At 38.2% G+C, this 144,179-nt stretch overlaps 2 protein-coding genes and 1 pseudogene across 3 annotated transcripts; 1 reads left to right on the top strand and 2 right to left on the bottom strand.

Annotated features, from left to right (window-relative positions):
- Positions 1-5,408: 5,408 nt before the first annotated feature.
- On the bottom strand, positions 5,409-5,617 carry LOC138094074 (large ribosomal subunit protein eL38 pseudogene; annotated as a pseudogene).
- Positions 5,618-28,071: 22,454 nt separating this feature from the next.
- On the top strand, positions 28,072-32,536 carry PEBP1 (phosphatidylethanolamine binding protein 1). Its single transcript, XM_068989834.1, has 4 exons — positions 28,072-28,287; positions 29,423-29,532; positions 29,925-30,025; positions 31,644-32,536. Exons 1-4 carry the CDS (start codon positions 28,153-28,155, stop codon positions 31,859-31,861), a joined length of 564 nt encoding a protein of 187 aa, XP_068845935.1. The 5' UTR covers positions 28,072-28,152; the 3' UTR covers positions 31,862-32,536.
- Positions 32,537-42,371: 9,835 nt separating this feature from the next.
- On the bottom strand, positions 42,372-125,895 carry TAOK3 (TAO kinase 3). 2 transcript variants are annotated; one of them, XM_068990272.1, is made up of 20 exons: positions 125,776-125,895; positions 116,963-117,034; positions 116,247-116,348; positions 113,075-113,120; positions 111,193-111,289; positions 108,538-108,651; positions 107,265-107,356; positions 98,933-99,026; positions 97,942-98,023; positions 89,612-89,779; positions 86,925-87,155; positions 84,458-84,460; positions 76,535-76,669; positions 68,358-68,594; positions 66,242-66,370; positions 62,222-62,425; positions 54,037-54,276; positions 52,454-52,666; positions 44,149-44,331; positions 42,372-43,132 (listed from the first exon to the last, which is right to left on the bottom strand). In XM_068990272.1, exons 1-20 carry the CDS (start codon positions 125,893-125,895, stop codon positions 42,971-42,973), a joined length of 2,724 nt encoding a protein of 907 aa, XP_068846373.1. In that variant the 3' UTR covers positions 42,372-42,970. The 2 variants fall into 2 exon arrangements, with proteins under 2 accessions (XP_068846373.1, XP_068846372.1); XM_068990271.1 differs by lacking the exon at positions 84,458-84,460 and having other exon boundaries at positions 86,949-87,155.
- Positions 125,896-144,179: the final 18,284 nt, after the last annotated feature.

Here is a 144,179-nt window from a genome sequence, read left to right as displayed (position 1 = left end):
GTGTATGGAGAGAACCACATAGTGTTAACCCATTCATCACCTGATGGCCATTCAACAGACATTGAAGCTACTAAGGGACTCAAAGAACTTGGGGCACCTCTTTTCTAATTTCCTCTCTGCCTCAACCGTAATTCCACTCACATCTTCTGGAAAGAGATTGTTGTCACTTTCTTTGAGGCTGAGGAGATGCTGGCATTTTACAAAAGCCTGCCTCTCTTTACTTAGACTGGGCTCTCTGTGTGTCAAGGCACCTGCCTGGAATGTGGTCAAGTAGCATTTTATGCCATTATTTTTTCTTTTTCCAAAGTCAAACTCCTTTGGCTGTGTAGCCAGAAATTCCCAACCTCTTAGGGTCCCAGCATCTGATCTTTGTTTGATTTGGTTCTTTCTCCTGCGTGCTGTGTAAGTTCTATCACGTTTCTCAAATACAAGTGTATTACGACTGATTCCACTGTAAGATTTTTGCATTCTCTCTCTGGGAGAATTCCCTGTCTCTGCTCAACATGGCATGTGGGATCTTAATTCCCCCAACAGGCACAGAACCCATGCCCCCTGCACTGGAAGGCAAAATTTAACCACTAGACCACTGGGGAAGTCCCTCTTGTAAGAGTTTCGAGAAAATTTTCTCATAATATATACTAATTGCTCTTGCCAGGCACACGTTCCATGGATTTTCTCCTATCTTCTGAGCAAACTTCAGAAGGAGGCACTAATCTTATCTACATATTATAAATGAGGAAGCTGAAGCTCAGAGAAATAAAATAACTTTCCAAACAAAGTCATAGCCTCGAGCCCATGCTTATCGAATGAATCACTTCTGCTCTGGGCCTCACCTTCAATGACAGTAGTAAAAACTTGGATTGAAGAAAGGGAGGACTAAGAAATGTTGGATGAAAACTATAAACCCTCTTCCCAGGAAAATGGACATATTCACAACATTTTAAAAAGCAATTTCAAGAAGTTAGGGGAAAAAACCATCCTGCAGGTCTAAACTGGAACTGACAACTGGGTTAGCTGGGCACAGGAAGTGAAAAATCTCACTTACAAGTTTGAATCACCAGGTGGCGCTCTCAGCCCTGAATGGACTTCGGGTTCAACAGCCAAGGTCTTCCAAGAGATAGGTGTTGGCCCAAGTTGCCTGGAACTCAAAGAATTTCAGAGATTGTTGATTCAAACAATAACCTTCACCATCCAGGGGAGGAAACGAGGCCCAGAGTTGTTAGGCAGCTTGCTCAAGGTCAAAGCTCATAGACAAAGCCAAAACTCACCCACTTATCCAAATTCTGTTATTTCTGAAATGTAACACATAGTTCCCTTACTCTGAACAGAGCACAGTGGACACAATGCAATCTTTTCTCATAACGATTCCAGGAATGAGCTTTTTCGCGTGTGAACATTGGCTACCATGCTAACTGTGGGAACTAGAAGAGCTTATCCCACACACAGAATGGCCCCAGACTGCTGTTTCATTGTTAATTCCTCCTGCAGATTAGGCACTGGGTTTGGGTCTTCCTATCTGTCAGATTTGCTTACATTTCATTGTGTCTTTAGGAAAGTTATTTCCCCCTCTTAGAGCCTCTGTTTCCGGGGGTTATTGAGTGGATTTGATGAGGCATGTGCCAGTAAAGTACCCTGTAGACAATAGATGTTCAGTAATTGATAACTACTGATATAATTGTTCTTGCTCCAGTCAGTTTACTGCTTTATATATTCTCTACCTTAGAACCCAGACAACTAAACTTACTAGACCTGGGTAAAATATCTGGGACTTGCCAAGTAGTCCAGGGCTAAGGAATCTGCCTGCTAATGCAGGAGACACAATCCCTGGGTTGAGAATATCCCCTGGAGTGGGAAATGGCAACCCATTCCAGTATTCTTGTCCGGAAAATTCCATGGACAGAGGAACCTGGCGGGCTACAATCCATAGGGTCAGAAAGAGTGGGACACGACTAAGCATATACAAACACACACACAAAACATTAGTAAGAATACAGAGACACTAAATGAGAAAATTACCTGCTCCATTATGGACTCTATGATCTTTGTTTTGTAACTTGGCAGTTCAGATTCTTGGCTGGGTTCTGGAGAGGCAGGGTTTCCAGGTGGAACCTTCTTCAAAGGATATAGAGCATTTGTGGACATAGAAGGGAGATGGAAGATTAAACTTCTTGACAAACAAGTTACTTTTAAGTTTAACTTCCCTAGACCTCTTCTTTCTTTTCAATATGTATTTCCAACCATTCTGTGGACAGAAAGAAGAAAATGTAAAGACTTGTGAGTTTCAGTTTTATTCAGGGATCTTACTGAAGAATACAGTCTGAGAAAGTATCTCTCTGTAACTCTGAGAAACTGCTCCAAAGATGTAGGAGAGGCCAGTATATGTATGATTTTGGAGAGGGACTACGTGCAGTCAAGCATATATCTCAGTAAAAGGATGATTGCTAGTCATAAGGAATAGGTATCTTAGTTCATGATTTTAGTGCTTTACTACATATGCGAAGATCTAAGAATCTGGGTTCATTAAAATTAATCCTGAAAAATACACCCTAACTAGGGGGCCTGTTTTCCAAAGCATAGAGAGCCCCATCCTGTTTTTCATCCTGAATTCCTATCAGGATGCACTGTTGGTCAATCACTGGAGTGGCTAATGACTTAATCCTTGTAGAAACAGATGGTGAGCAACATTCTTTGTTGTACAATTCCAATGTCAAACAGGAATGAAATTGTATTTTTACAAATAGGAGATCTCCAAAAGGCAAAGCTCTAAGAAATGTGAAATTTCACTTTTCAGTAGATATGTTCATTGCCAAAGTTCTTTTAGAGATGTACACCCTTCAGTTATTCACACAGAATAACTCTCTTCCCTCTGTTCCCACACTCCTCGCTGGAGTTCTGACCTTTTATATATATATACATGACCAAGTATACACACACACACACACACACACACAAAATATCAGTAAGAATACAGGGACACCAAATAAGAAAAATACTTGTTCCATTATGGACTCTATGCCCTTGTATGGTAACTTAGCAGTTCTATTCTTGACTGGGTTCTGGAGAGTCAGGGGTTCCAGGTGGGTACCTTCACAGAATATAGAGCACTTGTGGAAATAGAAGGCAGCGTGTGCCAGCCACTGTGCTGGATACTACAGTAACAAAGCAGAACAAAACACAGAGTGGCCTTTCCCCTTGTGGAGCCCACAGTCATTCCCACAGCTCCAGCCATGTCTGACAATGAATGTTGTATACTCTTTACACCTCCTTATCTCTCACCCATGTTCTTGCTCTTTACTACTTGTTACTTGTTCTTCACCTAGCTAATTTCCAGCAATTCTTTGGGCTCAAGTGGTCACCTCTTCCAGAAAGTCTTCCTTGATGTACACAACAGAGACAAATATACTTCTTCTGCCTTCACGTAGCACTCTGTGGAAATTCATATCAGAATCCTTGCCACTCTGAATTGTGAGAATCACTTTCCATGTCTGTCTTCCTGCTCCAGTCTGGAATCTCCTTAAAGGCATGGACAATGTTTCATTCATGTCTCTGTCTTCAGAGTCTAGCACAGGGCTTGGTAGATGTTCAGTAAATGGTTTGCCAAATTGCTTCAGTCATGTCTGACTCTTCGCGACTCCATGGACTATAGCCCACCAGGCTCTTCTGTGCATGGGATTCTACAGGCAAGAATACTGGAGTGGGTTGCCATTTCCTTCAGTGGATCTTCCGCACACAGGGATTGAACCCACATCTCTTAAGTCTCCTGCATTGGCAGGTGGGTTCTTTACCACTAGTGCCACCTGGGAAGCCCTCAGTAAATCGTACGTGAACAAATACAGTGTTGGTCCCAACGGAAGCAAATGGCAAAACTAAATATAGCACTCAGGAGAGGATTTATTTTGGCAACTCATGCTCACAAAGATCTGGAATCTTGATGATGTTTCTTGTTTGCCCAAAACTATCTTCTTGATGATCAGTTCAGTTTGTCCCTTTCCAGGGGACATCTGGCCTCCCCAGGAGTTGCTTATCTTCCCTGCTTCAGGCTCAGCTTGTCTTTTGATCATCTTTAATGGGGCATTTTCATTTCAGTTTATATAAAGTCACAGGTAAGTTTCACTGCTCTTGTCCTCAACATTTACCTCCTTCAGTTCAGTTCAGTTCATTCGCTCAGTTGTGTCCAACTCTTTGCGACTCTATGAATCATAGCACGCCAGGCCTCCCTGTCCATCACCAACTCCCGGAGTTCACTCAGACTCACATCCATTGAGTCAGTGATGCCATCCAGCCATCTCATCCTCCGTCGCCCCCTTCTCCTCCTGCCCCCAATCCCTCCCAGCATCAGAGTCTTTTCCAATGAGTCAATTCTTCGCATGAGGTGGCCATACTGGAGTTTCAGCTTTAGCATCATTCCTTCCAAAGAAATCCCAGGGCTGATCTCCTTCAGAATGGACTGGTTGGATCTCCTTGCAGTCCAAGGGACTCTCAAGAGTATTCTCCAACACCACGGTTCAAAAGCATCAATTCTTTGGCGCTCAGCCTTCTTCACAGTCCAACTCTCACATCCATACATGACCACTGGAAAAACCATAGCCTTGACTAGACGGACCTTAGTCAGCAAAGTAATGTCTCTGCTTTTGAATATACTATCTAGGTTGGTCGTAACTTTTCTTCCAAGGAGTAAGTGTCTTTTAATTTCATGGCTGCAGTCACCATCTGCAGTGATTTTGGAGCCCCCCAAAATAAAGTCTGTCACTGTTTCCACTGTTTCCCCATCTATTTGCCATGAAGTGATGGGACCAGATGCCATGATCTTCGTTTTCTGAATGTTGAGCTTTAAGCCAAATTTTTCACTCTCCACTTTCATTTTCATCAAGAGGCTTTTTAGCTCCTCTTCACTTTCTGCCATAAGGGTGGTGTCATCTGCATATCTGAGGTGATTGATATTTCTCCTGGTAATCTTGATTCCAGCTTGTGCTTCTTCCAGTCCAGCATTTCTCATGATGTACTCTGCATATAAGTTAAATAAGCAGGGTGACAATATACAGCCTTGACGTACTCCTTTTCTTATTTGGAACCAGTCTGTTGTTCCATGTCCAGTTCTAACTGTTGCTTCCTGACCTGCATACAGATTTCTCAAGAGGCAGGTCAGGTGGTCTGGTATTCCCATCTCTTTCAGAATTTTCCACAGTTTATTGTGATCCATACAGTCAAAGGCTTTGGCATAGTCAATAAAGCAGAAATAGCTGTTTTTCTGGAGCTCTCTTGCTTTTTCCATGATCCAGGGGATGTTGGCAATTTGATCTCTGGTTCCTCTGCCTTTTCTAAAACCAGCTTGAACATTTACCTCCTTAGTGACTTCATTTTTTTTTAATTTTTAAAATTTTAATACAGTTCAAACCAGCACACGTGGTTCATTTCAGCTTCTTCACTGTCCAATCTGGAGGAAGGGACTGCTTCAGTTTGTCTACCTTCTCTTTATGATAATTAAGGTGTAAACATATCTGCTGCATCAAATTTTAAACTTCACATTATCCTTATTTTTCTTGATCTTGACAGGCTTGAGGTCCTTTTGCCTGGATGTAAAGAGAAAGTCCTTGATTTCCTCCATTTTGCAAGACATGGCAATGAGGCACAAAGAGTGGGGCCAGCGCCGTCGATCTAGGCCCGGGGTCACCAGATGTCATCTGGTCTGGATTACCAAGGCTTCAGTGGATTAGCCCCTATTCGCCAGCCTGAGAAACACTCCCTGGCATTTCAATTTTCTTATGCTCTCTATTCCCTGGTCTGCATTCCAATCTTTTCTAACTGGATGCAGGATAAGACCCTGAGTTCTGGTATCAAACACACTTGGATTTATATCTCTATCCCACTGCTTCTAAGCTTCCCTAAGAGATCTCTCTGAGCCTCAGTTTCCTCTGCTATAAATGGGAATGATAATTATAGCCCTTACCTTAGGATATGTTGAGAGGATTATATAAGAGAAAATCATTATAAGATGCTTAGCATGGAACCTGGCAAAGAAGAAAGTGGAATAAATATCATTATGTCACTTGAAAGTGAAAGTGAAGTCGCTCAGTCGTGTCTGACTGTTTGCAACCCATGGACTGTAGCCCACCAAGCCTCTCCGTTCATGGGATTCTCTAGGCAAGAATACTGGAGTGGGTTGCCATTTCCTTCTCCAGGGTTATGTCACTTGGGACATGCACAATATGTATAATATTATTTTATTTTATAATTTATTATACTGATAATATTATAATTATATAAAATATAATTGTTGAGTCCTGCCCCAAGGCCACAGAAACGGAGCCCAGAACCAAGGACACCTCCAAAGCTAATTGAGTTCCTCTGTAACCGTTGCCAAAAGCCCCTGATTATTAGCAACAAGCTTCCTGACGCCAAATTAGCAAAGATGCCCACTCCAGTAAACACCTCATATATCCTATAGCACCCTAACCAGTCACCTAATGCCAGCCTTCCAGGAGGAATTTTGTCTCGAGGCTATAAAAAGTGGCTACTAACCCACACAAAGTTGGCTTTCCCTGCTCTGTCAGGAGGTCAGCCCCCTGTGCTCACAGTGCTCAATTATCTCTGCTCTTTGTTCTTAAAAAACTCACTCCCTTCTGAAATGTACTCTGTCTGGAAATTCTTTTCCAACACATGCTTAGATTGCCTCAGCAATAATATTCATAAAATAGGATAGTAAATATCACATTATAATTATGCAAGTTTATAATACATTACAATTTATAATACTTTCAATTGCAATTATAAAAATTATAATTTTCTCTACATTTTATATATTAAATAATCAACATGACCATACTAATAATCTGGATTACTTTAGTCTCCTATCTTTTAAAATGCTTTTTGCTTGTCAACTAAGCAAAGATATGTTGTCTTAAAGGGAAATTTTTTTAATCTTTAGTTTAAAATAATTTAGTCCACTTGTGGGAAATAAAAGTCCCTGTAACAAATCTTCTTAAATTTTAGATTTCTTGCTGAAGAAAACCACAGTTAACTGTTATTTATGCTTCCAGTTTGGAGAAGACAATGGCAACCCACTCCAGTGTTCTTGCCTGGAAAATCCCATGCATGGAGGAGCCTGGTAGGCTGCAGTCCATAGGTTGCTAAGAGTTGGGCATGACAGAGTGGCTTCACTTTCACTTTTCACTTTCATGCATTGGAGAAGGAAATGTCAACCCACTCCAGTATTCTTGCCTGGAGAATCCCAGGGACAGAAAAGCCTAGTGGGCTGCCGTCTATGGGGTCGCACAGAGTCAGACACGACCGAAGCGACTTAGCAGCAGCAGCAGCAGCATGCTTCCAGTTGTGTGTTTATGTACACACACATTATATACATGTAAACAGATTTTTTTTAAAGCATAGATGAGATCACACACTATATAATTTATTTATTTATTTATTTTTAGTTTTTTATTTTTTTAATTTTAAAATCTTTAATTCTTACATGCGTTCCAAAACATGAACCCCCCTCCCACCTCCTTCCCCATAACATCTCTGTGGGTCATCCCCATGCACCAGCCCCAAGCATGCTGTATCCTGCGTCAGACATAGACTGGTGATTCAATTCTTACATGATAGTATACATGTTAGAATGTCATTCTCCCAAATCATCCCACCCTCTCCCTCTCCCTCTGAGTCTAAAATTCCATTATACACATCTGTGTCTTTTTTCCCTGTCTTGCATACAGGGTCGTCATTGCCATCTTTCTAAATTCCATATATATGTGTTAGTATACTGTATTGGTGTTTTTCTTTCTGGCTTACTTCACTCTGTATAATCGGCTCCAGTTTCATCCATCTCATCAGAACTGATTCAAATGAATTCTTTTTAACAGCTGAGTAATACTCCATTGTGTATATGTACCACTGCTTTCTTATCCATTCATCTGCTGATGGACATCTAGGTTGTTTCCATGTCCTGGCTATTATAAACAGTGCTGCGATGAACATTGGGTACATGTGTCTCTTTCAATTCTGGTTTCCTCGGTGTGTATGCCCAGCAGTGGGATTGCTGGGTCATAAGGTAGTTCTATTTGCAATTTTTTAAGGAATCTCCACACTGTTCTCCATAGTGGCTGTACTAGTTTGCATTCCCACCAACAGTGTAGGAGGGTTCCCTTTTCTCCACACCCTCTCCAGCATTTATTGCTTGCAGATTTTTGGATCGCAGCCATTCTGACTGGTGTGAAGTGGTACCTCATTGTGGTTTTGATTTGCATTTCTCTAATAATGAGTGATGTTGAGCATCTTTTCATGTGTTTGTTAGCCATCCGTATGTCTTCTTTGGAGAAATGTCTATTTAGTTCTTTGGCCCATTTTTTGATTGGGTCGTTTATTTTTCTGGAATTGAGCTGCAGGAGTTGCTTGTATATTTTTGAGATTAGTTGTTTGTCAGTTGCTTCATTTGTTATTATTTTCTCCCATTCAGAAGGCTGTCTTTTCACCTTGCTTATATTTTCCTTTGTTGTGCAGAAGCTTTTAATTTTAATTAGATCCCATTTGTTTATTTTTGCTTTTATTTCCAGAATTCTGGGAGGTGGATCATAGAGGATCCTGCTGTGATTTATGTCTGAGAGTGTTTTGCCTATGTTCTCCTCTAGGAGTTTTATAGTTTCTGATCTTACATTTAGATCTTTAATCCATTTTGAGTTTATTTTTGTGTGCGGTGTTAGAAAGTGATCTAGCTTCATTCTTTTACAAGTGGTTGACCAGTTTTCCCAGAATCACTTGTTAAAGAGATTGTCTTTACTCCATTGTATATTCTTGCCTCCTTTGTCAAAGATAAGGTGTCCATATGTGTGTGGATTTATCTCTGGGCTTTCTATTTTGTTCCATTGATCTATATGTCTGTCTTTGTGCCAGTACCATACTGTTTTGATGACTGTGGCTTTGTAGTAGAGCCTGAAGTCAGGCAAGTTGATTCCTCCAGTTCCATTCTTCTTTCTCAAGATTGCTTTGGCAATTCGAGGTTTTTTGTATTTCCGTACAAATCTTGAAATTATTTGTTCTAGTTCTGTGAAAAATATGGCTGGTAACTTGATAGGGATTGCATTGAATTTGTAAATTGCTTTGGATAATATACTCATTTTCACTATATTGATTCTTCCAATCCATGAACATGGTATATTTCTCCATCTATTAGTGTCCTCTTTGATTTCTTTCATCAGTGTTTTATAGTTTTCTATATATAGGTCTTTAGTTTCTTTAGGTAGATATATTCCTAAGTATTTTATTCTTTTCGTTGCAATGGTGAATGGAATTGTTTCCTTAATTTCTTTTTCTACTTTCTCATTATTAGTGTATAGGAATGCAGGGGATTTCTGTGTGTTGATTTTATATCCTGCAACTTTACTATATTCATTGATGAGCTCTAGTAATTTTCTGGTCACACACTATATAATTTTAAGCAACTTGCTTTTTTTGTTTTTTACCCTTTTAAGTGAAGTGTACAATTCAGTGGGTATTCATAAATTCTCAAGGTTGTACATCACTACCACTAATTCCAGCTCATCCTCATCGCCTCAGAAAGAAACCTCATATCCACTGGTAGTCACTTCCCATTTCCTCCCCTCCCAACCCCAGGTCCTGGCAACCATTACTCTAATTTTTGTCTCTATGGATTTGTCTACTGTGAATATTTCATATAAGTGGAATCATATAATATATGGCCTTTTGTGTCTGACTTCCTGTCACTATATTTAAGTTCAGCTAATACCTTTTAAAGATTTCCCAATATTCTGTAGTTATGATGATTCCATACTGTGGCTTCACAGTAATTCGGTTAATCCTACACTCAATGGTCATTTAAATTGCTTCCTCTTTTTCATTATCACAAACTACAAAGCAACGAACACCCCTGGCTTCACAGCAATGTTCAGGCTTTATGAACCTCATGAGATTTCCTGCAGGAAAAAGTCTTATAAGAGAGGTATTATTATTGGATAAAAAAGCATGAATAGTTGAAATTTTGATTGATCCTCCCAAACTGCCCATCAAAAAAGGTATACCACTCTCTACTCCTGCCAACAGTACATTAGCTGACCATTGCCCCCCACCCTTACTAATGATATTTTTTTTTTCTTTACTTTTTTTGGTTATGCCACACAACCTGTGGGATTTTCTCTAACCAGGGATCGAACTCGTGTCCCCTGCATTGGAAGTGCACAGTCCAAATGCTGTATATTGTAGATTTAAAAGAGAAGTTACTTCAAAGCCCACTTGCAATCACACCAGATTTTGTGGTAGAGGCAGTGATATTTTGGGGTACATTGAGTTTAATGGACTATACTATTAAAATTAATTTTACCAGCTTTTTTTAAAAAAAACACATTTTTTAAAAGTGACTACATGAAAAATTTTAAATTACATATCTGGCTCAACTTTTATTTCATTGGATGCTGCTGCTCTAGAGTTAACCATGATCTCTATCCTCCTTTTGAATATCCTGTTATTGCCTTTTATAATCAATGCACATTGATATTTATTCATATATTTACCAGTTTCTTTGTTCTCAAGACTTCTTTTTTGTTTCTTTGTTTAATTTTTTAAAACTTATTTTATTTTTTGGCTGCACCACATGGTATGAGGGATCTTAATTCCCTAGCTAGGAATTGAACCTGCGCTCCTGAATTGGGAGTGCAGAGTCTTAACAACTGGGCCACCAGGAAAGTCCTGTTTGTTTAACTTTTATTGAAGTGCAGTTTGTTCACAATGCTGCGTTAGTTTCAGGTGTATAGCAAAGTGAATCAGTTATACATATGCATATATCCACTCTTTTTCAGATTCTTTTTCCATATAGGTCATTACAAAGTATTGAGTAGAGTTCCCTCTGCTATACAGTAGGTCCTTATTAGTTATCTATTTTATATTATATAGTAGTGTATATGTCAATCTCAATCTCCCAGTTTATCCCTCCCTGTTACCCCCATCTCCATTAGTTCTTGCATCTCTTTCCTTCAGGCACATATATATCTTCCCCAAAGAACTATTTTAGGGGTAGTTTTTTCAGCACAAATATGTGTGGGAACCACTCTATCTTAGTCTAAAAGGTTATTGGAAGATAGCATGTGTGTGTATATATAATATATACATATATATATGTACATATATTTCTGTGTAAGGGGGTCGGTTATCTAGACTTTTTGTGGGTGGAAGAGGGGTTGAGTTAGACATGAAAGATACTTCAGTGAAATACAGTATCTTATTTCCCATGACAGCAATTGAGATGTAAAATCATAGCCAAGGGTTCTCACAGGAAACTGAGAAGAACAAAATACCATATCTTATGTAGGAGTCCAACGTCAGTGTGTAAGGCCAAACATATAGCCCCCTAAACGACTTACATTATCATCAATTTGAATTTTAAAAGTAAATTTTTTTTTCCCAGCAGGGGGCTTCCCTGGCGGTCCAGTGGTTAAGAATTTGCCTTGCAATACAAGGGATACTGGTTTGATCCCTGGTCCAGGAGGATCCCACATGCCATGGAGTAACTAAGCTCCTGTGCCACAATTATTGAGCCCACACACCGTAACTACTGAAGCCCTCACACCTAGAGCCTGTGCTCCTCAACTAGAGAAGCCATCACAGTAAGAAGCCCGCACACTGCTGCTAGAGAGTAGCTTCCACTCACCGCGACTAGAGAAAGCCCGCGTGCAGCAATGAAGACTCACCACAGCCAAAAAATAAAATAAATAATGTTTTTAAAAAGTAAATTTCATTTTAAGTAAACTTAAACTCTTTCCTAAGTGGAACTCACAAAAGTTATATATGTAGATAATACATTTATTACTTAATATACATATATATTTCTGTATTTGTGACATTTGCCCTTCTAGAACTTTGACTAAGGGAAATAGCTGGGCACCCCTTGGTTATCTAATCTCTGTTCACTTGCCTTGAATTTCTGGACAAATGTTGCTGCTACTGCTGCTAAGTCACTTCAGTTGTGTCCGACTCTGTGCAACCCCATAGACATCAGCCCACCAGGCTTCCCCATCCCTGGGATTCTCCAAGCAAGAACACTGGAGTGGGTTGCCATTTTCTTCTCCAATGCAAAGTGAAAAGTGAAAGTGGAGTCGCTCAGTTGTGTCCGACTCTTAGCGACCCCATGAACTGAAGCCTACAAGGCTCCTCCATCCATGGAATTCCCCAGGCAAGAGTACTGGAGTGGGGTGCCACTGCGATTAACAGCAAAACCTTCCTAATTCGAACAAGTTTGGGAAGTCAAAGCAAATGGTAGGTTAATGTGTTTTAATAAATGTACAGTTGACCCTTGAATAACATACTGGTTAGGGGGTACCAGTTCCTTCATGGTCAAGCCTAATGCTGACCACAAGCCTTACTCATACCATAACAGTCAACGTATATTTTGTATGTGATATTTTTATTGTTAAAATTCTGCATGTTATTTATTTACATACATTTTATGCACTCATGTCTTACCTTTTTCTTACTTTTTTCTATATTTCTAGGTTATATGGTTCATCTGCCAGTTTTTTCAAATTGTCACAAATATCCAAAAGATTTTTCAATATATATACGGAAAAAAATCCATGTATAAGTGGACCTGCACAGTTCAAATCCATGTTGTTCAAGGGTCAGCTGCAGTTGCTTAATTTCTGGAGTATGCAGAAAGTTCTAGTAAGCTCATAAAATTTTAATAACGATGGAGTGTAAAAAAGTGGCCAGTATCATAAGTAATTAGTATTAGTATTAGCTGTGAACTCATGCAAAGAGCTTACTAACACAGTGCTTGCAAGTTGCTCTTTTGAGCTGGTTAATAAGATCTCTGCAAAGGTGTATACTTTTACTCCCTTGCTACCTGTAGAATATATGTCTTGCTTTTGCTTTTCTGCCCGTTTCTCTTCTTTCTGGTATTGGCACAATTATTTTCCTTGGGAAAGCTGCCCCGCCCCAATTCTAAGCAAACCCGGTTGGAATGGAGCAATGGAGGGGATGAGGACCCAGGCTGGTCAGAGTGATAATGAGTGGGTTAAGGCGGGGCCCACAGCTGGTCTGGATTAGTGAAAGGCAGTCCCTGTATTCTGCTGGAGGTATGGGGCAACCCCTCCTCCTGCTGGAGTTGCTAACCTGAACAAATTCAGGCCTGTAGCAGCTGTTGGCTGTCATTGGTCAGCTATTGCTGCATAAGAAATCACCACAAACTTTGCAGTTTAAAGTAATATTAATATATTATATATCATCTCACAATTTCTGTGCACCAGGAGCTCTGCCTCAGGGTCTTTCAAAAGACTGCAATCAATGTGTCAGACTTCCCTGGTGGTCCGGTGGTTAAGACTCTATGTTTCCAATATAGGAAGCATGAGTTCAAACCCCGGTGAAAATTTGGCATAAGCTGGGGTCTCCTTGTCAGGATCCCAGTCTAGCTGGGACAGAGTGCTAAAGTGTCAGGTGTGCAAGTAGCCAATTAAAGCTACAAGCTGAAAATGAATAAGTTAAGCTTTTGATCATTTGCTTAGATGGTTCAGAGAAGAGACTGAAACTGGAAGAAGTACCTACTCTTTCCGTTGAATTTTCCCCTATATACAACTCACTGTTGAAGGGATTTTATAGCCCCTAGGACTTTCAGGGTGGGGACGGAGAGAGAGGAGGAATAGGAGTAGAAAAATACTGGGTATGAGGTCAGAGTGAGCAAGTGACTGCAAGGTCATGCCCACCCCTCCGCCAAAGGAGGCCTTGGCAGAGGTGCCTGGAGAGGACCTCTGCCTAGGACCTCAGATAACAGGACCCAGGAAGCAAGGAGCACAATATACATGAGAATTTGACAGGTCAGAGGGGCTGAGTCCTTGAATGCAACTCCCTTAGAGACAGCTGCCCATGCACCAGGTCTGGTGTGGGAAGGGCAGCTTTCCTCCCAGAGGCCTGCCAGGTAAAGCCTTTGAATTGCCTATGACCTGAGAAATTACACATAGGTTTTTCACTGGAAGCCAGAGTTCGTTCATCTGGAGCCTTGACTGCGGAACAATCTGCTTCCAACCTCACCCGGTGGTTGTTGGCAGGATTCAGTTCCTGGTGGGACATTGGACTGAGGGTTTCAAGTCTTCACTGGCTGTTGGCCAAGGGCCACCCTCAGTTCCTTATCACATGAGTCTTTCTTCTTGGCAGGCGATTTTATAAAATTTAACCAGAGGAGATGGCAATAGAGTCTGTGCCAGTAAGAGCTAAGTCCGAGGCTTATATAACCTAATCACAGAAGTGACATCCCATTAACATACAAGGGAAAGGGATTACACAAGGCTGTGAATACCAGGAGGTAGGGATCACTGGAGCTGTCTTAGAAGCAGCTGACCACAATGGCTGTCTGGTAACATTAAGGGAGAGTCTACCTGGGATTGACACCAGCCCAGAGGCCAACAAAGTTGAGAAATAGAAGGGATACTTAGGGTACCATTTAAGCCTGTGGATGCAGATACTTCTGAAGTCAACTATCCATTGGCATCCCAGTACCAGAACTAATATCTTTTCTTCTTTAAGGATTCCTTTTGCACTGCATTTTAGTCACTTGCAACTGAAAGAGTACTGATTAACATAAAAATAATGTGGGCAGGTTCTCTGGGTTTCTTGGGACAGAGAAGTGCTGGGGTCACCTTAAGAATAAGGTGTTTCTTTTGGTGGTAGGAATGTAAATTGAGAAAGTAACTGTGGAGAACAGTGCGGAGGTTCCTCAAAAAAATAAAAATAGAGTTACCACATGATCCAGCAATCCACTCCTGGGCATATATCTGGACAAAACTATAATTTAAAAAGATGCCTGCACCTCAGTGTTCATAGTAGCACTATTCACAGTAGCCGATACATAGAAACAACCTAAATGTCCTTGGACTGATGAATGGGTAAAGACGTGGTAAATACATACAGTGGAATACCACTCGGCCATAAAGAAGAATGAAATAATGCCATTTGCAGCAACATGGATGGATTTAGAGAACATTAAGTAAGAAAAAGACAAATACCATATCTATCACCTACATGTGGAATCTAAAATATGACACAAACTTATCTACGAATCTAAAATATGACACAAACTTATCTACGAAACAGAAACAGAGTCACACAGAGAACAGAATTCTTGTTGCCAAGGGGATGGGGGTGGGAGGGATGGATGGGGAGTTTGGGATTAGTAGATGCAAACTATTATACAGAGAATGGATAAACAACAAGGTCCTAGTATATAGCACAGGGAACTATATTCAATATCTTGTGATAAGCCATAATGGAAAAGAATATGAAAAGAATGTATATATACATATTATATATATAATATGTATATATACTGAATCACTTTGCAATATAGAAGAAATTAACACAACATTGTAAATCAACTATACTTAGATAAAATAAATTAAAACAAACGAAATGTTTGCTGAAAGGGTGCTGGTGGTCTGGAACCCACCTGGAGCCTTTTCGTGGAGTGGGTCAGCTCTGGAGAAGGGAAGCTATCTCTCCGGTGCTCATTTTTCTCTGTGAATCTGCTGTTTTCCCACTATCTATGGGCCATTTCTCCTCCATGCTATTTACCCTTTTACCCACACTCCCTGTTGCCTCCGATTTCCAGCCTGCACAAGACTCCTTTAACAGCCCCTTTGCACCATCTGTACATCTTCTCCTTTTTGCGCTAGCTCCTACCAGTTACTTATACCTGCCTGTTCCTTCTCATATACTAGTGCAGATTCAAGAGGTCGAATCTGATTGGTGTAGGTCATCTTTTCAGAGCCAGGCTAGTTCACAGGTGTTTTGACAGGCCCGTGCACTGCCTATCAGATGGGGCAGGAATGGACTCATGAGGACTTCCCAGGGGCTGTGGGCAGGCTGGGCATTCTATGGCTTCTCTTGTTTAAGGCATAAGGCAAGGGACTTCCCTGGTGGTCTAGTGGAATCTACCTGCCAAAAGCAGGGGACATGTGTTCAGTCCCTGGGCAGGGAAGATCCCAAATACGGCAGAGCAACTAAGCCCATGTGCCACAACTACTGAACCCATGCACTGGAACTACTGAAGCCTGCATGCCTAGAGCTTGTGTTCCGCAGCAAAAGAAGCCACTGCCATGAGAAGCCCAAATAACGCAACAAAGAGTAGCCCCCTCTAGCTGCAACTGGAGAAAGCCCAGCACACAGCAACAAAGATCCAGTACAGCCAAAAATAAACAAACAAATCTTAAAGTAATAACAATAATACAGATTCCTGGACACAGAGATTTGGATTTTTAAAACAGACATAAGGCAAGCCATTTTTCATGAAGATAGTAAAGATTCCAGTCTGAATAATCACTGTCTTGATAGTTTAAGGTCTGAATGAATGAGGCTTCACTGAGTTTTAGCATGACTTGGGAGAACTTGTTTCTATTTCTAGCTACTTTTTGATGAGCAGATCATCTGCAGTGATCAAGGACTCATTCTGTTGCAAATGAAAAACATTCAACTTAAATAGGCACACATCCAAAATGGAATTTGCTGGCTCCGGTATCTGAAAAGTCCAAGGGTAGATCTTGTTTTATGCTTGGCTCCATCTAGGGGTCAAACAGTGTCAATGTCATCATGTCATGATGACCATCTCAGAGATACTTTCCTCTGTATTGGCTCCTTTCCCAGGCAGCCTCTTTGGTCCTGGTGGTAAGATGAGCACCAGCATCTCTAGGCTGACATATTCTCTCCTCAGCACCACTGCTGGAAGAGAGATTCACTCTTCCCAGTGTCCTGGAACTGAGTCTCACTGGTTTGGCTTTACTCACATGTGCAGATGACACCATCCTTATGGCAGAAAGTGAAGAGGAACTAAAAAGCCTCTTGATGAAAGTGAAAGTGGAGAGTGAATAAGTTGGCTTAAAGCTCAACTTTCAGAAAATGAAGATCATGGCATCTGGTCCCATCACTTCATGGGAAATAGATGGGGAAACAGTGGAAACAGTGTCAGACTTTATTTTTTGGGGCTCCAAAATCACTGCAGATGGTGATTGCAGCCATGAAATTAAAAGACGCTTACTCCTTGGAAGAAAAGTTATGACCAACCTAGATAGCATATTCAAAAGCAGTGACATTACTTTGCCAACTAGGGCCCGTCTAGTCAAGGTTATGGTTTTTCCTGTGGTCATATATGGATGTGAGAGTTGGACTGTGAAGAGGGCTGAGCGCCAAAGAATTGATGCTTTTGAACTGTGGTTTTGGAGAAGACTCTTGAGAGTCCCTTGGACTGCAAGGAGATCCAAGCAATCCATTCTGAAGGAGATCAGCCCTGGGATTTCTTTGGAAGGAATGATGCTAAAGCTGAAACTCCAGTACTTTGGCCACCTCATGCGAAGAGTTGACTCATTGGAAAAGACTCTGATGCTGGGAGGGATTGGGGGCGGGAGGAGAAGGGGACGACAGAGGATGAGATGGCTGGATGGCATCACTGACTCGATGGATGTGAGTCTGAGTGAACTCTGGGAGTTGGTGATGGACAGGGAGGCCTGGCATGCTGTGATTCATGGGGTCGCAAAGAGTTGGACACGACTGAGTGACTGAACTGAACTGAACACCTGTGCATCCCTGAACCAATGGCTAGACAAGAGGGATCCAATGCTTTGATTGGCTAGAGTTGGGTCACGTGATTATTCCTGCAGCCCCACCTAAACCATAGGAACTGAGAGGGACAGAAGGATGATTCCAAAGGAAGAGTGGGGAGATATTAATTGAAAGAGAAATGGGTGTTGGCAATAGCAACACCAGTGTCTGTATTCCTTAATCTATTGTTGTTTCCCAGTCTCTGAAAGCACATGCCAATTGCAGAGTAACAATGTAAGCAAACTCTGAGCCTAAAAACATTTGCAGGTGACTTCTAGAATTTGCTTATTTTTTTAAATTGAAGTAAGATTCATGTAAGACAGCAAAATGGCTGTCTGAGGAGGCCTTAAATATAGCTGTGAAAAGAAAAGAAGTGAAAAGCAAAGGAGAAAAGGAAAGATATTCCCATTTGAGTGCGCAGTTCCAAAGAATAGCAAGGAGAGATAAGAAAGCCTTCCTCAGTGATCAGTGCAAAGAAATAGAGGAAAACAATAGAATGGGAAAGACTAGAGATCTCTTCAAGAAAATCAGAGATACCAAGGGAACATTTCATGCAAAGATGAGCACAATAAAGGACAGAAATGGTATCGACCTAACAGAAGCAGAAGATATTAAGAAGAGGTGGCAAGAATACACAGAAGAACTGTACAAATAAGAGCTTCACAACCCAGATAATCACGATGGTGTGATCACTCGCCTAGAGCCAGACATCCTGGAAAGTGAAGTCAAGTAGGCCTTCATCACTACGAACAAAGATAGTGGAGGTGATGGAATTCCAGTTGAGCTATTTCAAATCCTAAAAGACAATGCTGTGAAAGTGCTGTACTCAATATGACAGGAAATTTGGAAAACTCAACAAGGAACTCAACTGGAAAAGGTCAGTTGTCCTTCCAATCCCAAAGAAAGGCTATGCTAAAGAATGCTCAAACTACCACACAATTGCACTCATCTTACATGCTAGTAAAGTAATGCTCAAAATTCTCCAAGCCAGGCTTCAACAATACATGAACCGTGAACTTCCAGGTGTTCAAGCTGGTTTTAGAAAAGGCAGAGGAACCAGAGATCAAATTGCCAACATCCGCTGGATCATCAAAAAAGCAACAGAGCTCCAGAAAAACATCTATTTCTGCTTTATTGACTATGCCAAAGCCTTTGACTGTGTGGATCACAACAAACTGTGGAAAATTCTGAAAGAGATGGGAATACCAGACCACCTGACCTGCCTCTTGAGAAACCTATATGCAGGCCAGGAAGCAACAGTTAGAACTGGACATGGAACAGACTGGTTCCAAATAGGAAAAGGAGTACGTCAAGGCTGTATATTGTCACCCTGCTTATTTAACTTATATGCAGAGTACATCATGAGAAACACTGGGCTGGAGGAAGCACAAGCTGGAATCAAGATTGCCAGGAGAAATATCAATAACCTCAGATATGCAGATGACACCACCCTTATGGCAGAAAGCGAAGGAGAACTAAAGAGCCTCTTGATGAAAGTGAAAGAGGAGAGTGAAAAATTTGGCTTAAAGCTCAACATTCAGAAAACGAAGATCATGGCATCTGGTCCCATCACTTCATGGGAAATAGATGGGGAAACAGTGAAAACGGTGTCAGACTTTATTTTTTTGGACTCCAAAATCACTGTAGATGGTGATTGCATCTGTGAAATTAAGACACTTACTCCTTGGAAAAAAAGTTATGACCAACCTAGACAGCATATTTAAAAGCAGAGACATTACTTTGCCAACAAGGTCCATCAAGTCAAAGCTATAGTTTTTCCAGTAGTCATCTATAGATGTGAGAGTTGGACTGTGAAGAAAGCTGAGCACTGAAGAACTGATGCTTTTGAACTGTGGTATTGGAGAAGACTCTTGAGAGTCCCTTGGACTGCAAGGAGATCCAACCTAAAGTTGGATCCTAAAGGAAATCATTCCTGAATATTCATTGGAAGGACTGATGCTGAAGCTGAAACTCCAATAATTTGGCCACCTGATGTGAAGAAGTGACTCATTTGAAAAGACCCTGTTGCTGGGAAAGATTGAAGGTGGGAGGACAATGGAACGACAGAGGATGAGATGGTTGGATGGCATCACTGACTCCATGGACATGAGTTTGAGTAAACTCCAGGAGTTGGTGATGGACAGAGAGGTGTGGTGTCCTGCAGTCCATGGGGTCGCAAAGAATCAGACACGACTGAGCAACTTGAATTGAACTGAACTGAAGATTCATGTAACAAAAATTAACCATTCTTAAAGTGTGGAGGGGCTTTCCTTGTGGTCCAGTGGTTAAGACCCTGAGCTTGTGCTGCATGGGGTTCAGACTTGATTCCTGGTGGGTGAACTAAGATCCTACATGCCACGTGACGTGGGCAAAAAAATAAAAATTAAAAAGTGAATCATACAGTGGCATTTAATACATTCACAGTGCTGTACAACCACCACCTCTATCAGGTTTCTGAACACTTTTATCACCTCAAAATAAAACTGTAGTAATTTCCCATTTCCTACTCCTAGGAATGGTGACCATCAATCTGCCTTCTGTGTCTGTGGATTTACCTATTCTGGATATTTCACATAAATAGAGCCATAAAATATTTGATTTTTATGTCTGGCTTCTTTCACTTATACCAGGGTTTTCAAGGTTCGTTTACATGGTAGCATGTATCAGCACTTCATTCCTTTTGGCTGGGGGTGCTGCTGCTCCTGCTGCTACTAAGTCGCTTCAGTCGTGTCCGACTCTGTGTGACCCCATAGATGGCAGCCCACCAGGCTCCCCCGTCCCTGGGATTCTCCAGACAAGAACACTGGAGTGGGTTGCCATTTCCTTCTCCAGTGCATGAAAGTGAAAAGTGAAAGTGAAGTCACTCAGCTGTGTCCGACTCCTAGCGACCCCATGGACTTCAGCCTACAATATTCTACTGTGTTATTGTATTAGACCATTGTGTAACCAACCTCTGGGACTTTTTCATCTTGCAAAACTGCAACACTATTCTCATTAAACAACTCCCTATCCCCTCCTCCCCACCTGGTTCTTGGCAACACTATTCTATTTTCCGTGTCTGTGAATTGACAACTTTAGATATCTCATGTATTTGTCCTTTTTTTCTGGCTTATTTAATTTAGCATAATGTCCTCAAGTTTCATTCATGTTGTAGCTTACATCAGCATTTTCTTTATAAAGCTGAAGAGTATTTCATTGTATGTATACACCACATTTTGTCTATTTATTCATCTGTCGATGCACAGTGGCTGCTTCTGCTTCTTGGCTATTGTGAATGAGGCTGTTGTAGACACGACTTACGAAGAGCTCTCTGAGACTCTGCTTCCAGTTCCTTTGGATCTACACTTGGAAGTGGGGTTGTTGCATCATATGGTAATTTCATTTTTAATTTTCTGAAGAACTAGAATTTCCTTGTTTTTAAAATTAATTTTCTGCCTCTTTCCTAAAATATTTTATGCAGAAGGTGCCAATGGGAATGAGTGTGTTTTAAAATGTTTTGAAACTCTCGGAGAGGAAAAGCAAAAATCTCAAAAAAAAACTAACAAGTGGAATGATGGAAACAAGTTGAAGGTCAATTTCTAGAACAATGTCTCAGTCCATCTCCTTGGCCAAGAGCCAGAGCCTGCACCCCTGGAGTCACAGTTCCAAGGTCACTGAAATGGCCTTGATGACAGTTTATGAACTCAAGTTTTGGCCATAGGTGGCAGATTTATCTTTGTCCAGGCCTCCCTTATGAAACACTTTCTCTAGCAGAAGCACAAGAGTAAAACTGGAATGAAGCCATTCCGCTGAATAACCACATCAGTGAATTTCCTGCCCTTACTCAACAAACAAAAACAGCCTGTGGTTTTACAGGCTCATTCATTCTAGTCTACCCACAGCAGCCCTACCAAAGCTCCTTGCCGAGACTCACAATTTACAACCCAGAAAGGCAAGTTTACAGAGTAGATGTGTGTCCATAAATGCTAACATTGTTTTTCTTTTTAAAAATTACTTTCTCCACCTCCTTTAAGACCTCTACCGTGACCTGAGTAAGCAGTAAATGTCAGGAGCTCCAAAAGGCCCCCAGGGCTGAGCTTTTACCTGGATTTTTAAAGCACTTATTGGTATCTAGACAAAAACAAGGCTTTCCGGAGGCATCTGCAGGTGTGCCTGGCTCCACTGCTCTGGCTGGCAGAAGTCCTCTCCCACAGACAAGACAGGTTCTCCTTTCAGTTGGATTTCAGCCTTTGGTGAGTCCCTGAGGCTTTCTGAATATCAGTTTCCTAAACTATGGGAGGGTAAATGAGAACCAGTCTCAATATCTAACAACAAATGCATGATCAAATTATTCATGACATCATAATTGACAGCTGTCAATAATTTTTTGAAATGTATTTAGTGACAGAAAATGTTCAACATAGAATATTAAATAAGAGATAATACAGAAGTTTGTGTTCTTATATGGATTGGATATATTCTACATATATTGTTAAAATATAAATATAAAACTTCACGGGGATAGAAAGGAACACTGAAAAACAAGTGAGAAGGTAAAACAAAAACAAGCAAACAAAAACCATGAGAGAAGGACATCCCTGGTGGTCCAGTGGTTATAAATTTGCCTTGTCTGAGTCCCTTCACTGTTCACCTGAAACTACCACAACACTGTTAATTGGCTATGCTGTGCTGGGCTGTGCTTAGTCACTCAGTCCTGTCCGCTCTTTGCGACCCCATGGAATGTAACCCGCCAGGCTGCTCTGTCCATGGGGATTCTCCAGGCAAGAATACTGGAGTGGGTTGCCATGTCCTCCTCCAGGGGATCTTTCTGACCTAGAAATTGAACCGGGATCTCCTGCATTGCAGGTAGACTCTTTACCAGCTGAGCTAACATAGAAGCCCATTAATCAGCTATACCCCAATATAAAATAAAAAGGTCAAAAAAAATCTGCTTTGTAATGCAGGAGACGTGGGTTGAACCCCCGGTCAGGGAACTGGGATCCCTCATGCCACAGGGCAACTAAGCCTGAGCACCACAACTACTGAACAGGCCCATCCTGTGTGCTGCAACTCAGACTCAACACAGCCAAATTAAAAAAAAAAAAGACAAACTTACAACAGAATAAATCTGTTGACTTAAAAACATCTTTTGGCTTAAAAATCAGTCAGTCACAGAGACTTCATACAGTATGGAATATGGTACCCCAAACTTAAAATGCAAATGTTTGGCTCACTTCTATGATTTTTGTCCTTAGGAGAAAACAACCAACCAAATAAGTGTACATGTAAAGAATATGTAATGTAAAAGAACATACATTGTGAGATGTTTCTAGAGCCTAGTAGTGAGATCACCTTAAGTATTCCCAAATGGGAAATATTGTGTTTTAAACAAGCGATTGATAGACACAGTAGAATCCTGTGCAGCCATTAAGAATGTTGCTGTAGAAGTTTATTCATGGACACGACAGGAGGAAGTAAAGAACAGCAAATTACACAGTAGCATGTATGTATAATTTGACCCAGTTCATATTGAATCCAAATTATCATATATGCATATTCACATTTATATACAGTGAAGTCTGGAAGGAAAATCGCAAGATGCTCATTGCTTTTGGTTGGTTGGATTGTTAATCAATTAGTTAATTTTATGTTTGTATTTATGAGTTTCATATAATGTAAAAATAGTAATAGCCTCCCATTAGGAGGTGCTAGGTTGTGTATGAAGCACACCACCTGTGTTTCATTTAATTCTCACTATGATCATTTCAGGGGTGTTGATAAACCCATTTTAGAGACAGGAAAACTGAGGCTTAGTGAGGAAAGGTCATATTCTGTACAACTTTCTTATTGTTGCTACAACAAATAACCAGAAACTTAGTGGCTTACAGCAACATGAATGTATTATCTTACGGTTCTGGACGTCAGAAGTCTGAAATGGGTCTCATTGGGCTAAAATCAAGGTGTCAGCAGGGCTACATTCACTCTGGAGCCTCTAGAGAAGAATTTGGTTCCTTGCCTTTTTCACCTTCTATAGGCTCCCTGCACTCCTTGGCTTCTGGCCCCTTCCTCCACCTGCAAAACCAGCAATGGCTGGTCAAGTCTTTCTCACGTGGAATCCCTCTCCTTCTAACAAGCCTGCCTTCTTCCCCATTTAAGGACCCTTTGTGATTACATTGGGCCCACCCAGATAATTGAGGGCAATCTCCTGATTTTAAGGTCAGCTGACTCTAACAACCTTATTTTCATCTGGTATCATAATCCCCCCTAGTCATATAAATGGAATATATTCACAGACTCTGGGAATTAGGATGTGGCCATCTTTGAGAAGCCATTCTTCTGCCTGTTCCCCTTGTCCAAGGTTTCACAGGTACTAGGTGATGAATTAGAACTGTGAATGCATTCTGATCTCCATTCCTGTGCCCTTAGATTACGTTGTTTGGCTGATTAATTGGTATCAGTGGTGGTGGTTTAGCCACTAAGTCGTGTCTGACTCCAGCAATCCCATGGACTGTAGCCCACCAGGCTCCTCTTTCCAAGGGATTTTCTAGGCAAGAATACTCGTGTGGGTTGCCATTTCCTTCTCCAGGTGATCTTCCCAACCTAGGGATCAAACCTGAGTCTTCTGCATTGTAGGCAGATTCTTTACCACTGAGCCTTCAGAGAAGCCCACTTGTATATTACAGATGGTTAAAATTATTTTATATGTTAAAAAAAAATAAAAGGACTTTCCTTTCGCTGTCCTTTCAGCTTTTTTTGTTATGCCATCCATCTGCCCCTACCTAAATCTCCCATTCTAGCAAAACCAGTCTGCTCACTGGTCCAAGCCCAGCACGCTCAAGCACACCCCAAGCTTGCTTCCACTGCAGGTGGTCCTCATACTGTCTGTTAAACTTGGGAGTGTCACTCTTGGTCATCTGAGAAGCTGATGACAAGATGGGATTCAATGTGCAAGGAATTTATTAGGAGATATGACTGAGAAAAAATGGGGAGAGAACCTGAGCCAGGGAAGGTAGTAACCTAGCCTGAGGTGCAGTTCCAAGGAAACAGGCAAGCTGGTCCTGACCACAGAGATGCCCTGAGCCTCCCAGCTGTGGCAGCTTGACCCTGCCAAGTTTGATCATGGGCTGGGGGCAGTCTGCCAAAGCATAGTCTTGGCCTCAAAGCAGAGACCAGCAGTTGGGGCCCTGACCAACTTCTCTCCTTGCAGTCAGAGGTGTGAGAGTTGCATTCTCATGGCAGCTGGGCAGGGTCGTAATGGTGATTTACTGTATAAACCTTCACCAGTGGAAAGTTTTCTGGAGTCAAAGACCATGCTTGCCTCATCTACTGCCAGCACTTCCAGCTAAAGTATGCTTAAGGACTTTGTGTCCATCCGACATTGGGGGCCAGGTGGGCTTTTAACCTGCTTTGTCACTTCTACTTCTCCAAGTCACAGTTTATTTATTTATGAAATGGGTGAAGAGCAGTGCCTCGCACATTGGATTGGTGTGAGGCTGAAATGAAACTCTGAGCATCAAGGTCTTCGGGCAAGGCCTCGCATGGGGAAGTGATAACCACCAGGTAATGGAAGTTGTTCTCACTGGAGCACACTGACTTGCACGCAGTGCTTAGTAATGATAATTGTTGTTATCGGGGTATACATGCAGTGGAGCTTGGTAAATGTTAGTCATTCTTGGAATGAACTGACCTATAGGGAGCATGCACTTGGTAATGGCAGCAGTCCTTATGGGAGCAGGCTGATCTGCACACAGTGGATAGTAGTAAATACAGTTTGGCTGGTTCCAACTTCCCTGATAGCTCAGTTGGTAAAAATCTGCCTGCAATGCAGGAGACCCTGGTTTGATTCCTGGGTATAGAATAGCCTCTGGAGAAGGGATAGGCTACGCACTGCAGAATTGTTGGGCTTCCCTTGTAGCTCAGCTGGTAAAGAATCTGCCCACAATGCGGGAGACCTGGGTTCAATTTCTGGGTTGGGAAGATCCCCTGGAAAAGGGAAAGGCTACCCACTCCAGTATTCTGGCCTGGAGAATTGAAGGAATGTATAGTGCATGGGATAACAAAGAGTCGGATATAACTGAGTGACTTTCACTTTTAACCATTGTTTTAATGGAAGTGGTTCTTGTTCTCTCTTTCACACACACATTCATTTCAGTGACATTTGTAAAATGGAAAAACAACAAAAAAGCATAAATGTCCAACATAAAGAAGTGAATAAATTGTGGTGCATCTAGAGTGGACAAAGCCATTAAAATAATGAAGTTTTTAAAAAAATTTTTTTTCGGGATGTGGATCATTTTTAAAGTCTTTACTGAATTTGTCACAATATTGTTTCTGTTTTATGTTTTGGTTGTTTGGCTGCTAGGCATGTGGGATTTTATTTCCCCAATCATCAGGGACTAAAGGCACACCCCTTGCATTTGGGGAGAAGCCTTAACCACTGTACTGTCAGGGAAGTCTGATGAAGATCTATTTTTAATACAAATATTCTACAATGGTAAATTAAATGTAATTGTTTTGGTGAACAAACAGAACAAAATTATTTCTATTCATAATTTTAAAATTGGAAAGATATGTCCCAAATTGTTACCGATGTTTATGTCTAAATAGTGGAATAGAAGCAATTCTTAATTATTTCTTTGGATTTTTTAAATCTTAATTTTCTACAAAGCACTTGTATTATTTCCTAGTAGTAACTAAAAAGCAACAAACAACTTGAGGGGTGGGTAGTGATCAGTGTCAAAAACTGTCCTATGGTCATACTGCTAAGTCGCTTCAGTCGTGTCCCACACTTAGCAACCCACAGACGGTAGCCTGCCAGGTTCCTCTATCCATGGGATTCTCCAGGCAATAATACTGGAGTGAGTTGCCATGCCTTCCTCAAGGGATTGAATCCAGGTTTCCTGAATTACAAATGGATTCTTTAATGACTGAGTCACCAGGGAAGCACCCCACTCCAGTACTCTTGCCTGGAAAATTCCATGGATGGAGGAGCCTGGTAGGCTGCAGTCCATGGGGTCACTAAGTCAGACATGACTGAGCGACTTCACTTTCACCTTTCGCTTTCATGCACTGGAGAAGGAAATGGCAACCCACTCCAGTGTTCTTGCCTGGGGTGGGGGGGGGGGGCTGCCGTCTATGGGGTTGCACAGAGTCGGACACGACGGAAGTGACTTAGCAGTAGTAAATAGTGCCGATCATATTTAGCAAAAATAAAGCATCTGGTGGCCACAACGAAAGCAGTTTTGAGGCAGAGTCACTTGTCAACAAAGGAGGAATAGTAACTATGGTTTGTTGACTAAAACAAAAATGCACAGCATAGTTCTGAGGAACTGCTTGGAGGAGGAAGGGGGAGAAGCCAGTACATATGTAATTTTGGCTAAGGGGTATGTGTGATCAAGCTTAAGTCTTAGTATAAGGTTGCTTCTAGGAGCAAATAGTTCATGATTTTAACGCGTTTTAAAAAAAGTATGGAAAGATGCAAGAATCTGGATTAATTAAAACAAATTCTCTTAGAATGTATCTAATTATCTAATAGTTTTGCCTTTTCTTCCCCAAAGCACAAAGTGCCTCGTTCTGTCCTGAATACCTTTCAGGGTACCCTATATTGTAGGCCGGGGACTGCAGTGGCTGACTTCATTCTTTTATACTCCAATAAAAATTAATTTAAAAAAAAACCACACTAGATGGTGAGCAACATTCCTTGTTTCACAAGTTAAAAAATCATTTCTTAAAAAAAAAAAAAATTTCCCCCAAATCTTGGCAAGATCAAGTGCGGTTAGGAGAATCAAACGCTATGTGCAAATATTCTTGCCAGTTGAGAAAAGCGCAGACAGAAAGTGAAGTCACTCAGTCGTGTCCAATTCTTTGCGACCCCATGGACTGTAGCCTACCAGGCTCCTCAGCCCATGGAATTTTCCAGGCAAGAGTACTGGAGTGGGTTGCCATTTCCCTCTCCAGGGTATCTTCCCGACCCAGGGATCAAACTCGGGTCTCCCGCATTGCAGGCAGACGCAAGAGGGGATAGGAGAATCAAACGGTATGTGCAAATATTCATGCCGGTTGAGAACAGCGCCAAGTTCCCCCCAAGACCTTCTCCAGGCCGTTACGGAAGCCAGTGAGCATGCGCAAAAGTACAAAGAGGCGGGGCAATGTGGGTTGCTTTAACAAGTGTGAGAGAAAAGCAAGGCCTTACCATTTCTGCATTTATAAGGTTGAACAAAGAAAAAGGCAAAAAGCTTAAAAAAAATCGAAAGCAGCTCAATTGCAATTCTTGAAACAACAGTCTTGCAAGCTCAGTCATAACTCTTGGGAACTCCTCCAGCAGCGAGTAGCTAGATCTCCCTCTGCAAAAAGAAAGGCCAAGCCTGGTGCATTGACCCGGGAGCGCCGGACGGCCCGCGCTACAGAGCTCCGCCAATCAGAGAGCAGAGTGGGCCTCCCCGCCGGTGACTGGAGGAGCGGGGATGAGGCGGGGCGGTGGCTCACGCGCATGCACTCCTCGGCCGTGTGACTTGAGCTACCTCGGTACAGTGTGCAGACTGCTGTGAGTCCGCAAGCCGCTTTCTCTGCTGTCTTGACCCGCTCGGCTCCGCGATGCCGGTGGACCTGAGCAAGTGGTCCGGGCCTCTGAGCCTGCAGGAAGTGGATGAGCGGCCGCAGCACCCGCTGCAGGTCAAATACGGCGGGGCGGAGGTCGACGAACTGGGCAAAGTGCTGACACCCACCCAGGTACCGAGGGCGGAAGGGGTGCAGCTGCTGGCGGCTCGGAGGCTCTCAGGTCGGCGACCCAGTAGAAGTGGGGAGGACGTTCCGGCCTCTAGTGCGCCGGATCCACCTAGGGAAGGCAGTCGCGGTGCCCAAGCCGCAGGCCTGCCGATCGCTCCCTCCCCCTAACCAGCGCCCGGAACCTGGCACGTGGCGGGCGGGGCTTGCCCTGTGGAAGAAATTGATACACTCTCCTGGGACTTCGAGGAGCAGGCAGGGGAGGAGGCCTTCCCCCGGAGGAAGTGGGCAATGGCTATTCACCCCCCCCAGAGTGTCCCCTCCCGGCCGGGAATATTAGGCCGCAGTATGGGGAGTAAAAGCTCCACCCGAGGGCATTTGACGCATTACGTAACTAGTGAGCAGCAGGGCCCTGTGATTCCTCCTTTGTTTTTAACTGTCTGGAGCTGGAAGCTACACAAAGGTAGGTGCGTTCTGCAGCTGGAAGGCTCGAGGGTAACGGCCGGCCGTGTTTTACCGTTTGGCTTTTGACCCCCGACCCCCTCCCCACTTGGCTAAGGCCTAACCAGGTTCTGGCTGCTGCAAGTGGGGGAACTAGGTGCTCGGACACCGTGGCCAGTAGTTGGTCCTGAAGCTTCGGGGCAGCAGTGCGAATAAACAGTGCTCAGATGGTTTATTAATTTAGATGTTTACAGAGTTTATTGTTTTGGGTGTGTAAAGTGCCCGTCTGGCAGCCTCTTTTTGCCAAACTCACTGTCCACGTCTGTCCATCTTGGTTTTCTCTGCCCTTTTAAATGTACACTTAATTCAGATTTCACTTTAGCAGGCCCCAGATAATGTGGTCTCCAGTCTAGAGATTGTGTCATTGCAAATAATGTAAGGTTGTTGTCAGCAACCCTTGAAATCCTGACCTACCTCTTTCTGTTAATAACATGCTAGGATACTAGCCCCATAGTGTTGTTGGGACTAAAATAAATAACGTATATTAAACATCAGTTCTGGGTTCTTAGTAGAGTCAGTACAGTTGAGCTTTTGTTAATAATTTCTGTGCTTGACTTTTGAGGAATCCAAGGTCAAAGAAAGAGTGCTGGTTTCTTCAGCATTTCTGACTTTTAAGCTCCAAATCTGTTCCTTTCTACAGGTTAAGAACCGGCCCACCAGCATTACATGGGATGGCCTTGATCCAGGTAAATTGTACACCTTGGTCTTGACAGATCCGGATGCTCCCAGCAGGAAGGACCCCAAATACAGGCAAGTTGGAGAAAGATGGGGAATAGTGGGTCATCCAGTGTGACCCAGTGCTTCTTGCACTGTGTAAGTCCCTTGCTGCACATGCTGTGTGGGAAGAAATAGACTCAATTTGGGGTGTTCACTTCCATGCTTAAACCCGAGTGTGCTTTTTGCTCCCTAGAGCAAGATTCTAGAATGGCCGAGAGCTGGATCTGCTCAGGCCTGTTTTTGTACAGCTCCATGAGCTGAGAATGACTTTAACATTTTTAAAAGAGCAATAATACTTTGTGACATGTGGACATTACATGAAATTCAGACTTTGGTATCCCTAATTAAAGTTCTGTTGGCTGACTTTGCCTGTGATTTTGTCCTGACTTCCTGTGATGCTGATGGTCCTCTCTTCCTCCATGTAGGGAATGGCACCATTTCCTGGTGGTCAACATGAAGGGCAACAACATCAGCAGTGGCACGGTTCTCTCCGATTATGTGGGCTCTGGGCCTCCCAAGGGCACAGGTCAGTAAAGGTTGCATTTGGAAGGAGATGGGAGGGGAGCCTGGGTGTATATTAGGATTGGTATAAAGTGCTACAAACTCTTAGTTTAGCTTTTAGAGTTTTTTATTTATGAGAGCCCTTACCCTAGTGAAGATTTTAGGCAACTTAGTTCCCTTCTAAAGCAGCTGCCTGACGGGGACATTCAGACCCATTATAGTGTCAGGTGGCCAGAGCCCTGGGTACTTGGTTAGATGGACGTTTTTTTAGAGAATAGTGTATTGGACCTTGCCAAGTTGGATCGGTGCTGCCTAGGCTAATGGTGGGAGATGCGCTGTTATCATGTTGTGCCTGACAGGTGTTTCCATTTCCTGGAACAAGGAACTGGAATGAGGCAGAACACTTGATCTTGTACACACTGTTCAGCCATTAGTTACTCTGAAGAGGTACAAGAAGGTCCCTGACAAGGGACCTGGTTTATCTGTAGGCCCAGAAGCTCAAAGCCCTCTCATGCATTCGTAAGAGGGACCTCTCTCCCAAGCATCTCTTTAAGTTCTCTAGAGCCAGTTATAAAATCAGGCAGTTTAATTATGGAAAGTATACCTATGAGAATAAAGCAGTTCTCTCAAGTAGCAGCTGTGTTCTCATTAACAAAAAAAGCTTCAGTGACTCACTTCTTTTTCCTTTTCACATTTGTTTAGTAAGCTATAATTTACATATAATAAAACACACAGATCAGAAGGGTTTAATCAATAAATATTGACCACTGCATACATCCATGTTAGCACCATGGGAAGTAAGATGTAGGATGTTTCTGTCACCCCAGAAGGTTCTTAAGGGACTTTTTAAGTTAAATTTCCCCAGAGCTAATCATTTTCTGGCTCTTCTCTCTATGGATTACTCTTGCTGTTCTTGTATTCTTATAAATGGTGTCATGCAGTATGCATTTGTGACTGGTCTTCTGGACTTAAGGTGGTGTCTGTGACACTCATCCATGTTATTATGAGATTAGTAGCTCCTTCCTTTTCATTGCCAAGTAGTATTCCCTTGTGCAGATATACCACAAATATACCTCAGTTTGTGTAGCCATTCCCTGGACATTTGGCTTGTATTTCTAGTGTTTGGATATTATGAATAAATTTGCTGTTGCCATTCTTGTCCTTTTATGGGCATGTTTCCATTTTCCTTGGGTAAATACTTAGGAGTAGAATTGTTGAGTCATAGAAGTCCAAAATGGTTGAAAAACATCTATACTCTAATCAGCAGTATTTCAGCAGTGTACTGAAAGAAAGTTTCAGTAGCTCCATATAAGATCCATGCCATATGTATTGATAGAACCATTCCAAGATTCATCCATGTGGTAGCATGGGACAGGATTTCCTGCCCTTTTTTTTTTTTTAAGGCTGAATAATATTCCACCGTATATATATACTATGTTTTGTTTATCTTTTCATTTGTCAGTGGACATTTGGAGGGCTTTCACCTCTAGGCTGTTGTGAATAAAGTTGCAGTGAACTTAGCCCCCTCTCATAAACGGAGTGGTCTGGGTCCCTCCGAGTTGGTGCATTCTCAGAAAATGGGTGACATCTCCCTCTCAGATGCTTAGCTCTGTGTATGTCTTCCCTCCTGCCTCTCCCTCCAGGCCTGCACCGCTACGTCTGGCTGGTTTACGAGCAGGAAGGACCACTGAAGTGTGACGAGCCCATTCTCAGCAACCGATCTGGAGACCACCGTGGCAAATTCAAGGTGGCCTCTTTCCGCAAAAAGTATGAGCTTGGGTCCCCAGTGGCCGGCACGTGTTACCAGGCCGAATGGGATGATTACGTGCCCAAGCTCTACGAGCAGCTGTCTGGGAAGTAGAGGAGATGGACACTGTCCCAGAGTTCCCAAACAGTGTTTCAGTTTAGTGATGCATGTAGATTTTCCTCCATCTCTCTGCCTAAGCCCTGAGCGGTCAGATTTAGATTTAGGGTGACTTTTCTTTCCTTCTGCCTGTATTGTATAATTTTAGGGGGGTTATGTTTTGATCAAATTTGAACTCCGTTTTGGTGGGGGATTCTTTGGTACTATGATGCAGTTTATCAAAATGTTAATACAAGAACAACAACCCAGACGTTAAAGAAGAAAAAAAATTCTGGTAAAGGACCAGGTCTGCAGTATTAAAACAGAACTTCAAAGAATCTTTAAGGGAGGTTGAAAACAAAAAAGAGATTGATTGCCTCTGCCTTTGTGAGCCTGAGCACAGAACTGTGTGTGAAGGCACCTACTGGCATGTATTTTCACGGCTCTGTCTCACCAAGACAACCAGGGGCCTGCATGTCCACTAACCCCCAACATCTCAGGCTGGTTACAACGTGTCAGTGTCCTGCTATGGCTTCTTTAAAGAGCAATACTGGAAAAAGCTCCATAGAAGAAGTTGCTTTGCTGTTAAAGCCTGGCCATCTAGGTGAGCAGCACGGCTGAGTAAGAGGTTATCAGAATCTGAAAGTCTGTGCTTGTTAAATTGATCACTCCTTGGTTTAAAAAAGAAAGCCGGTCTGGAGTTGGTGAATGTTGTGTTAATTTTGCTGTTTGCTTATAGTTGAATAAAAATAAAAACACTGTGTAGATGAATGCGGGCTTCAGACACTTTGCCTTTTTTGGTGTGGGGTTTCATAAATAATGAGACATCAAGAGACAATCTCTAGGGAATTCCCTGGCAGTCCAGTGGTTAAGATTCTATGCTTCCACTGCAGGGAGCCTGGGTTTGATCCCTGATAGGCGGAAGATCTGCAAGTCACGTGCTGCAGACCGAAAAGAAAAAAACCCCCCGACCATCTGTTAAGTGAGAAGCCCCTTTCCCTGATCAGCAGTAACGATTGGGACTTGATTTAGGAACTATACAGGGGGTTCATACTTATATACGTGCCATTACACAACAGCAAGAGCAACTATTAAAACTGGAGGTCTTAAAAAAAAGTCACAAAACTTTAGGCCAAATCTTGCCTGTAAAGCACCTTTGTATTTTCTAAGTGGTCCTTTCCAACCTGAGTGTGAAGCTGGTTGAAAACATTCCCTTTTGGTGTAGTTCAGTATAGAAACCACAATGCTAAGAAGTTAGTCCACGCTTCTCATTGTTCCGACCGTGATCCGTATAGATCAGTACCAAAAAAGGTGGGGAAGGGGAGGCGGAGGTCTGTTTCACTGACCCGGTCTGTAATGGAAAGGCATCCAGGCCAGACCTGGCAGTGTCAGTCAGCAGGGCTGGGCCTTTCCCCACCTTTGGCTGCAGTACCTCCTCCTTTGAAAAAACTGTTGGGAAATGTTGCCTCGTGTAATCTCTGGGGATGAGTAAGGGAGAAAGTAATTTTTTTTAACGTCAGGGTTTTAAAATTCAATTTTTAAACAATATTTTGTAAAACAAAAGCTATAAAGGGAATGGCTACCCTATTGCCCTTAAAAATAAATGAAAGGGACTTCCCTGGTGGTCCAGTCGCCAAGACTGGGCTTCCAATGCAGGGGGCCTAGGTTCAATCCATAGTCGAGAAACTAGGTCGCTCACGCCACAACTGAAAGATCCATATGCTACAACTAAGACCCGACCAAATACATACATACATAAATATATATTTTTTAATGTAAGAAGCAAGACATGCACTTGTTAAGACATGGAAAAGAAAATGCCTAGCCTCCTCCATGGCAGTTAGCAGTTACTTGTTTTCTTTCAGAAGCAAATGTAAATATTCATATCAGCATATATCTGCATATATATTGTTTAAAGATTAGTCTTCTATGCACTGGTATACGTTGTTCTGTACTGTTCCCCCTAGCTAATGTACCTTCATGTCATATGTCTTAAGGTAACAGGTCACTACAATTCGTATCATTATTTTGAATAAATTATCTACTTTATAGATGTTCCATAATTAACCAGTCTAGTGCCTTCTGTGGTTAGATTATTTCTGGTTATTTGCTGTTTTAAAGAGTGCTTCAGCAAACTTTTCTATATGTATAAAGTGCTTTTGTGAGTAATTTAGTGGGGTAAATCCTTAGCATTTTCAGTTCTGATACTGATAAGCCATCCTCCAAAAAGATCACTCTGATTATATTCATGTCAGTGGTACATGAAAGCACCTGTTTTTCCATCTGCTTACCAATTTTCTCAAACTTTACCTGTTTGAACAGTTTGATATTTATGTATATTTTAAATCATTTATTCTTTTTCTCTAAACTCCTGTTTTCTTTGAAAGTTTTTAAAAATCTGCTAACTCACAGTATTTTTTTGATTCTAGATACAGAATCTAAAGAGTAATGAGGAATTATAGTAACCTATTAGTTTCCTTGTTAAAACAGGTATGGACTCATAAATGATTCAGAAAAAGGTAAGCAGCCCAACCAAAAGTATCAAGTGTATGCACAAGAAGTTCACACAAAAAAGAATACATATGAAAGCATATATTAATAACCTTAGAAGCAAGGGGATACCCTGTTTCACCTGTTAAATTGGAAGAAGTGAATTTGCCCTCAGGCACCCAGCTAGGAAGTAGGGGATTCTGGTTCTGAATGCAGCTCTGGCCTCAGAGCCAGCTCATCACTACTTCACCCACTTGCGCACAAATTCCTTTTGAGGTTTAGCATCCTCATGAAAAAATGGGTGGGAGGGAATCATTAATCTGCCTTATTTACCTCAAAGGGTTTTGGAGAACCAAAAAATGATCTGTTGAGATTAAATGGATTAATACAGATTAATAAACTTGACCTGACTGACATACAGGGATCATGTCTACAAATGGCTCACTTTCCTAAAGGCTACACAAAAGTGTGTCTATAGGTTTTAGAACAGAAAGACACAGGAGTCTGTTCTGTAACATGGTGCAGCTTTAGCAGCCCTGCAGAGCCCAATATTTCTAATAAATCTGAACCCTTGGGAGCTGCTCATCATGCTGACTTAATTATAGAAAACATGGCAATTACTCTGGAGGCCCTCATTCCCTGGTGAACACAGACTCTAAGACCATATCTAGTCCAAGCTCACAAAAATTTTCTTGTTTTCTTCTAGAAATTTTATAGTTTGATTCTTTACTTGAATCTATCATCCATTTTGAATTAATTTTTGTGGATAGTGAAATAAGGATTGGTGTTCAGTGTTTCCCATGTGGATGTCCAGTTGATCCAATACTATCTACTGAAAAGATTTTCTTCTCTTCATTAAGTTGTACCTTTATACAAATATATATAAATTGACCATATGTATTAATCTATTTCTGAATTGTCTGCATGGTCCCATTGTTCTGTGTCTATCTTTTTGCCCATAGTAAAGTGTCTTGAAAACAACTAATCTCAAAAATATACAAGCAACTCCTGCAGCTCAATTCCAGAAAAATAAATGACCCAATCAAAAAATGGGCCAAAGAACTAAATAGACATTTCTCCAAAGAAGACATACAGATGGCTAACAAACACATGAAAAGATGCTCAACATCACTCATTATCAGAGAAATGCAAATCAAAACCACAATGAGGTACTATTTCACACCAGTCAGAATGGCTGTGAGCCAAAAGTCTACAAGCAATAAATGCTGGAGAGGGTGTGGAGAAAAGGGAACCCTCTTACACTGTTGGTGGGAATGCAAACTAGTACAGCCACTATGGAGAACAGTGTGGAGATTCCTTAAAAACCTGGAAATAGAACTGCCTTATGACCCAGCAATCCCACTGCTGGGCATACACACCGAGGAAACCAGAACTGAAAGAGACACATGTACCCCAATGTTCATCGCAGCACTGTTTATAATAGCCAGGACATGGAAGCCACCTAGGTGTCCATCAACAGACGAATAGATAAGAAAGCTGTGGTACATATACACAATGGAGTATTACTCAGCCATTAAAAAGAATACATTTGAATCAGTTCTAATGAGGTGGATGAAACTGGAGCCTATTATACAGAGTGAAGTAAGCCAGAAAGAAAAACACCAATACAGTATACTAACACATATATATGGAATTTAGAAAGATGGTAATAATAACCCTGTATGCAAGACAGCAAAAGAGACACAGATGTATAGAACAGTCTTTTGGACTCTGTGGCAGAGGGAGAGGGTGGGATGATTTGGGAGAATGGCATTGAAACATGTATAATATCATGTAAGAAACAAATCGCCAGTCCAGGTTAGATGCAGGATACAGGATGCTTGGGGCTGGTGCACTGGGATGACCCAGAGGGATGGTACGGGGAGGGAGGTGGGAGGGTGGTTCAGGATGGGGAACACGTGTACACCCGTGGCGGATTCATGTTGATGTATGGCAAAACCAATACAATATTGTAATCACCCTCCAATTAAAATAAATAAATTTAAATTAAAAAAATAAAGTGTCTTGAGTACTGTAGCTTTATAGCAATTCTTGAAATCAGTAGAGTAAGTCATCCAATTTTCCTCTTTTAAAAATTTGCTCTGGTTATACACATACATTTTAGGATCTGTTTGTGAATACCTATAAGAAACTTTGCTGGAATTTTTATTGGGATTTCATTGAAACTACAGATGGATTTAGGGAGAATATATATCTTAATACTATTGAGTCTTCCTATCCATGTGCAGAGGATGAGATGGTTGGATAGCACCACTGACTCAATGCACTTGAGTTTGAGCAAACTCTATGAGATTGTGAAGGATAGGTAAGCCTGGCATGCTGCAGTCCAGGGGGTTGCAGAGTCAGACATGAATTAGCGACTGAAGAACAACAATTATTGATATGGTGGGATTTAGGTCTTCCATTTTACGTTTTCTGTTTGTCCTTCTTTTTCTTTATATCTCTGTTCTCCCCTTACTGCCTTCTTTTGGATTATTTGAATTTTTAAATTTTTAATATTATGTGAATATCTTAATTCATCCCTTGGATTTTTGGCTAATACTTTTTTGGGTTTGTTTTTGGTTAAGTTACTCCAGGAGTTAAAATATACTTTTCTTTTTTTAAACTTTTTGGTCGTGCCATTCAGCATGTGGGATCTTAGTTCCCCAACCAAGGATCAAACCCATGTCCCCTGCAGTGGAAGCTCAGAGTCTTAAACATTCATTGGACTGCCAAGAAGTCTTATACATAACTAATTTTTCATAGTCTGCTTAAAATAAGAATTGTACCACTTCATGTAAAATCTAGAAGCATGGCAACCATATGGGTCAAATAACCCCAACCTTTAATTTATGGTTCTCATATGGATTGCATTTATATACAGTGAAACCCTCCTCAGACAATGTTATATTTATTGTTTATATGTATATATCTGTGTATTTTAAAGACTTACAGGGAAAAAAACCTTTTCTATATTTATCTAGATATTTACCATTTCTTGCTCTTCCTTTCTTCCTAGAGATCCAATTTTCCTTCATGTTATCATTTCCCTTCAGTATGAGGAACTTCCTTTAGTGTTTATTGTAGAGTGAGTCTGGTATTGGTTTTAGTTTGCTTTCTTTCCTCTGTCTAGGTTGCTTCTCCACAATCCACCTGCTTTTATTCCTCTGTATCCTCAGATAGTTGTTTTTGCATTTTTGTCTGTTTTTTAGCTGTAGGAAAAGCACACAGCTATGCCAAACTAGAACAGAAAAATGTTTTGTTTCATCATTTCTATGGCAAATATATTACTAAATTAAAATCAGAGGTATATGTAATTCTTACATGTGCATGTTTTCAGCTACCCAGGAATACTTTTTTTTAATCAACTAATTATAGTTGGTGGTAAGTTCAATAAATAAATTTTTACTCAGTTAATTACACATCAATGGTAAGTATTCTCTGATATTCCCTATGACTGTAATTTTTCCTTTAAACTCCTGGCTGCACCTGTCCTTGTCCACTATTGATTTAAATTACTCCATGCTTATTTACTTTTCAGTGGAGATTTAAACCATGAGCAGACCCCATCCATCTTACTTATTGCTACATCCCCAGGCACACAGTAGATGCTCAGTAAATATTTATTGAATGCATGAGCTGAATGTATGCTGATCCTGGCACTTCTGACCTCCCCCTTAGTTTTTCCTTTATCTATAGCACTTATTTCTATTTAAGATCATTTAAAATTGTAGTTCTTATGTGTCAACATTTTCCTCCTACCTCTAATGTAAGCTCCATTTGGGTGAGGATCTTTAAGGTTAAGATACATTGACAGAGCATAAGCATCTGGCATTTTACCTGACATACAAGGTACTCAGTAAGTATTCAGTGAATAGTTTCAAACCAAAGGGAAGCAGCCCTTATAATATTTATGACAAACCTATAATAATTAACTCAGGGGAGTTTAGTATATGCTGGAATAACACCAGACACTGGCTCTCTGCTCCCGTCTCCAGTACTTTTACACCTTTTCTAGCTACTATTCTGGTCCCTGTCTATTCTTACTGCTTAAGGTACTAGAATTGATGCTTTTGAACTGTGGTGTTGGAGAAGACTCTTCAGAGTCCCTTGGACTGCAAGGAGATCCAACCAGTCCATTCTAAAGATCAGCCCTGGGATTTCTTTGGAAGGAATGATGCTAAAGCTGAAACTCCAGTACTTTGGCCACCTCATGCGAAGAGTTGACTCATTGGAAAAGACTTTGATGCTGGGGTGGATTGGGGGCAGGAGGAGAAGGGGATGACAGAGGATGAGATGGCTGGATGGCATCACTGACTCGACGGACGTGAATCTGAGTGAACTCCGGGAGTTGGTGATGGACAGGGAGGCCTGGCGTGCTGTGATTCATGGGGTCGCAAAGAGTTGGACACGACTGAGCGACTGAACTGAACTGAAGGCACTAGAAGGAGTTGGAAGACAGTCTGTACCAGGTGTTAGGATCACAAACCCACACTCCTTCTGATAACTCTACCTTGGGACATATCATTGATAAAACTGGGGAGGGAATTTTTATAAAGCTCAGCACCTATAATCTCACAGACATAACGCCTTTACATAAGCTAGCTAGCTGGTTTTCACTACAGACAGAAATGGATGAAATAAACTACAGGAAGTTTAATGTCCCTTTGCATGGCAGTGTGACTATACTTAGGAGTATGGGTTCAGAAATCAGATAGGTCTCAATTCAGACTCTATTGCCTCCATTTACCCTGGTCTGAGCTTACTTTCTCATCTACAAAATGTTTATAGAGTTCTATCACATGGTAGGCATAATGCAGTACAGCCTTTTCCAATATTACTTTCTGATGTACCTAATATAGGAATTTTAAAGAACTAAGCTGCTTAGGACACTGGATGTTAATTATTAAAGGATGGACTTCCCTGGTGGCCCACTGGTTAAGAATCTGCCTGACAATGCAACGGATATGGGTTCAATTCCAGGTGAGCAACTAAGCCCCTGAGTCACAACTACTGAGTCCACGCACCTTAGAGCCCATGTTCCACAACAAAAGCCACCCCAGCAAGAAGCCCACATACTGCAATCAAGAGTAGCCCTTGCTTGCTGAAACTAGAGAAAGCTCACGTGCAGCAACAAAGACCCAGCACAGCCAAAAATAAATAAATTGATTAAGTCTTCATGCTAGAGATCACTTCTCAATGACCAGGGCTCAGAACCCTAAGAATATGAAATCTTACTGAGACTGTCTTGACCCCAAAAAACCATACCCTAGAAGTTATATATTAATATTTTACTCCCTCATTGTCATCTGCATAAAATTATTCTAATAAAAGCTGACTATGAGGGGAGGAGGTATCTACTATTACAGTGGGATCATTTCAAAATTTGCTTATAACGTCTTCTTCATAGCCTGCTTTTAAGGTGCTTCACTTCTCTGAGAGACGGGGATCAAGACCATCCCCAAGAAAAAGAAATGCAAAAAGCAAAATGGCTGTCTGAGGAGGCCTTACAAATAGCTGTGAAAAGAAGTGAAAAGCAAAGGAGAAAAGGAAAGATATACCCATTTGAATGCAGAGTTCCAAAGAATAGCAAGGAGAGATAAGAAAACCTTCCTCAGTGATCAGTGCAAAGAAATAGAGAAAAACAATAGAATGGGAAAGACTAGAGATCTCTTCAAGAAAATCAGAGATATCAAGGGAACATTTCATGCAAAGATGGGCTTGATAAAGGACAAAATGGTATGGACCTAACAGAAGCAGAAGATATTAAGAAGAGGTGGCAAGAATACACAGAACTGTACAAAAATATCTTCACAACCCAGATAATCACGATGGTGTGATCACTCGCCTAGAGCCAGATATCCTGGAATGTGAAGTCAAGTAGGCCTTAGGAAGCATCACTACGAACAAAACTAGTGGAGGTGATGCAATTCCAGCTGAGCTATTTCAAATCCTGATAGATGCTGCTGTGAAAGTGCTGTACTCAATATGGCAGCAAATTTGGAAAACTCAACAGTGCCCACAGGACTGGAAAAGGTGTTTTCATTCTAATACCAAAGAAAAGCAATGTCAAAGAATGCTCAAACTACCGCACAGTTGCACTCATCTCACATGCTAGTAAAGTAATGCTCAAAATTCTCCAAGCCAGGCTTCAACAATACATGAACCGTGAACTTCCAGATGTTCAAGCTGGATTTAGAAAAGGCAGAGGAACCAGAGATCAAATTACCAACATCTGCTGGATCATCGAAAAAGCAAGAGAGTTCCAGGAAAACATCTATTTCTGCTTTATTGACTATGTCAAAGCCTTTGACTGTGTGGATCACAACAAACTATGGGAAATTCTGAAAGAGATGGGAATACCAGACCACCTGACCTGCCTCTTGAGAAACCTATATGCAGGTCAGGAAGCAACAGTTGAAACTGGACATGGAACAACAGACTGGTTCCAAATAGGGAAAAGAGTACATCAAAGCTGTATATTGTCAACCTGCTTATATAAAACTAAGATCATGGCATCTGGTCCCACCACTTCATGACAAATAGATGGGGAAACAGTGGATGACTTTATTTTTGGGGCTCCAAAATCACTGCAGATGGTGATCGCAGCTGTGAAATTAAGACACTCCTTGGAAGAAAAGCTATGACCAACCTAGACAGCATATTTAAAAGCAGAGAGATTACTTTGGCAACAAAGGTCCGTGTAGTCAAGACTAAGGTTTTTCCAGTAGTCATGTATGGATGTGAGAGTTGGACTGTGAAGAAGGCTGAGCAATGAAGAATTGATGCTTTTGAACTGTGGTGTTGGAGAAGACTCTTGAGAGTCCCTTGGACTGCAAGAAGATCCAACCAGTCCATCCTAAAAGAAATGAGTCCTGAATATTCACTGGAAGGACTGATGCTGAAGCAGAAACTCCAATACTTTGGCCACCTGATGTGAAGAAGTGACTCATTTGAAAAGACCCTGATGCTGGGACAGACTGAAGGTGGGAGAAGAAGGGAATGACAGAGAATGAGATGGTTGGATGGCATCACTGACTCAATGGATATGAGTTTGAGCAAGCTACAGGAGTTGGTGATGGACAGGGAAGCCTGGCATGCTGCAGTCCATGGGGTCGCATGACTGGGCGACTGAACTGAACTTCTCTCAGCAATACATTCTCCTACGACTGGCACAGTGTGTGTGTGTGTGTGTGTGTGACATGTGCCACCTTCTATTCTTAAGAGTAAAAAGGTGAACTGACAACTTCAGACAGTGTGACACCATCTTCAGCTCTGTAGAAGAACTTGAAGACACAGCTTTACCTGAAAATCTTGAATGGCTCTTCCTGAGGGGCCATGGAGAATGGTTTCTGGAGGGCGGCTCTCCTGCGTTAGGAACTGACGAATCTAGAAAGGAAACTTCCTGCTACAAGAACACAGCAAGGCAATGTGATGAACACTTTTATTTACAAATATAATTAAAAGCTCTGACAGTTATCATGCTCTTCCTTGGAACCTGAAAAATGTTTTGTTTTTTTTTAAAGTGCATGCAAAAGAAGTAAAGCCTTTTTTTTTTCCATCATTTTTTATTGTAAGAAAATACACAGTTTGAAAGTGTGAATAATGCAATATTTATGACCAAGATATGGGATTTAGGGAGGGGTAGGGAAATAAAGAAAAAAGATCAAGATGATCTGATTGAGAGACAGTGTTGAACTCCAAATACTGAATTGGAAAAGGAGGGAGGTGGGGAGGACTAGAGGAGGAAGTAAAAAAATTTGATCAGAGAAACAGTTAAAATACAATATGAAAATAAGTAATACCTCTCCTTAAATTCCTTCTATACACAAAATACACGATTTGCCAAAGCCCAATTTGTGCTACTGGGATTCTGTGAGCTCCTTAAGTGTATTCACATCCTCTGCAACAGCAGAAAATGATTATGATACAATCAGAATATGCTGAAGACAAGTTAAACTCTTGCCAGCAGGTTCTTAAAAATCACAAGATCTCTTCACCCCACCCACCCACCCCATTCCCCAAAAAAGTAATAATATGTCACCACTGATATGTACATCACAATTAGTTTCTGTAAAATGTATCAAATTTTCAATCTTTAATAAAACTTTGTTTTTTTTTTTTAATTCCTGATGAATAAATACCAAAAAATAAAATAAAATAAAATAATGCAGCAGCTAGTTAAGGTGTAAGGCTGCGGATATTGTGTCTCTCTCCCCCTTGGCATTTATTATTATTATTTTTTTTTGCTTTACTTTCACAGATTGGTGGTAATGAGTGATTGCTTAAAGCAATATACATCCACTTTTTGTTGTTGTTGTTGGTTTATTGGTTTTGTTAAAACTGTGTCCAAAGTTTTCACTGAAACATTTTGAATCACATCAATACTGTGACATGTACTATGAATAGAAGAGATGGCCAAGTTCTGGCCAGCACTGAAAGTTGACACGGGGGGAGGAAGGGGGCCCCTGATGGAGTAAGAATAAACAGGCACTAGTCCGACACGATGTCAGTAAGAGTAAGAGAGAGAGAGAGTGAGAGCAACGCCCGTTAAAATGGGGAATGTGGTTTTGTAGGGTCTGAATTTTTTTCTGTTTTCTTTTTTTTTTTTTTTGTAAATGGCAAAAAAATTTAATCTCATCTATAGTCCTCCTTAGGAAAATCTAATGTAACCAAATTCCCAAATCCCATTCTGAGGCTCTCCATGTCAAAAGTTTCAATCTCTCGCTCTTGCCTTTCCAATAGGTACTTTATTCTCTCGCTGCGTTCCTTCTGAAGGGCAGCCAGCTCTTCTTCAATCTGAAATAAGCACAATGAGCAGTTCTTAATGGAAAGGAGCCCCTAACAGCATACATATACACAGAGATGCACACAGATGACACACAAACACATGGGAACCAAGTGTTAAACTAGTCTGGGGCAGGCTGGGAGAGTCCTGTGATTGATGCTGTGTGTCTCATCCATCATATTTAAAAGTTGCTCACAAGAATAAAAATGTCTGGGGCCACCTGGGGCTGGCACTGCCCTGCTAGCAAGTCAAGCAGCTGGACTGATTTAGGTCAGTGTCCTGTCTCAGCAGGAGATGGTTCAGGAGAAGCTAAAAGACACTCAAGAACAATTAGATTATGTAGCTTTCCCAGAGAGAGTCAAAAGCCCCCTGGGTCATTAGCAATTTAGTTCTAGATCAGGAGCTGGGAAAATAGTCTTTCTCGTTGACCTCTGGGAACTACCAGAAGAAACCCCAAATAACTAGTTAAGCAAATACACACTTAATGGCTTTGAGATGCTTTATGGCATCTTTTCTACTTCATATTCCTTGTAACATCTAAAAGCAATAAATATTTAAAAATCTGATAACATTAAGTATAGCAATATCAGTCTCTCTTCATTTTGATTTTTTTTAACAGCTCTGCTGGTGCTTTCTTTTGGTTTAGAAACAGCTGAGAACAAAAACCAGATCTGCATTTGGCTTCTTTGGGCCATTCAGTGGCCATGCTATCAACTTATAGTACCTTTCATATGTCAAATCAGCTACCTAGTTACCTGTGTCAGCCCTCAGACTGTGAAGGTGGAGGGTTTCTGAGCAGAGTAATAGACAGAATTCAGGCTGTGGGATCAGATTTACACATGTAATCTAAGCCTTTTGAGCCTCAGCGTCCTGCCTGTGGAATGGGGACTGTGCCTACCTCTCAGGCACTATGAGGGTCAAAGCAGGTGCATAGGGAGCAGCACCTTGTTAACCCCCGGTTACACAAACAAGGGTCATGCTCAACCTCCATCCAGTGGTACAGGACCCCTTGGCAACAAGCTCATACCTTCTGTTCAAGATGTGCTCTGCGCAGAGACACCCTCTGCTCTAGCTTCTGGAGCTCACGTTCATGTTGTGCCTCTGTTTGCATCTTGATTTTGCTCTGGTAGGCATTGAGTAGCTCCATTTCCTGCTGGAGCTGTAGCCTCAAGGCCTGGCATTCTGCTTCTTGAGCCTCATCTAGCCGTAACTGTGGGCAAAGAAGACACATACTGTGATTGGCTCCTAGCTTACAGTGCATGGTGACTACGGGAGGATGCTTCCTTGTCTGGACTGAATTGGGCCCCTCAGGAAAACAGATGCCCTGGCTACATTCAGAGTTACAAATCAAAGATAGCACATTTGGCCTGATGGGCTACAAGTTCTAAAAACACTTCCTTTTTAAAAAAAACATTCTTAAGAAAGCAAAAACATTCTTAAGGAAATCTGGCTTTCTTAAAACTACACTAGCCAGGAAAGCGCCACACTCCAGAGATTAAGCCTATAGGCTTTCAGAAGCAGACTCCTGAGCTAGAATTCCAGCCTCACTATTCACTGAGGTGTGTCACCTTAGTAAGTTACTTAATTTCTCCAAGTCTCTCTCTCTCTTTTTTTTCCATCGCAAGCAAGTAACAATAATATTTCTTGCTTTCTAAGATTTGTATGAGGATTAAATGAAAAAATTCATATAAAATTCTAGGCATAGTTCTTGATGTCTACCAAAGGATCAGTAAACATCAGCTGCTGTCATTATTTTGACTAACCATTTCCATATTTAGATATCTTTAAGCCCCAAACCATCATACATTTAGATATCCTTAGCTCTAAGAATAAGAAGAAGAAAAAAGAGCCCAATCTCCATAACATTTGAGGAGTATACCACAGCACCATTATGTTCTAGCAAGTAAAGCTGGTCCCTATAATGCTGGCTATACTTTATCCTGCTGGCCAGCCATCAAAAACTCAAGTCGTTCAAAAATCTCTTCCCCATAGAAGGTAGCCTGGATAATCTTAAGGGGCATATTCCAGTTTGAAGTAGTGAAATCTAGATAAAGTTTCCCTTGCTCCCTGCAGCACCCATACTTTGTATTATTTATTCACCAGGATACTGATCCTGTGTGGGGAATGGGCCAAGGCAAGCAGCAGAAACGCCAGCCTTTCAATAAGTACAGTCAAAAATTTAGGGCCATTAGCAGGACTGTGTTTAGGGATGATGGCCCTCCTGTCCCACCAGGTTTAGTTTGGTCTAGATTTAGCAGGCCCTCAGTTCAGCTGGGGACTATAAGATTAGAACCCTTGAATTAGACAGTTCTGTCTACCCTGAGTATATTGGCATGTTTCCATACAGACTGCTTAGCCAAGATATTTACTTTCTACCTTAAACGGCCTTCCCTATTCTGTACAATTTATGACAAGTAACATTTCTTAATCTCTTGACTGAGTTATGGCTTTTTGAAATGTTATTAGAATAGTTTTATAAAGCTATTTTTATAGTGTCTTCTTTTGTACTTTTGGAGAAGTGTACTCTATCAAAGGAACATAAAATAAATAATGGAGTTATGTTTCCAAAGTACTTTCTAATAATTAATCCTAACCAATTTTCACTCAAACCCACTAGAGGATGCCACTCTTCTCATTTTCCCAATGACAAGTGAAGGGAGAAGAGATACTAGACACAAAGAAGGGTCACTCTGTAGCAGCAACAAGCTCAGGTAAAGCCAAAAGGGTTTATGGCTCCCAATGAGGTTGTTCTTGATTCCCTCTTGATATGGGAGGCTTCTTACCAATAAAGGGAATGAAGTCTATTGTTTTCTACCTGGTTTGGCTAACTGTCATGAGTACTGGCCAGAGGCTCATTCTCTGGACAATTCAGACCACTGAATCACCTGTCTTCTTTTATTTCTGGCATTCCATTATTAATGTCAGTAACTATGTTACTCTTAACCAGCTCTGACTCTAAAAACGTGTCAGTCTAGAAATGAGAGGATATTCCAGTATTTAAAGTTGCACATATCAAATCCATTAAGAAGTTTTATAAAAGTATAGGTAAATAACAGGTCTGTTCCCTCTACTGGGTTAAATTCAAGAAAGGGATGTCACAGAAGCAGCATAATGTAGTAGTGGCCAGGCATACAGGTTTACAGGGTCCCCCCAAACGTGTTCAAATCGCAGTTCCACCACTAATTAGCTACTTACCAGTAAATGACCCTCTAAGTCAAGAGTGGGTACACTATGGCCCAAAGGGCAAATTTGGCTTGCTGCCTATTTCTGTAAATGAAGTTTTCCTGGAACAGACACGCTCATTCATGGCTGGACTATCTATGACTGCTTTTGTATGACAATGGCAGAGTTGAGTAGTTGTGACAGAGACTCTGTGGTCCACAAAAGCCTAAAACATTTACCATCTGCCCCTTTACAGAAAGTTTGTTAATCTTTACCCTAAGCAAGTAACAACTTCAATAAACCTCAGTTTCTTCACAGGTAAATCAGGGTTTAAAAAAAGTAACTACTTCAAAGGTTAGAGGGGATTCACAAAAATTAGATAACACAAAATACTTATGACAGTCCCTAGCACATGGTAAGTGGGTAGTAAAGGAAGCTGTAATTATCATCTGTACTTTTATCTCCTCCCTGCCACAGAAGGAAAGGTTATTTCTCTTCTTTTATTCAAGGGCAATCATGAACCTATATTCCTGACCCTGTTCTCTCTCATCTTATGTAGCAAACATCCATTGAGCACTTGTTGGATGCTAGGCATTGTAGCAGATGCTGAGAATTACAAATAGGAACAAAACCCAATCTTTATTGGAATTCCACCAATCTTTGTGTCCCCACTGCTAATTCTCTCCTTCTTACCTTTAACCCCTATATGCACCCCTTGCCCTGATCTTACATCTCATCTCTGACCATCCTGAAGGGGCGCTTATCTTACCTGTCCTCCCAGCAACATTTGATACTGTGGGCTGCCCCTTCCTTCCTGGATTCTATCCTGTCTTCTGAGACACCGCACTCTCTTGGTTTTTCCTCCCTTCCTCTCCTCTTCCAGTTATTCTCTACCCCTCACTGGGTCATTAAATGTGGGTGCTCCTTAGGGCTTTATCAGTCTTCTTCCTCTAACCTCCCTTCCTAAGGAGTCTCATCTATCTCAAAGGTTTCAATTACCATCTTTCTGCAAATGATTCCCATAACCACACCTCTATTTCAGACTTCGTTTCTGAGATCCAGGCTAGCTTATCCACACTATACGAGATATCTTCATTTGGATGGTTCCCAGGCCTTCAAGCTCAACATGACTAATATATATATATATGACTTATATATATATATATATATATATATGACTATATATATATGACTAATATATATATATATGACTTATATATATATATATGACTAATATATATATATATACACACACACACACATATATATATATATACACACACACACACACACACACATATATGTGTGTGTGTATTTTTCTGGTTGCACTATGCAGCATGCGGGATCTTAGTTCCCTGACCAGGGATCGAACCCTCGCCCTCTGCAGTGGATGTGCAGTCTTAACCACTGGACTGCCAGGGAAGTCCCTCAACATGACTATTACGTTGGTGCAAAAGTAACTGTGGTTTTGCATTGCATTTGATATCGAAATACATTCTTAAATAAATGTGGTTATGTTATACATTTTAATTCACATTTCTTGATTTATGGTTTTTGCTAATGAATTATTACTTACTGTTTATTTTATATGTACTTTGGACTATGGAAATGATGTTAGACAAAAAGCAAATTCAAGTGATTTTCTTATTTGAGTGTAAAATGGGTCATAAAACAGTGGAGACAACTCACAACATCAACAACGAATTTGGCCCAGGAACTGCTAATGAACATACAGTGCAGTGGTCACTCAAGGAGTTTTGCAAAGTAAACAAGAGGCTTGAAGATGAGAAGCACAGAGGCCAGCCATCAGAAGTTGATAATGACCAACTGAGAGGATCATAAAAGCTGATCTTCTAAGCACATGAGAAGTTGCCCAAGAACTCAAGTGTTGACTGTTCTATGGTCGTTCAGCATTTAAAGCAAATTGGAAAGGTGAAAAAACTTGGTAAATGGGTGCCTCGTGAGCTGACCAAAAATTAAAAAAAATCATTGTTTTGAAGTGACATCTTCTCTTATTCTGTGCAAGCGATGACAATTTCTTGATTGAATTGAGATGTGCAATGAAAAGTGGATTTTATATGACAACCAGTGATGACCAGGTCAGTGGATGGACTGAGAAGCCAAAGCACTTCTCAAAGCCAAACTTGTACCAAAAAAGGTCAAAGTGAATGTTTGGTGGTCTGCTGTCACTTGATCCACTACAGCTTTCTGAATCCCGGTGAAAACATTACATCTGAGAAGTATGCTCAGCAAACTGATGAGATGCACCAAAAACGGCAACTCCTGCAGCCAGCATCGGTCAACAGAAAGGGTCCAATTCTTCTCCACAACAATGCTCAAGTGCACGTTGCACAACCAATGCTTCAAAAGTTCAATGAACTGGGCTACGAAGTTTTGCTTCATCTGCCATATTCACCTGACCTCTCGCCAACCAACTTCCACTTCTTCAAGCATCTAGACAACTTTTTGTAGGGAAAATGCTTCCATAACCAGGAGGCGGCAGAAAATGTTTTCCAAAAGTTTGCTGAATTCTGAAGCACAGATTTTTATGCTACAAGAATAAACAAACTTATTTCTTATTGGTAAAAATGTGTTGATTATAATGGTTCCTATTTTGATTAATAAAGATATGTTTGAGCCTCGTTATAATGATTTAAAATTTAGGGTCTGAAACTGTAATTACTTTTGCACCAACCTAATGATACTAACTAATCATTGTTTCGGCTCAAATGGTAAAGCGTCTGCCTGTAACGTGAGAGACCCAGGTTCAATCCCTAGGTCGGGAAGATCCCCTAGAGAAGGAAATGGCAATCCACTCCAGTATTCCTGCCTGGAGAATTCCATGGATTGAGGAGCCTGGTAGGCTACAGTCCACGGGGTTGCAAAGAGTCAGACACGACTGAGTGACTTCGCTTCAATCAGTGTTTCCTTCCCACTTTTCCAATTTCCGATTCATTTTTTGACCATATAGATAAATGGTATCATCATCTACCATTTTATTCAAACCAGAGACTGGGTGTCATTCTTAATATCTCACTCTCCACATTCAATCTGTTACTAAATGCTTCTAGTTCCACCTCCTGCCTCGCTCTCAAACTGAGTCACTTTCTGCTTCATCCTGTTCCCTCTCTAGTCTGGCCACCATTCCTTCACACCCAGTTAAAGGCAGCAACTTTATGCATGCTCTCCTTATACCTGCACTCGCTATCTCCCAAGCCATTCTCCACATTTCACCTAAGTTATCATTTAAAAATGTAAATCTGACATGTCTCCTCCTTAATGCTCTTTAATGGCTTCCCAATGCTTTTAGGATAAGATCAAAATTCTTAAGAAAGCTTACCAGCCTATACATGATCTAGTCTTATTCTCGCGTTAGTTGCCTCCTAGTTCTCTATATTCCAAATACAATGGACTTTGAGTTTTTTAAAAGTGACACTGTCTTTCCCATCTTTACAAATGTGTAATAGTTTCTTTTGCCTAGAATGTGCTCCCTACCCCTCGGCTTAAACAATCATTTTGTCTGAGAGCCCTTTCCTGACTCTCTAGACTAGCTTCGCTCTGCCCCTACCCCTCGGCTTAAACAATCATTTTGTCTGAGAGCCCTTTCCTGACTCTCTAGACTAGCTTCGCTCTGTGGGCACACTGCACTTGTTCTGCTGTTACATGTAGACTTTTCCAACATCTGTTTTCTTTACTCTTTCATAAATTCCATGAGGACATTATCAACCTGTTTTTTTCACCACATTATTTCTGGATGTCAGGGGCACAGCAGAAGCATTCAATAACTACTTATTAGATGAATGGATGAATGAATTACACTGGTTTCTATCCTCAACTAAGGACATGTTTAAGCCTTTCCAATTAATAGAAGTTCCCCTTTAACTGTTTCTTCCTTTAGCTAGAGCTCTATTTTGCCTTTCCTTCACTGACAAGAATCTGGGAAGAGCAGTCTCACAGTTTTTATCTCATTCTATATTCCCTTTTTCCCATTTCCAGCACTCCACTGTCTGTGACAAGCAATGGACAAAACCACTGCTGGGTCCACCTGGTCTCTCTGAAACATCTGAATTCATCAACTAGAAACCTTTGTTCTGGCTTCTGTGACACTCCTTTTGGTTCCCCTTCCACAATTCTGGTTATTCGTCTTCTTTGGTCTAACTTCTACTTTGCCCTCAAATGTTGGTGCCCACTACTCTGTTCTGAGTCCTTTTCCTCTTTAAACACAATCTTCTATCCCTTGGAGGTCTCAGGTATTCCCAACAGCTACAACTGCCTCCATATAATAATGACTCTTTTTTTAAAGCTGTGTCTCATGGCATCAGTGATTTTAGTTCCCCAATCAGGAACTGAACCTGTGCCCCCTGCCTCAGAAGCACAGTCTTATCCACTGGATGGCCAGGGAAGTCTTTTAAATTTAAAAAACTTTAAATTAAAAATCTTTTTGGCCATGATGCATGGCATGTGGCATCTTAGTTCCTCTTCCTCGCCTAGGTATCAAACTCAACCAGGGATCAAACCTGAGCCCCCTGCATTTGAAATGCGGAATCTTAACCGCTGGACCACCAGGGAAGTCAACAATGATTAACTTTTTGATGTTAATCCTGACACCCTTTTGAACTGAAGATTCCCATCTCTGCACCTTTCCACCTAGATACCCACAGAGCTCAGTTAACAGGTCAAGTATCTTCAAGGCGCCCAAACTCATTTCTCCTTCTGATTTTCTCTCTTGGTAAAATGGTGACCAGTTCCGCTATTATCAAACCTACCTCTCAAATTGGTCCCTAAGTTCTCTCTATTCTACCTCCTAAATATTTCTCAAATCCTCCTCTCCCTCCTCAGTATCTCCATTATCATGTTCTTAGTTCAGGGCTTCATTTGTTCCCCCTGGACTATTACAATAGCTTTCTAACAGGTCTCATTACCGGCATTTGCCACATTTACGGCCAGTATCTTTCTACAGCCCACAATGGATCCTGTCACTTTCCTTCTCTAGATAGATTTCAGTAGCTCTCTATTTGGCCACAATGCACGCATGTAGGATCTTGGTCCCCTAACCATGCCCCCTGCAGTGGAAGTGCAGTCTTAACCACTGGACCACTGGGCAAGTCCTTTTAGCAGCTCTCCATTGTTGATAGAATGTCCACACTCCTGGCTTTTGAGGCTCTGACCCCTGGCTATCCACCAGCTGCCTGTCATCCTCCTACCACCAACTACTCATCGTTTCTCAAATGCACCATCCTCTTTCAGGCCCTGGAATCTTTACATATACTGTATTGTCTGCCAGGAGTAATTTTTCCATTTCTGCTCATTTGACCAACTATTACTCTTTTAAGAGTCATCTCCTTGTGAAACCTTCACTGAATTACTGGGCAAATTCCCATTCCTGGTTCACTAAGATCTAAGTTACGATTTCTCCATTTTGGGCTCCCACAATCCTCCTCCTTGAACTTTTGGGCTCATACCAAAGTTCTTTCACTCCCCAAATGCACACTTTCTATCTTTGAGCCTCTGTCTATGTAGGCCCTTTTCCATGTAACCTCTCTGCATCAATAAATTCCTTCATGCTTCTTGGCTCCTGATGAGACACTTTTCCTAGACCAGATTAGTTGCTCCTACTTACCCTCCCATAGATCCTGGCACCTCCCAGTTCAAAGCACTTTTATGTTTTATTTTCATTGCTTAATTATCTGACCCTCTTACTTGACTGACAGATGTGTGAGGACAGGGACCACTATCATCTCTCTAGCTCATCACTCTTATCTCTGAGCCCAGCAGAGTGCTGAGCATAGGTGCTTAATAAGATTTTAGCAAATGAATGTGTCTGTGTGTCTCATTCATTTGTGCCTGACATTAGCTGTGAAATCTTTGGTGAATGAAATTATGATATTATTACATGCGGTATCTATTGCACTGTGCCCTCTAAGAACCTATGTGCCACAGGTCTCATTTAGCGCATTATTCCTTGAATTCCATCTCTTAAAACACACTCCAGCAAGTATCCGCACTGGCTTGGCTTTATTCAGCGTCGTCATTTCCTTCAGTTCTTTGGGTGGAAAAATACCAATATCTTAAATGTGCACAAGAATCATCCTGGGACCAAAAGGCTGGATCTTGAATTTTCTTGATTCCTAAAGCTCTTGAAGCTGTGGCACTGAACCTAAACCACTTACCGCTTGAGAGGCCATCATTTCATTTATACTCTGTTCATACTGCTCTGCCAAAATGGCAAGTTTTCTTGTCTGCTCATCTTTCAGTGTCTTTAAGATTGTTTTGTGCTCATTCTTTGGAGTAACTTCCAACTGGTGATTCTTGAGTGCTTTATACTGTTTGGTCTGTACTTTGCAAGTGTCCTGAAACTGTTTTTTAATTTGCATTTCCATGGCCTGTATAGAAAAAGTGACAAAAGGAAAAGAAAGACACATCAGTAAACACAGAAAGTCTTCCATTCTCATCCAACAGTATAGGTTCTGGGACCAACTGTCTTTTGGTGCAGTGACCGATACTACTAGCCAATGATAATGAAAATAATACATAAGTCACAGACAGGAGTTAACTCTACCAATACTTTTGGTTTTATTGTCTGAATAAAAGTTGTTTTGAATTTACAAATAGATTTAAAAACTGAATTTTTACAAAATCACAACTCGAAGAAGATTGTGGAATACTGTGAAGCTTGGTTTGTAAAAAGCTTGTTCATTATTTCAGTGGTTTCCTAATCAAAAATTTCGGTGTCTTCTATTGCTTGTTGCCTCACCTCTTTTTAATTGTTTTCCCCCATTTCCAAGTAAGAAAGGGGATGGCAACATATAAGTCATCTCTCACTGCTCTGTTTCTCCTTGACAAATCAATAAAGGACAACACTGGATTACACTTCACACCACAACCCATTCCCACTACTTGCATATAGCAACATCAAATATGCATTTTGGCAAAGATAAGGTGGGGTTTTTAATTGTAAGTCCAAAAGGCATTCCATTACGTTGCTTGACAGTCACATGTACACTTCATGAACATGTGGAGGAATTTGGAAGACAAGGATCACTAATTAGACAAGTTAGCATCTGGCTAGAGAGAAGCATGGCCAGTGTGGTTGAGGCTGACCTTGTATCTTTGAAAATACTGACAATGACTTCCTTGACATATAGCAATGGCTTAGTCCACATAGCTTGTTAATGAGTAGTCGGCTAAAATTCTCTGGAGGTAGTGAGGGCTAAAGGAGCTCCATATTTCTAATGTAGGTAAAATAAATGCTTGGTATGTCACTGCTGATTCCCATGCCCGGGACAGATGTTACTAATAAATTATACTCTTTATTACTAAGTGTGGATATGGCCTTAGAGCCTTTCTCAATAGAGTAGCACTCAAGGTAACTAACACCAATAATATGACTGGCATTACTGATAAAATTTATCTGCTATATTTTGTCAGGTAACTTCCTCATTTTCTGGGATAAGAACCACGGACTGCTGTTATTTTATGTGTTATAATTTTAAAGAGAGAATGTCATGAAGGGGGTCAAAGAGGTTGTATATAATGGATACAAAGAAAAAATGGAGGTATCACATGGCCCAGAAACATCCCTTTAGGAGTCTGTTATACCCAGACTCTTGTGCTTCTGATTCAGTAGCCGAGGGGCCCTGAAAAGTGCAATTTTATGGAGTTGCCCAGGTGACTCTGACAGTCATCCATGTGCAGGAACCACTGATATAGCCTAACTGTGTTTTGGAACACAAACCAGGGAATTTCTTCTCACCTTTAAGTTTTTTGGCTGTTGCCGAAGTTCCATGACATGCTTTCTGTGCAGTTCCCTCTCTCGCCTCTTATTGTACTCCAGCTGGTTTTCCAGTTCAGTCTGGTGCTGTAGCCGGATCAGATCCATGCGGAGTTTCTGTAACGTGTGCAGCTGCCTGTACTCAAGCTCTCGGGTGGACTCATCGTGCCGGATCAGCATGGCATGCTCCATCTCCTTCTGTGTCCTCTTTTTATTTAGTTCCTGCATTTAGCAAAAAAAGTACATGGAGAGAGATGAATGGAGATGAACTGGAGGAAAGTCACCACTCAGTAAGGGATGGCAAGGAACAACACTATTAACTGTCTCTTAATTGCCCATTAGTGTTTGGCGGCATGACTTAATAAGACTAGATGAACAATCCCTGGAGACTGAGATTCTGTATGTGGTTCCACCACTTACAACTTGGGCATCTTCAGAGCCACCACAACTACTCTACCTGTAAAATGGGATTAATTCTGCCTGACCCCCTTCTTACCTCACAGAGCTGCGGACAGCCTTAATTAGGTGATGTGTTATGCATAGGTCTAAATAAATGTTTATTTAGTTAGGCTGGCTGGCTGCCCATTTATATTATGTGAGGAAGCTTTTAAACCAAAAGATGCCTGAGTCTCATAACCTGAAATTCTGAAAACCGAGTGGAGTGTGACCCTGACATTGATAGTTTTAAGAGTTCTCTGCTACTGTTTAGTTGCTAAGTTGTGTCCAACACTTTGCGACCCCACGAACTGTAGCCTGCCAGGCTCCTCTCTCTGTCCATAGAATTTCACAGGCAAGAATACTGGAGTGGGTTGCTATTTCCTTCTCCAAGGGATCTTCCTGACCCAGGGACTGAACCCACATCTGCTTGGCAGGTGGATTCTTTACCACTGAGTCAACAGGGAAGCCCCTAAGAGTTCTTTGCTGCTGCTGCTGCTAAGTCACTTCAGTTGTGTCCAACTCTGTGCGACTCCATAGATGGCAGCCCACCAGGCTCCCTCGTCCCTGCGATTCTCCAGGCAAGAATACTGGAGTGGGTTGCCATTTCCTCCTCCAATGCATGAAAGTGAAAAGTGACAGGTAGATTTAATATGCAGTCAGAGTTGAGAATCGCTCTATTAAACTGATCATGTCTGCAGTGTTCCTAGTTTTGGGGGAAATACCCTGCTTTTGCATGTATCAAAAGTAGGCCAATTATCTATTTTTCAAAATCTCAGAGATCAGCGCTCACTGGGAAAAAGCAGATGAGATCTCTCCCCATTCATCTTTTCCATTACAGTCTGTTTGGTCATTTCTAGAGCTAATAATTCTGCTCCTCCCAGTTTTACTCATGTCTTTCTCTTTTGTTGAAGGGGGAAAGAAAGGAAACTAGAATTAAAAAAAAAGGAAGGAGGAAGTTGGGTGAAACTTTTTTATTCACCAATTCAAGAATATTTCCTGAATGGTAGTGTATCAAAGCTGTGAAACATGTTCTTTGGGTACATAAAAATATTTACTAAGCCATGACTTGGTGGCCAACTTGCTAACACCCTAACAGGGAAATGTAATAGACACTTATGAAAGTATATGCTCAACTCACAGCACACTGAATCAGTCTATCTTCTCTCTTGGGGATTTGGATTCAGGGACAGTTAATCTCTGTGTGTGTGGTTAGAACTGAGGGGCATATTAAGAATTACATATGTGGTAGCCACCTACTGCTACAAGGGCTAAGGATTAGATAAAGCTGAGCTTCAGAGCAAAAAGAATGATAAACAGAGAAGAAAGAAGGGCAGGAAATATACTGATACCCAAGTTCCTGACTGGTTCTAAGCTCTCCTTGTAGGTCCAGCTATATTATTGCTACTGGGCTTTATGAAACATTCCTATCTTTCTGTAGAAAATACCCTGGTTTTGGTTTTAACCAGCTCAAATAAATTTCAGTAAGATTCAAACAAAAGAAGCTTGATTAATACAGGGACATAAATTTTATGTTTTTTTTTTTTTCAAAAGTGCAAGGTTGGAAGTGGTAAGAGATACAAAAGAGATGAAGATTATTTGCTAGAAGATTTCCAAAAAGAATGTTATCACTACTAGTTAAGAAGAGCAAGGAAAGGAGAAAGCCCTTGAGCTGAATATAATATCAGAACAATAGGGTACCTCTCTTTTCCAATGGCATCCACTATGGAGAAAATGCAAGATCATTTTCATAGAGATATCATTAATATTTGTGCCCTGGCATGGTTGAGAAATATCTCGTGTGCTTGGGCCTTCCATCCACTTGAAGAGAAGTCCTTTAAACAGCACAGTATCTGTTACTGGAGCAAAGTTGCTAGTCATTCATTTACTTATTCAACAGATATTTGTTGAGCATTTCCTATGTGTTGGACACTGTTTTAGGCACTAAGAAGGGTCCAGTGAACAAGTACATCCCCTCATGGGCTTATTTTCTAGTGGGGAAATACCTGGAGTATAAATGCCATTTACATTTGTTACAAACAATAAAAGATCATCTCCAGAGCATCACCCCACATCCTCTCCCATGTTTTTCTTTTCCTTTATTTTCCTTCCTTACCTGGACCATCAAATGTCTTTTTAAAATCACTAACTGGCCCCTGCTGCTGCTGCTGCTAAGTCACATCAGTTGTGTCCGACTCTGTGCGACCCCATAGACGGCAGCCCACCAGGCTCCTGTCCCTGGGATTCTCCAGGCAAGATCTCCGGAGTGGGTTGCCATTTCCCTCTCCAGTGCATGAAAGTGAAAAGTGAAAGTGAAGTCGCTCAGTCATGTCTGACTCTTCACGACCCCCTGGACTGTAGCCTACCAGGCTCCTCTGTCCATGGGATTTTCCAGGCAACTGGCCCCTAGGTGGCACCAAAGGATGGTGAGGGCCTCTCAGAGACTAAAGCCAAGGAAAACTTTTTGGATGGCTAAAGATTCTGTTCCTAGAACACTATCATCTTCACTCTTTGAGTACCAGGAGCCCCAGTATTGGTCATTTATACATTTCACACATTTTCCTAAATGGAGAAGTTCAAACTGAGTCTGAGCTGTCCAGAGCTCAGAAATTCACAGGGGGAAAAAGATACAAAGCAAACAGCACTTTCAGAAGAAAACAAATGTTTCTCTGTTTAATGGAATGCTTCAGGATGTTGTCCTTGGAATACCTGCATCAGAATCACCTGGACTTGATAACATGCCACCCAGGTAATTCTGATATATACTAAAGTTTGAGTATCAGTAGAAAAATAATTCAGGGTGTGAGTCAGTTTTAGCTTTCCCGCTGACTCATTATGTATGGCATTTGGTAAGACTTCAAATCTACTTTTTGGTTTTCTCAGGTGTAAAGTGAGGATAATAGTATGCATCATGAATTACCAGTCTTGTGAAGTTGGAAGGAAAGACCATAAGAAGATGCTTCAGAATATATATAAACATGCCATTACTATTTTTCTATATTCAGAAGTGAATATCTGGCATACAATAACAAATCTAGATACTATAAACTATTTAAAAGGTGAGAGAAAAATAATACTGAAACGGTTTTTTCTATTACAATTGTAATAGAAATTACCTTTAATTCATATGTCTGAGTTGCAGAGATGTTAAGCTGCCTATAACATTTTACACTATGGGAAATAAACCATTATTCAGCTTATTATGAGCCCATTGTTGTTACCTATGTAATAATGTGTAGTGTGCTCTCAATTATTAAAAGTGATTTTACATACCTTCCTCAATCCTAGCTGCAATCCTTATGCAGTGGTAAGACTGTTAGGATTTAACCATTTTTATATATGATAGTAAGGCTTTTGGGAATGGAAAGGCTAACATAAGGTTACATAATTTCTATAAAGTAGAATTGAAGCTAAAACTCAGGTTTTTAGCTTTTCAACATTTTCCACTAAAAATGTCCCAAAGAATGGCTTACATTTTTCTGTTTTATGCTGTTTCAGTCTGGAATACAATATTCTGAAGAATCCCTCTGCTCTAGCTAGACATGATGCAATGGTTGCTTAATCTGTACAAATGATAAAATATATATAGTAGGGCCACATTCTAGCTTATATAAATTCAATAAGGTTAGTTGAGCAAAAATACAAAAACAAATTTCATGGTAGAGGTGATTCTGTGCACTCCATGTATATACACCTTGGAGGGAGTATAAGATGAGAGGTAGGCAGCTCCCTTTATCCCAGCCCACATCACATACATTGAGCATCACACCAGGCTGGATGTGAGCTTAGGGGTGAAACATACATACAACATATGGCCATGACAGTACACCATAGCCACAAAACACATTTCCGTACACATTATTTGAACCTACCTTCTCTGAGATGTGGATTTAGGGTGTACCCCCCAAACAAACCTTCCCCAATCACAATCCAAGCATTCTATTTAAGTTTCAATGGACATACTATTGACTTCTTTAAAAGCATCTGATCTGACTCAAAAATTTTTGTGTTCATGCCCACTGACACTGAGTAAGAATGAGAATTCAAAATATAAGTGGGGATGTTGTTAGCCTATGACATTAAATATTTTCTTAGCTTCAGTTCTTAGCTGTATAACTGGTTAGGAAACAATGAGCACTGACGTGTAGTGACAATAAAAGAGGCTCAACTCAGCCTATGGTGATCTTTTTAAATGTTTTCATTAGTAAAAAGGAATGCTGGGGACTTCCCTGAAGGTCCAGTGGTTAAGACTCCACACTTTCACTGCAGGGCGCATGGGTTTGATCTCTAATTGGGGAACTAAGATCTTGCATGCTGTGTGGCCAGGCTAAAAAAAATTTAGTCTACCAAAAAGAAAAAAAGTGTCGGGTAGGGGAGGATTGCTAATTTTCAGTTTTGGTAAAGGTAGAGAAAAACAAGTAGTTTTCTTGGTGGGAGTTATAAATCCTTAGAGGGCAATTTGACAATATCTATTAAAAATGCAGGTATATACACTCTGACCTAAAAATTCTCCTCCTGAGAATATTATATCCTACAAAATACTTGCTTACACGTAAAAAGTGATATTGCACAACTCCAGCAAAATACCCAGAAATGTGCCCCATTAAATAAATTATTCTATAGCCATACCAAAAAATAAATACTACTGATGATTAAAAAGAATGTAGCAGAGTTATATGTTTTAGATAGTAAATGAAAAATAATACAAAAGGAAAAGAGTTATGAAATGGTAAACTGGATATTTTTGTAGGTTCAGTATCCATTTTCCCTTCTTTTTGTTAACAGGCTCCTCTTTTTGCTTCAGAAACTACTCCACCCTATGTGGAAATCAGAGAGACTACTGAGTAAGTGAATGAGCACATTACCCAATCAAGTGCTATCTCTCCTAGGAATTTGAGTCTTAATGATACAAAGATGAAACATGGTTGGAGGAGGTACATCCAAACGGCAGTGTCTTGAGGAATGTCAATTAGCTCTTGTCCTTTAGGTCACAAAATTGCTTTCCCAGCTTGATTCTTCATCTTTTCCAGCTTGGGTCTTTAGCTCTGTCATCTACCCCATATCCTTCCAATAAATTCCTTTCCATGCTAAGTCAGTCAGTTTGTTTCTATTGCTTGCAAATCAAATAAACCCACTGGTACTAACATAATCTTATTTTTGTAAGATTAAAGTTATATATAATATATAAGTTGTATATACATATACACACACATGCATATCTGAAAAAACTCTGGTAATATATCTGCCAAATTAATGGTGACTGTCTCAGGGTAGAAAATGGGTGGGATGGGATTATCAAGCACTTTCACAACTCAGTGTTTTTCTGCATTTGTCATTTTTCAATGTTCTTTTATAAATAGAAGACAAAAAACTGAACATTTTCACTAAGGTGGCTCCAGAATAAGGCTAAACAAAGGAAAACCTAGACTTTTCAGAAATAAACCCTTGTAGAGTTATTCTTCTACCAGTTGGTTAGAATCTGATACTAATGAATATAGTTTCTATCATTTGGAGGAATAATTGTCTTCTATAGTTTTTATTGGCACTAACTGCCCCTTAATCTCAGACTTCTTCCAAATATGTGACACTAGAACAAAAATAATAACTGCCAGATGGAAAGAATCCCAAATACCTTGTTTCTAACTGGCTATTGGACTTTTTGATTTGAATTTTTTAGCCTTCTAACAAACTCAACACATGTAATATTGAATTAACCAGTTTCTTACCAATACCTCTCTCTAAGCTTCCCTGTTTCTGCCCAAATCTACATTTCCCCAGCTCTTAAATCCTAGAAATAACTTTGGCTGTACCCTCATCTCTTTCTCATATCCTTTTGTACACCAAGTCCAGCTTATTTTATACTTCAAAATGTTTCAAACCCATCTCTCTTTTGCCAGCTAACACCCTATCTGTGTCTATAGCTTATTCCTACCACCGGATCTCTTTGCTTCTAGTTTCTTCCCTCTAAATTCAATGTTTCTTAACCTTTTCCCCCCATTATTTCCATCAGGGGCCTTTTTAGCCTCCACCCTTCCCTGATTATCCTCACCACTGAAATGCTAATAACAAACATGTACTGTATATTTTTTTATGTACTGTAGCCCTTCAGAGGGCCACAAGTCACTATAATATCTAAGACTCCTCCTCCACAAGAACTCCCTTTTTACTCCCCAGGGGGTAATACTGCTCCCACTGACCATGCACGCTCTAATCAATCTGTGCATCACCACCAAACTGGGCTAATCTCTGTAAAGTAGAATGTCAGCCATATCACTCACTGCCTGGCTCAAAAATGTTCAGTTTCTCCCTCTTCCAATAAGATGAGATAACACAGATAAACAGCCTGAGCCTGGCCCATGATTATGTGTTCAATAAATTTTAGTTTGCTCTTTTTCTTCCCATTTGAATACTGCTCTCCAAAAAGCTTACACCAATTCACATTCTCATTAAATGTGCCTGAAGGGCTTGTTTCCCTCCTGCAGCCTAACACTGGGTTTTTAATCTGACTTTGATAATTTTACCAATGTGCTAGCTCACTTGAGCGCTTCTTGTATTATTCCAGGTCACAGTGATTTCCTACTGAACTTTGTCTCTGCAACCAATTCACATTCTGTATTCCTCATCTCAGCGAATAACATCATATTTGTCCAATTTTCCAAATTAGAAACTCTGCATTCATTTCTTGACTCTTATTTCTGAAATTCTCACAGCATTTGGTTTGAATTACTGTCAGTTCTGCTTTAGAAATGTCACTCAGATCTAATCTATATCCCCACTGCTTCTTCCAGGTGAGAAAAGGCATTCTTACTGACCTCACTGTATTTTGCCTTGTACCACTCCAGGCTATCTTCAATGCTGAGGCATTCATTCTTCAAAACAAAGAAAAACTCTCACTGTCATTTCTCTGCTTAAAATTCTCTCATTTTGACTTACTTCACTCAATACTGTAAAGCAAGTATCCTTCAATTAAAAATAAATAAATTAAAAAAAAAAAAACCATCTCTCATACCCATGCAACTGACTTCAGGCTGAAATCTAAAAGCCTTGCCTTAAGAATCTAGGCCCTCCATTCTGCTTCCAACTGTTCCTGATCTAACACTCCACTCCACACACCCAGAACACACAACTCCTCTTCAGTCACGGACTCTTCCAAGCCCTTTCATGACTATACGCCTGTCAGAATTTATGTCTACTATGGCAGACAACATATTACACTGTGATTAGTGTGTTACGTGTCTGTTTCTCGCGTCTTCAGAGAAAGCTGAAGGTAGGGAGGATAGCGTTTCAATAGCCCTGGCATCTCCAGCACAGTAAGTAAGAAGGCACTCTGTAAGTGCTGGATGACTGAATGAAATACCTTAACTGTAGAGCACCATTCTGTTCTTTTAAGTGTTTCACAGAGAGTCACAAAAACTCAAGTCTTTGACAAACAGGCTAAAAGCAAAAATTCTCTATTCTACTTCTTTTGATTCTCCACTGCATGAATTTGGCTTATAATAGGTGTTCAAGAAAATTCTATTTGGAAAAAGTTGATTCCTTGTTCTGTAAATAGGTTTTCTCTGATCAATGGTAAACTCATTCCCTTTCACTTTTGTCTATCTGCTTTGTGTCAGACATCACACTGAAGTCTGTATAGGTTAAAGATATAGGTATGGACAAAACACAGTCATGATACTCACAAAGCTTATAGTCTTCATAAGTTAATGACGATAGTTATGGACAAAATACATACCTCCCGAATATTCTGCTGCTCCACTTCATGCCGCTTGATCATTATTTTCCGCTTGAAGAAACGACAGTTTTTGTCATAGTACAGTCTCTGCTGAGTGAGAAGGTGGGCTTCCTCTTCAGCCTGTGTGTGCTGCAAGTTCTCTTTATGCTTAGATATCCGCTCCTGCTTTTCCTTCTTGGGTGTGCTATGGTCCTCATTCATCTCCTTCACAAAACCAAAAACCAAAAAAAAAAAAAAAAAAAGAAAGAAAGCCAAGCTCATCAGGCAAAAGGAACTATAATAGCTTATTGCAGTGTAGATTACATTATTTTTGAAAGCAATTGAGAATGTAAGGTCAGAAAGGCTTGGTGTTGCAAAAAACACTCCCCCCTGCCATATGTCCCTCTCCCTTTTTTCTCAATCAATCGAGAGGGAGACATGTTAGCTTTCATGTCTCTGTCTTCTCATGCTCAGAAATCATGGGTTCCCTCATTTAACCAATATATGCTTGCTGAGATCTTATCATGCAACAGGTGCTGTGCAAGGCAAAGGATACAATGGTGAGCAAACAAACACAGTATCTGCCATCATGGGGCTTTACAGTCTAGAATCAAAAATCAAAGAACCACAGAAATTAAGTGGAGATTACTGTGATAACTACTGTGTAGTTTAAGTACTTGGTTTGAGGAGTGTTTAATAAAAAAATATTTGACCTTGGTAACAACTAAGCTGAAATTTCAAAAATCTGTAGTAGTTAACCAGTGAAAAAGGATAGGGAAGAATACTCTGGGCAGAGGAAACAGTATGTGCAAAACTGTTAGGGCAGGTTAATTGAAACATGGTGCAGTTAAGGAACTGAGAGAAGGTCAGGGCAGGTGATACAGTGTGACATGAGATGAAGCTGGATAGGTAGGCAGGACCACTGGAAGCCTTACAGGTCAAGTTAAGGATACTGAGCCTTAGCACAGGAGAAATGGATTTTATATATATGTGGGGGTGTCATAATGAGATGCATTTCAAAAAAGATGACTCTGGCTGCCATGTGGAAACCAGAATGAAGGAGGCAAGAGCATGTCCATGGAGACAGCTAGGAAGCTATCACAAAGTCCAGATGAGATATAATTATAGCATGGACAAAGGAGGTGGTGACAAGATGGAGAGAAGTATGCAGATGTCACAGACGGGAGGTAATGCTGCAAATGTCAGTAGTTTAAATTTTAGGAAAAAGCATTCTTCATTTGGTATTAGAGGGTAAATAATAAACCATCTACATTTCCAAAAGAACAAAATACATAATTGTTTTAGATCATACGGGTGAAGGGAAGAAAGCAGTAAATCAGAACAGTTAAGAAGATGTTAGTCTATGGGGAAAGTAAGAAGATAACTTTTAGAGAAAGTATTGGGCATCCTTTGTTCATACTGTTCACATCTACAAGCTGGACCTTTAATATCTGGTTAACTATTCAGTTGAAATCTTTTATTTATACCTATTTTACTTATGTTTTGTGATGTGGACGTCACACACTGTTTAGACTGTTTTTGCACTTAGCTAAGAAGTCTTTGTAAATCAACTTTCAATTTTTCTGTTCCAGTGAAATCTCAAGTGAAATATTAGAATCAATAAGAACAAGAGCTATTTCCATCATGGAGTAAGCTGGGATCACAACAGGAAGGCTGGTGGACTCATTTCTAGATGCTGTGACTTCACTACTAGGTTTGGCACTATATTGCACATCCAAACTGAAATATGATCATAAAAATTCATTTCAAAATCAAGAATAAATTATTTCTGGATCATCCATCATTCTGGATTACCCAGACCCCAGTTATCTATCAACAGTAGGGATAATGGAGATTATTCTGTCATCTCAAGGATGATACCTTTTATTTTTTTTAGGATGATACCTTTTATATCAATATTTAAGCATACATGACATTTTCTTTTCCTAAAGATTTTTTTTTTTGATGTGGACCATTTTTAGAGTCTTTATTGAATCTGCTACAATATTGCTTCTTTTCTTTTTTTTTTTTAATGTTTTGGTTTTATGACCGAGAGGTATGTGGGCTCTTAGCTTCTCTACCAGGGATAGAACCCCATACACTAAAAGGCAAAGTCTTAACTACTGGACCACCAGGGAAGTCAACAGTCTGAACTAAGCTTTACTTCATAAGGAGTAATACTAGCTTTGCATAGAGAAAGTCTTATTATAGAGGCTGACTTAAATTGAGTGTAGGTTTGTTTTTCTTCATGAGAATGTGAAGGACTTGTACGCTTAGGCCTGTGGTCTTTAGCACTCATAAATCTGAGCATGGCAAACCCAAAATAGCTCTATGCCTGAGGACTAAGTGGGGACTCTCAAACGCTGTTCTGTGGGAGCATCTTCTAAAGATGGAGTTCATACAGAGCTCCAAATACCTTTGGTACAGATGCTCAAAATGGTGGCTGCAGCCATAAAGTATGGCTTCCAGAGCATGAGAAAACACATGGAGCTCTAAGTAAAAATCTATCTGCACTTGAGAAAATTCCAAAATTTGTTACTGAAAAATCAAGGTTATCTCTGTGATCTAGTAACATCTATTAGGATATAATAATCCAGATCAAGAAATAAGTAAGAGAAAACAGAGAGCATGTAAACCTTCTTGGTTGGGCTATTTCTTTCCATAGCCTGGTTTTCCAGACCTTACAGTGTCAGGGATGATTCTCATTCTGGCAGTGCAGGTCAGATAGAAATTCTGTCAGTTCCAACAATTACCAGTGACCCTTCTGGGCAGAGCAAACCCCAAGGCACTTGCTTTTAGTTATTGATTAAAAAAAAGCAAAAACAAAACTGAAGAGGAACCTAGCTAACTCTCATACTGTTAACTTGGAATATGTGCCCAAGTGACTGATTTCATATACTAAATCAAGTCCCATCTGACTTCTGTTAAGCCTTAATACACTAGTAGTCCACAAGTGAGAAACCCTAAGTCTTATGAGAAGGAATGTCTATGGAACTGCAGGCAATGCAGCTATAAGTCCTGGTAAAAGGAGAAGTGAAGTCACTTGAGCTTCCAGTTCAAACTGCAGTTCCTCAGAGGAACTCTCTAAGTCCACTAGAGGTCTTCAACCAAATACTAAAGAATCAATCACTCACTGATCAAATATTTCACATGTACCAGGCATAGGGAAGTAATGACACAAAGGAAAAAGGCATATGGTCTTTGCTCTTACTGCTTACTGGCTAGTAGGGTAAAATAGCTCAAATAATCATATATCTATATATAGATACATATAAAAATAAAAAATTAGTGTTATAACACCAGAGGTACCTATCTTGGTCAAGGCAGTCAAGGGAAGGTTTTCCTGGGGAAGTGAAATTTAAGTTATGGTACTAATAAACAATCCTTAGTCTTACAAGGAGGTTGGAAAGGGACTTGGGAGTGGGGATGGGGATGGGGAGAGCACTTTGGTGGAAGAAAGAGTGTGAGCGAAGACTGTGGAGACGGGCAGAGCTAGATACACTTGAGGACCCAAAGGTGACCACTGTGGCAGGAGTAGTGCTGAGTTGGGATGGGTAAGAGGTGAAGGGAAAGTTGGTGTGAGGTAAGAAGGGAGGCTGGTAGCTGACCACATAGGGACTTCTAGTATTTTGATCAGTGAGCAAATACAAATGAAAGAGCAATGAGAAGTCAATAAATATTATAATCATGAAGTGATATGATGAAACTTATGGTCTGAAAAGATCACTGGCTGACATGTGGAGAATAAACCAGAAGTAGGCAAGAATGGTTTAGAGGGTTCCTGAAGTGTTCCTGGACAAGCACCATGAGCATCATGTGGGAATTTGTTAGGAATGAACATTTCAAACTTCACCCCAGATCCACTGAATTAGAACATCTAGTAGTGGGTTAGCAATCTGTTTTAATAATCACTTCAGGTGATTACATTAGAAAGTTTGAGCATTAATGGGTTACGATATTGTTCACAATGTAAGATGAACTGATTTTAAGTCTAGCCATTCTAATGGCAATTTGATGACTGCAAAATAATGGTATGCTTACCTCTTTTATTTTTTCCTTACAAATCTTATACTGCTTCTTCTGACTTTCTAAGAAAGTTGTCAAGTCTTTCTTTTGCTGGGCCAAGATCTGTTGCTGGAACTTCTTCTCATCTGCTGCAGCTACCTTTGCCTGATAAAATAACAAATATAATATAGGATGAATTGTTCTTAACACAGAATTCAGCTGTCTATTCTCCAATGCATTCAAAGAGTCCAAACGTACCGAACAGTATAATTTTTTTGGACACATAATCCATAAAACACAGAAAAGGAAGTACCTGTTTTGATTCTCTTGTATCTTAAACAAAAAATTTTTTTAAACTTTTACCATCAAAAAATATATTCCCAATTATGGGAAAAACATGAAGGTAAACTGTAAATGTGTTTTATTGGACACATATATAAAATAAACGTGATGAAAGGTGGACCAAGGATTATAATAAAAACTCTTCATTATGTTGTTGGTGACCGAAGGGCTAAATTATAAAATAGATAAATAACCATGACTGGCCAGTTTCTTTTTTTCCCCCCAAGAATTTAACTCTCTAATTGGTTATTTCAACCATCAGATATCTGAATGAGGTCATCTTTAGTATAACAGGCAAAAAGTAATGACTTTTTATTTTCTGAAGGATCTGCTATAATCCACAATAGTTGGGTATAGGACACTTTGAGGACTCCTAGATGGATAGAAAATAGACTAGTCTTTGGCCATATAAGCCTGAATGCATCCAATCTCATCTGATCTCGGAAGCTAAGCAGGGTGGGGCCTGGTTAGTACTTGGAAGGGAAAAAAAAAAAACCAAATAAAAGATAACCCAACCAATACTGGCTCCTGAAAGTGATCAAATTTAAGCTTAAGGGAACCATAGGTGAAGCACACCTGTAAGATGATATACTTAGAGAATAGAGGCGGGGAAGTATGCTTCTTGGTTCTTTCTATGACTCTTTCACTTTTATCTTCTATTATTAACAGTTTTTCCATATGAACAATTTTTTCCACATATTTACCAAATCTAATTCCCAAGAAAGACTGACTGGTTTATTTAATCAATATTACATGGGCAGAGGTTTTCATGACACACTGCCTCTAGATTGGTGGCTGTTTCGGGGAATGATCCTACAATTCTGATGTTTCCTCCCATGTAGAAAGAGGGAGAGAGCTAGTGAGCCTAATTACTGAAGCACCCCTGACACCCTGTCCCCAGTTACTCCATCCCCAGGGAGCACAAATTCACCCCTGCTTTCCCACACTATGTAACTATATAAGTCTTATCGGGGTGGGAAAGGCAACTGATTTAGTACTGCCAGTGCCTGGGTGGGTGAGTCTGTTTAATTTTGTTCGGGATTGTTAGGCCCATTTCCCTTCAGATATAAATCACTTCTCTAACATTTATTGGTAATAATAAAGTGATATTTTGACTATCTGCATTACCCTCCTGCCTTTAAAAAATATATATATATTTATTTATTTGGCTGTGCCAGGTCTTAGTTGTAGCATGGAGGACCTTTAGTTGCAGCACGTGGGATCTAGTTCCCTGACCAGGGATTGAACCTGGGTCTGTTGCATTGGGAACATGGAGTCTTAGTCACTGGACCACCAGGGTAGTCCCCCATCTTGTCTGTTTTTAAAATTAGTTTAGAACCTGGATAGGGAAGAAAGATGTTCCTAGAAGACCCAACAGTAGCCAGGTCAACTATTTGCTGCCATTGGTAAGGTGCCCATTCGTAGGCCAATGACCACTAAAAGGGACTACTTGTAGAGCACTTTTGAAGAGGACTGTGGGTGAGGCAGGCACAGAAACAGACCTGAAAGGTGCAAGTTTCCATAGGATAGAAGCATCTTGTTTCTTTTTATTTGTATCATACCTCCATCAGGGAACTGATGCTCAGAATACAACTGAATAGACAAGGATGCAATATATACTTTCAGTTACTGTTTGAACTTATAATGACAAATTTAAGTAGCCTCATAAAACCTGGATCCCCCTTCCCAAAGCAACCCTGTTCCTCCATCATGAAAAAGCACATCACTCCTGCCTCCTGCTCACGGGATGTGGCTGACTGGGACAGGCTTGGCTTAGCTGTGACATGAGGGCATGAGTGTGTATACTGACCTCCTTTTCTATGATAGCCACTTGCTTCTTGGCCAGCTTCTCCAGCTCGATGGACGAGTTGTTGGCATGCGTCTCCACCTCTTTCTGTAGCTTGAGGCGGTGCTCGTCCATCTCAGCCTTCAACTTGTTCTCCAGGGCGATCAGCTGCTTCTGGTGCTGGCGCCGCATCCGCTTATAACCTGACATCTGTTCCCGCAACTCGTTCTCCTGCTCATGCTCATGGATCTGTCGTGTAACCTGATTTGGGTTGGGGAACAGAACTCAGGTTACCAGATTCATGGAAGAGGACCATTCAGGCAAAGCAGAAGAACCCTCTGGTAGAATTTTATTTATCATCATCAGCATCAGCTCAGTTACTATTTCCTGAACGCTCACATGTTCCAGGCACTCTGTTGGTTCATCTCTAATCCTACAAACCATCTCATTCACTTGTTCATTCTATTGTTACCATCAATAGTTACTGAAGTATTGTTACCATCACCATTTTATAGATGAAGAAACTGAGACTTAAGAAATTAATGTATCCATTCAGCCAAAAATATTCACAGATTTTTGATACATCACAATATATATCCTCATGGTCATATGGCTAATAAAGATTAGAGCTGGGATGCAGACCCATTTCTATCTGATTTCAGAAACAGCACATGCTATTTCCACTACACCAGATCTTTCAACCTTAGCACTACTGAAAATGAACCAGATACTTCTTGGTTTTGAGAGGCTACCTTGTGTGTTGTAGGATGTTTAGCAGCATCCCTGGCTGACCCAACAGATGCCAGTAGCACATCCCAAGTCAAGACAATATTAAAAATGTCTGTAGACATTGCCAAATGTCTCCTGGTGGGCATCTCTCTCTGGTTGGGAGGCACTGCACTACAGCATACTGCTTATTTGTTTCTTTTTAAAGATCACATCTCTAACAGTCATAGGAATCTTGAATATCCTTTTAACACAGTTTGAATGAGATTTATTTCTGCTTCTTAATATGAACTGAGTGAGAGTGAGAACAAGCTCTTTCCTTTTAAATCATCTATCTCCTTCCTCCCCTTCCCCACAAAAGAGATATTAACAATTACAAACACACACTTGCTCTCTGATGAGAAAAGATTCCTATAATTTTGGGATGGCTACTTTTCTTAGTAATTTTTCCTTAACCCATTCTCAAGTGACTATCCAACAAACTGAAGATTGCAAGTGTAAATTTCAGCATCTCTTGTTTCTATTAAACATTTTCTGATTTTCCAGTCCTTTCTTCAATTTACAACCCCTCATTATTGTCTTGTTAAGAGTCTCTGGTCACTTCCTTCTAATCTTCCCTAGTTTAGTAGAAAGTCTTAATTACATAATTATAACTTTAATTTTGTTTTACACTATATAATTCAGTCATTCCAATCTACTACTATAAGACACTTCTCCCCAGCCTAACCCGCAGACAAGTTTTACTGGAAATTTTCATGCTGCTCTTAATTCTCTACTGTTTTCATTTAATGGGTCAAAGTACATTTTGTACAAAGGACAGTTTGTTTCTTTGCTCTTTTTAGAAGGTGTCCCTGCATTCTTGACTGAGTCCTTACTATCAAGAGAGTGCTATTCTGTAACTGGATAGCATTATCAAAGTACACCATTAAACAGAAGGCGAACTCTGAAATCTTTCCAGTTGAATCTAACACTAGGTTTCTCATATTTATTTTTCTTTTCTAAAGGACAACACTCTTTAAGAATAAAGAATAAGAGCGGAAGATGTTTCAAGACCAACAAACAAACAAAAAACAGGACAGCATCACCAAAGAAGCACCTGACACTTTAAAGAAAATAATGTTTTGCCATCATTATTTTTTTAACATGTATTTATTTCATGATAAAAGGAAAAATTAGCTTGAAATATATATATATATATGTTTCACTTTCTTGTGTCTTTCTGAAGTTCAATTATAGAGGAAAAAAATTCCAGTCAACTGAAAGGATACCATGTAGTTCTTTTCACGTTCACTTCTTTTTCAGACAAATACGGCAGTAAAGTGTCTGTTTTGGGGTAATGAGTTTGAGACATGTTTCACACATAAATTTATTTTTTTCTTATTTGATCATCCCTTCCTTAATCAAAGTCTCAAAGTTGAGGCATGGCACACTCTACATACAGCCATCATGACGCATTTAAATTTGCCAGCACATTGTTTGACTGGCTTGTGGTCAATAAATTAGTCTCAGGATAGCCACTTCCCTAAACCAGGCAGCCTCAAGATAAAATGGAAATGAGTTGTATCTAGCACATTTTCTATCCTGATTGGTGGGTGAGTCCCTGTGAAGAGGGTGGTCCTATCACATACCAGATCATATAAGCACCTGGTAGAGACAAATTACAAGCTCACCATGTTATCATTGTACATCACTGAATGTAAGGGGAGACATTTTGCTTGTAAATGCGAATGCATCCCGTAATTTGGATAATCACTTTCTTAAACTCCTAATATCACCTTTCATTTGTTACAACCATAATTTCTAAATTTCAAAGTAATTGTCTTTTCAGGTACATTTAGAGTTACTGAGTTTTAGAGTTCCATGCTCAAGCTAGATAGATGAATTTAAATAAAAGTATAATTATATTTCATTTATCAAGTCTAACATGAAAGACATTAAAATATATTATTATAGTTATGTATTCAGTATGTTTTAAGTTTATACTTTGTGTTTTATGAATACACTATCTGGTCAACAATGAAAAATAGCTCATAATTTTAATCATGCTTTATGGTTTACACAATGTGCTTTCACATGTAATTTATTTCCTTAATTTTCATAAAGCCTGGGATTTGAACTAAGGTCCTAGGCTCTTGAATTGACTAAGGAAATTCATAACACCAAGGCAGAGAAGAAATGAAACTTTCTGTTATGAAGTAATGGAGGGAACCAAACACCCAAAAGAGTGAGAGCTGGAGAGAATGGTAAGTCTAAACTACAAACTGAATAACTCTGAAGTTTTGAAAAAGTTATCAAAATGTAATTGACTGGTTTTTACAATGATAGCCTCAAAAATGTGATCAACGAAAAATGGGTAGTATCATCTTACTACACTAAATAGGTTTCTGGGAGATAAATCTCATTCCATCCCTCCCTAAATAACTGATCTTGGGCAAATTACATAAATTTTTGAAGTCTAACAATAATATCTTCATTTGTAAAGGGGAACTACTGTGATGATGAAATAATATTTGTGCCTAGCAAGGTGTCTGACCCATAGGAGATGTTGTATATATGTAGGTTTCCTTCTTCTGCCAAACTAACAGTAATTTTTTTTTCCCCTCAGCATTTCTGGTGATGGAGACATACTATAGAAGTGGATCCAAATTTGATCTGTGACACAGACGGCTCAACCCCGTCTCTTTGACAACCCAGAGGTGTGGGATAGGGTTGGGGGGGTGGCAGGAAGGTTCAGGAGGGACGGGAAATATGTATACCTGTGGATGATGCATGTTGATGCATGGAAGAAACCAGCACAATAATGTAAAGCAATTATCTTCCAATAAAAAATTTAAAAAAAGAAGTGGATCCAAGAGAAAGGACAAATTTAACAATAAAACCGTACCTGTATCCAGGTTGTGGATTATAAGTATATATAATTTCTGACTCTGAACTAGCTATTTCATATATCTGGAATAATATATAAAAATAAAAAACCATAAATGAAGACTGAACTTTTTTTCAGGGTTTCTGTAGCCATTGCATTCTACCCTACTTATTCCAGCAAAATTTGGCCTTAAAACAAACCACTTCATCCTAAGTGTACTTTATGCCTATCCCAAGTACAGAACATTGCACTAGGAGGCTAATAAACAACTTACTAAAGATAAAAGAGGAGTATGGTGGCTGATAATGTTACCCTCTTAAGAGATCAAGGCCAACTTACAAGACCAATAATGTGGAAGAATCAAAATAACATATATAATAAAACTGGCCACCTCAGCACCCAGAACAAATGAACTTTATAGCAAGTTCTTAAAAAGAATAGAATGAGTCACATACTGGCATCAGAAATTTGTCATTCCACTCTTTATAACACCTAGGGAAAAAAAATGTTTCAAATTCATACTAAAGTAATGACTGATCACAGGCAATTCTGCCTTATACAGAAAAACTGACATAAGGAGCTTTGAAATGCACACTTATAAATCCAAATTCTTCTGTGATAAGAGGACTGGAAGAGACTTCATTCATTCAACACTTTTATTGAGAGACTATGGTCATGTGAGTTGGGCAGTAGCACAAGTGAAAAATATTATCAGCAATGATCTTAGTGAGATTAAAAAACCAAGAAAAAGGAAAAGAGGAGATGTGCAATATTTTGATAAGCAGCCTCTGGTATATTTATGCTGAGGTTCTAGTATTTTTATGCTTGTCTATCAAACTCTTTCAGGTATACAATTTCACAGTCAGCTCAATGATTAGGTTGCATTTTTAAAAATCAATTGAAGATTTCATTTTTATATGAGCTTTTCTATTGAATCTGGTAAAACCAAAGTAAAAGAATCTGTATTTGAATGGATAGAACAATAATCATTTTTCTCTCATATGCTTTCCTGGAGATTAGAAATTAAGAGTTTCATACCCCTCTCCCTAATGTGCATTCTAACATAAATCCACACATGTAGCAAGACCACTGCATTCTAGTTGGAATTTCTTTACAAGGCCAGACAGAGGCTGAACTATCTTATAGAATGACCTTGGTGCTCTCTATAGTTACATCTACTTGGGAACTGCCAGGGACCCAGGACACTATGAAATTTTCAGAAATGACATCAGATGTAACAACAGCTGAAAACACAGTTATGGGTCACTAATATAATTAAAATATTAGGGCCTCCATTCACCAATAATAAAAACTCAAGGAAAGCACATCTCAAGAGTCCAAGAAGTCAGATGAGTAATTCTGAAGAACTATAAAAATAACTCTTTTCTTCAGACAACAAATTAGCCCAGTATGAACTTTCTTACAGAAAAAGAAAAAGAAAGGATAAAATAAAAGAGATTCTACAAAATGCCCTTCCTTCTAATTTTTCAAAATAAGGTCAATAACTTCTGCTCTTAAGTTACATATATATATATATATATATAAATTATATACATATATATATACGTGTAAAGTTTCCTTAGAGTTTACTCTGGCATCAAGGTCCTTTGTTGCAAATGTAATTGTTGCAACAGTCCATGATAATGTAAAAAAAAAAATAATCTCAGTTTTAAGGTGCCAAAATAATAAAAAATATCTAGTAGTAAAAGCCTGTAGATCCCTGGCTTAATATATTTGTCAACAGCCCCATTCAAAAGCACAATGTAGAAAGAAATGCTAAGGGGAAAAACAGCAGAGCTAGGCCTCTTATAAGTTTATGTAGAAGAGGTAGGCTGATAAGAGAAATTTGAGGAATTGTGATCATTTTTTTTTATCAGTTTGCAAGCCTGTTTAAAACAGACATCACTCATTTATCTAGTAACTGAAAAAATAATTTCTAAATTCTTTTTCTTTTTGCTGTTCACTTTTAGATCACTCTGTGGCTTGCTAACACTTCTGCTAGAATGTTATAAAGAAAGAGTAAGACCAAAATAAATAAATCAGTATAGTATTTCTACTAACCATGAGAAGTTAAGTTTCAACAGTGACTTGATTATTTAAACCCCAGTCTTTCATTTTCCCATGATCTTGTTCTTACTTTTATGTCATTTTAAGGAATTTTAGACTTTCTCATTTGAGTAGGGATCCACAAAAAATAATAAGGTGTGAGATAAGTTTAAAAAAATTAGATACTTCCTTCTGATGTTCCAGTATCTTGATTTATATATTCTTATCGGAATCAGCCTTTAAAATAACATAATGGATAGTGGAACTGTAGTAATCAATAATACATATTAAAATATCCATACCAACAGTTAAATTGTCCAAAATAGGACATGGAACAACACAACACGACACTACTTTTCCCTTCATTAATTTTTTTCTCCCTAAAAACCATTCAATACAAATACTGCTGAACTCTAATAAACTTACATCAATCCCACTCTGACTCCCAAATGATCACATTTGCAGAAGATAAACCATAAACCAACTTATTCTCTGACTACAGAAACAGCCTATCAGCCACTCTGTTTTTAACTTAATGCAAGTGCAGGGGCCTTCTAGCAAATCAAAAGTCCATCAGATAGACTGATCCCAGCTGTTCTCTGAATGGGCACTAGGAAGTCTGCAGGATTCAGAAGGGTTCCTAAGGACTCTGCCTGTGGCCCTGAGATGGCCTAGTAGGGAAGCAGCTTTCATCATCCACAGAGAGGGAGACTGATGGCTGATATACACATAGAGTAGCCCTGGGTGAGTCCACAAATGCAAGCGTGAGATCATTCTGGCATGGCAGTAGTGATCTTCCTGGGGAGCAGGAGAGGTCATGAATATATGATGTGGGAATGAGGGTGTGGCAAGTTGACAGAAGAAGAGAACCTGTCCCAGAGAGGGAAAACCCACTTGGTACAATGTCTGCTTCAAATATTCAAAACCTGCTTATGGAGCCCTGAATCTCAAGGGCTGTTCATTTCAACATGCACAAGTCTGGATAAAGGTACAAGTCTCACAAGAGTCAGTGGTAAGTAGTCATATTCCAAACACACCATATTTCTTATGGTATCAGGTATCATGGTATGAAGGTATTTATTCTTTAATAATTTCATGATACTTTATTTAGACTCAAAGCATGTTTTATAGTTGGCTTAAACAATCATTAGCAAATACAGAGTGGACATTTTAAGATCTCCATTACACAGTACGGCATGCATTTAAAATGAAAAATTGTTCACTGAAGAGAATGCAAGAAACTTCGATACAAAGGAACTTAAACACAGGCTTATTTATAAGCAGCCTAAATTAAATTGCTTGCTTTTAGACAGCAGCAGGCATAGCAATATGTAGGTGCTTTAACTTCCATTTTCCTTATATTTTGGGTTTTTCAAAATTACAATCCATTATCAATCCCAAAGATAAACGAATCCTTTTAAAACACTTGAGAATTAAAAGTGGAAATCAGATTTTAAAAATAGGACAGGAAAAAAATTATCATTTCTGGGTCGGCCTCAGATGATGTCATCATAGGTTCTAAATGTAATAGCCGGGCAGTGTACACTAACTCTTCCTGCCCATGTGACCTCTAACATAAATTCAGGCAAAACAACTAATATTTCAATAATTTTTTTGGCTGAGAAGTGAGATTTGGAAGCAAAAGATTAAAGAGAGTTTAGACTGCCAAGGATGAAACGATGTGAATGTGTGTGTGTGTGTGTGTGTGTGTGTGTGTGTGTGTGACTCTAAGTGCGCACGCGCACGCGTGGGGGGCCGAGGGGAGGAGGCATGAAAACTAACTCTTCCAGCACACACCCCTTTTGCTACTACAAGGGCATCCAGCAATCACATTTGCAATAGTAAAAATGCTGAAGGATCCTACAGTATCTTTGCGCCCACAACCATCCCCACCCTCTCTTACAAAGCCCTTCTTGCTCTCCAGGTGCCAGGAAATTCTTCAGGGGTTAAATGGGGAAGTGCAGCCACTACCATTGTTGAAATAAATAAATGAATGAACCAGAAGGAACCGGCAATCCATCCCTGGGAAGCAAGTATCTTATTTTCTACAATTATATACGTTAGCCAGCAACCATATATATATATTTTTAAATTGTGTTTTATCTTTTGATGTGTGTGTACACATTACAGACACACATGCATCTATACAAAAAGGAGCATAGTGCCCTGCATACACACACATCCAATACCTTTAAAATATTTTTTAGCATTATTATTTCAATGAAAAGACAAACAGCATTTACAAAATTAAGATACATTAGCAACTTCATCTCAAAGGCCTTTTATTTTGCACACACAGCATATATAAATACACACACACATACAGACACACATACACACAAAGGGTTTTTTTTCCATGCCGTAGACAATGCTAAAATATCTGAGATCAGGTTGCTATGCCAACAGATTTTTTCTAAAATGAATAAAATTATTAGGAGGGAGAAAACATTCTTGACTCCTTTCCTCCCATCCATGAAGCCGAGAGAAGCTCAGGGAGGGCGAGAGGCTGCCAGATGGGGAGGAGGGGAAGGAAGGGAAGGTGGGTAGAGGGGTGTTTGCTTACCAAAGATGCTGATTTGATCGTGGCAAAGCGCTCTCTGTTCCGGTAGTGGAGGGCCTGGCTCTGAACTGACTGGGTAGGCCGCGGCTCAGGCCTGGGATCGCCGTGGCCCGCCTCATCCCTTATGAATACATGATCCTGCAGAAATGGATAAAAACAAGGAGAAAGTCCAGCTGTGCTCTTTCCTCGCCGGCTGCCTCTCTCTCACCCCTCTTTCTGCACAAGCACTGCTGTTTGAAATGCATAGTTTAGCTCTCTGCTAGTCCCCGCAGCTCCCACGGTACAAAATGAATAAGCAACACATTGCAGCCTTCAGTTAGGAATGTCAGCTGATCGCTAGTGGGATGCCTTCTGAATCCCTGGCAGGCTTTTTCTTTACCTCCAGAATTACATATATGCAAAAGAAAAAAAGAATAGAAAAAACAAGGCAATGTACAGACTCCTTAGAATAGTTTGCTTAAAACGCTGTAACCAAATAATTCCTTTAAAAATGTCATGTCCATGTCTAGCAAGGAAGATGCTGGTGGCTTTTAACATAAAAGCGAGCCTCCGCCTCATTCCCTTGAAAGATCTGCTTTCTCAATTTAATTTTATTTGAAATCTGTTCGGTAGGATCATCGTTCTGCCTAGAACCAGTGTAGGCTTGTGCTGAACTGCCTCTCTATCTTGTGCTGGGAAGATTCGGCAGTCACTGAGGGATCCTGCTTTCCAGTCATGATCGTACACAGTTCTAGCACCTTCTCTCTACAGCTTCTGAAAGGATTTTTTTTTTTTTTAGATTTAAAGAGACAGGCATACAATTTTAACTAAATGATACTTTCACAAATTCTTCCTCAACTCTGTGTCGGTATGGTCACAAGAGTGAGTATAGCTGGAATTTAACGCCCTTGACTGATTTAATCAAGTCTGTGCTTCCTGATGGGCAAAGATGATTAATCTTATTGTAATGCCCAGTGAAAAATAACATTCCCTGGAAGGATAATAATGGATGTTTCTTAAATGCCATTGAAATGACTTTTAAAGGGGAAAATGCTTTCAAAGGGCGATGCTTTGCTCTATAAAAGATGAAGTGGTCAGTCAGTAAGTAGCACTAACCTTTCAGAAAAAAAATACTATAATAAGTAATAACTCAGAAACATGTACAACCATGGGGAATTTTCAAATAGTACATGTTCAGGACGGGGAAGGAAAAATTAATTCTCTTATTGCCCTGGGGTTTTAGGAGAAACCATTGTGAGAAGTCAGTTTTGCATTCTGTCTCTGGCTATTTGGAATCTTTTATAATTGCTCTTTCTTTCTTCAGGAAATAAAATTATAAAGAGGTTTAAAAAACAAAATTTTGTTCTATAGTGTAAAATGTTGACAAGTCAAAACATATAAACTTCTTGAGGAAAATTAAATTTTACACCCAGGTTTCTAAGTAAAAGAGAAGAGCCATGATTACATTTATCATTGGGCTAATTTTCTTTTCCCTTTTATAAAGTTAGAATGCTTCAGAATGTTGCGAGGGTATCTACCGTTGCATCTATATTTAGTTTTTTTTTCAGAATTACTATACTGTGGCCTATTTTGCTTTCAAATAATGAAAGTACCTTTAATGCCACTGAAGGCATATATATCAAATTTGTGGGGTGCTCTACCTCTGTGCTGTCCAATAAGATAGGCTTTAGTCACATGAATATTTTAATAAAATAAAACATAAAATTCAGTTTCTCACATGGATATTTTAATTAAATAAAATGTAAAATTCAGTTTCTAAGTCACACCAGCTATGTTTCAAGCTAGCCACTAACTATGGCTACCATACTGAACACTGCAGACATAAATAATTTCTATCATTGCAAAAAATTCTATTAGATAGTGCCATAGATTAAGAATGCATCTCAACCCATATTTTTGAAATTTGTAAAAAAAAAAATACTTGATAGGTCAACTTAAAATTTTCTTATTATTTCCTTGGAAATCTAAACTCTTATTTCACTGGGCAAAGAGAGATTAGGTGCAGGATATGTGCACCTAGATTTACGGCTGTAAAGATGAAGGCCCTGAGATCTACTGCCATTCAGATTATTTATTAATAAATATTTATGCTGAACATTAACTCCAAAATCAACCTTACTTAATATTATAATCCCAGAAAAGCAATAAGGTTCTAAATGCCAACAATCAGAAGAGAGAGGCTCAGCAGAGGCCTGTGGTTTTACAGGTCAGAGTTTTGGTATCAGTTAGCTAAGTATACTTACTGAGAGGGAGCTCTTCAATGCTGTGGCAGCAGCTAAATTTCAAATTTTAATAACTTGGTTTACAAAGTTAACCAGTGACACTAGAATCTACGCTATTCATATAACAGAATAAAACAGAACACATTCATGTGCAAATAAGTATAACTCTAATATTAGTTTTCTATCATTTTCTAATAATTTTCTCTCAGATAAAAATTAACACTTGTAGGTTAGGACTCTACTGATCAAATTAAAAGTCACATCATATTAGCTAAGTTTTTAAACTCAAGGATACTGAAATACACTGGAAAAATTAAAATTTGAAATCATAGTGATTTTAGTTGACATGTAGCAAATTAAATAACCAACTATGGCATATTTTAAAAATAATGCTATTTTAGAACTTAGTCTGAGAGAATAGGTCCAAAATTTTAATCTACTTTAAGTATAATAAATAATATTAAAAGTATAATCCCTTGTGTTCTTCCCCATTTTTTTTTAATTTTATAAAAGAATTCTTAGTTCCTGTAGTAGTTTCTTGACAGAGATCACAAACATTAAAAGTCTCCAAATATATGAGAGACCACAAGATGAGGCAGTATTTTCGTCTAACAGTGGATATCTACTTCAAGAACACAGGGATAAATTTTAAAATATTCAACACCACTGCTTCAAGTTCAAAATTCTACAGACAACTTAAATAATAATGCAATTGTAAAATTAGGGCAATGTGACTTGAAAAGCAAGTAAGAACTGATTAAACTATCAGCTTTATTGGGTATGTATTCTGTTGGTTATATCACCCCTTCAAGCAACAGCCCCTTTGAGAATGACTGTACCTGCCTCCCAGAGCTTCCGACATGAACACATTTTAAGATCAATACTGGAGAGGGTCAATTTGCTATTTTATGCAGTTAAGCACCACTGCATATGATTTACAAATGAAGATGAGAGGGCCAACATCTTCTCTGATACTGAAGAATGATTTTTAGAAGTTTAAGAACAAATATCATGTTTTACTTTACCAAGACAATATATATGACTTGCTTATAATTTATCCTTAAAATCTTATTATCCAGAAGCGAACAAAATAGCTCTCAGAAATATACGGTTTTGGGACCAGTTTTAAGTAAATTTATAGTGTTCTTTCATTATAAAAGGAAATAAAATTTCTTCAGATTAAAAACTTTACTATTATTCCCTGGACAAAGGGCTTTACTTTTATGTAGAAGTTTTCCCCTAAATGTCTGACTATTTATGCTTCTGAAGTGATATGATGTGGTCACTCACTCAGAGTTTCTAGATTAACTTGAAATTAACCTTGGAAACCACTCCACTGGACTCTGTTATGCTTTCAGTATACCTTTATCACACTCTTCATCATACTTAAACTCAGCTGTGCATGAGACTGTGAGCTTTCTGAAGGCAGAGCAAATGTGGTTCAAAAAACCTCAGTCTTTGCAGCACCTATCATGGTGCTTGATACTTTGCGGGCATTCAAAAAATGTTTGCTGAATAAATAAGCTCAAGAATATAGGTCTGAGAAGATTCTGAGAAAGTGACTTTTTTTAAAATTATTTAACAGAATCCTAATTCATATTTCATAAAAACCTGTCACTTTGTACTTTAAGGCAGTTGCAAAACAGTGACACACACACAAGCACATCTTTACATGGGAGGATTGGAGGGGATCTAAGAATGGCTCTTTTCTCTGGTGATGAGAAGTCTTTTTATAGATTCCCATACCTTTCATGCTGTGGAGAAGGGATCAGCAAACTCACCATCTCTTTTGTTTTGTTCACTTCAAAATGATTAAATGATTGCCTAAGCAGGTGCAACTATCAAAAACTTTACTAGAGGAAGGGGAGAAGATGGAAAAGGGTGTCTTCACCTGGAAAGATAGCTGTTAGGGAGAAAAAATGACTGGCAGAACACTGAAAGAAGGTACCATGGAGGGGTGGTTTGTACGAATGCTCTGTTAAAGAAACATTATCTTCATATATTAATTTACTTTTACTTGGCCAAATACAAGTTGAAGAGTCAAAGAAACTGCCCTGAACTCTTCAGCAAAAATAATAGGAAAGGCCACTGAAGCAAGTGAAAATTAAACTAGAACATCCTATCCCCTCAAGGACATTTCTTTTTTTCCTCTCATGAAAATGGGGAAAGCTGTTCTTTTTTTAAAGAAGGGGAAAAGAAAACCCTCAGTAATAGTGATTAATAGGAAGGGTCAAGGAAAGCTTTAGGAGTTAGAAGAGAACAATTAAAAAAAAAACTCATCTCTAAACAGGGGCCATGATGAATAGAGTTCATTAGGCATACTGGAAACAACAAATTGATTAGTGAACAAAGAATTTTAATACATAAGTCTCATGATCTATATTAACAGAAGGCAGCAGCAAGCAAAAATAATTGATTGTAGACTCTAACAAAATAAAAATATACCTTTCAATTGACAAATTAAAAACAACAGACTTTTGTTGCTTAGAACAAAATTAAAATCTGCTTGCTACTGCTGTACACCCAATGGTTAAGGTGTAGAGTGGAGGCTCAGAGGCAGCCTAGGCTACAGCAAAAAAACCAATCTGGATTAAGAGTTTGCCCTGGACTCACTTGTAAATAATCAAGAACTGAGGTGTAGAGTTGTGTCCCATTAAAGTTCATCTTCATGTTAGTTCACAAAACATTTATTGGGTGCTTACTATGTGATAGGAGTTTCCCAGGTGGCGCTAGTGGTAAAGCACCTGCTTGCCAATGGAGGTAGCCTAATAGACACAGGTTTGATCCCTGTGTCAGGAAGATCCCCTGGAGGAGGGCACAGCAACCCACTGCAGTATTCTTGCCTAGAGAATCTCATGGACAGAGGAGCCTGGCAGGCTGCAATCCAAAGGGTTGCACAAAATCATACAAAACTGAGCAACTTAGCATGCATACATGCACAATGTGATAAGATACCCGGCTAGGTGGTATTTGAAGAGAGGTGTCCTGGAGAAGCAAACAGTCTAGAGATGTACTGATATTCATGTTATTGGAAAAAGCAGTGTGGCAACACTAGAACGGAGAAAAGAAGTAAGTGCCTAAAGTTTATTTTGTCAGAATATACCTTTATTTATTTATTTTTTGGATTGTCTGACTTTCTTCCTTTTTCTTTTTTTAAAAATTTATTTATTTTAATTGGAGGCTAATTACTTTACAATATTGTATTGGTTTTGCCATACATCAACATGAATCCACCACGGGTGTACACTTATCAAACCATTCTTGTTCAAAAGGAAGATTGGATTAGGATTTCTTCAGGGCCAGGGAAAGACCAGTATAGAGGCAAAGATTGTAGAGAGGGAAGTAAGTTGAAATTCTGGTGTTAAAGGAAAATTTTCAGTGTGCCACTTTGTATTTTTGGGGCTTGATCTATGATAGGTCTGTCTTCCTAAAATCAGGGCATCTTTATCCTGGATGCAGAATAGTTAGTTGCAAATCACCCTCTTAACACTTGAACATGGCCCTTAAAAGTAAGTTTACTTCCTATATAAAATGGGCATTCTGTTCATATATATGATTTGACTAATTTAGCATATGTCTGCAATCTTAATTGTAACAGTCAAGAGCGGGGAAAAAAATAATTCCCCATCCTTATTCTTACATTTTAATATTTATTAAGCAAGTTCTTATTGTCAAGAGTACTGTTATCAGAGACAATCTATTTGTTTAAGTCTTTCAAACCATAACAATATTTAATATTATTCAAGATTTTTAAACCATTATGTTCAAAATAGCATGGTGTTTAGTATCTGGTAAGCAATTTATTCACTACGTATTTTTTGTTTGTTAATTCACTCATTCCTTAGATATTTACTGAGTGCCTATGCTGTGCCAGGCACTGTTCTAAGGTGTTGAGATACAGCACAGAACAAGGTAAGCATAATTTTAGCTATGATGGAATTTACACCCAAATCATGAAATAATGAATTAGTACATAGTATAATTTTAGATAGTGACAAGTATAGAAAAGACAACGAAATAGGATAATGAGATAATGGGTAGGACATTGTTTATAAAATGATAATTCAGTGATGCATAGGCTTTTCTATATCAAGGCATCTCTTTACCAAACAACTTGAAAGTCACATTAGACATTTACTCTTTCAAAATTTACAGGAATAGAAGCACAAAATTTTAGAGCTGGAAACAGTGTTGGAAATCATACAGAACAACTCCTTATTTTACAGATGGAAAAACTGAGGTTTGGAGAGGTTTGTGACTTGTCCAAAGTAAAATAAAACTAACAGTGGCAGACAGAATTTAAAACTAGTTTCCTCATTCCTAGAGTCCACTATCTAACTTTCTGTTGAGAGTTTAACATCCTACTTTATGTTCCCAAGTGAAAAACTTTGAATTCAAGTAAAAAAACAAATATGAAACTTGTAAAAAATTTATTTCTATTATGTTTAAAGATTTGAAGCCCAAGTATAAGGCTAAATGGGTTTCATGAAGAGATACCATTATTAAGTTTTTATATACAATGGGCTTCCCTGATGGCTCAGATTGCAAAAATCTGCCTTCAATGCAGGAGACCTGGGTTCTATCCCTGGGTTGGGAAGATGCCTTGGAGAAGGGAATGGCAACCCATTCCAGTATTCTTGCCTGGAGAATTCCATGAACAGAGGAGTCTGGGGGGCTACAGTTCACGGGGTTGCAAAGAGTTGAACACGACTGAATGACTAAGCACACATATATAACATGCTCTATTCTTCTAGCCTGCTTCTATGTTTTCCTTTTTTAAATTGTGGTAAAATAAAGTTACCATCTTGATTATTTTCAAGTATATGGTTCAGTGCTGATACACTTATAATGTGTAACTATCAGCATCATATCACCCCTATAACTCTTTTCTGTACTTTCCATGAATTTGATTATGTTAAGAGCCTCATATATGTGGAATCATACAGCATTTGTCTTTTTGTGACAGGTACATTTGTTCCACTTAGCATAATGTCTTCATGGTTCAACCACATTGTATTAATAGCATATGGCAGAATTTCCTTCCTTTTAAAGGTTGAATAATACTCCATTTTACATATATAACACATTTTGTTTATTCATTCATCATTTACATTGCTTCTACCTCTCTGCTGTTTTTGTGAATAAGGCTGCAATGAACATGGGTATACAAAAATCTCTTTGAAACCCTGCTTTCAATGCTTTTGGATATATACTGAGAAGTGGAATTGCTAAGTTATATGGTAATTCTAGTTTTAATTTTTCAAGGAACCACCATTTTCCACAGTGGTTGTACCCTTTTCAATCCCTACCAATAATGAACAGGGTTCTAATTTTTCCATATCCTCAGCAACACTTGTTACATTCTGTTTTTTTAAACAGTGGTCACTCTAATGTGTGTGATGGCTACACACATGGGTAGTATCTTACTGTAGTTTTGATTAGAATTTCCCTAATGATTGATAATGTTGGACATTTTTTCATATGCTTATTGATCATTTTTATATCCTCTTTGGAGAAATGGTGATTCAAGTCCTTACTTTTGATTCCAGTTTTTTTTTTTTTTCTCTTTCATTGTTGCTGTTGCGTTTTAGGAGTTCTCCATATATCCTGGATATTAATCCTTTATAAGATAGATGATTTGCAGGTATTTTCTCCCATTCCGTGGATTTCCCTTTCACTCAGTTGATTGTTTCTACTATCTTACTTCCTTGCTTATATTTTAAAGTTAACTAATTCATAGTTTTATTTGCATATGTTTTTCAATATTTTTCATCACATTACCACTATATTTAATAATTAAATAGAAATACATTTTAGAAAAATTTTCCTGACAAATATTTTCTGTATATCAAACACAACTACCTTCTATTTCGGCTTATAAATTAAAATCTTATCTTCTTAAGATTATACCAAGGAGAAAAAGGCACTGAAAGGCCCATATTATTACAAGAAAGCTCTATATCAGCCTGCAAAAATTAAAATTAAAACCTCCAAATGGTTCAAGACCAAGGTCTTCTTTCTTGTTGATTATGCCAGTAATCTAATTTTGTTGATTATTCCAGTAATCTAATCTAATTATCTCTCTTCTAATTTGGGGTGCTCATTGAGATGTCCTAGAGTAAAAAGATCCAACAGAATTCCTCTTTTTGCTCTCTATCCCCACAAAGTCCTAGAGCTAAAAGAAAGGAAAAAGTCAATATCTCTCAGCATCCATGATAACTCCTTCTAAAAAGAGAACCCACCAAAACCTTTTCCACCCTTCAAATACATGACTATTTGCCCATGTTTAAACACGGCTGACTGACAATGCTGAACTCTTAGCAGATTTCTTCATCTGCATGGTATCACTCGTTTCCTCAAAATGCTTTTATGGCTTTCTAATAATCTGGGTCCTTGCTGTCACTCTGGTCCCAATTCACCCTCCACATAGCCCTCCAAGCTCTAATTTCTCAGATTTTTTCCCCTTTTCCTTGAATGTACAAAATTCCTTGTCTCAGGGCCTTTGCACATATTGCTTCCTGACTCACCCTCATCTTTCACCCCAAATTAGCTAACCTCTATCTGTTTCTGAAGTTTGAGCTTACGTGTCACTTCACTGGGGAGATTTTCCTCTACGCCCCAATAGAATAAGTCCTCCTTTTACCCAGAACAAGTTTTATAATTACACAATAAATTTACTTGTGTGATTATCTGCTTAATCTCCCTCACAGATAATAAGCGCTATGAAGGCATCTTGTCTGTTTTGTCTGTATCCAAAGGGCCTACTACAGTTAGTTGGAGATAACAGGGGTCCCCACCAATGTTTGTTGAATAAATGAGTAAGTTAATCAGTTCAGAAAATAAACATGATCCCTCCACTATTCATGACTAGGCACCAATATATTTTCACATGCTCTTCATCCTTACCTGTTTAATTTTCTTTTTCTCCCAATAAAAATATACAACCAGCAGACATCTAAGTGAAAAAATTCTTAAACCTGCTCTCCTTCTGGAGTTAGAATGTAATCACTCATATTTATTAAAATGAGTACATACAGCAGAGAAGGCAATGGCAACCCACTCCAGTGTTCTTGCCTGGAGAATCCCAGGGACGGCAGAGCCTGGTGGGCTGCTGTCTATGCAGTACCACAGAGTCGGACACAACTGAAGCGACTTAGCAGCAGCAGCAGCAGCAGCAGTACATACACAACTCACATATACCTAATATGGAAAAAGTTATAAAGGATTCTTTTCTATAGTTCCATATTATGAAAGTGAAGTGAAGTCACTCAGTCGTGTTCGACTCTTTGCGACCCCATGGACTGCAGCCTATCAGGCTCCTCTGTCCATGGGATTTTCCAGGCAAGAGTGCTGGAGTGGATTGCCATTTCCTTCTCCAGGGGATCTTCCCGACCCAGGAATCGAACCCGGGTCTCCCGCATTGCAGGCAGACACTTTACCGTGGGAGCCATTAGAGATGAACTGCTTACCTAAGGTATTAAAACATTTTTGGAAATTCCTCCAAAAAAATCATTGATAATTCTGTGAAATACTCATCTTATTGCTTTGAAAGAAGCTTAAAAATCATTTTTCATTTTTAAAATAAAGCACGTCAAATTATAAATTATGATAGGCTTTGTATGAAATGAATGATCCTCCATTGGAAAAGTAAAGTCAAAACAAAAAACAGAATCATTAACTCAAAAGTCAGACTATTTAAGCTGACATAGAGCTGGTCTTAGAAGAATTAGAAGTGATAAATTCAAGAAATAACAAAAAAGAGTGGAAACTTTTTCTAAAACGAAAAGTATTTTGAGACTACTCAGTAAGAAACATGTATCTGAAATACTTCTAAAAGGTCACAACCAACAGGTTTTACTCAGAAAGCTTTTAAGGTCAACAGTATTAAGGTTATTGGTTTAGAAAGGAACTTAACTGGTTTCTTTGACGTGGAGATTTATGGATTAATTTGTTTTTGTTTATTTGATGGTGGTGGACATCAGAGTAACAGGAGAGGAATATGAAGAAACAGGCACAAATACAGCTTGCCTAGTCCTTCATTATCTTTTTTACCGAAAAGAACTATCATGTGCTCAGCTGAGTTCCATAATTTCAGTTGTAAAGAGGGAACTAAAATATCTGAATGCTAAGTGACCTGAGTTGGCTTCATAATGATAGGCAAAGCCTAGCACTGTGAAGGGGATCATGAAACTTACTTTCTTGTACACAACAGAGGAAGTGGAATTTACTGGGCTTTCATCATCATGCATCATGACAAGTTCAGAGCTGCTATCGTCCATGACCTCTTGCATGCTGTTCACGCTGCTGCCCTGGCTGCCTGTACTCACAGACATGCTTGGGATGGAATGGTTGCTGCCCAGGCTGTCCAATTCCCTGCTCAGGCTGGTTCCATGTTCGCTGTCCTATAAAAATGGGGCACTTGGGTTAAAAAAAAAAATGACTGGAGATAAAGCACCAATCCGTTGACTAAGCTATTAAGTACATTCAATTTTGCAGTGCCAAGTTGCTTTTCTGCCAAATCTGCAAGAAGAAACTTTTAATGTAGTGGCTCCACTACTCCACCACCATTTTCAGACATCTCCAATTCACTTTGATGCTTTCCTCAAGGGCTATTCTGGACATGGGTCATAAGGCTCCAAATGCTGCTACCCCAGGGCTTTCCCCCATCATATGCAACTATCACACTGTATTGCTACTTGGTAAGCAGAACTAGCCAGGTCAGTTTTCTAAGAGACTTTCAGGAACTCAAGGTGCTAGGGAAAGACTGCAGGCTACTGAACAGGGGATCTCTAGGAAAGTTACAAACACGGCAGTGGGCACTTGAAGCTCAAAGAGGATAAAAAGAGTTTTCAGAGATTTGACAAGCAATATGCACTTTTTGCAAGTCATTATTGAGAAACTTCATATCTGAGCAGGGATATTAATTCTACTGTCCTGGACAGGTAATTAAATTCTGCCTCCCTCAAGCAATTCTATCAAGCTTACCTCTGTAATCTTATTAAATATATCTGTTAAATAATACTGGTATTCATCACTACTAGTCCAAAGACTACTATTTGAGAAATGCTAAAATAATCAGAACATATAATTTACCCATCACAGTGAGTATCTTTTGATACAAGATTAAGTAATATAATTAAAGCAACTTAGCTCCAAATAAACCCTATTTTCAAAGAACCATACTCTGTACCTACATAACTTTAATGAATTGCTACTTAGCCATGGCAATATAAGGAATCACTGACAAAGGTAATTTGAGTAATTTAAAATGACAGATAATACATTATGTTTCAAATAGATTTATTTTCCCAATTAGGGCTCCCAATTAAAGGAGCCCATTTGTATATATGCAATCAAGAGATTTTTATATTCCAGTTCAGCTTTCTGAATTTTATTTTTATAATTATTGATAAAATAATTTTATTTTCTTCTATATTAAAAAGTTAAACTAAAATTCATCCTTCATTCTTTCCCTCTTTTTAATCTATTTTTAGAAGAAGAGTCCTTTCTTTTGTTCAAGGCTAATCCCTGCACTAATGTTCTTACTGAGATCCTAATTCCTTAACTGTGTCTCTTTCCTCTATCTTCAACACCTCTGTCCCGGCTCCTTTCCTTCTGCATATAAGTATGAAGAGACTTGCCTTATATGTATGTACCTTTCTACATACTGCCCTTTGTCATTTTTCCTTCTTGACCCAATTTATGAATCTTAAAATGACCAATTTTCACTATCTTTACTTTCTCACTTCCCACTTATTCTACAACACACAGTAAATGACTATTCATCCTAACTATTCCTGTAAAACTGATTTTACTAAGGTCATCAAGAAAGTCCTACTTGTAAAACCCAGTTAACACTGTTTTCGGTCCTTGTTTAACCTGACTTCTCTGTGGCATCTGATGGTATTTGTAGCTCCCTCCTTAAAGCTGTGTATACTTGTAACATCTGTGATGCCTTTATCTCCCTGGTTTCCCTTTTCTTATGTGGCATGGACTCTCTTTTCATTCTACATTCAACTACTGATTCATCATCATTTTAATGTCCTTGACCCCCAACCAACTACCCTTTACCCAGACCTCTTTCCTATGTTCTGAATTTGTATTTCCCAATCAAATGCTAGACATCTCTATTCAGGCCTCTTCAACTAATCCTTCTTAAACTATTTGAATGACTTAAACTAAAGTCATCTTTCTGTAAAAACTCCACCAGTACACTGTCAATAGCATATGATGCCAAGACCTTAGACTCAGCAGGCATCAAACTGAAATCATCCTAAACCAACTCTTCCTTCTTGGTTCTTCTCTGTTCTTGGTACTAACACACTCTAGTCACTGAAGCACAAATGCTCAGAGTCACCATAAGCTCCCCTTCATCTGTCACTGTCAGTGAGAAGCAGTGTATTATCAAGTTCACCTCTCTAGTGTTTCTCAGTGTTCCTTCTCCCCAATTCCCACGGATACTGCCCTTACTGCCTCTTGCATGGACTATTACCCAGAAAGTTATCCATTCAAATCCATCTTACATTTTGATGCCAGGATAATCTTCCTAAAGCACAGCACGAAGTGCCCCATAACTGCCTGTGAAAAGTGACCCACCTCTTCACTAATCCCACCAGCAGATGACTTATTCTGTCCCCACTATGGACCCCTACCGTGTGCTCTACCTCTGTAACACTGTTCATATTTTATCTTATTATTTTTTCAATGTCTCTTTTGCAACTGTACATGTCTCTTAAGGCAGAGAACATCAATTGTAATACATTGTTATTCCCCAAAGTGTTTTTCATAGCATCCCAGTCCAGAACTTTTTCCCACAGTAGGTACCCTATGAGTGTTTGCTAAAAGAAAATCAACCTACTTCTTCATCTTCCTGTGACTCATTCAAGGGTCCATTTCGTGTCTCTTGGAAAAGGATTTTTTTCATTTTCCGGTATTGTAGGTTATCTAGCTCACGAACAGCATCTTTTGTCCTCTGTATAAGGTCAATAAGGACACGAAGTGGACGGTCTCGTCGAACGAAGTCATGCTGATTAAGGGAAGAGAAAAAAACAGAAACTGATAATGAGGAGACATATTTTTAGGTGCAAGATTAAGATGTAAAAGATAAATCAACGTAAAACAGTTCTGTGGATTTTGCAGAAATAACAAGATACAATTTTCATCTCATGTAGTCTCTTATCTTGTATAAATCTCATAAAGTGATAATCATGTTTTTTCTCTTCTTCCTCAAGCCACGTTTTGTGGACTTGTCTTAGAATTTACTTGAGAATTCTTGAGGTTTACTTTGCCATGCAAGTAATAACAATGACTAGAACTTTAAATAGTAGCTGAGAGCTTGAGACTTTCAAACCTGAAACTATGTAATAAGCAAAAGCAATGCAGAGTATAGAATATGCTTGTTATAATCTGCCTCAATCCTCTTTCTCACCTTACACTACACTTTTAAAGACAGACTTCTGAATATTTTGTTTTCTATTTCTGTGGTCATACACAGCGTATGCTTGAAAATGTGGCAATTATTCCATTTATCTCAGAGGTCAGAATTTTGACAACTTCATCTTCCCTTTACAGAGCTGTACAATGAGAAATAAGGCAAAAGGGTCTCCAAGGGGTTAAAATATTCACCCCAAGTCCGTAAGCTTTTCTTGCTGTAAACAGGCTTCACTTTCAATATTATCAATGATTGTTAACACACATTCTGGTTTCCTGATTTCTCAGACAACAGCAGTTTAGAATGAGGGAACAAAAGTAGAACAGAGGACTGAGAACTTAGAGAGTTACTTGTTGCCAAAAAAAGAGTGTTGAAAAGGTATCTGACCACCTGACAGTAAAGAGAAGGAAATTCCATGGTTAACACACCAAGCAACCAATCAACCAAATCAAAACGAACCAGGGTTTGTGGACTATTTTGTAAAGGGGCAACTGTCCTTCATACACTTTTTTTATACTCCCAAGATTTCATGAAATGCTATTATTTCTGAGTAATCAAGAAGTGGCATTATATTCATTATGCTTTCTTGAGGAAGGCAGAGAAGCATATCATGTATTTTGATAAGATCACCACACAAAATGATCAAAAGGAGGAGGAGGAAATTTTGCTTTCAAAAGTTTCAGTTATGTGGAAAATTCACTTATGTGAAATTATAATTAGAATATATTGGAAAATGAGGTATTAATGTGGTAGGCCTCAGATGATGGAATGGATTTAATTTCTTTATAAGTTAAACAGATATAAAAGAGGAGCAGGACCACGTGAGAAAAAAAATTCTGTATGTCTTGCAGTTCTTCACTCTGACTTTGCTGTCCAGGGAATTGTGGCTTTTCCTCCTATTTTAACAAAATATCTCTTTCTCTGCAAAGAGTCCTTTCTGAAAATGAAACACCATTCCTGGAAGGAAGAGTAGCTTGCATATTTGAAGAGGAGAATGCAAGGGAGAAAGCAAAATTATTTGGCTACTTCAGTGCTTATAATTAGACAAGAATAAATCAGTCTCTAGTAAACTTCAAGCTATAACCTAGGATACTGGATTTTAGAGAAGTAGCTCTTAGTATGGAGAAGGCAATGGCACCCTACTCCAGTACTCTTGCCTGGAGAATCCCATGGACACAGGAGCCTGGTGGGCTGCAGTCCATGGGGTCGTGAAGAGTGGGACACAACTGAAGCGACTTAGCAGTAGTAGCAGCAGCAGCAGCAGCTCTTAGTAATTCTTTTATTTCCAAGGTGAGGAATTTTAGGCCCAGAAGGGTTAAGTGATTTACCTAGCTAAACAATGGGAGAGCTAGAATGGCCACCCAGGTTTCTTTATTTGGGAGTTTGTTTTCTGGTGGTCTACCACAGAGTTGATCATGGTATTAACTGTGACAGACACTGTGACCTATTTATCCTTCATTTCAATCACTTTTCCTTGCCTTTCTTTCTTGAAAGTAGTAAAAAGTATAAGACCTGGATTCCACCTTTCTTTGCAGGTATAATTAGCAATGTGACCAGGTTCTGGCCAAATTCTGAGATATAGGCAGAAACCCCAGAGGAAGGCTTTCTTTTCCAGGATACTCTTTGTCCTGCCTCCTTTCTCCTGCCTGGAATAAAGTTTGAGTTCCAGAAACACAGGAGCCATTTTGTGACCAAGAAGACAAAAGTCAAGTGCAAAGAATGGTAAAGTGGAAGACAGGAGGAGCTACTGAGCTGCTTACAGGTCTGGACTGCTTCTAACACCTCCTTTTCTAAATCCTGGATTTCTTATTGTGGGAGGTAATTAAACCTTAAAATACTTCAAAAGTGATACACCCAATGTCTTAAAAACACCTCACAGCCTCCATTGTAAAGTCTGGCCTGAACAGTCAGTTCCTGATTGAATTTCTAGGCTCCACTCTAGTCACTCCTATTCCCTGTTCCACCCAATGCAGTGTACTTGTAGATCATTCTTGTCTCTGCCATGGGTTGTGCACCTGCATGTCTTTTTCCCTGTTGTTCTCTCTGCCTGCAATCCCATCTCTTCACTGTTCTCCAAACTCATACAGTTGAAAGGTTCTCAGATCATTTTCAAACAATGCTTTCATTGTTCTTGGAAATATGTTTACTTTAAACATTTAAATAATACAGAGAAATCAATAAAAGATAGTAAAAGAAAATAAAAATTCTGCCATCCAGAAATTAATATCATTTTAGACACTTTCCCTCTCTCTCTCTCACTCTCTCAGAATGATGGATATTCAGAAATAATTTTACATGAGAAACTTATTACACATAGTAATTTAAAAAATAATTTATTAAATTAAGGTACATTTGAATTTCATAGAATTAGAGGAGTCTGAAGTAAGATGACTGCTTAATGTTAGTTAAAATTTCTTCACCAAGAGTTACCAGTTCCTAAAAGGCCCTCTAAAGCTAAGGGGGAAAAAAAAGATCATGTAAAGCTTTAAGAGATTAGAGTTACTTAAAAAATATTTTCAGTTTAAGAACTGTTATTGACTATCTACCCTGAAAAACAAGAAAATCAGTACATTTACATTTCTTTCCTACCCCTACTTCTTTCTAGATACATTATTATGTTCACATTGTTAATACATATACTGTCAATGTGTATAACATTTACATTCTGCTTTTTAATCACAGCAATGATTTTATTGTAGTTCTCTATTTAATTCTTTGTGAAGGTGACATTTTAACATCAGGAAGAAAATGTTTGGAAAAGATGGATTATTTTAAAAATATTTGGGAATAATTAGAAAGCCAACTGGAGAAAAAAAAAAAAGTTGAATTCCTTATAACAAATTTCTGTATCTCCCCCCAAAATCCCAGAAAAAAGAATGTCAAAAGTGAAGTAAGAAAATAATATCTGTAAGATTTACTATAAATTAACAAGGGAAAAGCCCTCAGACAAATGAGAAAGATCAACAGAGAGTTCACAGAAGAGGAAATAGAAATGGCTTGTCAATGTAAGAAAGACAATCTAATTCATAATGAGAAATACAACTTAAAATGACAGTGAGAAAAGTTTTCCACTGAACTGATTAGAAGGTCAAAAAGTCTTAGTATTCATACTTTGCTAACAGACCATAAATTGGGGCATCCTCTTTGGAGAAAAACTGGCAACACCTTTTTAAATTTAAAATTCACATTCCATTTGATTAGCAATTTCACTTCTAGGAATTTATTCTTTGGATATCTGTATATACAGGTACAAACTGACACATGTGTACGGATATTTATTGTAGAACAGTTTGTAACAGCAAAAGACTGTCAACACCATAAATGAATTGGTTATAAAAGCAACCATCCATCTGACTATATAATGGAGTCCTTAGAGATGATGAGATAGTTCTGCATGTAGTAACATGGAACAATACACAAAACACACTAAAACTTAAAATATTCAGAGTAGAACAGTTTGCTACCATTGGTTCAAAAATTTAAAAGGATATTTACTTCCATATGCATAGAATATTTCTAGAAGGACGTGTACAAAATTGGCAGCAGTGGTTGCTAACTCTAGAGAAGGGCCTTGAATGGGAAGGTTTTCTCTTTTTATTCTCTCTCTTCCACTATATTTTTATCTTTTGAAATTTGTATTGGCTATTCAAAATGAAGAATGTAGTCTCTTTATCATGCTATACAAACACACAAACTAGTAGTGAATGAATAAATAAATGACTATTGGAGAGCAAACTTAAATTCAATGATCACCACCAGTTCTTTCACAGGTTTCTCCAGTCCCTAATTCACTCTTTCTTCTCTTACTTTTTGTTTCATTGAGAGACTGGTTGGATTTCCTTATCAAGCAATTGAGAAAAAGCTGTTAAGAAAGGAAAACTGCTTAAAATTTGTGAGGCTTGAAAATGTCCAGCTGCATTTATAATTAAGGAGCACCTTAGCTGGGTCACCAATCCTTGGTTTACATTTTCTTTTTCTTAGAACTTTGTAAATACTGTTATACAGTTTTCTGGCTTTGAGTGTTTCTGAAGAGGTAGATCTGAAGCCAACTGGTTTTTCTAGCCCCAGATAAATTTTTTTCAGCCGATTATGAATCTTTCTTTATCCTTTGAGTTTAGAAACTAGATACAGGTAGGATTTTGATCACTGAAGATCAGTTTCAACTCCCTAGAAATGCCCTGTCTTAAACAGCAGCCCCTGTCACTCTTTATCCCAGTCCTGGCTTTATTTTTTATGACATTATATCAAATTATTTTTTACTCCTGCATTAGAATATAGGTTCCAGGAGGGCAGGGACTATCTTTATCTTTGTACCACTGTATGATTTTCAATGTTTAGAACAGTGCTTGGCACCAGGTAGACAATCAGTAAACATCACTGACTAAATGTTAGGCTTACTTGATTTGGTCCACCAAATCAGATAAAGAGTAAATCAGGGGACTTCCCTGGTGGTCCAGTGGCTAAGACTCTGTGCTCCCAAGGCAGGGGGCACGGGTTTGATTTCTCATCAGGGAACTAGAGCCTGCGTATCACAACTAAGATCTGGCATGGACAAGTATACATGTGTGTCTGTGTGTGTATATATATATGTGTGTGTGTGTGTGTATACACTTAAGTAAATCAAATAAAATAAAGATCTTAACATTTATTTTCAAAAAGTATATCTTCAAGTATATCTTTAAATATCTTCTACTCCATGTGTTTTGCTTTTTTAGGAATAATAGGTTGAAATATGTATCTCCTCTGCCTTCCACATGTCATCTTTTCTATAATCATCTTTAGAAATTTTTCTTCTTATTTAATTTTATTTCCCTTGGGCTACCCATCATTGGAAATACCCTACATGGGTGTGTTTATTATATTAGTTTGTTGTTTATGATATGATTTGATATGATATGATCTATCTTAAAATTTTTCTCTTTCATTTTCTTTTTCTACCTCTGCCCATTTGTTTTTTATATCCTTTTGTTGTCTGTTGCCATATCATCTTTGAAGGCCTGTAGTATCTTCTTTTTTGAGGCAATTTTTTGTTTGCTTTATAATTTCTAAAGCAAATTTATAATTTTTTTTACTCTTTTTTTCTTTCTCTAAACTGCTGTTTGTGTCCTGTATTTATAAATCTTTGCCTACCTCAAAGTAATAAAGACACTGTCTTGTGTTTCTGGTATTCTGTTGTTTATTGTTCATGTTTGAAACATGTGATAATTCTATACCAAAAGAGAATAAGGTAAAGTCCATTGCCTTGTTGCTTCTGTCACCATATTCCTGTGACCTGTTATTCACAAGAAGAAAAAACTTAATTTTGGGTAGAAAAGCTAGTCAGCTTCAGACCTACCTCTTCAGGATACTCAAAGCCAGAAAATAACAGAATAAGATTTCTGAGAAAAAGAAAATATAAACCAAGAATCTGTGATACTTAGCCAAGGTGCAATTATAAAGGCAGCTGACATGTTTAAGCTTCACAAATTTAGGCAACACAATTCTGAGGTTTTCTTAAAACAAAGTAAGAAACAAAAAAAAGACTGGAAAATACACATGCAGAAAAAGATTAAAGACACCTGGACTATTCTGTGGCCAATAAAAGACATTTATATTGTAAAAAAAAAACTCCCACATACTTCATTGATATTAATGGAACACTGCCTATGTACACAGCCTATAATACAAAGTTACATGAAAACAGATGCTCAAAAATGCTATATTTAAATCAAATGAATGCAGTTAACACAATAATTTTGTCACCAACATGTATGATGTAACACTATGTAAATATCTGTCTTATATATTTATCACATATCTTCACTGCCTGATGATTTGGCAACAACCTAACTGAAAGCCTAGAGTTGGTATTTGAACCACTGGCAGACTCTGTCCTGAAAACTTTGAATTAAAGTTCAGGCAGATATTAGTCACTGGAACATCACAGTGATGACCAGAGCAAGGAGAAATGTTCTTTGTCATTAGGTAAAAAAGGTGGGTGGGGTGGGGGGCAGAAAAAGGGAAAAGTTGGAGGGAAAAGTATCCACGAGGAATATATAGCGTATCAGTTCAGTTCAGTTCAGTTCAGTCACTCAGTCGTGTCCAACTCTTTGTGATGCCATGCACTGCAGCATGCCAGGCCTCTCTGTCCATCACCAACTCCTGGAGTTTACTTAAACTCATGTCCATTGAGTCGGTGATGCCATCCAAGCATCTCATCCTCTGTCGTCCCCTTCTCCTCTCACCTTCAATCTTTCCCAGCATCAGGGTCTTTTCAAATGAGTCAGCTCTTCGCATCAGGTGGCCAAAGTATTGGGGTTTCAGCTTCAGCATCAGTCCTTAAATGAATATTCAGGACTGATTTCCTTTAGGATCCAACTTTAGGTTGGATCTCACTGCTGTGCAAGGAACTCTCAAGAGTCTTCTCCAACACCACAGTTCAAAAACATCAATTCTTTGGTGCTCAGTTTTCCATATAGTCCAACTCTCACATCCATATATGACTACTGGAAAAACCATAGCTTTGACTAGACCATTGTTGGCAAAGTAATGTCTCTGCTTTTTAATGTGCTGTCTAGGATGGTCATAGCTTTTCTCCCAAGGATTAAGTGTCTTTTAATTTCATGGATGCAATCACCATCTGCAGTGATTTTGGAGAACCCCTCAAAAAAGTCTGTCACTGTTTCCCCATCTATTTGCCATGAAGTGATGGGACCAGAAGCCATGATGTTAGAGCCAACGTTTTCACTCTCCTCTTTCACTTTCACCAAGAGGCTCTTTAGTTCTTCTTCACTTTCTGCTGTAAGTGTGGTGTCATCTGCATATCTGAGGTTATTGATATTTCTCCCGGCATTCTTGATTCCAGCTTATGCTTCATCTAGTCCAGCTTTTCTCATGATGTACTCTGCATATAAGTTAAATAAGCAGGGTGACAATATACAGCCTTGACATACTCCTTTCCCTATTTGGAACCAGTCTGTCGTTTCATGTCCAGTTCTAACTGCTGCTTCTTGACCTGCATACAGGTTTCTCAGGAGGCAGGTCAAGCGGTCTGGTATTCCCATCTCTTTCAGAATTTTCCACAGTTTGTTGTGATCCACACAGTCAAAGGCTTTGGCATAGTCAATAAAGCAGATGTTTTTCTGGAACTCTCTTGCTTTTTCAATGATCCAATGGATGTTGCCAATTTGATCTCTGGTTCCTCTGCCTTTTCTAAATCTAGCTTGAACATATTGTGATAATCTTGCTACTTCTATGCCTAGCTACTGTCTCTGGACTTTAAATGACAAGGCATATGTTCTAATCCACTTTGTCATGATGAGCTGCCACAGGAATGATTTACTATATTTCATTACAGTTCAGTTCAGTTCAGTCGCTCAGTCGTGTCCGACTCTTTGCGACCCCATGAATTGCAGCACGTCAGGCCTCCCTGTCCATCACCAACTCCCGTAGTTCACCCAAACTCACGTCCATCGAGTCAGTGATGCCATCCAGCCATCTCATCCTCTGTCGTCCCCTTCTCCTCCTGCCCCCAATCCCTCCCAGCATCAGAGTCTTCCAATGAGTCAGCTCTTCACATGATGTGGCCAAAGTATTGGAGTTTCAGCTTTAGCATCAGTCCTTCCAAAGAACACCCAGGACTGATCTCCTTTAGAATGGACCGGTTGGATCTCCTTGCAGTGATTTTGGAGCCCCCCAAAATAAAGTCTGACACTGTTTCCACTGTTTCCCCACATGACTTTAAATCCCCCTCCTCAAATATAAATTTGAAAAATTACCCGTAACAGTTCCGCTGATGTTGGCCTTTCCTGAGGCATTTTCTGCAAGCAGTAATCAACAAATCTCCTGAAGGGATCTGTCCTGTGTGTGCAAATACATTGAAAGAAAATAAAATCAGAGTCTGTAGAACATACTGATCACTTTAAATAATTTTTATCCAAGGGAAAACTTTTTGTTTTGGGAGATTTTTATTAAAATACTTTGGAGTGTCAGGAGAACTGGCCCATTTTCAAGTTTGAGGTATCTAAAATTAATTCTTTAGGATAATGAATGTGGACAGTTTCAAGTCAGTCAACACATAAACGTATCTTATGATATAAGCAAAGTCAAATTGTAATATATCTCAGAAAATGAAAAATACTATATTTATATAAAACAATTTCGTATACATTTTTCTCTCCAAAGATAACAGCTCTCATAAGCCTAAAGCCTATATTCTTCACAACAAATTGGTAACTCTTTCATCACCCACAACCTATAACCAGGTAGTAAAACTTGAAGCATAATGGACAGAGAACCTAGGAGGATGCTCTCTGGATGAAAATGCCTTCTCTCTAGAAAATTTCATTCTGTCTACTCTTCTTGGACATTGCCCTTTTACAGTAGCTCTGTGATTCTAACAGTTATTAAAATGTTATAATTTTCAGAGAGGGCACTTTATCCTTGCTGACAAATGATTATAATGAGATGATCAATATAAGACCATCATGACTTAGAGACTAGACTTGTTAGGAAGGTGGCAGGGCATATATGTACCTGTTAGAATTTCAGTTACTACATATATTAATAACACAGTACAAGCCATAGTGAGGGCAGAAATACTGTGTGTGTGTAAAAAGTTCAGGCTTATAAAGCATCAGTGTCTGTTATCATAGCATACAAAGAAGGAATGAAATGCTTCTAAGTCAGATATTTAAAACATAGTTTAGTGAAAGTGCCAAAAACATATGGTGATTTTCTTACAGATTTAAAATGACAGCTCAGCCTTACCATTCATTAGACTGTAACGTGGGGGAGTCATTCTGGGCAATGTGATATAAGGCACTCATGGCATTCATGTTGAAAAGAGGGGGCTTCCGTTCCGCTGAAAGAAGAGAAACACAATAAAGCAGTTCTTGAAAGACATTAGGCAGATGGAGAAATAAGGAACTGTGAGCAAAGCTTGGCCACTAGCTTGCTATTATCATCGTGCTGCATAATCCACTTATTGTAATCTCTAAGGTTGCTCAGGATAGCCATTCAAAAGAAGCTGCTGGTCATCTTAAAGTACACTGGAAAAGCTCCAAACAGAATCCATTTCAAGAAAGTAAAAAAATTTTTCCTATGGATCTTCAAAAAGTTGAACTTTGTTTTCCTACAATAGGTATGAACATCTTTGTGTGTTGTTTTATTTCAAATAAAAATGTGTATTCATTGGGAAAAAAAAAAAAAAGAAAGCAGAGCAGTTGAATTAAAAAAAAAAGATTATGGAACATCTTAATCATCACCAACAGAGTATGGAAGATAAGAGTAATTCAATCCAATAAAAACCATTTGAGGGCTCATCCAGACCAATGAAGTGGTACAAGTAGGGGTGGAGGGGAAAAAGGAGGATAAATGTAAGCAAGGTTTGGTCCATCCATTTTCTAAGGAGAAACTCACTGAGTCAGTTACTTCTTTGTAAAATACATACTCCACTTCAGCCCATTGTGAACTCCTCTTTGGAATTTCTATTACTCTTTTAGTAGAGTGCTCACTTGGCATGCACTCTCCTATTGCATTTACATAAACATACAAATCTTTCCTCTCAACACAAATCATAAACTCTTAAGAGCAAGATCTTATAACCTTAATACTCTTGTTCTTTTATTTATTCTCTAGCATATGTAATAAGATGCTATTCAAATACTAGGTGTTCCACTTATTGATCAAAGGAAAGAAACAAGGTTCTAGTTCTTAGCACAGTTAATTTTACGCTATTTACTAGTTATGTCACAGAAGATAAATCACTATCTTGTTCCACGTGCTTATCCTAATGGATTCTTGATATAGTTCCACTCTGTAATTCATAATCTGATCTCAGGTTTCATCAGAGCATCTTGGTTTTTAAGTAAAGATTTAACCACTTTAAAAAAAGTGAATCCAGCTTATTCTATGCAATTCTAAGAAACAGAACAAGAAGTAAGGGCAGGGAACAAGAAGTTTCACGTAAGACATTTTTACTCATAGAAGGAAGAACTTCTGAAAAACCAGAGTGGTAAAACAAAACCAAAAAACCCCATGAAACCCAGAATGAATAATGTTGAGATAGTGAACTTTAAGCTATCGGCAGAGTTCCAGTAGAAGCCAACTATACTTATCAGTGATCCTCTGGAAGGGCCTCATATATTCTTAACTGAATGATCTCTGATATCTTTGAAATGTGACAGTCTATGATTTGATAAGTATTTTTGATTAACTTCTCAATAGGATACTTTACACTTACCAGATATCAGTATTATAGGGACATGGACTGTTAACAAGTGGAAATTTGAAAGTTGCAGTGTGGACAAAAGGATTTTATACCTGTTTCAAGCATGGAAGGCAAAAAAAAAAAAGTCTCAGGTTTATTTTATTTATCAGGAGGTAGATCTGAGAAAGTTTTTAGAGCTTGGCCTTCTGACAACTTCAAGTATTTGAAGCCATGTGGAAGCAGGAACTCATCATGTAACCATCAATGGATTCCCACTGTTCTTAGGACAAAGTCTAGATTCTTAAACAAAGTCTCCTGGCCTTTACTAACATGGCCCTGGCTACTTCCAGCACATCATTCTGGGGAGAAATTTTCGCCCATTCTCATGCATCTGTTGCTTCACTGAAAGAACCAAGGTCAGAGCCTTTCACACATGTTGCTTTCTGTGTCTGGTCTCCCTTTTCACTTTTGTTCCTTATACTTTACCTGGTTAATTCCTCCTAATCCTTCAGGTTTCACCTTAAATAAAGTTGCATTTCTGCATTAGTTTAATACATATTTATTCAAGGCTTTTTATATGTTCACAATCTCTTCCTTAGGGAACCTCTGAAGACTAGGTGTCCCACTAGATTTTGTCACTGCAAATTATATTTTAACTTTTTACCACCTATCACAACCATAACTAGTTATGTAATTCTTTATTTAATGTGTATCTTCCTTGCTAAATTTCATTAGGGACAATGTCTATTATGTTCATCTCTGCATTCTCACTGCTGAGTATAACATCTGGTATATATTTTTGGTGGCCCCAAAATACCTCTAAAATAAATAAATAAAGGTTAAGCAAATTAAGACAAAGAAGAAACTTTGTAAACAAAGAATCTTTGTGCAGCAAGAAGTCACAAAGATGACTGAGAAGTGACTAACTCTTGGGGCTTACATCAGATACTATGTGGTGGCTTCATTCACTATTAGAACAGTAGGAATCTTCTCACCGGCCAAAAAAACACAATTCAAACTGCTCAGAACATGAAATTGCACAGGAGAAACAGTAAGGAAGGGGAAATAGAAAAAGAACAAAGGAGAAATTTAGAAAGAGGAGGATGAAGGAACAACAAAATCCAATTCAATTATGATAAGGCTCCAAGATCTGCCTTTTCAAATAGACCTCAGTGTCTCTTCAATAATCCTGTGCATTTTATAAAGATAGTACTGGTATTTCAATTTTTAAGAAGATTTTAAAAAGGAAGAAGCTCTGCAAGACTAAATATATCTCTATCCCCTCAACATACATTACAACATTCATTTATTAACACAAACAGTGAGTGGCAATAAGAAAGTGAATGGAAGAAGAATATTCCAGGCAGAGAAACTATGTAACAACATTTATGTCCTCCTGCCCCCATTCCTTGGAGAATTCATTTCTGAAAAGTCAATTCCCTATCAATGCTGATGAACCATTTGCCAGCTTCTACCATGATCTGTGCTGGTGAACTAAGCGTCTGTAGAGTAAACAGAAAAGCGTCAGATTAACCTATTCTTGAAATAATCTCAAAAAAAAAAGTATCTGGTGACTGGAAAATTTTAATGTCCAAGAATTTTCCAAGGATGCATGAATTTAACTAGTTTTTTTTCAGTGGAAGATCAAGTTACCAAAGAGAATTTGTAAAACAGGTTTAACCACTCAGGAATCTTGGAGCTTGATCCAGGAAAGAGGGATGGTGCCAGTAAAAGTATCATTTTCTTGCTTTCTGATAATACCTCAGTGATTCAATGTACAGATTAGGGGCCTTCTTAAGAATATGCAATTCTACAGAACAGATATCATAAGAAAACGGGACAAAACATTATTCAGTCACTACAACTTGTACTGTAATTTCAACATTAAAAGCACAATTTAGAGTATACTGTCTGTATGTGAAATTTCATTAAACCTTAAACACACAGAAAACCTAGAAAAATTATTGCTTAGGATTATATATGCAGCAGTTTAATCATCTTTCATTTAAAAAAATAAATTTCTTTTATGTGTCCATTAACAAGACTAATGCAGAAGGAAACGGCAACCCACTTTAGTATTCTTGCCTAGAGAATCTCATGGACACAGGAGCCTGGTGGTTTACAGTCCATGGGGTCACAAAGAGTCAGGCATGATTGAGTGACTGAACAACAACAATAGACTAATGCCAAGGAAATAGAGACGTTATGGTAAAGTTGTCAAAAAGGTACTTGTATGGTTTATTACATTACCAATATAATATGTTTTGAATAACTGCTGAGAACTTTAATATCCTTGGTAACAATTTTATTTTATGAATATTAACTGAGCATGTACTATCATCCTTCTCCGAATCTGTCATTAAGTTGCACTGCAATTCAAGATGCACCACTATTTTATGTATAACTTAGAAAAAAATGCTGCCAATTATAATCATGAAATGCTGTTGCCTGTAAAATACCTTCCTATTTAAAGAGATGTTAAAATGTAAATTAAAAATTTGATGAAATATCACATATATTACTAGGATTGTGCTGAGGATGCCTAACATTTACTGAACACATACTATACACAAGATTTAATAATAAGCACATTAAGTCCATATTTTCTTTTAATCCCAACAATCTGCATAAGGTAGGGGATCTTATTAGGCAAATTTCATAGAGAGTTAAAACATCTTGAACAAAGTCATACAACTAAGAAATGGCAGAGCTGGCATTAGAACTCAGGTTTATCTTCTTTACAACAGAGCGTGGGTGCTCTCAGGCATAATGTGATACTGTCATCTATCAATTTGAAGGAATAGCTGCCATGGAGGATAAGACAATTTGAGAGAAAGTTACTTTGTTCTTTGATTCAGTAAGTTCAGTTCAGTCACTCAGTCATGGCCGACTCTTTGTGACCTCATGAACCGCAGCACGCCAGGCCTCCCTGTCCAACACCAACTCCAGGAGTCTACTTAAACCCATGTCCATTGAGTCAGTGATGCCATCCAAGCATCTTATCGTCTGTTGTCCCCTTCTCCTCCCACCTTCAATCTTTCCCAGCATCAAGGTCTTTTCAAATGAGTCAGCTCTTCGCATCAGGTGGCCAAAGTACTGGAGTTTCAGTTTCAACATCAGTCCTTCCAAAGAACACCCAGGACTGATCTTTAGGATGGACTGGTTGGATCTCCTTGCAGTGCAAGGGACTGCCAAGAGTCTTCTTCAACACCACAGTTCAAAAGCATCAATTCTTTGGCACTCAGCTTTCTTTATAGTCCAACTCTCACATTCATACATGATACTGGAAAAACCATAGCCTTGACTAGATGGACCTTTGTTGGCTGTAAATCACTTTATAAAAGGCAATCAAAGTTAGGTTGATATAGAGAGCATGTTGTTATATATATTTCAATTTAAAAAGGTAAAATCAGAAATTAAGCACATACAAGGGACTCTCAAGAAAGGAAATACCAAGTTATCTCCTGGAACCTGTGGCTATTTTGCCAATATCCACGGCTGTTTGAAACTCCAGTCATTATTACATCTACAGCATATTAAAAAGCAGAGACATTACTTTGCCTACAAAGGCCTGAAGAGTCAAAGCTATGGTTTTTCCAGCTGTCATATACAGATGAGAGCTGGACGATAAAAAAAGGCTGAGCGCCAAAAAACTGATGTCTTCGAAATGTGGTGCTGGAGAAGACTCTTGAGAGTCCCTTGGATTGCAAGGAGATTCAACCAGTCAGTTCTAAGGAAATCAACCCTGAATATTCACTGGAAGGACTGATGCTGAAGCTCCAATACTTTGGGCACCTGACATGAAAAGCTAACTCATTGGGAAAGACCCTGATGCTGGGAAAGATTGAACGCAGGAGGAGAAGGGGATGACAGAGGATGAGATGGTTGGATGGCATCACCAACTCAATGGACAAGAATCTGAACAAACTCTGGGAGATGGAGACGAACAGGGAAGTCTGGCATGCTACAGTCCATGGGGTCACAAAGAGTTAGACATGATTGACTGACTGAACAACAACATATCTACATAGTATAAAAACTGATGTGATGATGATCTTGAATCATCATAAAAGGGTATGTGCCAAATCCATGTTATAGTTTAAATAGATTTAGGTAAGAAAAAACTTGTTAAAACAATGGGTGGGCACTAATTAGCTGTAATGTTCAACTCGGGGGACAACCTTGTAAAGTGCTGTAAGCGAGGAGGTGCTACTATAGTTTCAGTGTTACAAGTAAAATTTTGATTCATTTTAGAACATAAATGACAAAATAGAAATAATCCTTTCTTCTAAAAAATAAGTAGATGTAACTTCCTCTTCTATTCTCCAAAATTCAATATTCTGAAATGATATTTCTTACATCTATTAGTATACATGTATACTCATAAACAACATATAAAGTTGCTTGTAAAACTTTCATAATTGGTATCATACTGTATCTATACTCTTGTGACATTTTTTGTTCATTCAGTGTTGTGATCTGAGATTTATCCATGATGACACATGTAGATCTAGTTCATCCTTAACTGTGATATAGTAATTCATAATTAATTCAGTCATTCTTAGGATAAGAATTTAGGTTGTTTCCAACTATTCTTGCTTCTACAAACAAGGTTGAAGCCTTCCACATTTTCTAGTGTATATATATAAAATTTCTAAAGTGTATACTTAGAAGTGTTGAGTCACTGACAGTCATCAACCTTACCAGATGTTGCCAACTTGCTCTCCAACATGGTTATACCAATTTATACTCCTATCAATAGTGTTTGGGAATTCCTGTTTCTTTAGCAGCTTCCCATCTGGCTTTAAAAAATTATACCAATCTGATAAATATGAAATGGTTTTACTTTGCATTTCACTGAATACTAATGAAGTGGAGTATCTTTTGATGTTTGTTGTCCATTTATGCTTTCTTTTCAGTGCTAACTCCTTGATCATACTCATTGCCCATTTTTCTGCTGGCAGTTTGTTGTTTTCTTTTTAATAAAGAAATTTGGTAAAGAAGTTGTGAGAGTTCCTCAGAAATTCGGGGCCAATACTCTGTTAGTTATGTTTCAGCTACTTTCCATTAGTCTATACGTAAAGTAATGCTCAAAATTCTCCAAGCCAGGCTTCAGCAATACCTGAACTGTGAAATTCCAGATGTTCAAGGTGGTTTTAGAAAAGGCAGAGGAAGCAGAGATCAAATTGTCAACATCCCCTGGATCATGGAAAAAGCAAGAGAGTTCCAGAAAGACATCTATTTCTGCTTTATTGACTATGCCAAAGCCTTTGACTGTGTGGATCACAATAAACTGGAAAATTCTGAAAGAGATGGGAATACCAGACCACCTGACCTGCCTCTTGAGAACCTGTATACAGGTCAGGAAGCAACAGTTAGAACTGGACATGGAACAACAGACTGGTTCCAAATAGGAAAAGAGTACATCAAGGCTATATAATGTCACCCTGCTTATTTAACTTATATGCAGAGTACATCATGAGAAATGCTGGGCTGGAGGAAGCACAAGCTGGAATCAAGATTGCCGGGAGAAATATCAAGAACCTCAGATATGTAGAGGACACCACCCTTATGGCAGAAAGTGAAGAACAAAAGAGCCTCTTGATGAAAGTGAAAGTGAAGAGTGAAAAAGTTGGCTTAAAGCTCAACATTCAGAAAACGAAGATCATGGCATCCGGTCCCATCACTTCATGGCAAATGGATGAGGAGAAAGTGGAAACAGTGGCTGACTTTATTTTTGGGGGCTCCAAAATCACTGCAGATGGTGATTGCAGCCATGAAATTAAAAGATGCTTACTCCTTGGAAGGAAAGTTATGACCAACCTAGCAGCATATTAAAAAGCAGAGACATTACTTTGTCAAAAAGGTCCGTCTAGTCAAGGCTATGGCTTTTCCAGTGGTCATGTATGGATGTGAGAGTTGGTCTATAAAGAAAGCTGAGTGCGGGAGAATTGATGCTTTTGAACTGTGGTGTTGGAAAAGACTCTTGAGAGTCTGTTGGACTGCAAGGAGAACCAACCAGTCCATCCTAAAGGAAACCAGTCCTGGGTGTTCATTGGAAGGTCTGATGTTGAAGCTGAAATTCCAATACTTTTGCCACCTGATATGAAGAACTGACTCATTTGAAAAGACCCTGATGCTGGGAAAGATTGAAGGCAGGAGGAGAAGGGGACAAGAGGATGAGATGGTTAGATGGCATCACTGACTCAATGGATGTGTGTTTGGGTAAACTCTGGGAGTTGGTGATGGACAGGGAGGTCTGGTGTGCTGCGGTTCATGGGGTCGCAAAGAGTTGGACGTGACTGAGCAACTGAATGGAATTGAAGTGAATCTTTTAATTTTTTGTGTTTTATATAGCTTTATATTTTAGAGCACTGGGTTGGCCAAAAAGTTAGTTTGGGTTTTTCCATAGATCTTATTGATGGAGGTATTTCCTAATATGAAGTTTTATCTGGGACTGCTCTCTATGTAGGTCAGTTTTTAGAGTCTAATCTTTGATAAGCTTGCTAGTACTTTCCCAGAGTTCCCTTATATAAGCTGGAATGTAAATTAAGTAATGGACATTACTATGAAAGTAGGACATATGTCATTATTTGTGGTATGGAGAATGGATATTTTTCAAATATTAATACCAACTATTGTATATTTTTACACTGGTTAGCTGCCATATGTGCTCTAACTCTTTTACTTAACATAATAACATGAAAATATAACAGAGAGAAAAAGCAATCTTATGATGTTATAACAAAGCATAGAAAAAATATAATAAATTCACATTACCTAGCACATATGTACCAGGAACTCATTAAATATTTAATAGCTGGATAAGTGAATTTGTAATTGTAATAAGGAGTGATTTCAAAAGTACAATGGAAACAGCTCTTTGCTCACCCATTTCAATGCAAGTGATCCCAAGTGACCAAATATCAACTTTCCCATCATACTGTCCTTCATCCATAGCTAAGATCACCTCTGGAGCCATCCTGCCAAATATAATTCACAAAACTCAAGTTGCAAATTAAAAATAAAATTCACTTAATAGATTCAACGAAATAGCTGTTTTTGAGCATATTCTAAAGTTTTATCTGATAAAGTTATCATTTCTTTACACAAATAATTTGAAAAAACACTACTGAAAATACAAAAATATACCCAGTGATTTACATGAAAAAATACATGATTTTCAACAGGCCTTTTACTATCCTTTGATCTTGGCTAAGTTACTTAATCTTTCTTTATATCAGTCTCCTCATCTGTAATATGCAGAGAATTTTATTAGCTACCTCAGAGATATTTGTAAAGGATTAATATGTATGAAACACTTTAACTGCTTTAAACAATATGAAAAATACTTCATGCAATTACATAAAGCAATATATAATCAGGTATTTCCAAGATGTTATAAGTTAAAAAACAAATAAACTGGCTACAGTAATGGATATTATTTTGTTTGTCCATAATGGATTTTCATTAGGAGGGTCAGGGTTATATAGTTTAAGATGATCTGTTCTCTATTAGTGTGTGTAAGTAGTTGCATAGTATATGTTATTTGATGATGGTGGGAAAAATTTCAAATAGTAGCTAATTTTTTTTTTAGTAGGCAAGTAAGTTTCCAGGGGTGTAAGTCATTCCCCAAGGTACAATGAAATTCCAATGTGTCTATGAAATAAATGAAAGGAGTCTTGAATAGAGTGAGATGAAACTTTAAGTCAGAATGACAAGTGAAATAAAGTATCAGAGAATTCAACAGAAATAAGAACATGGATTTCTTTCATTGAAAGGTAAAATTTATGCTCATTGGCTAGAAAAGGCTAAAGAAATTAACTTGTTCTTGCCTAGGGACTCTGCCTGAAGAGAAAAGTTCAAAAGAAACTTTAAATGAAATATAAAACCTGAGCTTGGTCAGTGAGTTGATAATCCTACTCAGTTTACACACAGTGACATCAATCTTATTTGAACAATTTAAAGTCACTGGAAATTTTATACTCAGTCTAAGTGTTTCTTTTTTGCTAGTGAAGTTTCTATCCTTCCTAATGTAATCTCATTTGAGGCACATGGTGAGACAGTGTAAAAAAAAAAGAACCAAACAAAACCAGTGCTATGAGCCCATCTTGGTTACACACAAATATTGTAAAACTATGTTGTGTTTTCTAATTCCACATACCAGTAAGGTGTGCCCACGAAGGAATTGGCAGGAGAAGCCATTGAGGCAGATCCAAAATCCGCTAGTTTCACCTGACCTGGCTCTGTTAGAAGAATATTTCCTGCTTTAATATCCCTATAGGAAAAAATAAGAGGGTTAGAAAATTACTTTTCAATTTTGATTATGGAATAGGTCAGAGCATGCAATTAATAAGACAAAAAATTCATTTAAAAAAAAAAAAAAACTTGCTCAGATAGCCAGAAGGGGATTTAGTAATTACTGCAAGTTATAAAGGGGACCAAATTCCTTGGTGTACTTACTGGTAGGTCATAGTAATTATTAAAAGATACAGCTTCCTTCAGAGGTGAAGAATGAAATGAGAAAAGAGGCAGACATGGCAGACAAGGTAACCTCTCAGTTCCTACACTTACAAAAGCATATGAATTGCTAAATTCAGTCATCAACAGTATTCTTCATGCTGGGAAAACTGGTGCCATTTGTAACACTTTTTTTCTTTTCTAAATTTCATGACATTTTTTGAGTCTAAACAAATCTTTAATGACTCTGAATTGACTACCTACCAATAAACCTCAGCTACACACATACCTTTTCTTTCTTGCCTGTGACCCTTTCTCTCTGCCTTTAATTGTAACTGCAACTCTAAGGCATTTGAGGGTACATGTTATAGAGAAGGTGTTATTTTAAAAATAACACTGTACAGTAAAAAGAAGACCCTGAAAGATCAAAACAAACAAGGATTAGGGGTTAGGAAATTGCATTTCTATTGTATTATTACAAAGAATCTCAACTAGTTACTATTAAAGCTATTAGAAGTTTTATGCAACAAAAAGTTAAAAAAACATGATTTTAAAAAATTCAATCTCAAGTGGTTACTACTAAAGCTGTTAGAAATTCTATGCAGCAAAATTTTTTAAAAATATGATTTAAAAAATTCAATCTTCAGTATGAAAATTTGGAATGAGAAGATGTGGATGTACTCTTTATTATTTTTAAAAAAGGGATGAGGTGTAATGAGTACTAGGAACTAAGAATTATACATTGATGGGCAATGGAAAGATAAAGCAGAGGGAATGAGGAAAACTTATGTCAAGGTGAAAATAAAAGGTTCAAATGCTGCCAAAATAATTTTTCCAAAAATCTTCCCTTGAAAATTCAGTTTCTTTCCTCATGATGACATTAGGCATTGGCAGAGAAAACTAAAAAAAAAAGAAGCATTATTTAATTCTCATACAACAGAAAAATATCTTTTCTCTAACACTGACTTGCCTTTTAAATCAAAACAATAAGAATCTGAATTTATTTTTAACTAAAGAGCATTCTTTAAAAGTTTTTTTGTCTTTTCAATTCCCTTTACATATTAAAAGATAAAGTATAATATGGAACAAAACATTAATGTGTAAATTAAGGTAACAAAGGCACAAAAAACTGAACTGTGACTTTTATAAACAGAAACAAGCAAAACAAGTTGACATTCAGTAATGGCACCTTATATACATTCATTTTAAAGTTGTCAAATCTTCAGAAATTATAGTTAAATCAATTTTGTCAATATTTATTAGCCATGGTTAGGGTCATTCTTCATCCTTACAAACAAGCCAAACTCATGACATGAATTTTGGTCTGTCTGTCTTGAGGGAGTTCTATTTTGCAGTATGTACCAGTAACTGACAATGACTACTCTAGAGTAATGAGAAAAGAAGCAAAAGAAGAACCTATGACTTAATAGTTTCATTTCTTCCTGGTAAATGTAAATTTCTTCCTTATGGCTTTAAGCCATCTCAGATCCTTTCACTACTACTTGGCCACTATTCATTAAAGTAACAGTACTAGAAGTTCTTTACTGAGATGAAAAACTGGTAATGACAACTTTGTTTAGAAATTAGTGCTGGGAAGCAAGTTGGAAAGAAGAGAGTGGGGCTGTGACAAACAAAATGTAACTTAGAGGGAAGCCTTGTGTTGCTGCTGCTAAGTCACTTCAGTCGTGTCTGACTCTGTGCGACCCCATAGACAGCAGCCCACCAGGCTCCCCTGCCCCTGGGATTCTCCAGGCAAGAACACTGGAGTGGTTTAGCCTTGTGTTAGGCATTAGAAAATCTGAGTTTCAATCTTTATTACATAAATGCTAGGAAACTATGGGCTAATTATTTAAATTGTTCTAAGTCTCAGTTTCATCTGCTGAAATGAAGATGATAATACCTTCCTATATATCTATATGGACTAAAGAAATGCAAAAAATTCTAAATTGATAGAATAGCATATATTCACGTGAGACTGACTTGTTATTTGCAACAGGAAAAGAAGAACTCAGCTAGGAAATAAACATATGTAAGCAAAGCTAATTTTCTTTTCCTTTTTTTATTGACAGTATCTAAAGGTTGCTGGGCTCCTCTTCAAATTTCGCTGCAACATTAAGCCTGGAGAATAGTTACCTAGAGAACAGAGATGATATAAGTCTTTATGGATATATGGGAGAGATGAAGAGATAGGAACTAAATTCTGGCAACTTTACTCTTTACATTCAGAAGCAGCAGCAATCTGTTTGCTTCCCATAAATCCTCAGGCACCCTAAAAATTGGAGCATGCACTAATTTTCAAGGTTCCTTGAACAGACAGTCCTGTAACTGAAATGAAAATGTAACTGGTCTCTAATCTTACCTATGAATCAATGCATGAGAATGCAGGTAGGCTAGCCCCTGCAAGGCACCGTGAGTAATGGCAGCGATCTCCACTTCCTGAAGTGGTTTCTTATGAACTGAGGAAGGAAAAAAAAAAAAGCCAAGAGTGGATGATCAGTTTCATTCCTATTTTTATTATCTTATATAGCAATACCAGATTAAATTATGTACTTTCTTAAATGACAATTTGGAAACACATTCACCTAAATACATAGGATATATTTTCTTATAGAATCCTAAATACATAGGATATATTTTCCTATATTTTCCATAGAATATATTTTCCTATAGAATTTTCCTAAAGAATAATCAGAAAACTCAAGCATAAAAACAAACTCCTTCAAAATAAAATAAAACAAAGCCTGATAGTCACTGTGCTGCTGTGCTGTGCTGTGCTCAGTTGAGTCTGATTCTTTGCGACCTTATAGACTGTAGCCCTCCAGGCTCCTCTATCCACGGGATTCTTCAGGCAAGAATACTGGAGTGGGTTGCCATTTCTGTCTCCAGATACTCACTGTAAGGAACTGTTAATTTACTTGTCAGTTGCAAGTCAAAACCACACTGATTCCAATGTGTGGAACTTGGCCAGGTCCAAATTTACCAGTCCCGCTGACACTTTAAATGCCTAGAGTGTTTTCAGTTCAGTTCAGTCGCTCAGTCATGTCCAACTTTGTGTGACCCCATGGACTGCAGCATGCCAGGCTTCCCTGTCCATCACCAACTCCTGGAGCTTGCTCAAACTCATGTCCATCCAGTCGGTGATGCCATCCAACCATCTCATCCTCTGTCATCCCCTTCTCCTCCCACCTTCGGTCTTTCCCAGCATCAGGGTCTATTCTTTGCATCAGGTGGCCAAAGTATTGGCGTTTCAGCTTCAGCATCAGTCTTTCCAATGAATATTCAGGACTGATTTCCTTTAGGATGGACTGGTTGGATCTCCTTGTAGTCCAAAGAACCTTCAAGAGGCGTCTCCAACACCACAGTTCAAAAGCATCGATTCTTTGGCATTCAACCTTCTTTATGGTCCAACTCTCACATCCATATATGACTACTAGAGTGTTTTAGATTGCATTATTCTCCTCTGTCACAAGCCACCTATAAGTACTCCTTCTAACCACAAGTTTACATTACTGGTGAAAGCAGCTAATAAGCAATTTCTATTCATATATCAAGGATAACATAAGAAAGTCTTTTTTAAAAATGTAAAATTTTAACATAGTCTCTGGTTATAACAGTGTCCTGGATAGGAGAACTGATGCTGATGCTGAGTCGCTTCAGTAGTGTCCGACTCTGTGCGACCCCACAGACGGCAGCCTACTAGGCTCCTCTGTCCCTGGGATTCTCCAGGCAAGAATACCGGAGTGGGTTGCCATTTCCTTCTTCAATGCATGAAAGTCAAAAGTGAAAGTGAAGTCGCTCAGTCGTGCCCGACCCTTAGCAACCCCATGGACTGCAGCCTACCAGGCTTCTCCGTCCATGGGATTTTCCAGGCAAGAGTGCTGGAGTGGGGTGCCATTGCCTTCTCCGATAGGAGAACTAGGTCAGTCAAAAGATGTGATAGGGTTAAATATCAACATAATTTGATATCATCTGCCTATATTTCATATATACACATGAATTTGATGTTTCTGGCTACATATACTACATGACATTACCCAAATATTTTAGTAGTATCTGCCGTGGATGGCCATGAACTAAAAGAGTGAGAGGGCTACTAATCATTAATCAGATATCAGTGACGTAACCCTTAAGTCTAAGTGGCATTAACCATTTAGTTTGCCCAAGGTGTGCTTTAGTATAGGAGCAGATAACACTCTGGTCATGGTAAAAAGGAAAGAAAGGGAAAGTGCTTTTATCCTTACCTTCTAACAAATCAGAGGCTGAGCCTAAGCAATATTCCATCACCAACTGTAACAGATTGAAATAATAACCAGAATAATTATTCTTATTAACCTAAGAATAAGAAATTGCTAAAACCAATCAACTAACCAAGAACTAAGAATACTAAGAGAATAAATACTCTGATATACCTGAACCTGGATTAAATCTTGGTCATCTGGCACTAGAAATTGATTTTTATAACTTTTATCATCCGCTTTTGCTATTTTCTATTTGAAATTGGAATTGGTCTAAGACAATATGGGGATTGTACTCAAGGATTTAAGGTAGTTAGGTTACAGTATAACTTTAAATTTTGTAACTTTAAAACAAAGTGGTAACCAAATACACGACCCAGTAAAATCTACACTAGGAATTACTAAGTAGAATAAGTCAAAAGCTATAAGTTCTCTACTTTCACATTTTAAAAAGTTCTAAACAAGAAAATACTAGTTAGAATCTCAATCTAAATATGTAGCCTTCTATGTGTCATTACATTAGCTTGAATCCCCAAGACAGATGGGATAGTTCAATGTATGTCTTAAAATATTTCTAGAATATTACTAAAATTAAAATAATATTTATTTTTGGGGGGTTTGCAACCTTGGAAGGCTTTTTAAAAGCAAAAATGAGAAAACTCTTTACTCTCATCTTAGATTTTTTTATGCATCCCAGACTATTGCTGATTTGTAGCCAAGGTCAGAAGTGGAGTGTTCAGTGACCAATCTACATACACACACAAGCATGCACACTCTTACAAATTATTATTTCTTAAAAACATAATATGTTTATTATGAATACAAATTTCCTATAATCACATAGATACAACTACTAATAACATATTAATTCCTTTCATTTAAAAAAGTATATGTGAAAACACTTGTGTATTATTTACCCTGCATTACTGGAATATTTTAGAAGAATATGAGATACAATATTATATGTTATATTATAATTATATGTCATAATATAATAAATAATTATATACTATATAACAATATAATACATAGCTCATAGTCTTAATTATTCTAGTAGCAAGGTACATAATACATAATATATTATATATCATACATTATATATAATAATATAGATATAACTTTATATTATTAAATTTATTATATATTTATAGGTACAATTAAATATATATTATATAAAAAGATTCTATTTCTAGAATACTCTAAAAAGTATGAGAAATTTAGAAGTTTAAAGTTTAGAAACTTTATTATAGCTTTCTGCTTTATATTAAAAGTAAGAAGATTCAGAAATATTAATTTTATTTCTTATTGTGAAATGAAACAGTCCACATAAGTGAATATTATAATGAACATTAGCCTTTTATGGGCTTCCCTGGTGGCTCAGCTGGGAAAGAATCTGCCTGCAATGCAGGAGACCTGGGTTCAATCCCTGGGTTGGGAAGATTCCCTGGTGAAGGGAATGGCTACCCATTCTAGTATTCTGGCCTGGAGAATTCCATGGACAGTACAGTCCATGGGGTCACAAAGGGTTGGACATGACTGAGTGATTTTCACTTTCAGCCTTTTATGTGTACTATTTTTCTTTTTTATTCTGCTTTATTAAGGTATAATTGACAAACACTATTGTCTTCTTAGTTTTGATGGAAACATTTCTCATCTGTATTACTTACTTTTCCATGTTATTTTTAATTAAAAATTAAAAAAAATTTTTTTTATTTTTTTGGTGGAGTCATACAGCTTGCAAGATCTTCATTCCCAAACCAGGGATGGAATCCAGGCCCTCTGCAGCGGGCCTGGGTCAGGGAATTCCCTCTACTTTCTTAAATTGTGTAAACTGATATGCACATATAACTGAGTATAAGGAAAATGAACATATAATTTAAAAAATGAATGGAGTAAATGTTTATAGTTATGCTTCTATGTTTTAAATTACATGTTAACTCTGTATTTCTGCCCCAAATATTCTTTTTCCAATTACTACACAGCACAAGAGCACCTGAGCAGTGGCTAGAAGTTTGACCCTGACATTTAACAGCTCTGGTTGTTCTGCTTTTAAATTATTAGGTCTGCTTTTTAAATTCTCTAACTTCTTCCTTAAGGTCAAAGTAGTTGTGCCTATTTGTATGCATGTCTCTGGCAACTTAGTTCTATGAGTTCCTCCTAATTAGCCTAACAAATTCTTATAAACACAGACTAAGTAACCAAACTTATTAGCACTCTATGTAATCAAAGAGTAAATAGGCTTCAAATAAGAGCTCAGAGAATTTTCTGAAGTTCTGAAACATATGAGATTTAGCACTTGATTTTGTAACATTTACTTTGCCTGGTCAAAATCTCTTTCTTGGCTCCTTCAAGATAGCTGAGATTGCCAGAGAACTGATTTCCAGAGATACTCCTCTTAATTTCTTCTACTCAGGACAGACGCAGTGGCTCTACATATCTTAAGAACTGCTTGAGCAGAAAGGTTTTATGTTTAACCTTTTCTAGTCTATCTGAGAACAAAAATTCCATTCCCTAGCTGGAGATCATGTATAGGAAACGACTTATACAGTGGTGAGTATTCAGTAAATGATATTGATATTGAATACTTTAAACTGAAATGTGCAATCCTGTAAAATACAAACTATAGGATTTTCTGGTTCTATAAAATGTTTACTATGTCAGATTAAAATCAGAAGCAAAATCATGTAAAAATAAAAACATACCAAGAAGACAGAGTGGAACAAAAGATTGTTTCATTTAATCATAACCTAGCAAAAAAAACCCAGCAAAAAACCTTAGACAGTGATAGTAGTATCAAGCACAATTCTGAATTTGTGGGGAACTGGAGTAGGGGATGAGAAATGACAAAGATAAAAACTGTAGGATGAGAATAAAAGGCCTTGCTTCTTACTTTTGCAAATAAATCATTGTAAAATGATGTTATTAACTTTCCACTATCTTTTCATTGAATGTTTAACAATAAATTTCCTATAGACTCTTAGATGTCATATTTAAACTTTAGAATGTATACCATATGACACACACTGGAGTAACAATTGTTAAATACTGAAAACAAAAATCAAATGGGACAGAAATGGGCTGATAATTTTATAAACCAAAGACATAATAGCAAAAAAAGGAAAACACAAAAAAATTTTATAGGAAAAAATTAAAAGATAATAGAGGTCCTTTGACTTACCCAAGCAGTGTGCTCTTTCAAGTAGCAACCTTTGTATTCAATGGTATTAGGATGTCTCAATTGTTGTAGAAATTTGACTTCCTTAAGAATATCTTGCCATTTCTATTGAAATCAAAAAGAAGTATCATGATTTTTTAACAGAAGACAGTGTTTTATTTTCAAGTATACATATGTAACATTCTTTTCATTATTTTAAGTGGACAAAGAAAATGCTTAATACATGAAGTAGCTATTTAAACTTGTGTTACTTCTTGTTTTAGTACATATAAATGAAGTCAATCACCAAATACATTATAACAAATCCATTATACTAATCCTGCGGCTTCACAAGTGGTGCTAGTGGTAAAGGACCTGTCTGCCAATGCAGGAGACGTAAGAGACGTGGTTTGATCCCTGGGTCGGGAAGATCCCCTGGAGAAGGAAATGGCAACCTGCTTCAGTGTTCTTGCCTGGAGAATCCCATGTACAGAGAAGCCTGGAGGACTACAGTCCATGGGGTCGCAAAGAGATATGACTGAAGTCACTGAGCATACTAAATTCATATTTTATTTCACAAAATAGTTGATTGAGGTAGAATATTAGTAAATGTTTATTAAATTATCCATAAGGGGAAAAAAAGAACTGTGATAAAGAAATGCTCAGGAAACTTTGTTTCTACTGTCACTTTCATACTAACTTGCATATGTCAGTTTAGTGACACAATGTCTTTAACATACCTCATGTGCCTGCTTCCCACTATAGGACATTTTCTTAATCGCCACCACCTCATTGGTGTGAGCATTTGTGGCCTGTGTTAAGAGAATAGAGAAAAAAAGTTTAAAAAGAATGAATGGTGTTTCAGCCAGTTTAATTTAAATATTTGACTTGACTTTTATAACATTTCACATTCATTCTCACAGCCTAAAGATGTTGCAACTTTTGACAGCCTAGACAGACCTTTCCAGCCCACTTTAAGGCACCTCTCTTTATCCCTTTCTGAATACATGCAAAGGCTATAACGTAAAAATGGATTGTTGTTGTTCAGTTGCTAAGTCATGTTTCATTCTTTGTGACCCCATAAACTGTAGCATGCCAGTTTTCGCTGTCCTTCACTGTCTCCTGGAGTTTGCTCAACTCATGTAGTGAGTTTGACTCAGTAATTGAATCAGTGATGCCATCCAACCATCTCATCCTCTGTCGTCCCCTTCTCCTCATACCCTCAATCTTTCCTACCATGAGGGTCTTTTCCAATGAGTTGGTTCTTTGTATCAGGTGGCCAAAGTACTGGAGCATCAGCAACAGTCCTTCCAATGAATATTCAGGGTTGATATTGGTTTAACAAAACATATCCAGTCAAAAAAAGTTGTATTTCCAAAATATCCTTACAGGCTTCACCATGTAGAATGTCTACCGCTGGAGAAACAGTTAATATGGTAGAGTCATGTAATGAAATAAACATTAAAAGAATGAGGTGATCAGGACTACCCTGGCAGTGGTTAAGACTCCACGCTCTCACTGCAGGGATCATGGGTTCGACCCTGGTCGGGGACCTAAGATGCTGCAGGTGGGGCTGTACAGACAAAAAAAGAAGTGTTAAAAAAAATGAGGTAATCAATATGTGTATGTGATAACAGTAAAAACTAAGATGATCACTGGGCTCTGCATCAGCGTTATACCCCTGATGTTCAATATGATCTTATTTTTGCAAAACTGTAATAATGAGTATATGTGTAGAAAAAATTATGAAATAATTTATACTGAGATACTTATCAGTGATAATCTCAGGATTATTTAATATATTATTAGTAATTATAATAATAATTACTATATTATTATTAATATATTATCTAATAGAATTTTCTGTGATGATGGAAATGTTCTATATCTACATCTACATAGTAGACGTATATAGTATATAGTAGGATGTCAAATGTGGCTCTTGTGACTGAGGAAGTAGATTTTAAATTTAATTTTAATTAACTTAAAATTTAAATAGCGGTTAAAGTATTACACAGTGAAGCAAAGGGTAACATTAAACTTAAGAGGGGCTTTGACTTTCAAAGATACTTATAATAAGAAGGTATTATATAAATATATATACATATTTAAGTGTACATGTGTATATTCATTTATAAAGGTTGCCTTGTCTCATAATTATCTGTATGTATCTTCTCCATGGGGCTTTCCTGGTGGCTCAGTTGCAAAGAATCTGCCTGTCAATGCAGGAGACGCAGGTTCGATCCCTGGGTCAGGAAGATCCCCTTAAGAAGGAAACAGAAACCCACTCCAGTATTCTTGCCTGGGAAATCTCATGGACAGTGGAGCCTGGCAGGCTACAGATCATAGGGTTGCAAAATGAGTCAGACATGACTGAGCGACTAAAAACAACAATCTTCTCCAAACTGAAAACGTAACAGTTCATTGAAAGCACACATGACAACCATAAATACCTCGGGTAATAATCTTTCCCTCCAAATTCACTTAAGAAATTAAAAACTAAGTAATTTTCTAAAAATTTTCAGAAAAATATAAACACAAGACATTGAAGATTATCTAATCTTAGCCTTCTTTATTAACAGGGCTCCACATCAATGTCATATCCTTGATGTTAAGGAAGCTATTTTGGTTCTGTGATATTATTATTGTGGACTATTGAAAAACTGAAATCCCATTGATAGTTTCCTTTCTCTGTACTAAAACATTGATTTCTTTTTTTTTAAAGTTTCAGTTTCAGTTCTGAATTTTAACTAGTGTAAAATGCATTAAAAATGTCCCATCTATAGATAAATGGAAATATTATAACATGGCTATAAAGCTATAGCAGTGTTTCTGAAGTAAAAGATTGGAATTCACTCTCTGGTAAAACAAGGTCACCGATTTTAGAGAAAAATCTCTAATCAGTTTTCTTAAATATAATTAGAAAAGTTCCTCAGATACAGCAATGTTTTCTAATTAAAAAAAATTAATTTCAACAATAAATAATAATGGTATAAAAAGAATTCAACCCCAGAGTCTTATTCCAAAATGCAGAGAAAATGTAAACTGACTAAACTTTTTTTGTACAAGCACTCAGGTACAAGTATCCTATTATAAAAACAAGGTATCCACTTGTTACAGTTTTCAATCGGCAGGACTCTGTACAGGCACTTTTTAGTATTTTATTCATTTAGAAGGTACAGACTGACTTTTCCTAGAGTAAAAACCTCTCACATTTTGCTGGTTTCTAAAATGCAATATTAAGACTATGCTTGTGTAACAACAAAGAAAAGTTGATGTAAATCCAGTAATACAATAACAGAGGGACTGTATCTGTAAAGCAGGTATTTTGGGTATGAATCTATGTACTATGCAGCTTAAGGAGCCTGGGAAAGGCTTAGAAAACACTAAAACAATGATGAATTTTAACTTATAGTAGGAATTTATAACAAACAAATCCTTATACTTTATAGAAAGAAAAAAAAAGGTCCACACAAGTGGAATCCAACAGTATTATCTAATTGCAATATTATTAAGGTTATTTATTATCAATGCTTATTTGGAACAAGAGAAACGAAAAAAGAATCACCCTAAAATAAAAATGTATTTTTCACATTTACAGAGTTATCATCACTTAGATGGCTAGGCAAAGACTTGAAATTTGAAAAACATTTCCATTTATCTATAGATGGGACATTTTTAATGCATTTTACACTAGTTAAAATTCAGAACTGAAACTGAAACATAAAAAAAAAAGAAATCAATGTTTTAGTACAGAGAAAGGAAACTATCAATGGGATTTCTGATCCCATCATACTGATTTATGAATGATTCAGTTCAGTCGCTCAGTCATGTCTGACTCTCCACGATCCCATGAACCCCAGCACGCCAGGCCTCCCTGTCCATCACTAACTCCCGGAGTCTACCCAAACCCATGTCCATTGTGTCGGTGATGCCATCCAACCATCTCACCCTCTGTTGGCCCCTTCTCCTCCTGCCCTCAATCTTTCCCAGCATCAGGGTCTTTTCAAATGAGTCAGCCCTTCGCATCAGGTGGCCAAAGTATTGGAGTTTCAGCTTCAACATCAGTCCTTCCAATGAACACCCAGGACTGATCTCCTTTAGGATGGACTGGCTGGATCTCCTTGCAGTCCAAGGGACTCTCCAGAGTCTTCTCCAACACCACAGTTCAAAAGCATCAATTCTTCTGCAATCAGCATTCTTTAGAGTCCAACTCTCACATCCATACACGACACTGGAAAAACCATAGCCTTAACCAGAAAGACCTTTTCGACAAAGTAATATCTCTGCTTTTTAATATTCTGTCTAGGTTGGTCATAACTTTCCTTCCAAGGAGTAAGCGTCTTTAAATTTCATGGCTGCAATCACCATCTGCAGTAATTTTGGAGCCCCGAAAAATAAAGTCAGCTACTGTTTCCCTATCTATTTGCCATGAAGTGATGGGACTTGATGCCATGATCTTCGTTTTCTGAATGTTGAGCTTTAAGCCAACTTTTTCACTCTTCACTTTCACTTTCATCAAGAGGCTCTTTAGTTCTTCTTCACTTTCTCCCACAAGGGTGATATTATCTGCATATCTGAGGTTATTGATATTTCTCCCAGCATTCTTGATTCCAGCTTGTGCTTCATCCAGCCCAGCGTTTCTCATGATGTACTCTGCATATAAGTTAAATAAGCAGGGTGACAATATACAGCCTTGACATCCTCCTTTTCCTATTTGGAACCAGTCTGTTGTTCCATGCCCAGTTCTAACTTGCTTCCTGACCTGCATACAGATTTCTCAAGAGGCAGGTCAGATGGGCTGGTATTCCCATCTCTTTCAGAATTTCCTACAGTTTACTGTGATCCACACAGTCAAAGGCTTTGGCATAGTCAACAAAGCAGACATAGATATTTTTCTGGAACTCTCTTGCTTTTTCCATGATCCAGCGGATGTTGGCAATTTGATCTCTGGTTCCTCTGCCTTTTCTAAAACCAGCTTGAACATCTGGAAGTTCATGGTTCAGGTATTGCTGAAGCCTGGCTTGGAGAATTTTGAGCATTACTTTACTAGCGTGTGAGATGAGTGCAATTGTGTGGTAGTTTGAGCATTCTTTGGCATAGCCTTTCTTTGGGATTGGAATGAAAACTGACCTTTTCCAGTCCTGTGGCCATTGCTGAGTTTTCCAAATTTGCTGACACATTGAGTGCAGCACTTTCACAGCATCACCTTTCAGGATTTGAAATAGCTCAACTGGAACTCCATCACTTCCACTAGCTTTCTTCTAGTGATGCTTCCTAAGACCCACCTGACTTCACATTCCAGGATGTCTGGCTCTAGAAGAGCGTGAGTGATCACACCTTCGTGATCATCTGGGTCGTGAAGATCTTTTTTGTACCGTTCTTCTGTATATTCTTGCCACCTCTTCTTAATATCTTCTGCTTCTGTTAGGTCCATACCATTTCTGTCCTTTGTTGAGCCCATCTTTGCATGAAATGTGAATGATTACGACTTCTAAACATTTCAAGTTTTATTCTTGAAACTTATATTCATTATTACTTCCAACTGTCTCAATGGTCTCAGTAATGTTAATCAAGATCACCGATTCAAAATATATTTATTGAGAACTTACTACATATGTGCTTCTAATATTTTCATAACCATTTCCAGCTACATTTAGACTATTGTCAACTCTTTGCTAGTTTATGGAGAAATATAAGAATTAAAATGTAAGCGTTTCCTTTTGCCCTAGTTATTAAGCCTCAACTAAAACTAAAAGGCATTTATACCCAGAAAAACAAAACTAAATTATCTGCTTTAGGTAGATTATGGATGATATACTGAATTCAACAAGGCAACACTAGAACCCTAGAAACTTTATAACTGTCTTTAAGTGAATACAAAAATGAACATGTTCTGCCCTTATTTTCCTTGAATAGTTTTTCATTATTTCATTTTTACTGCTACTAAATTCTAAATTACTTATGTAAATCCAAATACACAGAGATATTTCATCAACAGTTTCAATTTTCTCTGAAAATAATATATATTCTTAACTGATTGATTCTACAAGAGCAGTGCCAGCATACAATTCACTTTTAACATATTCCCTGGCATCATTCTGTGTAAAAGTTATAAACTACAAAAAACCTAACAGAATTATAGTGCTGAGGTATAAAAATTTTGAAAATGTTGGTTGCTAGACTCTGGTCTTTACAGCTTGCTAATATGATTCTGCCACAAGAAAAGTACTAATAAGCAGTGCCAAATTCTCTGAGTACTTCATAACTCAAGTATTTATTAGGCGTTCAAAATTTGGCAGGTATTGGGCTAAATGTTAGGGATAGAATTGTGAGTAAGTATGCCAAGTACCTATCTCTCTTCTAGTAGCACAGACAGCAACAAAAATAAAATCATAATTAGTATAGATCCTATGATGGATGATTAACAGAAAACTTTTATGTATTAGCTACAGCAATGAGAATAAGAGGGAATATAGAGCAAATCAGTGAATCCTAAAGGAAATCAACTCTTCCAATATTCATTGGAAGGACCTATGCTGAAGCTGAAGCTCCAATACTTTGGCCACCTGATGGAAAGACCCAACTAACTGGAAAAGACCTTGATTCTGGGAAAGACTGAAGGCAAGAAGAGAAGGAGGCAGCAGAGGATGAGAGGTAGATAGCAATCCTGACTCAATGAACATTAATTTGAGCAAACTCCCGGAGATAGTGGAGGAGAGAGGAGTCTGTCATGCCGCAGCCCATGGGGTCACAAAAGAGTAGGACACGACTTAGTGACTGAACAACAATAGTTCAGGTATAGAGGGATCACCTCATAAAGGACCTTAGAGGCTGAATGCAGTAAGGAATTTGAACTTAACCTAAGGACAGAGGAGGAGATCCCTGAAGACTTTATAGAGAAAAGGTGATGTGCCTATATTAACATATTTCTGCTCCCCAACAACCCTCAAGCTCTCTGTGGTGTGGCCGAAAGACTGGACAGAGACCAGAATGGATGCACAGAGATCAGTTTGGAGGTTACAGCAGTTGTAAGAGATGATAGTCTTCTCAGTTATAATGGAATGAGTGACAAGAGGAAGAATCTATTAATAGGGAGGAGCAACATGGACTGGCACAGGAGAAAATCCATTTTCTGCCTATGAGACTACGTTAGATAAAAGGTTAAAGCTTTTTTAAGTTTTATAGTAAAGTATCAGTTAATTTCCCTTTAATCTATTTTTTTATGTGCCTTATGGGTTTATATGGGGCTGCACTATACACTTTTGTATACAGGCAATATATATTTAATGATTACATTTCAGTATCAAAGCCATCGAGGTATCTTTGTGATTTCTCTAGTCTATCATTATCAACAAATAACACATTTTAAAATACATCATGTTACTCAGAACATTTAGCAATTTAAAACTCAAGAATTGCTTATTTCTGGATTTTTCCATTTAGTACTTTTGGACTGAGGGTGACCACTGATAACTGAAACTGTGGATAAGAGGGAACTAGTGTACTCTAGCTAATCAGACAGGACTTAGTCCAAAAAGTACTGGGTTTTCTACAGCAAAGTAGGTCTCATTTAACCCCTAACACAAACAGCCTGTTTGTTAGTAAGTTTCAAAGCATTCTTGGTTTATTGTATTTATTCTAAAAGAGAACTTTGAGAAGGGTCTGGCTGCTTTTTAAATCTGAAGAGTCAAACAGAGATTGGAACCACTCTCTTTCTTTAACCAAGAGAGATTCTGAGATAATGAATTAGTCATAAAATAATAGAGGGACAGTAAGAAAGATGACTGACTGAAGAAAGTATCTCTAAGCAAAACAAACAGGTCACAACCAAATGTATACAGAATGCTTCCATAGTTAAAAAGCTCAAAATGAGGCAAAACCAAATTACATTATTAGGGGGTGGAGAAGTAAGTGGGTTATATATAAAGACAAGGAAGTCATCATAACAAAATTCAGCATAGTGTATTCTTCTAACCAAAAAGGGGCTTTTGGGTGCTGGCAATATTTTATTTCTCAGCATGGCTGGCTGGTGGTTACAAAGGGATTTACCTTTTAATTATTCTTTAAATTATATATTAAAATATATATGTGTATGTATCATGTACACTGTATATATAATTGTAATTTTAAGAATCCTTTTTAAAAACTGTGTCTCAGTGAATGAGAAAGACAGGACTTTGATTGGGCTGTAAATACTACTATAACCTCAAAGGTTAACGTGAGTGTATTAACTAGAAAATTAGCATCCTCTTCAGCCCTGGAAGGTAGTACTTAATGGTAAAATGTACTTGAGTGGGAGCCAAATATTAGATGGGGGTGAGGGAAGAGGAGTGGTGGTAGTGCTGAGTATAGACATGAAGGAATGAGAGAGCATTCAGAGAAAACTCAGGCTTAAGATTTGGCTAGAAACAAAAGGATGAGCTCAAGATGCAATTAATATAATCGCATTTGGAAGGACAACTAAAGATAAGCCCTATCTAGATGGAAGGACATAAAGGATCCTTAAAAAAGAGTCAAATACTGTTTAAGAAAAAAAAATGTGATAACAGGTTTGGAAGAGAAATAGGTAATAAGTCATACTTAAATATTACTTGCTTTAATGAACTAGTACTCTTAAGGAAGTATGTGTTAATTTGATGATGCAAACTTCTACAGTTATTGAAATAAAGAAGTACATTTTTTATGAAGTGAACTAGGTGAATGAGGTATGTTAACACTTAGCTGATCATTTCTCACTCTTCTCATCAGAAGCTAAAGTCTTGGAATTCAAATTGACTCTATGGAGCTAGGCCAAGTACACCTTAACCTAAGATACTGGGTTAACATGATTTCTACTAAAAATCTGTCAGTCCATCTAAGTGGTTGCCCATTTGGCCATCCACCCATCTATCCATCATTTACTGATGTCATTTACATCCTACTACTCAGACATATTATACTAGTTACTGGGGATATAGCAATCAATAAGTAGATATAACTCTTGTCCTTATGGAGCTTATTGTTTACTGAGACATAGATGAATCAAAAAAATTCACACATAATTATACAATTATAACTGTGACAAATGCAACAAAGTATAAGCACAGGGGGCTATGAAACCATAAACGAAGTCTTAATTCAGTGATGGAGGGTTGAACAGAAATGGCTTTCTTGTGGATTTAACACCTAAGCTGATATCTGTAGGAAAAAATGAGAGTTAGACAGGAATGGGGAAATAACGAGTAGAATTCTTAATAGGAAGAATAGCATATATAAATGCCTCGAGGCAGAAAAGAACATGGCATGTAAGGGAAATGCATGGAGTTCAAATTCAAGCTTATAATGTTTTTGCCTCACTTTGAGAGCAGAGTCATTTGATATAGATACCACTGACTTGAATTATGTGTAGAATTCTAGGACTGGCTTTTCAGAAAAGACTATTTGCCTGGACTGTAGACATCATTTAATTTGCAGAATAAACATTAAAAACATGTGCATTTCACAAGTAATAGTTGGAATGTACAGAAATTAAACTTTCATAATTTGATCCAAACAATTTTTAATCACTTACAAAATAAACTGCTCCAAAACTTCCATGTCCAATTTCATGTAAACCAATAAAAAGTTCTTCAGGATCATCTTTATAGAACAGATCAGCAATCTCTGGGTCTCGTGGCACGCCTTTCCGCATGATGACCAATATGTGCAAACACTTTGCTTTTGAAATCCCAATCAGCTTTCTCTCTCATTGACAAATATTTGAGGGGGGAGGGTGTAAAATTTCAGTACCTGTAGGAAAATAAGGTTTGACATTAAATTATACATTTTGTTTGGTGGCAATTACAAATTCATATTAAAAAGCATCTTGGTCTTATAAATTTTAATAAAAAGACAGGTAATCCAAAAGAAAAATGGGCAATGGATCTGAGTAGATATTTCTCCAAAGACATACAAGCGGCCATTAAAACATAAAAAGATGCGCTACACCATTAGTCATAAGACAAATAAAAATTAAAAACACATGAGACACCATTTTCATACCCACTAGGATGGCTATTATCAAAAAGTCAAATAGTAAGTAATGGTAAGGATGTGGGGAAATTTGGACCTTCCAAAACTGCTGGTGGAAATGTAAAATGGTACAGTTATCTTGGGAAAAAGATTGGGAGCTCATCAAAAACTTAACATAAGAGTTGTCACTTGATCCAGAAATTCTCATTCCTTGGTATATACCAAAGGGAAATAAAAACACATGTCCATACAAAAACTTGGATGGATATTGATAGCAGCATTATTCAGCAACAAACCAAATGTACACTTGGTGAAACAAAATAAGGTATCTCAATACCATGGAATATTATTCAGGGATGAAAAGGAATGCAGTACTGATATACACCACAACACAGATGCAACATTACACTAAGTGAAGGAAGCTAGTCACAAAACACTATGTATTGTATGATTCCATTTATATAATACATCCATCACAAGTAAATTTAGAGAGACAGGAAGTAGATTTTTGGTTGCCTAGGGCTAGGAGGTGAAAGAGTTGGGTTGACAGCTAAAGGATACAGGCTTTCTTTTTAGTATAATGAAATGTTCTGAAATTCATTGTGGTGATGGTTGTAAAATTGTTCATATACTAAAAACTACTGAAATGTACTCTTTAAATGGGTGAATTGTACGGTATCAGAATTATATCTGAAATGCAAATCAAAACTACAATGAGATATCACCTCACACCAGTCCAAAGGGCTATCATCAAAAAATTCACAAACAATAAATGCTGGAGAGGGTAGAAATGTCAATTGGTACAGCCACTATGGAGAACAGTATGCAGGCTCCTTGAAAAACTAAAAAATAAAACTACCAGATGACCCTGCAATCCCACAGGGGATATAACCAGAGAAAAACATGGTCCAAAAGGATACATGCACCTCAGCATTCATTGGAGCACTGTTTACAACAGCCACCATAGGAAAGTAACTTAAATATGCATAGAGGGAGGAATGGAAGAAGAAGATGTGGTACATATATACAATGGAATATTACTCAGCCATTAAAAAGAAACAGATAATGCCATTTGAGACAACGTGGACGGACCTAAAGATTGTCATACTGGGTGAAGTAAGACAGACAGATAAAGGGAAATATCATATGATACCACTTATAAGTGGAATCTAAAAAGAAATGATATAAATGAACGTACTTACAAAACAAACAGACTCACAGACATAGAAAAGGAACTTGTGGTTACCAGAGGGGAAGGGTGCAGGGAAGGGATAGTCGGGAGTTGGGAATTGACATGTACACACTGCTATACCTAAAAATGGATAATAAACAAGGACCTACTATATACCACAGGGAACTCAATTCAGTATCATGTAACAATCTAAACTGGAAAAGAATTTGAAAAAGGATAGATACATGTATATGTATAACTGATTCACTTTGCTGTACACCTGAAACTATCATAACATTGTTAATCAACTATACTCCAATAAAAACATAAAGCTAAAAAAACCAAAAACAAATAAAATATAACAGAGAGACTTCTGTCCTAGATAACTGAAACAAATGGGAAGTAAAGATAAGAAAATCAAAATATCAGTGACAGATTTTGAGAAGAGAATGAACTGATAAATTATCAATTATATAAGGGGAAAAAAACTCAAAAGAAAAAATTTCCAAAACAGGACTAAAGAAATATAAACATGATTATTCTGAATTGATCCTCCCATTAATGGGCTAATCAAACAGTCTGTAAGACTGCAAGGCGAAGTATATATCCTTCCTGACCATTAGCTACATAGATACTTTCTCTAGTTGATGACAACTGCAATAGGCAACTGGAAAATGTCACTTAGCCAGCATGCCAGCTGGATCTTCCTTGACTTCCATGATGAAAGCTTTTCCTATGGAGAGACTACATATTTATCCCAGATACATGACTGACAATAGAGGTAAGACATGCAATGTGCTTTGGAGTTTGTAGACTGATATCTAATTTGGGGTAGGGGGTGGTTGATACTATATAGATTCAGAGAGAAAAGTTTGGTGAAAAAATATGTGTTAAAATATATTACAATTCAGCTGCTACCTTTTTATGCAACAATAATTTTGCTTTTGAAGTATATTCATTTAGGTGTGATCTGCTGTACTTAGAGCATCAGCAGTGGTATTTAAGTTTCTATACTGGGAAGGTTACTTGGACAAATGCAAAAAAACAATGAGCACTGATTTCGAAGTAGGTAATAAGTAGTCATTTAAAAAACAAATTAGCTTAATTTTAGTTTACAATATAATCTAAATTTTGGATAGAACTGTTTCTGTCGTTGTTGTTCAGTCACTAAGTAGTGTCTGACTCGTTGCACCTTCCATGGACTGCAGCCTGCCATGCTTCCCTGTCCTTTCCTATCTCCTGGAGTTTGCTCAAATTCATATCCATTGAGTTGGAGATGCTATTTAACCATTTCAACCTCTGCCACCTCCTTCTCCTTTTGCCTTCATACAGTCCATGGGGTCACAAAGAGTCAGACAGGACTGAGTGACTAACATTTTCAACTTTTTTCCCAGGATTAGTGTCTTTTCCAGTATCAAAGCCTTCATGCAGTAATGAAGACTCACCACAGACAACAAAATAATAACAATAACTAACTAAATAAATCAATCTTTAAAAAAGTCTAAAAAATAAAAGCACAATCCATAAAGGAAAAAAAGGTTAAATTAGGTTAAAAACATATTCTTTTTGAAAGACCTGGTTAATAGAATGAAGCCACAGTCTACAAGAAGGTCTTTGAGAAACATGTCTCATGATGGATATGCATTCAGAAAATATAAAGAATGCTCAAAACATGAACAACCCAATTTTAGAAATGAGAAAAAGAGGGTGAGAGACTTTCAGTTCAAGATGGCAGAGTAGAAGGATATGCGCTCATCTCCTCCTGTGAGAATACCAAAATTGCAACTAACTGTTGAACAACCATTGACAGGAGGATGCTGAAACCCACCAAAAAATGATACCCCACATCCAAAGACAAAGAAGAACCTGCAGCGAGACAGGAAGAGGGGTGCAATCACAATAAAATCAAATCCCATACCTGCTGGGTAGGCGACCCACAAAAGAGAACAATAATACCAAAGAAGTTATACCACTGTTGTGAAGATTCTGAACCCCACTTTAGGCTTCCCAGCATGAGGACTCAACAAAGGGACTGGGAATCCCCAGGGAATCTTGCCAGCAAGATTTGATTATAGGACTTCCATAGCACTGGGGAAAACACAGACTCCCATCTTGGAGGGCACAAACAAAATTATGCACACATTAAGACCCAGAGGAAAGGAGCAGTGACTCCACAGGTAACGGAACCATAACTACATGCTAGTGTCGGACAGTCTCCTGTAGAGGCGTGGATCAACAGGGGCTTACCACAGGGACAGGGGCACTGGTGGCATTAGGCTGGGAAGGTCCCCCTTGGTGTAAACCCTCTTTGAGTTAGCTATTAATCCTACCACAGAGTCCTTAGACCCCCGGGCTGGGTCGTCTCAGACCAAACAGTTAACAGGAGGGAGTGGAACCTCACCATCAGCAGATAATTGGATTAAAGCATTACTGAGCAAAAGCCCTGCCAACTTGAGCAAGACCCAGTTTTCCCCATCACCAGTTCTTGCTGTTAGGAAGATTATACAAGCCTCTTGGCCTCATCCATCAGGGTGCAGACAGAAGAAGCAAGAAGCAGCATAGTCCCACAGCGGCTAAAACAAAAACCATATTACAGAAAGTTAATCACAATGAAAAAAGCAGAAAGTTATATCCCAGATGAATGGACAAGATAAAACCCCAGAAAAACAACTAAATGAAGTGGAGATAGGCAAGCTTCCAGAAAAAGAATTCAGAATAATGATAATAAAGATGATCCAGGATCTTGGGATAACAGTGGAGAAGATGCAAGAAATGTCTGCCAAAGACCTATGAGAACCAAAGAACAAACAAACAGATGAATAATACACTAGAAGGAATCAATAGCAGAATAACTGAGGCAGAACGGATAAGTGACCTGGAGGACAGAATGGTGGAAATCACTGCTGCAAAACACAGAAAAAAGTATGAAAAATGAAGACAGCCTAAGAGACCTCTGGGACAAGATTAAACACAGCAACATTTGCATTATAGGGGTCTGAGAATAGGAGAGAGAGAGAAAGGACCTAAGGAAATATTTGGAGATAAAAATGAGAAAAAGACTAGAACACACACTTCACCAAGAAAGATAAATGGATGGCAGCTAAGGGGAAAAAAAAGATGCTTAATATCATTATTGATTAGGGAGGTACAAATTAAGACCACAATAAGATACTACTACAAATCTATTAGAAAGATTGACATTAAAAAGACAGACTATACCAGGTGATGGTAAGAATTTGAGGTAACTATATCTCTCAGATGCTGCTGGTGGGATGTAAAAGTGGTAGAAATACTCTGAAAAACTATTTGGCAGTTTTTTAAAAACTGAACATACATCTACCATATGACATAACTATTCCACTCCTAGGTATTTACCCAAGAAAAATGAAAGCAAATGTCCTTAAGAAGCACAGCACACAAAAGTTAATAACAGTTTTATTTTTAATAGTTAAAACTGGAAACAACCCAAATATCCATCAACAGATAAATGGATAAAAAATTTGTGGGACTTCCAGACAATGGAATGCACCTCAGAAATAAAATGAACTATCGATACATGTTACAACATGGATAATTCTCAAAATAATTATGCTGAGTAGAAGAAGTCAGAATAAAAATAGAGAATATATTTTATGATTTCATTTACATAAAATTCTGGAAAATGCAAACTAACCTAGAGTGACAGCACATCAGTAGTCGCCTAGGGACAGGGCTAGGGTGAGAAGAGCTGTGAGGAAGGGATTGAAAAAGGATATGAGAAGATTTTGGGAGTGATGAATATGTTTACTATCTTCATTATGATGATGGATGCACATACACACACACGTTAAAACACTGTGACTTAATATGTTCAGATTACAGTATGTCAATAATTATTGCTTTAAAAAGTTGAAATAAATAAAATTGAACAGCAAGTAGAGATTGTTCTTGCAAAATAAGTCCCAGTTAATTTATTCTTAACATCAGATAAGTAAACATATAAATACATACACATACTAACCCACACACTCAAAGGACATAAACAGGAAATTAAAGAAGAAAAAAAGCAGTGTCTATTAATGATATGAAACATATATAATTTCAATAGTAATCAAAGAAGTATAAAGTAAAATAAAAAAAACCTCATTTTACCCACCAAATTGATAAAGTAATAAAGAAAAGATACATTTTATGGTGAGAGCATAAGGAAACAGTCATCTTTATACATCCCTGGAAGAATAAAATGGGAATTCTCTGACCAAGTGTTATTCTTCTACAAGGCAGTTTCTACTTGTTTTGCTTTGATTTATTTTAGTAAATGAGGCAGGGTTTAAGGTAGAGTGGGCTTCCTACATGGCTCAGTGGTAAAGAATCTGCCTGCCAATGCAGGACATGGGTTCAATCCCTGGGTCGGGAAGATACATTGCAGAAGGAAATGGTAACCCACTCCAGTATTCTTGCCTGGGAAATCCCAAGGACAGAGGAGCCAGGTGTCCCAAAGACAGAGGTCGCAAAAGACTCAGACACAACTTACTGACTAAACAAGAACAATAAATAAGGTACAGTACAAGAGACAGGCAACAGTGAAGATGGGAAACAAGGCTTCTTTCACCTACAAATTTGAATTTCTTTGTAGCCTTGTGTTTTAGCTGAGGTAGGAGTTGGGATTTCAGGTTATTTTTTATTTTCTTCTTTTTGCTTATTTGTACTTTCTAAATGTTTTGCAAAGCCTGTTACTTTAACATGAAAAAAAAATTATTTCAAAGTTGAATTATGAAGCAAAAGCTATAAATATACAACAAAAAGCAATATATATTTCTGTAAATAACAATAATAAAAATAAAATAACTTTAGCCAGGTAATTATCCATATTTTATGCCATCATCGAAGATAATGAAAATGGGTTGGGAAGATCCCCTGGAGAAGGGAACTGCTTCTGGCTGTTCTGGACAGCATACTGGCCTGGAGAATTCCATGGGCTGTATAGTACATGGGATTGCTGAGTCAGACATGACTAAGCAACTTTCACTTTCATAAGGAAATAATTTGAAACAAAAACATTTTTATAAAAGAATATTTTATCCCAATTTTATTAATTCCTTTTAATTTTTTGTATAAATATAATAAAAGTTCACTGTAGAAAAACCAGAAAATACCATTTGCTCCCATTTTGTAGGAGAAAGCTAAGTTATAAATCTATAGACAATACCTTTTCATATATGGCACAAAATATACTGTATTGTTCAGAGTCATTATAGCAGCAATCTTTTTTTTTTCTCTTTTATAACTTCAGTCTTTTGTATTTATGGTGCACCTATGGAAAAAGAAGAATAAAATATGTAATCATGGGGTAAAATTCAAGAAGCAGTAACTGATAACATGACAGTTTTAAGTAGTTACAAATGTAATATTACAAAGTTAAAATTTTATCTTAATCAGTTTGTGGATGACAAATGTAAAAGGTAAAATTTTCGCAACAAAGACCCAGGCTACTTTGGCATAAACAACACCAGGGAGACAAATGAGTCCTTAGATTTCAGAATCTACAGTATGGCTTCCACTGGTCTGTCTGAGTCTAAGGAACTCAATAAAGGCTACCAGTAGACAAGACTAATCTGACAGCATATAGTGATGTTACTGATTCTCTGTCACTAAGGTTTATATTTTGAATTGCTTTTCTGATAGGCATGATGATTTAAATTGACTCATCTATCTTCCCTTTCCTAGTCTCTCTATAACTCATCTCTCAGATTTGAGGGGTAGTGATAATTCTTTATTATCTATTAAAGAAGTACATGCCCAATGTAGAGTGGGAAATATCCACCATTATGAAAAAAAAAATCTATAATCCTACTAGGATAAAACTTCATTAACAATTTGGGATTGTTTTCTTCATGAACATATTTATTTCTTCATGCATATATTTTTTTTGTTATACCTCTGAGATCATATTATACACATGATTCCACCAGTCAACCTCTTTTATCTAACTCTAGATTATTAGCATTTTGCCATGTCACCAAACATGGCAAACTATTCACAAAGATCATTTAAAAGCTGTTCCATGTTTATCTATGGAAACGCCACAATTCATTCACAACTGTTTCTCCACAATTTGAAATCAAGACTGTATTCAATCTTTTGTTCAAATACTAAAGGTTACTGTGTTTTGAAGACCTTTGTCTTATTGTCCATTTACATTTTGGGTTTTTTTGGAATGTATTTCTAGAAGTAGAACTATTGGGTCAAAGAATATAATAATTTAAAATTTACGTATATTGAAATAATTTGGGGATACCTGACTAGCTTTGGAGATGAAATCCCTACAGAGGGAAAAATACTATAAAAAAAGGCACTGACTCCCATTTGCACATTCCTCCTGCAGAGGATATCCTAATCTCCTCTTACATCTATACTTATAAACTAATTTTTCATTATTTTGTTATTCCCTCTGATTCTATGGCTGTGGAATGCTTTAGATAAACTGGTAGCTAAAACTTACCTGAATTCAGCATCACATTTTACCTAAGCATCACCCAGTCAAAAACTACAATGTCTGCATGTATGTCCTGCTAATCTAGTCTGACTTTAGCTTCAAGGAACTAAAACATTCCTTGTTATATGAAGACTAGTTGCGAAATTTCTGAGAAAGTAGTTTTAAAATAAGGCATTTACTAATATCTTCATGTCCTGACTAGTTTTAAATGCAGGAGGTGTTCTCTCTTAGAAAATATTTTTCTAATGCTATGGACACACACACTGAGTATTTTTCTTCTCTCTAAATACTTATTCATTTTTACATAATTTTCCTTAAAATCGGTACTCTCTCCATCTGCAGTTACACAGATCTATAAATGTTTTAAAATAAACTCTTTAAGACTTCTAGGAATTAAACTTTCTTGGTTTTATCATTCCCCCTCCCCCACTAGAATACTGCACACGGCATTAGGGCTGAAAACCATACTCCTAAAGTCTATCCATTACACCTAAGAAGTTCTGTTTTTTTCCTCCATTTAACCATCTTCCTTCTTTATTTATAAATGTCCCTTGGGTTCCCTGAAACTGTCCTCTCCTGTTTTTCCACATTATTCCTTCTGTAGCTCCTCTTCTCTCTGATCTCTAAATCAATTTTATTCCTCCAGGTATTTACCCAAAGGCCTCTGTGTGATGTAGGCTGCTATCCTAATTTCTGTCCACTTAATGGTTTCAAGTAACACTTTGTCAGTAGAAACTTCTGGCCATCATTTTAAACCCCAGTCCCATTCTTTCAACTATCTATTTGGCTTCTTCCCTAAATGTACATGCATGCTCAGTCACTTCAGTCATGTCCTACTCTTCGTAACACTATTGACTGTAGTCTGCCAGGATCCTCTGTCCATTGGATTTCCCAGGCAAGAGTACTGGAGTGGCTTGCCATTTACTTCTCCAGGGGATCTTTCTGACTGAGGGATTGAACCTGTGTCTCCTGTCTTGCAGGCAGATTCTTTATCGCTGAACCGCTTTACTAAATGGCTCACATCAACTTTCTGACTCTTCCCTTCTCATTTTCTTTAACATTCAATTAAATCACAAGTGTGTGTCAATATTTCTTTTTATCTGTTCTTCACTTTCCCTTTCTATTAGCATTTGTTATCTCTCTCCTTTGTTTCTGCTCTTTTAGCCTCTAGTCTATCTTTTCTGGAATTCATCTTTAAAACACTATTATTATAATCATCTTCCTGAAGCATAGTTAAGATAGTATCACAGCTCTGTTCAAAATACTTCCATGTTTCCATACTGCCTACAGTAGAAACATTAACTTTACCTAACTAACATTCAGAGCTGGCCTCAAACCTCATGAAAAAATGAATTACTACAGTTGCCTCATCTTACCTTTGTCTTTGCTTATGCTAATCCCTCTACCTAGATATCCACATCCCAACTATTCTCACAGTCTAGCTAAATGTCACCTCTCTTCTAAGGTCGACTGTTTTCTCTTTTTGCTTTCAGTTTTAAATACTTAAATATTGGTATAAGTAGTATAACTGGATGACAAGTGCTTTCTTCAGAGGAGGATACATGTGTAAATCTATGTTTTGATTAATCACCATATTCCCCCATTTTCATGAGATAGAATTCACATACCATATGATTCGTCTATTTAAAGTGAACAACGGCTCTTAGTATATTCACCAATGTGTGAGAGCATCACCATGGACAATTTTAGAACATTTTCATCACCACAAAAAAGTTTTATTTCCTTCAACTATTAACCTCTCCCACCCAACCTCTCCATGCCTTAGCAACCACTAATCTGTCTTTATAGATTTCCCTGTTTTGAACATTTCATCTGAATAGAATCATATAATATGTGGTTTTTTTGTGACTGGATTCTTTCCCTAGCATAATGTTTTTAAGATTCACCCATGTTGTAGCATGACTCAATATTTCTTTTTATTGATGAGAATTCCATTGTATAGATATACCACACTGTTTATCCATTTATAAGTTGATAGATATTTGGGTTGTTTCCACTTTGGGGCTATTATGAATGTTGCTGTTATAATCACTTGTGTACACATATTTGGTTTCTCTTAATTATATTCCTAGGAGTGGAACTGCTGGTCCCTGTGGCATCTTTATACAACAGATAGTCTATAAAAATCTGCTGACTCTCCTTCCCTTTTCCACTCCAATCTTAACACTGGAAATGATCTTTAAATTCATCCTTCCCTCAAAAGCTGAACTAGAACATTTTTCCTTCCAAGAGGATAACATTGTAAGAATTAACTGAAGATTAAGTGATATGCATGAAATTATTTTCCCCCCTCTTCCTTGACCTCCTGCAACCTCAGGTATTAAATTTATAGTGAGAACTCAGAACTGTGCCAAGAATGTAGAATTTCAGGTCTCAAGCTCTTGGGCCAACTGAACAATCCAGCTAGCTTAGAGGAAAAGATTGCATCAGAGATGTGGAACTGAAATACTTTTCCTCACGCTTTATTCTGAGGAATGGAAATCCTCCAACAGTGATAATCAAATAAATTATTTTTCACAGACATTCTAACTTAATATACACTTGATAGAGAGCAGAAATATAAATATTTTTCATGTTTTCCCTTTTCCCAGAAACTTTCAAGAAAGATGATTCAGAGAAGATCTTAGTTGCTTTTCAATGTTGTAGTCACACTTCTGCAACAATAAACCTGGAGCCAACTAGACTGAAAATCCACAATATTTCAGCATTAAGAAAGGAAGTAAGAAAGCTTCATATTGGATGCTACATATATGCAGAAATCTAAAATATGACACAAATGAACTTATCTACGAAACAGAAACAGAGTCGCAGCCACAGAGAACAGACTTGTGGTTGCCAAGCAGGATGGTGAGTAGGGGAGGGATTGATTGGGAGTTTGGGATTAGCAGATGCAAACTACTGTATCAATATATAGAATGGAAAAACAACAAAGTCCTACTATATAGCACTGGGAAATATATTCAATATCCTGTGATAAACCATAATTGGAAAGGACAGGAAAAGAATTTATATATATATATGTATAAATGAATTACTTTGCTGTACAGCACAAATTAACAAAACATTGTAAATTAACTATACTTCAATTAAAAATAAATAAAAAGAATGTTTCATATAGGAAAGAATTTTAAAGATCAAACATTTCACAACTTTTTTTAACTCAATCTCAGAAAAGTTCAGTGTTAAGTCATACTTATGCATAAAGAGGTGGACAAACCTAGAGCCTGTTATACAGAGTGAAGTAAGTCAGAAAGAGAAATATAAATATTGTATACTGACACATATATATGGAATCTAAAGAGATGGCACCGATGAATATATTTTCAGGGTAACGATGGAGAAACAGATGTAGAGAACAGATCTATGGGCATGGGGGAGGAGAGTATGGAAAAGGGGAGATACATGGAGAGAGTAACATAGAAATTTACAATACCATATGTAAAACAGATAGCCAGTGGGAATTTGCTGTATGACTCAAGGAACTCAAACAGGGGCTCTGTTAACAGGCTGAAGGGAGGGGTGTGGAGGGAGATGGGAGGGAGGGGACATGGATGTACCTATGGCTTATTTTTGTTGATGTATGACTGAAAACCACAAAATTCTGTAGTTATCTATCCTTCAATGAAAAAAATTTAAAGCACACTTATGCAGTACTGTTTTCCCAAATTAAAATTCCTTCTAACTTTTCACTCCAGAAAACTTTTTTTCTGAATCAAGCTGCCTAAATCAGACTTCAAAACACCAAAAAGTTTTCTATTTTGGAGGGTGATAAGAAAAGTTTAATTTAAGATTGAACTTCTCAGTCACTATTTCTCCAAATATACTTGAATAAATAGTGGTGGATTCAGTTATTATGGATACAAATTTGGAGGTCTCTTTAAGAAATATTTTTTTATAAACTTTCCATACAAGAATAAGGTATAGGACCTTAGGAGCCAGTATAAATAAGGAGCTCTGAAATGTAAGTTTCACAGTAAATCTGCCTGTGTAAATTTCTATTACTGTATTCATTATTTTGTTCCCAGAAAGTACACAGAGGCAGGTAAAATCTTCATTTTACAGCAATGAAGAAAAAAGTACAAATTGGTGATCGGACTTTTTCAAAGTCAGGACTACTCTGATATTTTTCATCCTCTGATCTTATAATACAACCTCCCACACAGACTTAAAACTATCTTTAAAGAAAATAACAGAAAACTGGTTTTGAATAGTTTTTACCACTGTCTGTCACTAATACTTAACTGTTATGCTGAGGTAACGAACCATTTTTATGGTACTTTCACTGTGAAAATGAAGTGTTTTCTTTATGCCAAATGATCACACAGCCAATTGTGACAGAATTTGAGAACTGGAAGGGGATTTTAGTGATCATCTAACTTCTACTTAAGCAAATAATGCAGAAGTATCTGGGACTTATCATCATACCTTGTGGACTACTTCTGAGTTAACTGATATTAAATTATATGAAAACAATCATAGTCATCATTTAAGACTACGTGTGCTTAAAAAGTAAAAAAAATATTACTTTCTCCCCCTCTTAAAAAAAGAAAAAAAAAAACAAAATGAGTTTAGGTTGAGAGACAAATGGGAAAGGAATTGTTCCTTTAGATTTCTTAAACTTAATACCAAAAGGTTTTGTTTTGCCTGATAGTTTTATATGTGGCGAGAAACTTTAAATTATGCATTCATTTTTGGGAAAACAGTACATTTTTAAAATTAAGACCACTATAAAAATAGTGTCTACATTTACATAAATTCTGAACTATTCGAATGGATTTAACCAATCTTTTGAAGCCTTCATTTTGCACAACTTAAACACGTGTGGTATAAAAATTGTAATGATTATAATATACATAATTTACTCTCTAATACAGGTTTTTTTAAATCTGATTAATATTCAGCTTCCTTATAGAAAAGTACTCAGACCGCTAATGTTTTCTCAAATTATTTTTAGTCATTTCTTTATTCAGATGTTCATTCGTCCCAAAAATGTTTATGAATTGCTTAATATCTGCCCAGAACTGACAAAGCTTTAGGCTCTTTCCTACTCTTATAAAACTTACATTCTAATGGAGAGAGACAAATAAATATTGCTATGTCAGGTACTACGAAATATCATGAAGGAAAATAAGATAAAGTAGAATCAGTTAATATTTTAATATTTTGGTAACTTAGGAAAGTGAAAGGAGTTATCTTTTGTCATCCATGACAAGTCCCTTCCAACCATGCCTCTGTGTGTGTGTGTGTGTGTGTGTGTGTGTGTGTTAGGTGTGTATGTATTAGCTGCTCAGTTGTGTCTGACTCTTTGTGATCCCATGGACTGTAGCCCTCACCAGGCTCCTCTGTCCATGGAATTCTCCAGACAAGAATACCAGAGTGGGTTGTCATTCCCTTCTCCAGGGGAATCTTCCTGACCCAGGGATCTGAGTTTATGTTAATATGGTGGCTTAGAAAACCCCTTAGTATAGGGGCTGATAGCCAGAAGAATGAAACCTGATGGAATTGGAATTTTCAGTCCTAATCCCAGACCTCAAGGGAAAAGGGAAGGACTGGAGACAGAGTTCAGTTACCAGTGACCAAAGACTGATTGTACTTCCCTGGGAGTTTGGCTGCTAAAGAATCCACCTGCAATGCAGGAAGCCCTGGTTCGATCTGTGGGTCGGGAAGATCCCCTGGAGGAAGGCATGGCAACCCACTCCAGTATTCTTGCCTGGAGAATCGCCATGGACAGAGAAGGTTGGAGGGAGACAGTCCATGGGGTCACAAAGAATTGGACTAAGTACATAATAAACCGGTAAATGTAACTAAATGTTTCTCTGAGTTCTATGAGCCACTCTAGCAAAACCTGCTCCACAAACTCAAGGAGGGCTTTTAGGAACCTCCAATCTACAATTATGGTTTTTCCAGTGGTCATGTATGGATGCGAGAGTTGGACTGTGAAGAAAGCTGAGCACCGAAGAATTGATGCTTTTGAACTGTGGTGTTGGAGAAGACTCTTGAGAGTCCCTTGGCTGCAAGGAGATCAAACCAATCAATCCTAAAGGAAATCAGGCCTGAATATTCATTGGAAGGACTGATGCTGAAGCTGAAACTCCAATATTTTGGCCACCTGATGCAAAGAACTGACTCATTGGAAAAGACCCTGATGCTGGGAAAGACTGAAGGCAGGAGGAGAACAGGATGACAGAGGATGAGATGGTTGGATGGCATCACTGACTCGATGGACATAAGTTTGAGCAAGCTCTGCAAGTTGATGATGGATGGGGAAGCCTGGTATGCTGTAGTTCATGGGGTCTGAAAGAGTCAGACACAACTGATTGAACTGAACTGAACTCATTCATAGCCCAGAGGATAAGAAACAAACTTGGATTTAGAGCATTTCAGTTTTTAACTCTGTCTCATTACTCAATTCCTTCTATTCTAAGTCCTGTATGTTTAAGCTTTTTCTACATCTACAAAATCTTAGTTTTCTTATGAGTTTAATCAATGGTATAATGACCCCAAAGCAGTGTCTAACTATTCATTCATCATTTACCGGATACCTGCTATGCTTAAAGACATCATGCTATGTGTTAAAAAATACATAACCCTGAAATGTGTTCACCAGAAAATAATTATCTAGAATAAGTGCATGTTCCAAGTACTACAGAAGTTCAAAAGAGGGAAAGAGAACTTCTAACTCTAAGGAGTAGAGGTTGGGGATGGGCAGGTGATTGATGGCTTCATGGTAGAAATAGCATTTGGAATGCTATGTTATGAAAAGGAAATAACTGCAGCTTGTAGCATGTACTGGCAAGTAACTAAAGGGGTTGTTTTGCAGGTTCAGGATAGGATCCTTTGGAAACAAACCTGGAAGAGTCTAAAGGATATAGATTGTCCAGGTCAAGACTGAATACCATGCAAAGAATTTTAAGCTTTTTAACTGTAAATAATGAAATCATTTGATATTAAAATTAGTCTTCAAGAATGACACTCTAGTTGTTTGGGAGTAATATATAGGTTAGAATTGAAATAGTATATTTAAAAACATTATGCACACATCACAGAAAAAAATTGGAAGAATATAGACCAAAATGTTAACAGTGATTATCTTTGGGTATTGGAAATATAGGCATTTTGTTTTCTTTTTCCTTTCTGTATTTCCTATATTTTCTCCATTGTAATAGAAAAAGTAAGCTAAAAATGTCTTTAAAAGAATGGACTGAAATAGGACACTAGAGCAGGAAGGTCAAGTTAGGGCTACCAAGCAAGAAAGAATGATAATCTTCTTCTATAACGTTGGGAATAAAATTGAAACCAGAAGGCAAGTACCATGTCTTCGGATTCAAGAATAAGACAGTAATAACATGGCCGTAGAACCAGCAATTGATGGGCTACACAACATGAAAAAGATACAAAAGTCAAAGTTAGCTCTGAGGCTCTAAGATCAAGTGAAAGAGAAGATAACTGTTCTATAAACAAAAATAGGGAATTCAGCAGAAGGCACAAGTTTAATAGTTGAAAGATGGTAAGTGTATCCCAGCCAAAATGATGTTTAAGTGCCAGATGGGCATCCAGGTAGAAATATACAGCAGGAGAAAATAAATACAGGCTGAAGTTCAGGGGAAACAATGGAGTCAGAGATTCAGATGTGGAATTATTTGTGTAAGGTAGATAAGAAACTCAAGAGGGAATGATGGTAACTTTGGCAAAAATTGCAGACAGAAAGGCTGAGAATAAAATTTGGGAGAAATATTTAAAGTTGAATCCTTAGTGATATTATATAAGTACTAAATACAGTATTTCTATGATTATGCATTCACTCCATTTTATATATAATCAAAAGGTAAAAATGACTTCTCTGAGTTTAACAAATTAAGATGAATAGTCAAAAGAATAGTATCAGAAATAAAATTCAAAATAAAATTTTTGGCAGTTCAGTGATTAGGACTCTGCATCTTCATTGCTGATGGCCCTGGTTCAGTCCCTGGTCAGGAACTAAGATCCCATAAGCCATGTGGCATGACCAAAAAAAAAAAGAGAGAGAAGTTAAATTTAAATTTTAAAATAAATTGGCTTTTGCTTCATGCCAATTATATATATGTATATATATATATATAAAGTTCCCTGTTTTTCTGTCCTTGGAAATGTATTTTGAAAAAAGAAAATATGTGCAGTACAGCAATAAAATGAACCAAATGACTGGTAATTGTTAAGTTAACCTGTATATTTTTTACATTCTCTTTATAATCAGAATTTTAGATTTGGAATGGATCTAGCATGGTTCAAGTAGTTTCTAAATAGTTTAGCAGCAATGCATTGGTGTCATTATGGTCTCAATTGAATTAACGATCAGAAACTTGCAGTGTGGATTGCAAGCATCCTGATTCAGTGGAAAGAATTCTGAGTGAAAGACAGAAGTCTTTGGTCCTAATCCCATATTGGTCCCCAAATGGCTTTTCAGAATTAATTAAGTTATTTAATCTCTCAAAGCCTCAGTTCCCTGGTCTTGGGGCTAACTCAGATAATCTCTAAGTTTCATTCAACTCTAAAAGTCTATGATTATGTATGATATTACTTATATGTGCATTCTAAAATATGAAACAAATGAACTTATCTAAGAAACAGAAACAGATTCATGGACATAGAGAACAGATCTGTGGTTGTTAAGGGGGAGGGAGTTAGGGGAGGGATAGAGTGAGAGGTTGGGACTAGCAGATGTAAGGTATGACATGTGTAATAGATAAACAAGGTCCTAAGGAGTACGTCAAGGCTGTATATTGTTACCCTGCTTATTTAACTTATATGCAGAGTACATCATGCAAAATACTGGGCTGGATGAAGCACAAACTGGAATCAAGACTGCTGGGAGAAATATCAATAATCTCAGATATGCAGAGGACAGCATACATAATGGCAGAATTTGAAAAGGAACTAAAAAGCCTCCTGATGAAAGTGAAAAAGATGGCTTAAAACTCAACATTCAAAAAACAAAGATCATGGCATCCAGTCCCATCACTTCATGGCAAATAGATAGGGAAATCATGGAAACAGTGACAGACTTTATTTTCTTGGGCTCCAAAATTACTGCAGATAGTGACTGCAGCTATGAAATTAAAAGACCCTTGCTCCTTGGAAGAAAAGCTATGACCAATCTAGACAGTGTATTAAAAAGCAGAGATGTAATTTACTTTGCCAACAAAGGTCCACCTAGTCAAACATATGGTTTTCCCAGTACTCATGTATGGATGTGAGAGGTAGACTATAAAGTAAGGTGAGTGCCAAAGAATTGATGCTTTTGAACTGTGGTGTTGGAGAAGACTCTTGAGAGTCCCCTGGACTGCAAGGAGATCAAACCAGTCAATCCTAAAGGAAATAAGTCCTGAATATTCACTGGAAGGACTGATGCTGAAACTGAAACTCCAATACTTTGGCCACCTGATGCGAAGAGCTGACTCATTTGAAAAGACCCTGATGCTGGGAAAGACTGAAGGCAGGAAAAGGGATAAGGATGAGACGGTTGGATGGCATCACTGACTCGATGGACATGAGTTTCAATAAGCTGTGGGAATTGGTGATGGACAGGGAAGCCTGATGTGCTGCAGTCCATGGGTTTGCAAAGAGTCAGACACAACTGCGTCACTGAACTGACTGACTGACTATATGGCATAAACAGCTAGACTCAGTATCTATGATGAACCATAATGGAAAAGAATATTTTAAAAAAATGTATGTATATGTATAACAATCACTTTTCTGTATAGTAGAAATTAGCAAAGCATTGTAAATCAACAAAACTTGAAAAAATATGTATGATTATGGCATGTTGATTGGTTTTAAAATCTTACTCAAATACACACACACACACACACACAGAAAGTGTCCTGAGTTCAATATAACTGAAATTCCCATTAATCTTCACTTTAATTGTTCCAAATTCAAATAAAAGAAAAGCTAAAGATAAAAACCCTTTTAGTCTCTGTGAATTTTACCTGCCATTGATGAAGGTACTGCAAGAGTCCTGTACTGACAACTTTTGACTCCCTGCTACAGGATTACAATGCCAGGCACTGGAGATAAAAGAACATGCAGCAATAAGTGCTTTGAAAATAAACCATCTTAGAGCTAATGAAGGATTATCTGGCATGCAATTTTTCTAAAATGCCACAGCTATTAGCACGTTCTTTTCTCGTTTGTTTGTTGGGACAATTTCTCTCCTGTCTCCACTTTGTTGCCCAGAAAGCTTTAGGGACCTTAAAAACCCAGACTTAGGGATCCTAAAACATCAAAATTAAATTGTGTATACTTAAGTTTGGGG

Source organism: Capricornis sumatraensis, chromosome 17 (assembly GCF_032405125.1).
Source record: "Capricornis sumatraensis isolate serow.1 chromosome 17, serow.2, whole genome shotgun sequence".
NCBI classification, from domain to species: domain Eukaryota; kingdom Metazoa; phylum Chordata; class Mammalia; order Artiodactyla; family Bovidae; genus Capricornis; species Capricornis sumatraensis.
Note: the sequence above shows the minus strand (reverse complement) of the source record. Positions and strands in the feature narration are given on the sequence as shown.

Bases quoted from the DNA above. Each gene is read 5' to 3' on its own strand.
- PEBP1 (XM_068989834.1), top strand. From the start codon at position 28,153: ATGCCGGTGGACCTGAGCAAGTGGTCCGGGCCTCTGAGCCTGCAGGAA. The intron at 28,288-29,422 runs GTACCGAGGGCG...TCCTTTCTACAG, and splicing joins AAGTGCTGACACCCACCCAG to GTTAAGAACCGGCCCACCAG. The intron at 30,026-31,643 runs GTCAGTAAAGGT...CTCTCCCTCCAG, and splicing joins TGGGCCTCCCAAGGGCACAG to GCCTGCACCGCTACGTCTGG.
- TAOK3 (XM_068990272.1), bottom strand. From the start codon at position 125,895: ATGCGGAAAGGCGTGCCACGAGACCCAGAGATTGCTGATCTGTTCTAT. The intron at 87,156-89,611 runs GTAGGTTGATTT...CCATTTTTATAG, and splicing joins AGTCACAGGAAGATGAAGAA to GACAGCGAACATGGAACCAG. The intron at 43,133-44,148 runs GTATGAGCTTGT...TGCTTATTTCAG, and splicing joins GAGCACATCTTGAACAGAAG to ATTGAAGAAGAGCTGGCTGC.